The sequence below is a fragment of the Salvelinus fontinalis genome, chromosome 9 (assembly GCF_029448725.1).
Source record: "Salvelinus fontinalis isolate EN_2023a chromosome 9, ASM2944872v1, whole genome shotgun sequence".
Taxonomy (NCBI): Eukaryota; Metazoa; Chordata; class Actinopteri; order Salmoniformes; family Salmonidae; genus Salvelinus; species Salvelinus fontinalis.
Window position 1 is genome coordinate 29,300,136 of NC_074673.1, and position 120,265 is coordinate 29,420,400.

Genomic DNA, 120,265 nt, shown 5'->3' on the forward strand with positions numbered 1-120,265 from the left:
TAGTTTCAGGCATTTTGTTCGGGTTTTGAGTTGTCATTGAACTAGACCTGGCAACCCTGCTTTCACCTCCACATTATTACACAACACATCATCGGCATGAACCATGAAGTTGGAGTAATCAACCAACATTTGAGTACTGTAACGTTAGTACTAACAGTGTACTAAACCACACAGGAAACCAGCGTCCGTTCATGATCAATATGCCACTACAATGGGAGAGAAACCCAAGTTCATAACCGTAGAGATCCACATTGTTCAGTGGCATTACGCCATTGTACGCGATGTACTAACTAACGTAGCTAGTTCAGTACAAGCAAGCTCGATGGAGATTCTGTCTAGCGTACACCCCTACCCCCCAACTGTTCCTGTCGCCTCTACGATAAACTTTATAACTAGCTAGCCTGCTAACTCGTGCTACTGAACACTGTTAAGATAGTAATATTGGCTCATCCTGAAGATCGATTGTCAAATAGCAGCTAGCTAAGTGTAGGACACATGACGTACCCGTTTCCAGAGGCAAATTCGGTCCTGACGACGTTTTGCTGCGTGTTGAGAAGCAAAACGTGAAACACACGCTCCCCACACTAGTACCAGCAGCCGCAAACCAGTTGTCACCAGGGTACGCCGTGTCTGTTTTATCTCGACCCTTTCCAACCAAAGCCCACAAAACGTGTCCCACGCGTCTCAGCCATCATACGAACAACATGCACCTCTTTTAGAGGAGTTTAAAGGGCATTTTCATTTATTTGGCTAATTAATTAATTACATAAGCACACCCACATCAAGGTGTATAACGAATTGCATGTTGCATTTATATTATGTAATAAAAATGAGTATCATGCATTTTGATAACTGTTTGAATTCTAATTTTTATTAATTTCACAGTTAAAATAAAGTTAAATTGTGCAAATTACAAAATATAAAAAAATACAAATAATGTAGCTTGACAAATACAACATAAAGAACAATAACAAAATACAGTTAACAGGAATGAAACAATGCAAGTGCTGCCACCACACGGATAATTTTTTGTTGTTGATTTAAAGACATTATATTGTGGTAATAATGTTTGGAAGAAGCAAGCAATCATAAACTATTATCATCTTAAACTGTTTATACATTAAGAAAACAAGTCAAACATGCTCAAATGGCATGCTTCGAGGTCACATCAATTGACTGTATAGTGCACATCGGACACAAATTGGAAGTACACTTATCACATGACGGGAAACACTATTTAAACGCTACTTGGATACCGAAGTGACTTTTTACTTGCAGGTTAGGAGACTGAGGTTAAGGTTATGAAAAGAGGTAGGCCCTTCTAACCTGCTAAGAAAATCACTTTGTATCGAAGTGGTGTGAAGAGTCTGTCCCATTACATGAAAGGTCTGTGCATGCTCATCGTGGTCAGCCCATGGCGCCGCGCACATCTGATGTATATTTAAAATTGTATACTATGGCTGCGTTTAGACAGCCAGTCCAATTCTTTTTTCCACTAATAATGGTCTTTTGTCCAATCAGATCAGCTCTGATGTGAAAATCTCCGATGTGATTGGTCAAAATACCAATTAGTGGGAAAAATATTAGAATTGGGCTGCCTGTGTAAACACGGCCTATGTGCTCTGGGGTTATGGTTGTCACAAAGTCAATATTATTCCTAAAACCTGCCTATTTCTACAATTTCTCTCCTTAAAATCGGGGTTTAAAATTAACCCTAACCTTAAATTAAGACCAAAACGCTAATTTTTGTTTAGAACATTTTTGATGATATAGCCTATTTTGACTGTGGCTATAGAATCTAGTAGAAACCCAGGTTTAATTGTGGGGGTGAGACAACATATTTGAATAACATTTATTTCATGTGATGTAATAAATTATTATTACAATGTGTGATGTAAAATTAGAAAATACAATTTGTTCATGTAAAAAAATGTTTGATCATTTTGAGACTACAGAAACAGACCTAAAATGTAGGGTTGACATCCTCGTCATCAAACAGACACCAGGCTTTGGCAAGCTTTACTATGTGCTGCAGTGTGTGTGAGCGTGTACATTGTTTGTGCTTTAGACTGTGTGTGCCTTCTTGGAGCAACAGAAGGCCATAGCAGAGAAGTGGCCCTCCCCCTCCTCTCTTTCTACAAACTCCTGACAAACATGCGCCGCATCCCAGATTAAGGAGTTGTCCTGGGTGTCTCCATGGTTCACTGGCCCCTCCATCCTAGGATCCAGCAAGTATTCTGTTCACCTTGACAAAGGTAGTTAAATGGAAGTTGACGTGATCTGCTTCAACCCGGCATTGGCCCTGTGCTGCCACGTCATAATAGGCCTCTCTGGTGGCCTGGTTCATCTCTAGGTGGGCAGCTTTGTTAAGGGAGGTCATCCAATATGTCTCGTCCACCTTCTTCACAGGCGAGTCACCATGGTACTACCATGTGGGTGGAGTTTTTGCCGACTGCGTGCAGCAGAGCTACGGTGCCACAGGAGTTGACCACTTTGTTTCTCAGGAAGAAAACAGTCAGACCCCCAAACACCAGCTCTCCTTCCTCTTCCCGGAACAACTCATGCTGTTCCATTAGCAGGAACCGCAGAATGATGGTGCCGCATGGAATCGGTACAGACGACAAATCCTCCTCGTCCAGACCTAACATGTCCATGAAACGCCAGCTACCACACACACCCAGCTTAGTAAGCAGTTTGTTGAACATCAAGGGGTTAATCTTCATAGGTTTCTACTACATCCTACTCGACTAGTTTAGGTCCCAACTGTCGGTAAATGTTGCAGCCTGTGAACAGCCCAACTTTGCCCTGAAGTTGATAAATATATTGATAAAATTCACCTTGTCAGAGAGAGATTTACACAGTTATCAAAATGTCACGCCAGCGTAAGCATACACGAAACACAGACCTTATTTTAACTGTTTCTAAAATCCCCTATGGGAAAAATGAATGTTGGAAAAATGATTTCCTTGTTTGACCGCTACGTTTTATAGGTAATATGACTCATACTGTGGTACTCTATATGGCGACCGGAGTATGGGCAAGTGGGTGTGTCAAAAGGAAAGTAGTGGGCGTGTGGAAAGGAGTGGATGTCGTAGCTGGCACTAAGACCGCAATCAACGAGCTGTATAAAGCCATAAGCGAACAAGAAAATGATCATCCAGAGGCGGTGCTCCTAGTGGCCGGGGACATTTAATGCAGAGAAACTTCAATACGTTTTTACGTAATTTCTACCAGCATGTTACATGTGCAACAGAGGAAGAAAGAAACACTAGACCACCTTTACTCCACACACAGAGACGCATACAAAGCTCCCCCTCGCCCTCATTTTGGCAAATCTGACCATACTTCAATCCTTCTGATTCCTGCTTACAAGCAAAAACTAAAGCAGGAAGTTTCAGTCACTTGCTCAATATGGAAGTGGTCAGATGATGCAGATGCTACGCTACAGGACCGTTTTTGTTAGCACAGACTGGAATACGTTCCGGGACTCATCCGATGGCATTGAGGATTATACCACATCAGTCACCGGCTTTATCAATAAGTGCATCGATGACGTTGTCCCCACATTGACCTTACGTACAACACCAATCAGAAGCCATGGATTACAGGCATCATCCGCACTGAGCTATAGGGTAGAGCTGCCACTTTCAAGGAGCGGGACACTAACCCGGACGCTTATAAGAAATCCTGCTATGCCCTCAGACAAACCAACAAACAGGCAAAGTGTTAATACAGGACTAAGATTGAATCCTACTACACGGGCTCCGACGCTCGTCGGATGTGGCAGGGCTTGCAAACTATTACGGACTACAAAGGGAAGCCCAGCCGCGAGCTGCCTAGTGACACAAGCCTACCAGACGAGCTAAATGACTTTGATAGTCGCTTCGAGGTATGCAACACTGAAGCATGCATGAGAGCACCGGTTGTTCTGGACGACAGTGTGATCATGCTCGCCGTAGCCTTTAAACAGGTCAACATTCACAAGGCAGCAGGGCCAGATGGATTACCAGGACATGTACTCCGAGCATGCGCTGACCAATTGGCAAGTGTCTTCACTGACATTTTCAACCTGTCCCTGGCAGTCTGTAATACCTACATGTTTCATGCAGACCACCATAGTCCCTGTGCCCAAGAACACCAAGGTAACCTACCTAAATGACTACCGAACCGTAGCACTCACATCTATAGCCATGAAGTGCTTTGAAAGACTGGTCATGGCTCACAACAACACCATCATCCCAGAAACCCTAGACCCACTCCAATTTGCATACCGCCCCAACAGATCCACAGATGACACAATCTCTATTGCACTCAACACTGCCCTTTCCCACATGGACAGAAGGAACACCTACGTGAGAATGCTGTTTATTGACTACAGCTCAGCATTCAACACCATAGTGCCCTCAAAGCTCATCACTAACCTAAGGACCCTGGGACTAATCACCTCCCTCTGCAACTGGATCCTGGACTTCCTGACGGTCCGCCCCCAGGTGGTAAGGGTAGGCAACAACATATCTGCCACGCTGATCCTCAACACGGGGGCCCCTCAAGAGTGCGTGCTTAATATTATCCTGTACTCCCTATTCACCCATGACTGCGTGGCCAAGCACGACTCCAACACCATCAAGTTTGTCAACGACACAACGGTGGTAGGCCTGATCACCGACAACGATGAGACCTATAAGGAGGAGGTCAGAAGCCTGGTTTTGCCCTTGCACTACATAGCTGTTTAAAATAATCAACTAATCATCAAGTTTTGATCACCTGTGTAGTGTTAGGGGAAAAAATCGAGTTTGGGAAACCCTGTGTTAGACGGTTTTGATTGAGCAGTGTTTAATTTTTTTTTACCACGCAACTACCATACATATGCCGAGAGTTTGAACTTCTGTTTTTAAGACAGAGAATAAGTCTGAGTTTATTTCACTGTTAGTTTTACACAACTTTTTTTTACATTTTAGGTTATAAAACGGACCATTTTTGATTAAAAGTAAGAGATGATGGGTGTACTTCATGCGTTGTATGCGTGTGCAGCTTTCACCTTGATATTGGCTACGAGGTAGATACTTCCCACTCCGTTGCCGGGGGAGCGAATGGCACTGTGTCCCATTTTTGTCCTACTTTAAATAAAATCATGTGAGAGATAAAATATTGGCCACGTTAGCTACTGCCAGCAACATGACCATGATACCGAGTAGAAAACACTTCCAAGTTGGCAGGCACATTGATTTACCACCCAGTGCATTGGTCACCGTAGCATAACCGGCTTATCGACACGTCAAATATATATATATATATATATATATATATATATATATATATATATATATATATATATATATACTGTATATATTCTTTATTTAACTAAGCAATGGAGCCCAATCAGCCATGCAACACGGTGTTAAGTGGCAACAAATCTGCCCAATTAGCTGATTCGCTTTCCATAAACCACTCCTTTCAAGACACTCACTCGGTCATACTCTGGTCACCATATAGGAGTGCCTGCAGCTACTCATATTTGCCTTTGCTCGACCTGGCCCGGGTATCCTGGATGGATATTGACCTCATCCCGTCAGTAGAGGATGCCTGGTTATTCTTTAAAAGTGCATTCCTCGCCATCTTAAATAAGCATGCCCCATTCAAAAAAATGTAGAACCAGCAACAGAAATAGCCCTTGGTTCTCTACAGACCTGACTGCCCTTGACCAGCACAAAAACATCCTGTGGCGTTCTGCATTAGCATCGAATAGCCCCCGTGATATGCAACTTTTCAGGGAAGTTAAGAACCAATATATACAGACAGTTAGGAAAGCTAAGGCTAGCTTTTTCAAGCAGAAATTTGTATCCTGTAGCAAAAAATCTAAAAAGTTCTGGGACACTGTAAAGTCCATGGAGAATAAGAGCACCTCCTCCCAACTGCCCACTGCACTGAGGCTAGGAAACACTGTCACCACCGAAAAATCCACTATAATTGAGAATTTCAATAAGCATTTTTCTACGGCTGGTCATGCTTTCTACCTGGCTACCCCTACCCCGGTCAACAGCCCTACACCCCCCACAGCAACTCACCCAAGCCTCCCCCATTTCTCCTTCACCCAAATCACGATAGCTGATGTTCTGAAAGAGCTGCAAAATGTGGACCCCTACAAATCAGCCGGGTTAGACAATCTGGACCCTCTCTTTCTAAAATTATCTGCCGAAATTGTTGCAACCCCTATTACTAGCCTGTTCAACCTCTCTTTCGTATCGTCTTAGATTCCCAAAGATTGGAAAGCTGCTGCGGTCATCCCCCTCTTCAAAAGGAGGAGACACTCTAGACCCAAACTGCTACAGACCTATATCTATCCTACCCTGCCTTCGAAAGCCAAGTTAACAAACAGATTACCGACCATTTCGAATCCCACCGTATCTTCTCCGCTATGTAATCTGGTTTCAGAGCTGGTCATGGGTGCACCTCAGCCACGCTCAAGGTTCTAACCAATATCATAACCGCCATCGATAAGAGACATTACTGTGCAGCCGTATTCATCGACCTGGCCAAGGCTTTCGACTCTGTCAATCACCACATTCTTATCGGCAGACTCAACAGCCTTGGTTTCTCAAATGATTGCCTCGCCTGGTTCACCAACTACTTCTCTGATAGAGTTCAGTGTGTCAAATTGGAGTGCCTGTTGTCCGGACCTCTGGCAGTCTCTGTGGGGGTGCCACAGGGTTCAATTCTCGGGCCGACTCTCTTCTCTGTATACAGCCGTGGCCAAAAGTTTTAAGAATGACACAAATATTAATCTTAACAAAGTCTGCTGCCTCAGTTTGTATGATGGCAATTTGCATATATTCCAGAATGTTATGAAAAGTGATCAGATGAATTGCAATTAATTGCAAAGTCCCTCTTTGCCATGCAAATGAACTGAATCCCCAAAAAACATGTCCACTGCATTTCAGCCCTGCCACAAAAGGACCAGCTGACATCATGTCAGTGATTCTCTCGTTAACACAGGTGTGAGTGTTGATGAGGACAAGAATGGAGATCACTCTGTCATGCTGATTGAGTTCGAATAACAGACTGGAAGCTTCAAAAGGAGGGTGGTGCTTGGAATCATTGTTCTTCCTCTGTCAACCATGGTTACCTGCAAGGAAACACGTGCCGTCATCATTGCTTTGCACAAAAAGGGCTTCACAGGCAAGGATATTGCTGCCAGTAAGATTGCACCTAAATGAACCATTTATCAGATCATCAAAAACTTCAAGGAGAGCGGTTCAATTGTTGTGATGAAGGCTTCAGGGCGCCCAAGAAAGTCCAGCAAGCGCCAGGACCGTCTCCTAAAGTTGATTCAGCTGCGGGATCGGGGCACCACCAGTACAGAGCTTGCTCAGGAATGGCAGCAGGCAGGTGTGAGTGCATCTGCACGCACAGTGAGGCGAAGACTTTTGGAGGATGGCCTGCTGTCAAGAAGGGCAGCAAAGAAGCCACTTCTCTCAAGGAAAAACATCAGGGACAGACTAATATTCTGCAAAAGGTACAGGGATTGGATTGCTGAGGACTGGGGTAAAGTCATTTTCTCCGGAAAAAAGCTTGTCTGGTGAGCGCTACCATCAGTCCTGTGTCATGCCAACAGTAAAGCATCCTGAGACCATTCATGTGTGGGTTTGCTTCTCAGCCACAGTCATTAATAAAGAATGGTACCAACACATCCTCCGAGAGCAACTTCTCCCAACCAACCAGGAACAGTTTGGTGACGAACAATGCCTTTTCCAGCATGATGGAGCACCTTGCCATAAGGCAAATGTGATAACTAAGTGGCTCGGGGAACAAAACATCGATATTTTGGGTCCATGGCCAGGAAACTCCCCAGATCTTAATCCCATTGAGAACTGGTGGTCAATCCTCAAGAGGCGGGTGGACAAACAAAACCCCACCTATTCTGACAAACTCCAAGCATTGATTATGCAAGAATGGGCTGCCATTAGTCAGGGTGTGGCCCAGAAGTTAATTGACAGCATGCCAGGGCGGATTGCAGAGGTCTTGAAAAAGAAGGGTCAACACGGCAAATATTGACTCTTTGCATCAACTTCATGTAATTGTCAATAAAAGCCTTTGACACTTATGAAATGCTTGTAATTATACTTCAGTATTCCATAGTAACATCTGACAAAAATATCTAGACACTGAAGCAGCGAACTTTGTGGAAATTAATATTTGTGTCATTCTCAACTTTTGGCCACGACTGTACATCAATGATGTCGCTCTTGCTGCTGGTGATTTTTGATTTTCTGATCCACCTCTACGCAGATGACACCATTCTATATACCTCTGGCCCTTCTTTGGAAACTGCGTTAACTAACCTCCAGACGAGCTTCAATGCCATACAACTCTCCTTCCGTGGCCTCCAACTGCTCTTAAATGCAAGTAAAACTAAATGCATGCTCTTCAACCGATCGCTGCCCGCACCTGCCCGCCCGTCCAGCATCACTACTCTGGACGGTTCTGACTTAGAATATGTGGACAACTACAAATACCTAGGTGTCTGGTTAGACTGTAAACTCTCCTTCCAGACTCACATTAAGCATCTCCAATCCAAAATTAAATCTAGAATCGGCTTCCTATTTCGCATCAAAGCATCCTTCACTCATGTTGCCAAACATACCCTCGTAAAACTGACCATCCTACTGATCCTCGACTTTGGCGATGTCATTTACAAAATAGCCTCCAACACTCTACTCAACAAATTGGATGCAGTCTATCAAAGTGCCATCTGTTTTGTCACCAAAGCCCCATATACTACCCACCACTGCGACCTGTACGCTGTCGTTGGCTGGCACTCGCTTCATACTCGTCGCCAAACCCACTGGCTCCATGTCATCTACAAGTCTCTGCTAGGTAAAGCCCCGCCTTATCTCAGCTCACTGGTCACCATAGCAGCACCCACCAATAGCTTGTGCTCCAGCAGTTGTATCTTACTGGTCACCCCCAAAGCCAATTCTTCCTTTGGCCGCCTTTCCTTCCAGTTCTCTGCTGCCTATGACTGGAACAAACTGCAAAAATCACTGGAGCTGGAGACTCATATCTCCCTCAGTAGCTTTAAGCACGAGCTGTCAGAGCAGCTCACAGATCACTGCACCTCTACATAGCCCATCTGTAAACAGCCCATCCAACTACCTCATCCCCATACTGTATTTATTTATTTTGCTCCTTTGCACCTCAGTATCTCTACTTGCACATTCATCTTCTGCACATCTACCATTCCAGTGTTTAATTGCTATATTGTAATTACTTCGCCACCATGGCCTATTTATTGCCTTACCTCCCTTATCCTACCTCATTTGCACACACTGTATATAGACTTTTTCTACAGTATTATTGACTGTATGTTTGTTTATTCCATGTGTAACTCTGTGTTGTATGTGTCGAACTGCTTTGCTTTACCTTGGCCAGGTCACAGTTGTAAATGAGAACTTGTTCTCAACTAGCCTACCTGGTTAAATAAAGGTGAAATAAAAATAAATAGAATGTTTAACATCTCCTAAGCCTGTGTTAACCTCAGACCTTATTTTCTGTGTTTATCGCAAAACCCCATTATTTTCCCCAATAGGAATGGCTGAAACTAATTTCTGTTTTTTACGACTACAAGATGGCGAACTCTCTAACGTTATAGGGATTCCGTGTCTATGACAACCACGTTGTCGTTGGGGGACCCATTTATGGCTATGATGACGTCTACGTGGTTTTGGCTAGAAGGGATACAGTTTGTCAGACTTGACTTTTCGCATTAGTTTATGAGAATAAGGTTAAGGTTATGAAATGGCTTAGGGTTAACTAAAACATTCAACGTTTGACGTCAATTTGGCATAAACTGTTTCCCATCTAGCGAATACCCATATACGTCTATGCTGTCTAAACTGCGCAATATAAATCAATTTACACTAAAAGACAATTTGAGTAACCAAATACAATTAGTTCGTTAACTAGTTGGCTTACATTGGTGTGTTCTGGCGAGCTAATTGTACCGGTATTGACGAACTGTGCCATGTCTGTAAGCTAAGTTAGCTAGCCAAACAAAACTCCAAAGTAATGTAATGAAACAGCAGGGAGCAGGTCTCGAACCCTCGACCTTCTAGCCCGAGGTCCGGCGCGATATCGACCATACCGCAAAAGCATGCTCGTGCGGCAAAGTCGATTTCCGCGCTTATAAACCCAGGGTCGTTACAATAAAATTGTCAAGTGACAAAACTACAACCTTAACGATAAACTCAAGTTGGGGACGGTGTTGAAAAAGTGTATTGTAATAACGTTAGCTGCTGGCTGGAAAGAATAATACCTATATTATATTAGCTATAATAATATGTCAGAAGTATGACAAAGATCTAGAGGGGTCCTGCTGGAGCAAGTCACAAAAAAAGTCTGAAATCGGTGCAATATTTAAAAGTCACAAAAAAACTAGCTTGTCAGAGATTCTTATTATGGAAAATAAGCCAAATATGCGTGGCACTTCATAAACTGAACCTTGAAAAGAAATGGTGATGGCATGAAGCGAGACGGTGGTTGGAAGAGCATGCTTGTTTGAAATGGAAAAGCGTTGCGGTAGCTTTTGATAAAGACGAACATCAGAACGAAGCAGCTGCTTTATAAGTGGGATGCACTGTTGAGGGCTACTTCCGGAGGGGTTCTGCTAATTGCACGGAGATTGTGACAGCCGGTTAAATGGCGTCCCTTGTGAAGGCAAGAACAAGATGTATGTCAGGAGAAGTGCAGTATTATCATAAGGAGAAATACTTGGAATACGGAGGAGGAATGGAGGGGAAAGTGAGGCAGAGGAGGTCTAAGAGAGAGGCAGGAAGAAGGTGAGCTTGAGTCGGTTAAAAATGGCGTGAAAAAACTAGACGGTTTGTGAAAGAATAATGGTAGAAAGTGTAAGCAGAGTGAACTGAAGACAGGAGGAGAAATGGAAGTGAATGAGGTTGAAGTATCGAAGGTGGTAGGTTTGATGAAGTTCTTGGAGCCCGAGGCTTGCACGAGGGTCAGGATAAAGAAGAGTCTGTGACAGTAGGAGTGAAGTGTTTGGAGAAAGTGGACCCTTGCCTTTTCGCTGATCCATTTATGGTTTCAGGATGGGTGAAAACAGAGTTGGGTGCTGTGGAATCAGTGAGGTTAACCAGAAGTGGTCTTGTGATAATTGTTTGTGTTTCTGCTGCTCAGAGGGAGAAGGCTCTCCGAGTTAAACGAATGGGGGGCAAGACGTGAATTGTTTTGCTCTCAAGAAAAGTGTGCCATTGAAAGGAGTAATTACTGACGTAGCAGAAAATGTAGAAGTTGACCAACTGAAGGGGAAGATTCCCGGTGTTTGTGATGCTCGTCGTTTGGACGCAGACAGAGTGAGGTGAGTGGTAAAACAGAAGAGTCATTGTCTGTTCTTTTGAGTTTTGATGTTGAGTCTTTGCCTGATAAAGTGATATTAGGATATATAAGTTATCCTGCACAAGATTTTGTGCCGAATACATTACGTTGTTACAGGTGTCAAACTTATGGGCATGTGGCAGCAGAGTGTAGGAGGGAGGTTCATCGGTGTGAGAAGTGTGCAGAAGGGCATGACACAAAGCTTGCCTACGGAGCTGTGAGGGGAACGGCACCTCCGTACCTTCAGGCTCTGATCAGGCCCTACACCCAAACAAGGGCACTGCGTTCATCCACCTCTGGCCTGCTCGCCTCCCTACCTCTGAGGAAGTACAGTTCCCGCTCAGCCCAGTCAAAACTGTTCGCTGCTCTGGCACCCCAATGGTGGAACAAACTCCCTCACGACGCCAGGTCAGCGGAGTCAATCACCACCTTCCGGAGACACCTGAAACCCCACCTCTTTAAGGAATACCTAGGATAGGATAAAGTAATCCTTCTAACCCCCCCCCCCCCCTTAAAAGATTTAGATGCACTATTGTAAAGTGTTTTTTCCACTGGATATCATAAGGTGAATGCACCAATTTGTAAGTCGTTCTGGATAAGAGCGTCTGCTAAATGACTTAAATGTAAATGTAAAACAAAGGAATGTGTAGCCTTGGGGAAAGTAGTGGTATGTGCTAATTGTAGGGGTGTCCATGGGGGCTGGAGATCAGAAATGTCCCGTGCGAGATAGGCAGGTTGAGGGTTCCAGGGTTAGAGAAGTGCAGAAGTTGTCATATGCTGAGGCAGTGGAGAAAGTAGAGGAAGATGGGTCAATGGAGAGGGATCCTGAGAGGAGTGGTATGAGTAGTAGATCTGTACTAGTACAGAGGGATAGGCCAACAAGTGATATATATTTCAGTAAGATTGGATTTTTAGCATTTATAGCAATGGTTATCAACTGTACTGCAGGGATGGAACGTAAGTTGCAGAAAATTGAGGTTGTGGTGGCAGCTGCAGAGAGGAAGCAGAAGAGTTACAGGGTGTGTTAAGTGGTTGTGTCCAGTGGCGGTTTTAGCATGTAAATCTTGGTGGGGCAAAAAAGTATAAAAGTGGGACGCATGCCAGCAAAGCCACTATACTAAACAACACTAAACAATACATTAATTGCACTATAACGTTGACAAACGGTGACCACAAACTGTTAGGGCCTATATAAAGCTGTCCCAACAGCAGTCCCAACATCTTACCACTGCTACACCTGGCTATCAGCAAAGCCTTGTCTGGCAATGAAACTGTTCATTCAGCCTCATTTACTGCCTTTTTAAAAAACATAGCTGATCTGGCTGACTTGCTTAAACAAATGTGGTTTCTAATGACAATTGAGATGTACAAACTATGGCATAAGGGGATGACAAGCGGATAAGAGGCACTCTGTAATTTCTATTAAGACATTAATGAGCGAGCTAGGACGGATTTAGTCAATATAACTATTTGTATAGCACTTTTGAAATGTACGGCGACAGAATTCAGAACATGGGCCGTTCTTACAGTGTTCTCCCTGTACACCAAGTCAGAATCGTAGGATAAATACAGGGGGCATGAAGCAAAAAATTAAAGCTCTTACAATATTTGATGATTACATTTCTCTAAAACAGGTTATGGGCTACATGTGCACCACCAAGTCAGAACAATAGGTGAAATTAAGAGGGGTAAATAGACCAAATTATTAGGGTGAGGCACATGGGCTACTAACATCTTACTACACAACATACACTTAGTATTACTTTCTTAGCTACAGTATATATATCTCCCAGGCATATTACATAATTTATGCAGCAGCATACAATACAGTTTTGGACTCACCTTGTTGTGCTGTGCTCACTTGAACTGGAAGGTGGCGCCGCGGTCCTTCGTAGGCAAATTTAGTCATTTTGTCATTCTCTGGATGTATGGTGCTTTCAAAACAAATGGGAACTCTGAAAAAAACAAGGTTGAATCATGATGACGTCATTGATCTTCACGTCGTAGCTCTAGAAAGAGCCCGGATTTACAATTCCAAGTTCGATGACCGTTCAAAACTTATTTTCCCAGTCGGAGTTTATTCCCGATTTACCTTTTGTCTTGAACTCGCTGAAGTCAAGTTTTCGCAGTTCCGAGTTAATAGTTGTTTTGAGCATGACACAAATCATGCTTCATTGACAGCATGGCCAATGTTGAACGTTTATCATTTTAAACTTGGAAAAGAGCCCCCTAATCCCAGATTTGGGACTACACAGACACTGTCACTGATTCCTTCCAAACCACTCATTGTTGAATTTGTGATTTCCAACTTGCTGTGTAATGTTTATGTCCAATGGCTGATGAGCAACGATACGTTTTATCTGTAATTTCTCTTCATTATTTCTCTTCATATGACAAGGATTAAAAAGGATTTGCCAGTAGATTGTCGACTTGATTCATGATAATGACTGCTAGCTAAGATTTTGAAAGTATGATGTTGACAGTCCAATCAAAGCTACTGTACATATAACGTGATTTGACGTCATTTTATCTGTGGCCATTGACTTTGAACCTTCTTGGATAGGCACTTCTAATGTAACTCTATGGCAGCACTCAAGGGGCTATTTTCGAGGTCTAACATTAGACTTGGCGGTGACGTAGCGTCCCCATGAGTGACAAAACACTGAGCCAATCATGGCGCAAGGCTCCATGTTTTCTGCTGGCTTGCACCACCACCACAGAAAGCACTGAGCTAGGCTGAAACACCTGCATTTTGGTGCTGCTTTACTCAAGAAAACAAAAAAGAGACCATGTTTGTATGCAGCTTTATTAACTCAATGATATATATTTTTTTACACTGTTTGCAAACTGATATGTGACACGTATTCAATTCAAAATAACATGCAAAACAGGCAAGCATTTGCTAAAAATGTGGGGCTCAAAATCCCTGAATAACGGTTCGCCAATGGTGGTGTCCCATTCTTTCAGGTTGTTGGTCTGAGGTAGGACTAATAGCTTGAAATAGTGGAGTAGGATGGTGTTATTTTTTATTTTATTTTTATAACAAGTTGTGTGTCGTGTTAGATGGTAGGGTAATTGTTTATTTATTTAGTATAAGTATAAGGGAGTCGAACTCCAGTCTTGTAGGTGGCGGTAATGCAACATTTATTGGATGCCAACCGCCGTTAAACCTCATTAAAACAAGAAGTAAACCGACCCTTGTTGTGAACGCGCAGTTCTCTGTCACCCAGTCAGCTGACTTTCAGTGCCAGTTTGTTGCTTGTCATTAGACCCATCTTTTGTGTCGTGTATGCGCAACTGAAAATCTATTTAGTCAAATCAAGTAGCTGATTATTATTAGTCAGTTGTTTTCTAGCTACCTTTATTAGTAAGCAAAAAACAACAACTGAAGAACCAGCCATGGCGCTCAGCGATGCCGACGTACAGAAACAGGTAACATTATCTTGCTTGCTAAAGCTAGCTGTCTAGTTAGCAAAACTTAGTTAACTAGAAAAGCTAACACAAACTATTATAAAGTAGAAAGGGTAATCTGTGTGCTTTCGTTTTAGTTAGTTATGCTAACATGTCTGCTTTGTGAGATATATAGCTAGCTGTAAATTTGTCAGCTCTCACCAAATGTCAAACGAGCTAACTGTTACTATAGCACTTCCCCTTGTGATTCAAAATTCAACTAACTGTCCAGTGTTTCCAGATTTCAATGAAATATGATCTATAATTAATTACAATATGAGTGAAATAGTTTTCCTTCACAAATGTATTTAGTATGTTAAAAAGCAGCTTTTATGTGTGGGCGTAACGTTAAACCAACAACAGAATGATGTGTGCTTATACTTTCCAAAAAAAATGGATGTGTAGACCGCTGATTGGCAGCTCATGAGGAAATAACTTTTTGAAACGGTCTATTTAGATACAAGTTTCAGGTTGTTTAGTGTTTAAGTGTTTTTTTTCTCCAAATTCATGCTTTGGCCACATACGAGTATAGGATGATTCAAACATTATTTGGGTATGAATTAACATATCAAGCCACTCTAATCCATGAGTAGATTGGTTTGCCATGTCAGTCATTTGCTCTGCCTTGATATATTGTGCCTCTGGGTTTTTGTGTTGAAAGGGCACTTTGGGAATCAATAATGTCCCCCTGATTAATGTTTTAGAGTGCATTATCTGAAAGATGGCATACAGGCAAAAATGTACTGCGTCTAGGCATAGCTAGTTAAAAAATTAGACTTTGTGACCAATGACAGTGGATTCCTCACTTGTTCATGAGAGTTAGTTCTACACACAAACACAGCGGGGTGCCACTGCCACATTCCACATGTTAGTGATAAGGGGTTATTTTATATAATGGTATGAGTTATGATGATATAAGTTAAATGTTACTTCTTCATCCCCTGTTTTTTTTCTTGGACAGATCAAGCATATGATGGCCTTCATTGAACAGGAAGCCAATGAGAAAGCAGAAGAAATTGATGCAAAGGTAATACTCTCCCATCTAGCTGGCAAGTCTGGTTAAGGTACTGTACAAAATATTAACAAATTTCTGTCTGCTCCTAAAGGCAGAAGAGGAGTTCAACATTGAGAAGGGCCGTCTGGTGCAGACACAAAGGCTCAAGATCATGGAGTACTATGAGAAAAAAGAAAAGCAGATCGACCAGCAGAAGAAAATGTGAGTTTTTTTTCTCTGTTTTATCCCAGCAGTTGAAGTGAATTCTTCTCAGCTGAATGGGACATACTCTTCATAAAGATATCTTTTCCGGAGGCAGATCCCAATTTAAACAGTGCGACATTTTGGCAATTACTACTAATTCTTACCCAGAGTCAGATGAACTCATTGATATGTCTCTGCGTGCAGTTTGAAAGTGTTAGCGCGATGACTGGAAGTCTACAGGAACAGCTAGTATGCTAACTACAAAATGACACCGTGACATCACTATTCTGCCCTACCAAGCAAAAAGCAGTGGTGGAAAAAGTACCCAATTGTCATACTCGAGTAAAAGTAAAGATGGCTTAACAGAAAATTACTCAAGTGAAAGTCATCCAGTGAAATACTACTTGAGTAAAAGTATTTGATTTTAAATATACTTAAGTATCAAAAGTATAAATAATTTAAAATTCCTTATGGCAAACCAGACGGCACGATTTCTTATTCACGGATAGTCAGGGGCACACTCCAACACTCAGACATAGTTTACAAAAGAAGCGTTTGTGTTTAATGAGTCCATCAAATCAGAGGCAATAGGGATGAGCCAGGATGTTCTCTTAAAGTGTGTGAATTTGACCATTTTCCTGTCCTGTTGAGCATTCAAAAGTACTTTTGGGTGTCAGGGAAAATGTATAGAGTAAAAATGTAATTATTTTCTTTAGGAATGTAGTGGAGTAAAAGTTGTCAAAATATAAATAGTAAAGTACAGATACCCCCACCAAAAAACTACTTATGTAGTACTTTAAGTATTTTCACTTATTTACCTTGGTTTCACAGTAACTTTATGCAGTTACTGCTAACATGACCCCCATTTTCTCCAAAACACAATACAATATAGGCAGGATACTTGTCCACATGATTAAGCATGTATTTAATGTAGCAAAAATTACATGAACTAATTATCAACCAAATGAGCAGTTATTGCCTTTTTTACCTTCTTGATAGAGCAGTATTCTTCCCTTTTGCACCATAATTTGTTCTCTCCATGTTGTCCTGTCCAAACCATGTGTTGTGCCTCCCATTGATAAGAGTGCTTGACTGCCAGTCTGCCACTTAATATTTGGCTTCTCCACACAGTCAGATGTCCAACCTGATGAACCTGGCTAGACTGAAGGTGCTGAAAGCTCGTGATGACATGATTTCGGTTAGTGGCGGCTTTCCTTCAATTCTGACCACATTAAATGTTTTGCCTATCAATAACATTTTAGATATCTTGGTGCTAGTGATGTCTGACTCTTTCTCTTTCCGTGTGTCAGGATCTGCTAACTGAGGCTCGTCAGAGGCTGGCTAACATTGCCAAGGACCCAGCGAGGTACCCTGCCTTGTTGGAGGGGCTTGTTCTGCAGGTAATCTTTCTGTGCGCTCAGGAGTAATCCGACTCATGAGCTCTGCTGTAGTCTGACAGAGTTTGCCGTGCCGCTAATACTCACTGTCATGCAATGAACAATGGCTACTATATGCGGTCTATTTATGTCCGGGCTTCAATTTCAGGGATTCTACCAACTGCTAGAGCCCAAAGTGATAATTCGCTGCCGGCAGCAGGACATTGCCGTGGTGCAGGTCAGTGTTATGTTATTAGGGATACCTTGTTGAGTCACTTACATGTTTTGCCATTGTCTGTGTATCATACTGATTTCAGCTTGTATTATGACTTGAATAGGCCTACTTGTGTTTGAGAAAATTTTGATTTATTCACAATTTGGTTTTCACCATACAGGCTGCTGTACAGAAAAATATCCCCATCTATAAAGATGCTGTGAAGAGCAAAATTGAGGTCGGCATTGACCAAGACCGGCACCTTTCACCAGACATGTATGAGATTCCTTTTCATTTCACATTAATTGTGGCTAAACAAAGAGCACATCAATGACTAAGAGGTACAATAACAACCCAACAACCAGGATGCTAAAAGGGGAGTCAGGTAGTTTCAGTTGAATGCATTCAGTTGTTCAACTGACTAGGTATCCCCATTCCCTAAAATAGAGTGCATGTATTTGTATTCGGCACATTAGCAATGCAAAGGAATCGGAGAGATTACATCTACTTGACTTAAAATGGTTTTACATCTGTTTTTGAACGTTAACTTTATCACACTGTGCAAATTAGGTCTATCCATGTGATTGATTGAGTAAAGAGGACATAAGCAAGCTATAGTGGTCTTTCAGCAAGTGACTGTGACCTGTATGTTTCTGGTGTCCACAGCTCTGGAGGTATTGAGATGTACAACGCTAATGGGAAGATCAAGGTAGCCAACACCCTGGAGAGCAGGCTAGACCTCATGGCCCAGCAGGTACAGTATTGACATATTAGGCAGAGGAGGAGGGGTTAGGAATCACAATAGAAATACCCCAAACACTAACCCAAGTATGTCACATGTACTCCAACAGGATGAGGTTGATTTGAATCTGTCTGATCTTATCTACCTTAATATCCTTTGTAAGCTCGGTTGATGAGTACTCTGTATCCTGAGTAGTACCGGGACAGCTGAGGTATTCACTCTGACCCCTCTGTTTGTTCTCTGACAGATGATGCCTGAGGTCAGAACGGCTCTGTTCGGTGCCAACCCGAACCGTAAGTTTTTGGACTAAAAGATAATGATGCTGTTGGAGACAAAGGTTAAGGGATCATTGGAAGTGTTACTGCGAACAAGCCTCTCATTTGGACTGGATATGTTGGAAGTTGTGCAGAGCCCAAGAACACCCTTTCTCTGATCTTCCCAACTTTAAGCACTTATCTCTATGATCTTCCAAAGTAAGAAACTGTTTTATGAGACACGATGTGAGGGAGAATGTGTGTTGTCTGGTGTTAAGGGTAGGTGGCTTTCACAAGTGTTTTATACTACCTCCTCAGTTTACCACTGCTCCCCTCCCATCACGAAGGGTTGTCTGATTGTCCCTTGAGGAATAATCAAGTTATTTTTTGTTTACTGTAAGGTGTCCAAACACCTAACAGGGTGGCTGCCGCTGTATTCCTTTTGATGTTTGTGTGTGTTGAGTGGGAACATATTGGATTGGAGAATGAATGTCTTTTGTTGTTACTTACCCATGTGATTAACAATACATATGCAACAAAGAAACATGAATATTCACTGTTTGTTAACAGATTGTTCATTCAATTCAGATGTTATCCAATGAAGCATAAAATGGTTATTCCAACCCCATCATAAAATGTATAAAACAAAATGCTTTCATTGCCACCTAGTGGACTTAATCCAAAGTGCGTTGGCAAGAACCTGGTAATTTTTTTTAATGGATTTTATCATAGGCTATACTAAATTGTACATCAAACAAACTTCTGCTGAATTCCAAAATGTGTAAGATAAACACAAGAGACTCCATCAGCAGAAATAAGGCTTTATTTGCATAATCTTTATTGTGCGTATGACATGTAATTCAAAGATGCATTAAAAAAGGTTAAGTTAACAGTTACAGCTAGCTCTGAAGAGGTTTGCTTCCGAGTCTGAGTTGTGGAGAACAGGAAGGTAAGACTTTTGAGTGCAGGCCCAGCAGTCTTAACCTGTAGGAGAGGAGTCTGGCTGTTCAGTGGGTTACAGTACAGAGCCTAGGATTAAAGCATTAACAGGAGGAGTCCAAGATTACAACTCTGGACTCATGGATGGGAAAGAAACTCACTGGGGAGGAAAGCCAATGCGGAGGTTGTCCTTTTTCATGAAACGAAAAGGATCTCTGAAAGGTGGCCCAATTGCTTTGAATTGCCGGCCACATTTTAGACTTCTCATGGCAGTGTAATCAGCATTATACAACATTAGTAAATAAAATGTTTTGATAGTTTAAAAACAAATGTTGATGGATTTGTCACTTACATATAAAGTGCTTTTGTCAAACAACATGATAGCTTGGTAACTTCCTTAGTGATGGCAAAGTCAAGGAGCCTTTGCATAAGAACCATGGAGAGTTATCTCTCCCTCCGTTCACGTTCACTGCTGAATGAAGCAGTATGTTTTGTACTGTAAGGGACACTGCCACATGCTGTTGCTATCCCAGTAGCCCTAGCAACAGCTCTCCTACACCCAGGAAGTAGACCCCTGTGCGATGCCAAAGAGAGGGGCGATGACCAGTAAGCGACACGTTGCCCCCTTGAGGAATGTTGCTGGGCCCTCTTTACTCCAGATCTTCCTATCGAAGTGTGAGAAACCTGCTGTCAACCAAAGGTTAGCACATACATATTAGAGAAATGTGGGTTTTATGGTGCAAACCTTACCGTGTGCAGTCAACAATGCCACGGTATGTGTCCTCCCCCTTCTGCAAGGTCTGTATACGAGTCTTTATGACTGCCAACAAACACACACACACACTGAAACCAATGTAAACTCAACTGCCCTTAACAAAGTACAGACAATGTGGGTATCGTGCTCTGGGATTGCAGAGTTATTGATAATGTATTTCATACCATTGTACTTGGGGTCTCGTGGTATAATTGAATTGTAATCCGCTAATCAAATTCAATAGCCTTTGCAATCCCAACCCAACACAGGAATCAGCCCTTACAAACTGCCCCTGTATGACATCTACAGATTAGATGGTCTTATTGTGGACATTAACGTTTAGGACTGAATGATATGCACATCTCTCCTTTATGGGTCTCCCCCAGCCCTTCCTTGCCTCTGTCTCTCTCACCGTCAAATGGTGTGACAGCTACAGCTGCCACTGATCCGGCTGTGCAGCCTGCTGTGAAGGACTGCAGGAAGGGGGCCCGCTCCTGCAAGTCTCCATGACTACTCGGCCCTTCCCAGCGTGTTCAGGTTGGTGAACAGCGGGAAGTAGATCATAGAGAAAGGAACATCCCAGGAATACGAAAAGAACGGAGGCAGTCGGTCCACAGCTAGATTCAGCCTGCCAGACATACAATAACTGCAGTAACCTATTGATTTATGTTGGCCTTGATTAGCCAGGGTGCCAGACCACACATACAGTAAGTACTGTACATATGTAAAAGACCAACGTATCAACAGAAATACAAAATATTGAACGGAGCGATGCAATATGTGGTATATGTAAATCAGGCAGCCTTTACAAGAAGTAAATCTAAGTCTTTGCCACAAACTAATCACCAGTAATGAGACAAATCAGGCCTGACAGTGAGTCTAGCAGGTTACCTCCGTTCAGTCAGTTCAGGATTTAGTCATTCCGAACTGAACAAGAGAAACGTGTGTGTGTGTGCTTCACAGGAGGCTGCTGAGGGGAGGACGGATCATATTGATGTACGGAACGGCGCAAATGGAATGGCATCAAACACCTGGAACCATGTGTTTGATGTACAGTATTTGATACCGTTCCACTGATTCCGCTCCAGCCATTACCACGAGCCCATCCTCCCCAATTACGGGGCCTCAACCTCCTGTTGTGTGCTTGTACCACAGGGAGTGAGTGATTGAATGTGTGCGTGCGGTGTGCGTTTTTTTTTTTTTTACATGTACAATTTGTCTCTTTCATTTAGCTTTTCACTTTCTATGCTATTTGCCTATGTGGATTTGTCAGAGGCAGAGAGAGAGACAGAGTGTCATACCTCATCAGTGTGGCTCCTGCTCCCCAGTAGAGGCCTGGCAGGCCTTGTGTCTTCAGTAGCTCCAGGGTGATACGGATGGCAGTGGTCCGTGGTGGAGGGGCAGGCTGGGCTGGAGGAGATGGACCAGAAGCTGCAGTGTGTGCTTGGACCACTCTGCTTATGGCAGCTGTCACACACACACACACACATCAAATCAGTGCCAAAAAACTTCAGCAGCAGAGTCTGAGATGTGGTTGGCCTAAGGACAAACGGTTCACAGAACTCACCCAACCTTCCTGCGTCCTGCAAATGGATCTTGAGCATCTCCATGGGTGTGGTCACTATCATCTGGTAGGTCCCCGCCCCATATCCTGCCAATATCTCCCCCCACAGGGGCAACTTCCTGTGGGCCAAATGACAGGGTTAACAGACTAATAAATAGACACATAGCAATAATAACAATAATGGCACCACCCCTGATAAAATGATACAGTTTACTGTAGCAATAGTACCTTAGTTCGTCTGACTTTATTACATGAATGTTATGTTAACTTGATGGATAAAAAAGTACTCTCGGGTATGTAAATTTATGTTTCAGTTAAATAGTTAAAAGTGTAAGTGCTGTGCTGTGCTAGGACAAAAAGTTAGTTTCCCATCCTTGGAGAGCTTCTGTCTGAAGATATAATTTGCTGCCAGTTTAATGGCAATCTCTGGTGTGACGAGTGAGATTCACTGCTGCACCTGCGGAAAAAATAGTAATGGATTATAACAACACAATCTACAGTTAATGTCATGAAAAAGACGTCCCCTGCACTTTCATATGATTAGCTCTAGGCTAGTTAATAACTCTAGGTGCTCAATACTTTCAAAGGGTATAATACATGGTTTATAGCAGTTATTTTAATTTAGGCAGTGTCAGCTACACTCATAACACAGAATTATACATTACATTAATCCAGGGAAATAGTACCTCGATACATCCCAAAGTAACCTTCCAACTTTACTCTCTTCGTCAAACAGTCCAGCCTTCACATCAAACGGAGAAGTATTCAGGTAAAAATCAGTTTGGGTGAACTTTCTGATATATTCATGATATATCTTATAAATCAAATCAAACTTTATTTGTCACATGCACCAAATACAACAAGTGTAGACTTTACTGTGAAATGCTTACTTACAAGCCCTTAACCAACAGTGCAGTTCAAGAAGAAGAACATATTTACCATGTAGACTAATATAAAAAGTAACACAATAAGAATAACAATAACGAGGCTATATACAGGGGGCACCGGTACCAAGTCAGTGTGCGGGGGTACAGGCTAGTTGCGGTAATCTGTACATGTAGGTGGGTGCGAAGTAACTATGCATAGGTAACAAACAAACAGCGAGTAGCAGCAGTGTACAAAAGGGAGGGTCAAGGTAAATTGTCCAGTGGTGATTTTATGAATTGTTTAGCAGTCTAATTAATGGCTTGGGGTAGAAGCTGTTGAGGAGCCTTTTGGTCCTAGACTTGGTGCTCCGGTACCGCTTGCCGTGCGGTAGCAGAGAAAACAGTCTATAACTTGGGTGACTGGAGGGCTTTGGGCTTTCCTCTGACACCGCCTAGTATATAGGTCCTGGATGGCAGGAAGCTTGGTCCCAGTGATGTACTGGGCTGTTTGCAATAACCTCTGTAGCGCCTTATGGTCAGATGTCGAACAGTGATGCAACTGGTCAGGATGCTCTCAATGGTGCAGCTGTAGAAACTTTTGAGGATCTGGGGACCCATGCCAAATATTTTCAGTCTCCTGAGGGGAAAAGGTTTTGTTGTGCCCTCTTCACAACTTTTATAACGGATGCTTATTGACCATGCATAAACAATGAATACCATTTAGTAATTTGCTTTTCCTTACAATACAGTGTCTTGTCAATCTTAACAAAACCCTACATCACAGAATGTTGGTTGTTCAGCATCACTTAAACACAGCTACACACTGCAAACATAATTGATGGACACTTTCCTTTAAAGTTAGAATCCTTAATTGAATCAATAAGTTGAGGGATGGGCCTGTAGAAATGTAACCGCTCTTAAATGAATAGACAGCGCTATGGATGCAAGGACCGACCATCCATGATACTGTTACATTGTTTACAAACAGAGTAAAACAGGTTTATATATTTGGGTTCTGATGGGGTTCCACAGTTGAACTAAGCTCATGAGGCATTTATAAGTTATATACCTATTGATTCTTGAAGAATATATATAGTCCAAAAATAGATGTATCAACTAAGGATTCTAACTTTAATTGGTTCACATTTGGTTCACAGTTTGATTTTCCATTGATTTGATTAAACTTCATTAGCAGCTACTAGATTGTTACTTAATTAAAAGACCATGAGTAGTCAGGATGCCAAAGGATCACTCCTGTGCCAACCAGTAACTCACTTTACCATTGTAAATATAGGCTCAATGCACACTCAACCCTATGATGCCATACTGTGTACAGGTGTATAGAGATAGACAGTTGTCTGTACTAGACAACTAGTAGAGCCAAGCATGTAAATAACTAGTACTATAGAGCCAAGAATTGGTTATTTTCCCTGTCTGATTTCTTGTGGAAGCCACTCAGTAAATGTAGCACTCACCAAAACAGCACCAAACACTTGTTTTGAATGCAAATGTTCAAAAACACATTTGACCTAATCTGCCCTCATGGACAGCTTAGTCTGATTACTTGAAAACAATTACTGTGTGCATGAGTCAAAACAGAACTATTCTCTCTTTGATTCCAATTCAATAAACTGTACTTTATATACTTTTTTTATTTACTTTTTTTTATTGTGTGAACAAAGTAAATGAGGAACCAAGCCAAGGCAGTAGGTCACATATGTCAGAGTCAAGGCCCGCGGGCCACATCCGGCCCGCGAGAAGGTTTTTTACGGCCCCTGGGATGATCTTGATTTATTATTAGAACCGGCCCGCAGACCGCAGCAAGCCGGCAGCCCGCAGATCTTTTACACGCACCAATACTACATTTCCCACAATGCAACGGTGACGCACCGAGCAGTAGGCTGCTTCATTTCAATATTTATTGGCACAGCAGTCGTCAGCATCACAGTAAAATTAACTTTCAGATACCCATCAAAAATGGCAAAACGGAAGGTGGACACTGAGAACCGGGGGTTTCAAACAAGGTGGGAGTCGGAGTATATGTTCACGGAGGTAGCTGGAAAACCTGTGTGTCTTCTGTGTGGAGAAAGTGTGGCGGTACTGAAAGAGTATAATCTGAGACGACATTATGAAACGAAACACGCGGACAAAAACAAGAATATGGACATGGAACAAAGGCTACAAAAGGCAGAGGAATTAAAACGAGGCCTCAAATCTCGACAGGCTCTGTTCAAAAAAGCCAAATCACAAGGCCAGGCTGCTGTCAAGGCCAGTTTTATTTTGGCAGAAGAGATCGCTAAATCAGCCCGGCCATTTACGGAGGGGGATTTCATCAAAAACTGCATGATTAAAGTTTGTGACGAAGTTTGCCCAGAAAAAAGGCAACTCTTTTTAAATGTGAGTCTGAGCAGAAACACCATTGCCGAGAGAGTAGACCAGTTGTCCATCAATCTAAAAGAGCAGCTTGTGAAAAAGGGAAAAGATTTCATTGCATATTCCTTGGCTGTGGATGAGAGCACCGACATTTCTGACATTGCCCAGTTGTCAATTTTCATCCGCGGAGTGGACTCCAGCCTAAGCGTGACAGAGGAGTTTTTGGCTTTACGTCCTATGCATGGCACAACTACGGGGCATGATTTGTATGAAGAGGTGTCAAGATGTGTAAATGAGATGGAGCTGCCTTGGGAAAAACTTGTGGGTTTGACAACCGACGGAGCACCTGCGATGTGTGGACACAGGAGCGGACTGGTGGCGAAGATACGGGAAAAGATGCAAGAGGAAAACGCGACAGGTGAGCTGACAGCTTATCATTGTATCATACACCAGGAAGCGTTGTGCGGTAAAGCCTTGAAAATGGAGCATGTAATGAGCATCATCACGCGCACAGTTAACTTTATCAGAGCCAAAGGTTTGAATCACCGCCAGTTCAAGGCATTTCTGACGGAGTTAGAAACGGAGCATGGTGATTTGCCTTATCACACAGAGGTGCGATGGCTAAGCCAGGGAAAGGTGCTTCAAAGATGTTTCGAGCTTCGTGAGGAGATTTGTCTGTTCTTGGACAGCAAAGGGAAAGACACAACACAACTCCGAGACGAAATGTTTCTGTGTGAAATGGCTTTTCTGTGTGACATTACGAGTCATCTGAATGCAATGAACTTGCAGCTGCAGGGTCGGGATCATGTCATCTCTGATATGTACAGTACAGTGAAGGCATTTAAAACCAAACTGACTCTGTGGGAGACGCAGATGCGGAAAGAAAATTTGAGCCACTTTCCCAGCTGCCAGACCATGAAAGAGAAGCTCTCTACCAGTGCGTTCCCGAGCGCACAGTTGGCTGATAAAATAGGTATGCTTGCCGCTGACTTTCGACGCCGATTTGCTGACTTTGAAGCACAAAAAAGCAGGTTGGAACTGCTCGGTAACCCATTTGCTGTTGACGTGGAAAGCTCACCACCAAACCTCCAAATGGAGTTGATTGACCTCCAATGCAATGATGCACTGAGGGCAAAATATGCGGCAGTGGGTGCTGCGGAGTTCGCCCGTTTCCTCCCCGACACAATGCCCCAGCTGCGCATCCAGGCTGCTCAAACGTTGTCTATGTTTGGCAGCACATACCTGTGTGAACAACTGTTTTCTTTGATGAACCTGAACAAAACATCACACAGAAGTCGACTTACTGCTGAACACCTCCACTCAATTCTGAGGATTTCCTCAGCTCAGAGCCTTACCCCGAACATTGATGAACTTGTGGAAAAGATGGGACACCACCAAGTATCACCCTCAACCTCAAACAAGTGAACATTACTGTGCAATCACATATTTAGAGTTTTTACTCAGTTCAAGTTTAAAAGTTAAAGTTTAATATTTGTTTTCACTGCATGTTACTTCTCCTTAAACAAAGTGTTGTTTTTGATTAATAGATTTTTGCACTTTATTTTATTGTATTTCAATCCAATTATATTTTAAAAATATTTCAGTTGAGTGGATGATAGAAAATTGCTATTATTGTTTTTTTCTTTGAAGTAAATTTAGCCCACTTTTGCTAAAATAGAAAATATAGGCTACTGATGGTGCCTTGAATACCGGTTTCTTTCATTTAATGTTCATGTTATGGGGATTTTTATATAAAGGAAATTTGTCTTTTGTGTCTGTTGAAAATTAAAGATTACTGACAGAGCCATAAGAAAATATTGCTTTATTTATCTGATCATATTGGAATATATTTGTTAGGTTTTCAGTAGGTTCAATTAGGTTCACTAGACTATATGCGTCATTTAAAATTTTTTCAATGAACATTCGAACAGTCCGGCCCTCGGCTTGTAGCTAAATTTTTTATTTGGCCCTCCGTCCATTTGACTTTGACACCCCTGCAGTAGGTCATCACTAGTTACCAAACACAAAAAGTAATAAACAATTTATCTTCCTAAAATGTGAATTTAAACCTAACCTTAACTACACTGTTAATTTTCTGCCTAACCTTAAATACAATTTTACAAAAGCTAATTTTGGTTTTCATGAATTTTTACGATATAGCCAATTTGGACTTTTTGGCTACGGGAAAACAAGGCAGTATTCACATTCTGGTGTGGACTCGGGCACCCTGCTGGTTCTGTAGGCGGGTCTTGGCCCGATCATTAGGAAACACACAGCTCACACCCACCAGCCCTGCCACGCCCCCATTAATCAGCTTAGCAGGGAGGCTGCGGAGGAGGGAAACACGCACACACACCCACGCAAGCAGCCCGAGTGACACAAAACCATGCATAAACACAGAGGAACACATACAAGGAAAACACAGACATAAGCACTATGTATATCGTTCCAAGATGGAAGCATGTCAAGTCGTTTGTCGGTGACTAGTACATTTTAACCTACTAATAACCTATTTATTTATGGTTGCGTAACTTCGTTGTTGTTTGGTGCAAACTATTTTATTTTTGCTGGTGTAAAGATCACGGGTCCTCCTCAACTCGGCACTTCATTACTTGAAATTTACCAAAGTAACCCTATATCTGGCTGGCCTGAGTTCCTCCTTCGTCCGCGGAGTGTCTTGTCCAAGCTGCTCCTTTTTGCTCTTCGCCTGGCTGTCAGTGGCAGCTCAACCCGTTCTCTCCATCTCCCTCAACACCCAATCTACTCACACGCGCAAACACTCACATTGACTCACATACACGCTGTCCCTCTCTCCCCTTACCTTCGTTGGCCTCTTATTTTTTTTCGTGGTATTGCTTTGTGCAATGACTTTACTGAACTCTGGAGAAAACGAACATTGTAGCAGGGTGAGTACATCTGACGATGTGCTCTCCCGTCCATTAGACATTTTGTCTGCAGGAACTCGCTCTTTTTTACTCGGTCCACTCGTCCAAGTGCCGATCAATTTGTGGCATGATGTGATCAGTACGAATTTATGTCACTACCAAAGTAAAATGGTTTTAAATGGCTGTTTTGTATTGTCTGGAAACTCACTTGTGGAATTCGCTTGCAGTAGGTCTCTTAAAAAGAGAAGCCGTGCAAGGTTATTAAACAGAGGTTATTCTTCTTTTGTTGATATCAGGTAACGTGCAACCTAACCCTGGCCCTGATATGCAATGTCTCCAAACCCCCTCTGATTTTAAATTAAGATCTGGTTTTGGTATTTTTCATTTAAATGTACGCAGCCTGTTGTCAAAAATTGATGGGGTTAGGATTTGGGCTAAATCAACTGATGCTGATGTAATTGTGTTTTCTGAAACCTGGCTCAGCAAGTCTGTTTTTGATAAGGATATTTGTATAAGCGGTTACAATGTTTATCGCACTGATCGGGTTAAGAAAGGTGGGGGTGTGGCTATATATGTAAAATGTAAATTCCATGTAAGTGTGGCAAAGTCTGAAACTATTTGTAAACAGTTGGAATTTCTTGCTTTGAATATTGAGGTTTCAAAGGGCCTTTCTATAACTGTGATTGGCTGTTATAGAGCCCCCTCGGCTCTCGGTGATGCATTTTCTTCTTTGATGCACCTTATGTCTAAACTTCTTTACAGTGAAATGATCTTGATTGGTGATCTCAACTGGTGTTGGTTAAAGCCTGTGTCTGATGATTTAAAAATGTTTTGTAATTCTATGAATCTTACCCAGTTGATTAATTCACCCACTCGCCCAAATCTTAAATGCCCAGATAAATCTACCCTGATTGATTTGATATTGACAAATGTTCCACATAAATATTCTGCAGTTGGTGTTTTTTATAATGATTTAAGTGACCATTGTGCTGCTGTTGCTGTTAGAAATACTAAGGTTCCAAAGACAAACCCACGTTTTATTCGTAAGAGAAATTTGAAGTGTTTTAATGAGCAGGCTTTCTTTCATGATTTGTTTTATTTTGACTGGAGCAAGATTGAGCTTATCCCTGATGTGGAAACTGCCTGGATATTCTTTCATGATGGTTTTTTTCCAAATAGTAAACAAACAGGCCCCATTCCGCAGGTTCAGGGTTAAAGGGTGGGATAATACATGGTTTTCTTCTGAGCTGTCTTGTATTATTCACAACCGTAATCTAGGCTGGGCTAAAGCAAGGAAATCTTGTTCTGATGCTGATTGGCTTATTTTTAGGCAGTTAAGAAACAAGTGTTCTTTTCTTCTCAGGAAGGCCAAGTCTGAATATTTTATGTCTGTTACCACTGATAACCTGAATGACCCTAGAAAGTTTTGGAATGCTATTAAGTCTATGTCTGGTAACAGTAATGTTAATGAATTACCGTCATGTGTTTTGAAGGACTCTGTTGCTATATATGACAACTGAAATGCTGAATTGTTTCAATGGGCACTTTGTATCATCTGGTCGGCTGTTTGATTCAGTGTCCTCTGTCTCTGTACAACCCTGTGTGGATGAACCAGTGTCCTCTGTCTCTGTACAACCCTGTATGGATGAACCAGTGAGAGCTGGTCAAACTTTTAGCTTTTTGCCATTCTCAGTGCAGGTGGTACATAAAGCCCTGAAATCCTTAGATCAAAGAAAGCCTGCAGGTCCTGATCTTTTGGATCCCTGCTTTTTAAATCTGGCAGCTGATTTCATAGCTGAACCACTTACATATCTGTTCAATCTAACCCAGGAATTTAAGGAAATTCCTTTATGGCAATAGTTGTTCAGAGTATTGCAGAGGATTGAACATCCACACACTGAATAAGAATTTTGACCGTAGATCTTATGATTGAAGGCCATCTTGGTCATTCATTAGCCGGATCCCAGATCTGTTTGCGCCATCATGCACAGGACAAGGAGCAGCAAGGAGTGGAAGGTCAGCACAAACACATCTGGTACCCAGGTAGGTCATTCATAATTCTGAGGCAGAATGTCCTGTGGCTCCCACACAGAAAGAGAACATCTTAAGTCTCTCTAATCTTATTGCTAAAAGGGATAAGATGATTTGATCTACCAAGGAGGGCAAAACTGAAAGATGACAAGCTTACCAGTTTCCTTTAGCTGTGTTTGAGATCCACCATTGTAACATTGGTTTGACAATTTTTTTCTGCTAACAATAATTGTCAGAAGCTGGTCTGTTATTATGCACAATATTACCCAAGCCGTAAAATCGACATCAGGTGTTCCCACCTACCCTCTTCTCCTCTTGTCCCCTTTCTTCCATTCTTATTTTTTTCTCTCCTTATTTCCTTCTCAGCTCCCTAATTAATCTCTCTTAATCTCCCCACCTCCATTCCCCTTCTGTCTATTTTTACCACTGTAAGACATCTCTCTACCCTCACTTCTCTCCTCCTTTGAAAAAAGAATGAATTCACCTTTCTCCATCTCTCACCTTAGTTTTGACACCATTCTCTTGATTTCTCCTCAGTTCTTATCTTCCACCACAACCATCCTCCTAACCGTTCCTCTGGATCCCTTTCATCTTACAGCTCAGTCCTTTCTAGTGCCCAGTCAGTCACATTCTGCACATGCCTTTCACTGAGCCGCTCTGTGAAACTTTCTTTCAGCTCCGTTCCATTCACACTAGTCCCCTGCCAAAAACGCAGACAAGAGTTTACCCCATGCCAACTTCAACCCCCCAAACCCCAACTGCTTCAAACTGCACCAAATCATCCAGCTCAGACAACATAGCTCATTTTTTTGTCTGAAAAATTGGTTTTATCATGAGAAAGACAGCAGTGGGGAACTTACCCGTGTCAGTGCGTCCCACAAGCAGGATCAAGCTGTCCACTTTCCTTTCACTTCAACAATGTGTGCAGCAACGGTAGTCAAGCAGCACAAGCTCCACCCTGCTCTGCTCTAACTATCTGATTTATATGAGTATTGGTTTTTAGTATTGATTTATGTTAATTGGAAAACAACTTCTGACATTGATAATTAGTCACATCAATGGCAAATACTTGCATCCCAGCAATAGTTTTAAATAAAAGTAAATGTAACTTTTAGACAAACATTTCTTATTTTGTGTTACAATCTGTCACATTACAGTACAAAGAACATTTAAAAAGGGCATAACGTACAAGAGAAAAATATAAACTGGTAGAACAATTGTTCTTATCTTTTGGAGTGGTACAAAGGTCAGAGTGACTGTGATACAGTTGGAAACAGGCGTACATTCTACATGCAGAGACAGAGATAGACTGGACTAAATGTTCACTGCCATAACAACACAGGGCTTACAAACCCTGGTATTGCCTGTCTTTATGTTTGCTATCTCATTATCTAGGCCTATTGTGTTTATTTTCTTCCACAATGAAAAGGTTGTTTTACAAAGAGTGGAAGCATTATGGATGGTATTTTTGTAGAGAGGAGGACTTTCAGAAAGCACCAATGAGAGAGCGGCTCTCACACCCCAGTTGTTGAAGTGGGTAAATGTGGCCCCCAGACTACCTGGTGTCAGGTTACAAACCCTGGACTCTCCTTAACTCCCGATGGAGAGGATTTTACAACTTTCACAGAGTAGTCTGTGATTATGTAAGGTATTCGTATTCCAAAGATCCTCTGTTAGGCCATATTGAGACAATGAGTCCCGTCTCAAAAACTGCACAAGTGTTTCCAGAGGATCAATGGAAAAAATCAGCACTGACGATGTCGTGGGTATGATATTGACCAACCTAGGGTTGGATAAATAATCCATCCAAACTTTTGCTACTGCCTTAGTTTCATAAATCAAAGTCCTATAAGAGCACCCTTCCAGACCGTACTCAGAATAGTCTAATACAGTACTTACACACCAATGTCCCTTGCCACTAGAGTGCTTCCACAATCATCTATGTATATATTATATTTATGTATATTCTTTATTATTAATTTTATTATTTTCATTTCACTTTGACCAGCGTTGTTGGAGCTTGGAGCTTAATTACCCTGTAATTACACCTGCAACCCTTTACATGTGACTATTAAACTTATCTAACCTAATTGTGCAAAGAAACATGTGATGACAAGATCATGCTCACTGACGTGACTCATTGATTTTCACAATACATGGTCTTTTAATCTTAAAATGATGGTCAACCTATGTTAGGACAAAGCTAGTGGGCTGCATGAAATGGTATTGGATAGTCTTTATGAGGCACACACATTGCAGTTGTGAATGGATGTTCTGAAATAGTCTGGAGCCTGGATCATTGAACAAAGTCCATATTCTAAAATGAGTAAGGCTACCTAAGCGCGACCACAGCCACGCTGGACAACAGGCAGTCAGGATCTGTCTGTCTCCTAGCAACATGGCAGCACTGAAGTGGCACAGCGGCTCCCAGGGGACCTAAGCCTATCAAAATTTCGACAGCACTGTGATAGCTGTCCACCGACTAGCCCTGAGGTGACTGCTCAATCAACCCCAGCCCTAATAGAATACAGATAGGTTCAATCAAAGGGCAGTTATCATTTGCTAGTGAATATGTCAATATAGAAAATGTTGATAAACAGAATGTTGTAGTCCGGAAATTGCATGATTGCTATTTCTCTTCTTTCCATTGTCAAGCTTTTACGAATTGTGTAGCCTACATAAATGGTGAATTATACTATGTTATTTTGGTAGTCCATTGAGTTAGCCGCCCATTAATGTCAGTTCAGAGAGACAAAATGACAGTGTCTAAGGCCAGTGGTCATCACCGCACACAACCTCTCTCCTGTTCATGCGCTTTCCCCTTTCTGCGATGGGGGGAGCCACAGCTTTACATATTAAACTTACTCTCCCTTGTTGGAGACTGCCGTTACAAAACAAATATATTCTAAATATTTTCCTCGCTTTTCAAGCTAATACAGCTACACTTAACTGTGGTTTTATTTAAACTACAAGTTTAAATATAAAGGCTAATTGCTAGCCTATAATAAGAGTTCAATAAGGATATTATTACCTAACTCATCATAACTGGTCCAGGGAGGACAAAAGAAAAGAAACATCCAACATACAGTGATCACATTTAATTCAGTGTAAATGCCCCTGCACTTAATTTATTAAACTCTTGAAGACGCGCAACAGAAGAAGCGCACACAAATTTTATGTAGATACAGTAGAAGTGCTTTTGCAAGACCGTTCTGAATTCACGAGCATTCCCTTTAAATGGGGACTGGTCTATCAGTCGAGGTGGTGGTGATGGCCGCATCGTAAACAAAACAAAGAAACCGGCTAATCAAATGTTCGTATTAATATACTTTAATTTGAGTATAATTACATGTAAACAAATAGGTTGATGGGTATCATAAATGCTTAGTGACTAAACATTTATGAAACCCAGGATTTTGTATATTTAAATACGCGGCGTAAGTAGCTAACTGAACACCCCTCCTCGCGCCAAGCTGGTAGCGCCACCCCATCTGTTCAGCTCTTGTGAAATTCTGATTGAAACAGATTGTAGCAAGCACTCTCCGACCTGGGTTGCAATGGCAACTGACTGGATGGAACATCAACAGCAACTTTTGTCCTATTTTTTAAGGAATTAACGAGATTTTACACTGATACCTTGAGGAAATTATTTCTAATGTGAGAAACAAAGTTATACAATTTAAGGTCCGAAAATGTCCCAGGGATGTACAATTTCTGTGGAAGAGATCCAGTCTTGGTGGGAAGTCCCCGCCATAGCGCATTTCTGTTCGCTGTTCAGGACGGCATTCAACCTACCAGACTTTGAAATTGAGGTAAAGAAGTTCTCGAAATTACATGTAGATATTTGGGAGATGTTCTTTTCTATTTTTGGACTGCTAAATATCAATTTCCTTCGTATTTGGCTCATATAATTCGTTTTGTAGGGCAGTTGAGAACTAGCTAGCTAGCTCACGTTAGCTAGCTAATCTATTCAGAACTTATCTGTGTTTATCTAACGCTAGCCAAGTTAGCTGCTAACTAGTAAGCTACTAGCTAAGCCAGAACGTTTGAAAACCAGTTAAGTCCCAGTTGAAATAAACGGTAGTTTTAATTTCATGATATAAATACTATTACTTTGTTGCTATAACAAGCAATGCAGTTAACGTCAGCTAACAAGTTAGACCAATGCCCATTGGCAATGGTCGTGTGTTGTATTTTGATAGTTCTTGCCAGCCGAAACAGAACCATGTGGTGTGAACCGTTTGTTTTCATTTGGTGAAATCTTCGCTCGTGTTTACAGCCATCCAGTCATAGTAAATCGCACGTCTTTGTCCAAATGTTACCTAGCTAACTTATCGTTTATAGTTTGAAACAAAATGTTAATTATATCACCATAAATAGCTCGAGGTTATAACGTTAGCTAGTTATCTGTAACTTATAATTGATTAGAGCGTTAACGTTAGTTATCTTTATTACTCTCAATTTCAAAAGAAATTACACGTGAATAAAGGCTGCTTGCAGTTTTATCTTGCTCCCTTTTGATCCACTGTTACCATGTTTTTATCAAGTACAGTCAAGCTCATGACGAGAGTTTCGAATTAATTGTCTAGCATGCTACCTGGACGGGGTAGTCAGGGTAACGTTTGCCATTCTGTCATTTTCATTCGCTCGAATGTTTTAACGTTACTATGATGAAGCAGTCGTTCAAATGCTTGTTTTCTGTGAAGCTAAAATAAATTCGTATCTAGAGCGTCAGTGTACATTGGAGTCGGTGCATGGGGGGGATGGCTAAGCTTCACCTCTAGTTTATAGTAAAGTTGGTATTGTGTTTATTTTTTTCCGCGAGCGATATCATGATGCAAACGTCTCGATTCTGTAGAGCTCGGGTTTGATCGATCTGCACCGTTTGGTTTTACGCGGGTGCGCGTTAATTATTTTATCAATCTTTAACCGCGTCACTAGACACAGATCACATGTGCTGCCACTGTAGCTGATTTCAAGAAACATTTTACTTGATGGATTGCCTAATCCGTGACGCATATCAGTAACGAAATCTATGATAATGAGGGTTTAATAGCATATTGGTCCTGCGCAAATGCTCACCATAAACCCACCAATTTGATGTCTTAATCGGGCGCACTCTTGGTGTCCAAGGTCACACTTCTATTGTGCTCTGGTCAATAATAAAGTAGAAGGTTTCTATTGTGCTCTGGTCAATAATAAAGTAGAAGGTAGGCTATATATCTGAATAAATGTTAAACCTCTTCAATTTATTGATATAGCCAATGACTTCTACATCTGTAAATATCATTTGAAGTGGTGAAAATGTACCTACCTCCATTTCAGAAATAGTATTGGGATTATGTAAGAGGTAGAGTGTACATACTGAAATCTGTAATTTTGTCACTGTTAATCGCTAGAGGACAATCTCTTGTTTCCCAGTCTATAAAGAATCAACCTCTCTCTGGTGTAATTATGCAATGGATGATGATAATACAAATCTAAACCTAGACTGATCAAATGTCATTGTCACATCTTTACTGCTGCATGGACCAGGGTAGTATGAGCCTTGGACTACATGATCTCACTCTCAACCGAACCAATATTCATTGCATCACATTACATTATGTTTAGGGGCTCTGACATTTGGACATTACGGATTGCATTTTTTTTTATTGAACCTCTGTTCAAGCAAGGTTAGTCTGAAACCCTTACACAGGTAGGCTATTTATACACTGGCCCAAATGAAACTGAGCTGAAAGGTTGTCAGTTTTCCTCACTATTTGGGACAAACAGTGAATTGTGACCCTGGATGATGTGCTTCATCATTATGTGCTTCATTACCTGGCCTGTAATGGAACAGAGCTTAGTGGATGGCTCTGTTGTTCCTCGTTTGGTTTGTGCTTAGCCTTAATGTGTGCTCTTAAATGACTGTGCTGAAAAAATCAGGTGGCTTGCTTAGTAAATAGCACACAAATCCAGGTCTAAGAGGATCTAGTGTCTTTGATGTGGCCTTGCCTGAGAGGTGATCGTATGACCGCGCCAGAGTAAATGATCAACTGAGATGAAGGCCTGTGTCTCACTGGACAGAGAACGAAGGGCCCAAGCGCTTTATGAGATCACCTCAAGCTTTTTCTGTAGTCACCAGTATGTGTATACACATGTAGCCTAAATCAACTGTTGCTCAGACCAGACTAGATTTTCCGTAAAGGAGCTAATTATATTTTGAAGGCTGCATTTTAGCCTTTAAGGCCATTTCTCTGATGCAAGATCTAGTTTACAGGGCTCATTCTATCTCTGTGAAGCCTTGAGGATATGTGGATATACAGCTAGGATGTTCTAACCATGTTTGGATCAACTCCACAGTTCACAGTAGGTTTGAGGAGAGAGGGGTTCCTCTGAATGATTCCTCCTGGGGCTCAGTGAACACTGGTGCTCTGTGTTTAGGCAGGAGGGGGGACTCTTGTCAAACGTTTTTATTTTGCATTCACGCTGCATACCATGAGATACCATGGTTTCACCAAGCAGACCTACAGTGACATGGATTCAGACCACTGTTGTCTCAATAAGTAGTCTAACACACCTCTATTTAGGATTGAAATAGCATATTTCTCTGAAATTCAATATTGGCCAGTCTCACCAAACTTCTAGAAGTTGATTAACATTATTTTATATAGAAGATGCAACCAGAATGTTTCTTTGAACTCTACCACCAAAAATCTTAGATACTGATTTCCTGTGTTTGTACTTGTGCTCTGTCTGTGTCTTGGTGGCACTTAAGGTTGGGTTACTTAAGAGTTGGGTTGGAGCGATGCTGGAAGTGGCTGTCATTCCCCTGACAGAATGGTCTTTCCTCTGGTATCGAGCGCCCAGGGGATTTGAGTTGAGCCTGGTCGCAGTGTCAACATTACATGACATTCTCTCCGTCCAGCATTGTGGACACAGCGATACATGTCTCACTGGACTGACAGGAGGGTCAACATTGTGGCCACTGAGCGCTTCAACCAGCTGTCCCTGACACATTCATTGGGTGTTGTTAATCTTCTATTCTGGTTTTGTCCCCAGGTGTCAGAATTGGCAGATGGGAGGAAAGGGTATGCTAGCCTCTGAGTAATGCACTTCTTGTGCAGAGAGGATATAAAGAACAGTTTCATTTGTACCAGTGTAATCTCTTCAGAGGAAATTATCAGCATGCGAGAGAGGCAAACATGTAAGGATTGACTTGAAGAATGTATGTTTTGCTTTAGCTCCGCATGGCTCTAATATCTTGTCTCTTGGTCATAAAGCTGTTGGTAGCGAGAGCTCAGGATGGAGGGAATGGTTCAGTGGGCAGAGTTCACTGTGGCTTTTTTTCAAGAGCCCCTTTATGAATGTCACTGAGCCAAACTTTTGTACCTCGTGAAACCGCTACCAACTGGATATTAACAAACCCAGTGATCCAGTGGGAAGGTGGTGTTGTCGAGCGGCTCTTTTCTTTTTCGGGCCACGGTTCCGGTGGCTGATAATGGAGATTTTCTTGGCAAGTTCACACAACGGCTCCTAGCACATTGTTTCCCTGTTACACTTCGCTGTCGCTCCCAGTCTCCCCTGGCCGGAGGGAGAGGGACTCTGCAGGAAGAGGCCCCAGCCGACCTGGCCGTCCCCCTGCTTCTTTGTCTCCATGGAGGCACACTTGATTTCCTGGCAATGTGGCTGTGAAATGAGCCCTGAAATCCCAGAGACTCCAGGCATTCTGAGCCTCCTCTGGATCCTCCAGCATGTGCTCTCCACCTACAGTACTGCCAGCCTGAGCCTAACATTCTACTTGAGATATGTGTCGTGCTGGTGTTTGGTGAAGTGTGTCTGATTCCATACATCTTCATCTGCTGTCTGATATCTGGAGAGCGGCAGAGAAATTGGCCTCTTTCTGGGGCCATTTATTACACTTAAGGCAGGCATAATGACCGGGTACTAATATGCATTGAGGATGAATCAATTTAAGAGCTGGGTTGACGAAGCCAGTCTGCAGGGCTGGATGCAGATGTAATGTAAATCTGGCTGCTGCTATCTGCACTGATGATACACTGAAACGGGTCCTGGTCGCTATGGAGTCGACCTACCTACTGTAGAGAAGATCCCTCAGCACTTGACCTGGCAGTTCTCAACAAACTGAAATGAACATGGAACCTAGTATGTTGCTTATTGTCCTGAAGCCATTGAAAGTATTTCACTCCAATGACTTCCTACTCCTACTTTTAATCCAACTCCCGCCTCCATATTGTACTGATTGCTCATCACGTCCCTGTGAAAGCCAGCCCTCCTCTCGTTCTTAGGGAGTCTCCCCAACCAACTTGGGCTGTGATGTTCAGTGTGCCAGTGCTGAATAGCCTTTATTCATCCAGCCCTCAGAGCGGTGCTCTCCAGCCCTGGCATCACCATGACTAAATCCCAGATGGTGGCTCTTTCTTTGCCTTCCCCCTGGAGGGTGGAGGTGCTGCTGACTGGGTGCTGCTGCCTGCTGCAGCCTGTCTGGACTGGGGGGGCTTCTATTCTTCCCAGGCCTGCGCCTGATTGTAAAAGAAGATTTAGTCCTATTAGATCTGGCAAAGCGGGGAGCTGAGTGAGCAAGGCCTCTTGACTAAAAGCAAATGGATTAGGGAGAAGGATCTATAGTGGTTTGTGATGTTCCCCAAGTTTAGACAGGGTCCTCTGGTACCCGCTAATTCACTGTGTGGATTAAATGTCAGAGATAGGCAGCACGCTTTAGCTAAATCCTGCTGAGTCTGTGTTGAATTGGGGGCATTGATCTGAAAGGGGCCGTCCTCAGCGGAGCTCCTGGGGTTTTTGGGAGGAAGTGAACGTTGGCTGTGGGATCTGCGCTGTCAATAAAGGAAGGGTCAGCGGGCCATGTTGCAGCCAGCGCAACGCTGCATCTTGAAAAGGATCAGTGGTTGCTGCGTTCATCCTGAATATCTTTACCTTTTAACCCTGGCCTGCACAACTCTTTTGTCAGCCCCAAAAGGAGAAAGGACCCCCCACACACAACAACAATGAGCCTTTCATCAGCCCAGTTTGTTTTATAATACTATATCGGCCGAATCCTTCATCCGGAGTTCTCCCTTAGCTCTGCTGCGCTACACACCACACACTCTCCCAGCACAACCCTCCACTGCTCATCCTATCAAAGTGTCACACATGCGAACCTCACATGGCCATGTCGGCTAACTCTAAGCCCAATCCTTTTCACACCCTGCTGTCACCCCTCAAGGTTGTGGATCCCTCATAAATACACACATTCTTAGTCCTTCACATGCACTATGTCTCTCTAACTACCATACCCAGGCACATTGTAAGAGCTGACTCTCCCCTCCCCCAGCTGTGATTGACAAGTGAAGCAGCAGTACATGCATCAGATGGTTTCACATGGGGAGCTGGGGGGTGAGGGGCACATACACTGGGGTTTGTTTCAGCCAACTCTATTGTTGCTGCTCCCCATGGCTCCCTCTCTCTGTCTCCAGTCTGGGGACAGCCTCTACCCTAACTGGTCTGCGCTTTCAAGGGCTCCCCTTATTTAGGCTTGTAGAGAAGAACGATAAGAAAGAGTAGAGGGTAAATTACTTATGAGCTTCTGAGAATCATATCTTGTCTAGGGGGATTCCTTGAAAGCCAGCTAACAACCTAAGGCAAACTAATATGTATTTAGTGCGGCTGGCAGACGTGTTTACATCCCAGTCTCAGTACAGTGTGATGCAACATAACACTTTGAGCAGTTAAGAGCGGGGTGGGAAATATGGTGTTCTGAGCATTGGGTAGAGTGTGTGCAAGGGGAGAGTGTGTGAGGAGGGGGAGCATTAACCAGCGGGAGTGTCACCCCACAGACTCAGACTGGGAGAGGGGGGTTACTGTTTGTGTGGGAAGGAGGTGCAGATTGGGTGAGACTTGAGGGACCTGAGGCTAAGGGAGGAGGAGATGGTGTATATGGGCACAAGCTCGAGTGCTTAGAGGGTGTAGTCAGTCTGAAACAAAGACTCAGTCAGATACACCTGTTGGGTCTTTGCAGTTGTTAGTTGGAGTACTTATCGCTTGTTTTGTAAAGGGCTCTTCGAAATGGTTCTGTCAAGCATGCCCTTCTGTGATATTTTTTGAATAGTCAGTGTTCCCCTGTCTTTAGTAGGAAACATAATGTTCCTTATGCAAGTTTTGCTGTACTGTTGTTTTTAGTTTCTCATTCCCGCTCTCCTGTCTCACCGGTCTGTTCTCTCACTGCTTTTGTGCGTTCTCTGTGCCAAACTCATGTTGCTGCACTTCTAGTCCCACCCTTGCTCTCCCATTTGCCTCGTGGTGTTTTCCCCAGCTCATTGCACACTCGGTTTATTGCTATCAGGGATCCTTGGGACGTACCTAACCGTAACCATTTTAAATTTCAATGAGGTGACATCAGTTGGACATCCCAAGGATCCCTCCTCCAACCACCACATTGGCCAAACAGTGTTTCCCTCTGTAGGGCCAGCAGGCTAAATGTTAATGGGCCATGTGTGTTGGTGTAGGATGTGTGATATGGTTGGGAAATGAGACCACTGGGTTGTCAGCGTAAAGCAGGAAACTCTAGTTCTGAGAGGAAGTGTATGTGTTTACCCGTGTGGCTGTGGAGGAATGAGGCTGCTCGCCTCCCATCTCCTGTGCTTAATGATCCTCACCCAGGGGGCTCTTCTGTCTGCACGGCAGTGAGCTCAGCCCGGGAAGGATCTGTCGAACTTTAGTCTCCCAAGCCCAGCCCCCTCTCTCCCCTCGCCAGCACAACCAACTGTCACACCTGGCTGACTGGCTGTGACATTGAGACTGCAATGACATTGAGACTGCAATGAAACACAGCCGGCTCTCCTACTTGAGTGATCATGGGAATCAGCAGTTGCTATGTGTGTGCCTCCTTGTTTTCCCTATGTGTTGTATGACGCTGTAGATTACCAATGACAAAGTGGTAGAAAATGGGTCCTTTACTAGGTGCCGCCTTTGGCGTCGCCTAATGGGAATCCTAATAAATATAATCAAGATTCACATGTAAACAGTTTTGTCGGGTTGTTGTTTTCAGGGGCCAAATGGAGACCATAACCAGGTAGCACGGAGGCCATCATGTTTTGAATGTCAGAACGTGGCCCCAGGGTTTCACAGCAGTAAGTGTGAGATGGCAGTCCTATCACCAGAGCTCCAACCAACTCACTATGCATCCAGATAGGTGGTATGCAGGCATCCAACTTATTTATCTATCTTTGGTTCTTCTCAAGGTCAGGTATGAGACTGTATCTCAATGCTCTCCGGAACGAATGCATGGCACATCCTGAGGATGCGAGGGCGTCTTCCTGTGTTATGGTGTGCCTTGCTACGTGTCGTGTGGGAGGGGAGGTTTGAGTATTGTCAGTTGATGGCTCCTGTAGGAGCCATGTAAGAGGAGGAGTGGGAAGGTAAGTGAGAATAGCCTTCACACAATGAAGGCAGGCCTCCCAACCCCCTCCCTCTAACTGCCTGCTTGAACCCCTCCTGGAGCTGTTAACGGCATTGGCATGGAAAGTATCTGCAGTGAGGCTCTGCAGAGAAGCCAGCCCCGATAACATGGCCTCTACTAGTCTGCTGGAGCTCTGGAGCCATCAGATACAGCCCCAGTGGCAGGACTTATCACACAAGGCCACACATTGTCGTTGGGACACAAGCATTGATTGGGAGAACTGGGCGCTTTTCTTTTATCTTCAAATGTATCCGCCAGTCTACTCAGACTCTTCTGTTGACTGTCTTGTAGAATCACTGACTGAGCATGTTTTCTTTGTAGCGTGGCCCTATGGTGAATGCTTTAAATGAGCAGTGGCCTTTGACACTAAGCCTCCCTGGCTCTACCTGGGGTATCTGCCGGCCTGCGGAGCGAGGAGCTCTGGGACCTTTGTGCACACATTCAATCAACCTGCTGTGCTAACCCACCACAGAGGCTCTGTTTACGTAATCATCAGCAAATGTTTGTGAATCGTGTGGGTGTTTTTTCTCTTGACACGAGGCTCGTGGCTGCAGCACACAAACTGAAGTCCATTCCTTTGAATGGGATTGGCCCATCGTTGAGTGAAAATATGTCCTGTGTTAGTCAGATCCACTGACATTGTGTAACAAAGGACATGTCAGTGGCTCTGCTGACTGGAACACAGGACATATTTTCAGTCAACAATGGGCCAATCCCATATTATGGCAGTTTTGACACCAGTGATTTGCTCATGGCAGAGCTTAGGGTTCCTCTGCTGTGAGTCATAATGCCAGAAGCCAACCTCTGACCCTGTATTCCAAGTGTGACGCTGCAAGCGACACCTGAGGCATAGCCACACACACACACTGATAGTGATCTGGCCAGCTACCCTACCTTAGCAAGCTACAGCAGAGCCATTGACAGTGCTGAAGGGGCTGAATGTGCACTTTAGAGGATGTGACACACCCTTGACTTAGCATTGACTCACCCTCCAATCATCCTTCAAGCATTTGACTCCCTTAAGGAGTGTTTACCAGGCTGCTTTGTCAAGTTTTAGTTCCTTGGTGATAAGTCTGTCAACCCCCTATCAACTCTATGATTTGGATTGTTGACAAAGATGGACAGGCATATCTTTGTCTTATCCATGTTCTATCTGTACCATGTGCAGATCATCGGGTTGACCTAGTGTAAGTAGTTCCTTGGGGTGTAGAGTGTGTTTTTGCTGTGTGTTTGATCCTGGCAGTTTGAGCTCCTTGCAGGAGAGCTCCAGCTGCAGTGAGTGTCCCTCATCACGGCCCTTAACACACACTCTGCTTGATTAACGGTGAGCCCACAGAGGGATCTCCGTCACACTGAAGAAAGGGCACACACCCCACACTAATTCCCTTTCCTTTGCCATCTGAGCTGCCGAGTGGCACTTCAAAGGTGGAGTGGGATGGTGTTAATCCAGGACTGCTCTGCTGGGCTGGGCCCTGGTTCCCCCGGACGGCCCCAGGTTTGAAGTGTGATCAAAGTGCAGTCTGCCACTGATAGATGGGGCCCAGGGGCTGGCTGTCATGGGACCAGGAAGTGCCAGGGAGCGTGACACAGGATCTCAGTGTCCCCCTGTTGACGGAAGGGGGGGGGGGGGGGGCAGATCAGAACCAAAAGTCCTCATGATAACCTACAGTACACACACGGACACAGACTTGCATTCACAACAAGCCTACACACTCATACACTCCCTCTCTCTCTCTCTTCCAAGGCTACACACACACGTTTTTGTTATCCTACATGTACATATGTATATTGTACATTTGCTATCATAACACTGAGCATAGCTCTTGAAAGAGCCCCATGTTCAAAGACGGAACTAAAATCATAGGCATAGCACTGAAGCTAGCTAGATGGGGTAATTCCGTAGTAACAGAATTGTGCTGACTCAGATTTGTTCACTTAAAATGTATGCCAAACAAAAACCATTTAGATTAGTCAAAGTCCAACAAACCATACAACTGTATGCACAAGGACTACTTTTAACTGTTCACATGGAACATTTTGCAAACACACATTTCCTGTGTAGAACTGTGCAGATGTGAAGTTTAATAACAGAATTTCAGTAAAATCTTTGTCTACGTTTTCCAAAAGCTCAGTTAAATATCTGCTCTGAATTAAGATTCAACGATGTCTGCAGAAAGAATAGGGTGTCTGCTATGACGGGACATATTGACTTTGAAATAATTTATTTTGGTTATTGAACTACATTAAGTGAAGTGGATTTACACCCGGTAAAGGTATTTCATCATGGGTCCCTGATCTGTACTACACAGAAATGCAAATTGTGACCCACCATCTCTCTTCGGTGTTATGTTCCAAAATTTGAAATTGTATTTTTTTTTTTACATGGGATAAAAGTACAGACCCAAGAGCTTCAAAATTGTATATCATACACTGTAGTTGTAGAACAATGTGAAAGTAATGCTGCTTTGAAAGTTGATCAACTTGTAAACCCACTCTTGAGAGAATGGCCCTTGAATGTTTTGGTACACCTACTAGAGAGCTTTTCTTTGTTTACACCCATTCAGCATTGTTCACACCCTCTTAAGCCTCACCCATCTCTTTGTTTCACATGAGGCCATGTGCTAAACAGTGAGTACAGTAGTGTTCAAAACAATCAAAGATTAATACTAAAGGCTGGTTTATACTACGTCTATCGATATGTCTGTTGACAGTGAACATTCTATTGTTGTCTGACAAACTTGTCGTCGTTATTGTGTATGTAGAAGAACCATAACAATGACAGTTATACTGGTGATAGATGAGGTAGTGTGTGTGACTGTCAGTAATCGCCCCCAGACACATCTGGCTAATTAGATGGGCCATGTAAAAGAGAGCTAGATGTGGCTAGGGATAGTTACAGCCTAAGTGGATGGGTCATGTAATCATCTTGCGAAGTGGAGTCTTTTGTTTAGATATCTAGAGAGCTAAACAATGAACCATAATCCCAACCCATACAGAATAGCAATACACACGGATTGTCATAGCTAGCCACCATGCATGAGATATTGTATGAATCTGCAGGTAGGAAAATCTAACCAACTAGCTTCAATGGTAGCTAGCTAACAGTAGGCTATAGCTAGCAATGCAAATGGATTTCTGATATATGAATAATATTACTAGAAAGATCATACACCTAGCTAGCCAGCCAGCTAACAGTAGGCTTTAGCTTGCAATGAATGAATTTGAAACTTAATATCTGAAAATGTAGCTAGACTCTGAAAGTTCTCTTGTTTGCGTTTTGTACAGCTTGTTATGTCACTCCGGTTCAAACTGACAGTGTTCCATGCCATAAGAATCATCAGATCTTTCTCCCTCTGTCAGGGATGCCATGGTAGATTTCAAAACTCTGTCAACTTCCATGACAAGGGCCACCCGGGTGGCGCAGTGGTCTAAGGGACTGCATCGCAGTGCATCACTACAGAGCCGGGTTTGATCCCGGGCTGTGTCGCAGCCGGCTGCGACTGGGAGACCCATGAGACGGCACACAATTGGCCCAACATCGGTAGGGTTTGCTGGCCAGGATGTCCTTGTCCCATTGCGCTCTAGCGACTCCTGTGACCGACCAGGTGCATGCACGCTGACACGGTCGCTAGTTGGACGGTGTTTCCACATTGTTTAGGCTGACTTCCGGGTTAACCGAGCAGTGTGTCAAGAAGCAGTGCGGCTTGGCAGGGTTGTGTTTCGAAGGACGCATGGCTCTCGACCTTCGTAGCGCTCTCGCACTCGCTCTCTCTCTCTCGACTATCAACTCCTTACGGGAGTTGCAGCGATGGGACAAAACTGTAACGACCAATTGAATATCACGAAAGAGGCAAAAAGTGCCCCAAAAAATATACACTACTGTTCAAAAGTTTGGGGTCACTTAGAAATGTCCTTGTTTTTGAAAGAAAAGCAAAAAAAAATGGTCCATTTTAAAATAACATAATTCATCAAATGCATTAATTTTGTAAATGACTATTGTAGCTGGAAACGGCAGATTTTTAATGGAATATCTACATAGGCATACAGAGGCCCATTATCAGCAACCATCACTCCTGTGTTCCAATGGCACGTTGTGTTAGCTAATCCAAGTATATCATTTTAAGGCTAATTGATCATTAGAAAACCCTTTTGCAATTATGTTAGCACAGCTGAAAACTGTTGTGCTGGCCTTCTTTAGACTAGTTGAGTATCTGGAGCATCAGCATTTATAGGTTCGATTACATGCTCAAAATGGCCAGAAACAAATAACTTTCTTCTGATACTCGTCAGTCTATTCTTGTTCTGAGAAATTAAGGCTATTCCATGTGCGAAATTGCCAAGAAACTGAAGATCTTGTACAGCGCTGTGTACTACACCCTTCACAGAACAGCGCAAACTGGCTCTAACCAGAATAGAAAGAGTGGGAGGCCCTGGTGCACAACCGAGCAAGAGGACAAGTACATTAGTGTCTAGTTTGAGAAACAGATGCCTCACAAGTCCTCAACTGGCAGCTTCATTAAATAGTACCCGTAAAACACTAGTCTCAACGTCAACAGCGAAGAGGGGACTCCGGGATGCTGGCCTTCTAGGCAGAGTTCCTCTGTCCAGTGTCTGTGTTTTGCCCATTTTAATATTTTATTTTTATTGGCCAGTCTGCTATATGGCTTTTTCTTTGCAACTCTGCCTAGAAGGCCATCATCCCTCTTCACTGTTGACGTTGAGACTGGTGTTTTGCGGGTACTGTTGAATGAAGCTGCCAGTTGTAGCATATGAACACGTCATAAGCCTAATTATTTATTTTTATTACAGGAAATTGGCTGTAAAACTGCAAAATGTCCTCAACCTCATTGCAAAATGTGTTGAATAGAATGAGATTAGCTATAAAACGGCATATTTTTCCTCTGCCCCATGGCAATATGTGACTCGTTTCAGGAAACCAATGGGAATGTCCGTTAGAAGAAGGGAATGAAGAAGAAGGGTATGATAGCTAAGGAGATGGAGATAATTCTAGCATTTGATTGCAAATAATGCAGAGGGAGTCAGAGAACACACGAGAATGTATAAAATACATGTCTCTGGATTACATATTCAAACTAAGGGCAACCATGGCATCCGTGACAGAGAGGGAGAAGCCTTCATTCATGTATACGGGTCAGAGAGTCTAGCTAGCTGCATATTGACAAAATTAAAAACGTATAATATTTGAAAGTCGTTTTCAATGCAAGTTCTGTTCGCTAGCTAGCTAATGTTAGCTGGCTGGCTCGCTAACATTACGTGTATGATCTGTGTACTAATATTATTCGTATCTCAGCCATTTGCATTGCTAGTTATAGTCTAATGTTAGCTAACATTGAACCTAGTTGGCAGATTCATGCAGGGTAGTAATGTTATGAGTTGGGATTATGGGTCGTTGTTTAGCTAGCTAGCCACATGTCTAAATAAGACTCCACTATGCAAGTAACCATTTCACTGTACTGTTTACACTTTCTGTATCCTGTGCATGTGACAAATAAACTTGAGATTTTATTTGATATAGTGTTTACCGGAGAAGGTAATGTGACGAACAACATGGCCTTCACCAAAGTCAAATTAGGATATAACATTAGGCCAACAAGACAGGGTCCACGTTCTAAAATTCCTCAGTAGAATGCCCTGCTTTTATTTCGTCACTCACAACCATAAGCTATTTTCTGTAATTAGCTTGCCATTAACTTGTAAATAAGGATCTTGTTGTGAGTTTTTATTTTCCTGTAATAATGAATACAAATGAGCTCAATTTTAAAAAGTTATCCGCTATATGACATGGTCATTATTTGAACTGGCTAGCCAGCTAACTTAACGTTCTCAGACCATGTGGGCCTCCGAAACTCCAGTACGCTACTGGTAGCTAGTGCTGAGTGAGTAATCATATTTTCTGAGGGGGGGTGGGGGTTTGGTTATCACATTTTATTTGTCACATGCACCAAAATACAACTGGTGTGTGTGTGTAAATGCTTACTTACAAGCCCTTAACCAACAATGCAGTTCAAGAAATAGAGTTGTAGCATAACAGTCTTGTATCATAGCATCCGGGCGAGGGAGGACTTTGAATGCGTCTCTGTGTGTGGAGTAAAGGTGGTCTAGAGTAAAAAAAAAAATATATATATATATATATATATATATATATATATATATATATATATATATATATATATATATATATATATGGATGTCATAAGGTGAATGCACCAATTTGTAAGTCGCTCTGGATAAGAGCGTCTGCTAAATGACTTTAAATGTAAATGTATATAAACTGCTCAAAAAAATAAAGGGAACACTTAAACAACACAATGTAACTCCAAGTCAATCACACTTCTGTGAAATCAAACTGTCCACTTAGGAAGCAACACTGATTGACAATAAATTTCACATGCTGTTGTGCAAATGGAATAGACAAAAGGTGGAAATTATAGGCAATTAGCAAGACACCCCCAATAAAGGAGTGATTCTGCAGGTGGTGACCACAGACCACTTCTCAGTTCCTATGCTTCATGGCTGATGTTTTGGTCACTTTTGAATGCTGGCGGTGCTTTCACTCTAGTGGTAGCATGAGACGGAGTCTACAACCCACACAAGTGGCTCAGGTAGTGCAGTTCATCCAGGATGGCACATCAATGCGAGCTGTGGCAAAAAGGTTTGCTGTGTCTGTCAGCGTAGTTTCCAGAGCATGCAGGCGCTACCAGGAGACAGGCCAGTACATCAGGAGACGTGGAGGAGGCCGTAGGAGGGCAACAACCCAGCAGCAGGACCGCTACCTCCGCCTTTGTGCAAGGAGGTGCACTGCCAGAGCCCTGCAAAATGACCTCCAGCAGGCCACAAATGTGCCCGCTTTGATAATACAGTGCTACCGACGCAGCCCGTTACCAAGGACTGTGAGCTCTCCTTCTCCGTGGCCGATGTGAGTAAGACATGTAAACGTGCTAACCCTCACAAGGCTGCCGGCCCAGACGTTATCCCTAGCTGTGTCCTCAGAGCATGCGCAGACCAGCTGGCTGGTGTGTTTACGGACATATTCAATCTGTCCCTATACCAGTCTGCTATCCCCACATGCTTTAAGATGGCCACCATTATTCCTGTTCCCAAGAAGGAAAACCTAACTGAACTAAATGACTATCGCAGTCACTTTTGTCATCATGAAGTGCTTGGAGAGACCAAAGATCGTATCACCTCCACCTTACATTCACCCTAGACTCACTTCAATTTGCTTATCGCCCCAATAGGTCCACAGACGATGCAATCGCCATCACACTGCACACTGCCCTATTTCATCTGGACAAGAGGAATACCTATGTAAGAATGCTGTTCATTGACTACAGCTCAGCATTCAACACCATAGTACCCTCCAAGCTTGAGGCCCTGGGTCTCAACCCTGCCCTGTGCAATTGGGTCCTGGACTTTCTGACAGACCGCCCCCAGGTGGTAAAGGGAGGAAACAACATCTCCACTTTGCTGACCCTCAACACTGGGGCCCCACGGGGGTGCGTGCTCAGCCCCCTCCTGTACTCCCTGTTCACCCATGACTGCGTGGCAATGCACGCCTACAACTCAATTATCAAGTTTGCAGACGACACAACAGTAGTGGGCTTGATTACCAACAATGACGAGACAGCCTACAGGGAGGAGGTGAGGGCACTCGGTGTCAGGAAAACAACCTCTCAGTCAACGTCAACAAAACAAAGGGGATGATCGTGGACTTCAGGAAACAGCAGAGGGAGCACTCCCCTATCCACATCGACGGGACAGCAGTGGAGAAGGTGGAACGTTTTAAGTTCCCCAGCGTAGATATCACTGACAAACTGAAATGGTCCACGCACACAGACAGTGTGGTGAAGGAGCAACAGTGCCTCTTCAACATCAGGATGCTGAAGAAATGTGTCCTGTCAACTAAAATTCTCACAAACTTTTACAGATGTACAATTGAGCATAAAAAAACAACTTCCTCCCTAAGTCAACAGCCTTTTAAACAGCCATTACTAACGGAGGCTGCTGCCTACATACAGACTTGAAATCATTGTCCACTTTTAATAATGCCAATTTAATCATGTTTACATATCTTGCATCACTCATCGTATGTAAATACTGTATTTTATACCATCTATTGCATCTTGCCTATGTCATTGCTCATCCTTATATTTATATGTGTGTGTGTGTGTATATATTCTTATTCCATTCCTTTACTTAGAATTGTGTGTGTTTAGGTAGTTGTTTTGGAATTGATAGATATTTATGCACTGTTGGAAGTAGAAGCACAAACATTTCACTACACATTCAATAATATCTGCTAACCATGTGTGTGACCAGTAAAATTTGATTTGATGTCGGTTCAATTACTTGAATACTATTTAGTTTCTTGTGTGAGCCCATCGCATCATTTTCTCTAAAGAGAGAAATCAAGTTAATAACTGTGGGACACTGGGCTGAAGGGAGTTGTAGTTTTCATGAATCAAATATTCAACCTACATTGAACAAGAAATATAAACGCAACATGTAAAGTGTGGGTCCTATGTTTCATGAGCTGAAACAAAATATCCCAGAAATGTTCCATACTAACAAAAAGCAAATTTCTATCATTTTGTGCACACATTTGTTAACATCTCTGTGAGTGAGCATTTCTCCTTTGCCAAGGTAATCCATCCACCTGACAGGTGTGGCATATCAAGAAGCTGATTAAACATGTTCATTACACAGGTGCACCTTGTGCTGGGGACAATTTAAAGGCCACATTAAAATGTGCAGTTTTGTCACACAACACAATGCCACAGATGTCTGAAGTTAAGGGAGTGTGCAATTGGCACGCTGACTGCTGGAATTTCCACCAGAGTAGTTGCCAGAGAATTGAATGTTAATTTCTCTGCCATAAGCTGACTCCAACGTCGTTTTAGAGAAATTTCCAGTATGTCCATCCGGCCTCACAACTGCAGAACACTTGTAACCACGCCAGTCCAGGACCTCAACATCTGGCTTCTTCACCTACGGGATCGTCTATTGGAGAGGGGGTACAGAGGAGTATTTATGTCTGTAATATAACTAATTTTGAGTGGCTGGGCTTGCCTCCCCAGTGGGTGGGCCTGGCTGCCAATTGGGTGGGCCTATGCCCTCCCCGGCCTACCCATGGCTGCGCCCCTGCAGAGTCATGTGAAATCCATAGATTAGGGCCTAATGAATTTAAATTGACTGATTACCTTTTATATGAACTGTATCTCAGTAAAATCTTTATTGCACATGGCGTCGGTTATATATATTTTTTTCTTCGGTATAGTTCAGCGCAGAAACATGTTAATGGACTACAATGACCATAATCCATTGCACCTGTTCTTTCCGCCTCTAACAGAGATGGATAAAAAGAAAATATGCCTGATAGGTTAGGTTAGATACACACAAACTGGATGAGAGCGGAATGTACACAACGAGGAGAGAGTGGGATAGACAGTTCGTGAAAGTATGCCTTATATACTTTGAAGAACTAGTCAAATGATTGTCATAACTTTAAGGAATGAAAAATGGTAAAGTCGCCAAGTAAAAACCCAGTTAACTTCTTTGGGCTGCAAGACCGAAGCCGGGCACAATATGACAACAGCCACTTCAAGTGCAGGGCGCGAAATTCAAAAGATATTTTTTAGAAATATTTAACTTTCACACATTAACAAGTCCAATACAGCAAATGAAAGATACACATTTTGTGAATCAGGCCAACATATCCGATTTTTTAAAAATGTTTTACAGCGAAAACACCACGTATATTTGTTAGCTCACCACCAAATACAAAAAAGGACAGACATTTTTCACAGCACAGGTAGCATGCACAAAACCAACCTAACTAACCAAGAACCAACCAAACTAACCAAGAAACAACTTCATCAGATGACAGTCTTATAACATGTTATACAATAAATCTATGTTTTGTTCGAAAAATTTGCATATTTCAGGTATAAATCAGTTTTACATTGCAGCTACCATCACAGCTACCGTCACAAATAGCACCGACGCAGCCAGAGTAATTACAGACACCAACGTGAAATACCTAAATACTCATCATAAAACATTTCTGAAAAATACATGGTGTACAGCAAATGAAAGACAAGCATCTTGTGAATCCAGCCAATATTTCCGATTTATTAAGTGTTTTACAGCGAAAACACAATATAGCATTATATTAGCTTACCACAATAGCCAGAAACACAAGCCATTTACCAGCAGCAAAAGTTAGCGATCGTAGCAAACCAGTAAAAGATATCTAATTTTTGACTAACCTTGAAAAGATTCATCAGATGACAGTCCTATAACATCAGGTTATACATACACTTATGTTTTGTTCGAAAATGTGCATATTTAGAGCTGATATCAGTGGTTATACATTGTGCTAATGTAGCATCTTTTTCCCAGAATGTCCGGATATTTTTCTGACACTCACCTATTCTGACCAAATAACTATTCATAAACGTTACTAAAAAATACATGTTGTATAGGAAATGATAGATACACTAGTTCTTAATGCAATCGCCGTGTTAGAATTCTAAAAAATAACTTCATTACGACATCCAGCTTACGTTATAGCGAGAGAGTGCCCAAAATCTGGGCGCAAACTAGTAGTACACATGTTCGACAGATATATGAAATAGCATCATAAAATGGGTCCTACTTTTGATGATCTTCCATCAGAATGTTGTACAAGGGCTCCTTTGTCGGGAACAATCGTTGTTTGTTTGGTTTTAGAATGTCCTCTTCTCCAGTCAATTAGCACGAAAAGCTAGCAAAGTGGCTCGAAGCTCTCCTTCGTGAACAAACGCAGACAACGCAAAACGCCTAACGTCCCGAATAAATTTCAATAATCTAATAAAACTATATTGAAAAAACATACTTTACGATGATATCGTCACATTTATCAAATAAAATCAAAGCCGGAGATATTAGTCGTCTATAACGACAGCTTTTCAGAAGGCAATACCCGGTCCCTTCTCGAGCGTTCCAGAAAACAGGAAATTGGTGTTACGTCATGCCAAGAGCTTTTATTCGACCTCAGATCAAGTTATACACTCCATTTCTTCTCTCACTGCCTGTTGACATCTAGTGGAAGGCGTATGAAGTGCATGTATACTAATACATATCAAGCACATTTATAGGCAGGCCCTAGAACAGAGCATCGATTTCAGATTTTCCACTTCCTGTCAGGAAGTTTGCTGCAAAATGAGTTCTGTTTTACTCACAGATATAATTCAAACGGTTTTAGAAACTAGAGAGTGTTTTCTATCCAATAGTAATAATAATATGCATATTGTACGAGCAAGAATTGAGTACGAGGCCGTTTGAAATGGGCACCTTTTATCCAGGCTACTCAATACTGCCCCTGCAGCCGAAAGAGGTTATATACACAACTGACATATTTCATAGTCCTTTTCTTTTTTTGTTTTGATGTCTACCCAATGTGGACAATGGAATATTTTCAATGTTTTGACAATTGAATTTAAACTTTTTGCCTTTGGTAATGTCAATTAAAAAGCTAAAATTTGTGATTTTTGTTTCATAATGCATTTAATGTTTAAAAACATGATCGAAAACGGTGATATATATATGTATTTCCCCCCCTTCTATTTTTTATAATGGAACCAAAATTGAGTCTGCTTCAAAAAACACTAATTGCTCAACATTACTGGTCGCTAACTACGCTAATGGTCAAAAGTTTTAGAACACCTACTCATTAAGGCTTTTCTTTATTTTTACTATTTTCTACATTGTAGAATAATAGTGAAGAAATCAAAACTATGAAATAACACATGGAATCATGTAGTAACCAAAAAAGTGCTAAACAAATCAAAATATACAGCTGAAGTCGGAAGTTTACGTACATTTAGGCTGGAGTCATTAAAACCCGTTTTCAACCACTCCACAAATGTCTTGTTAACAAACTAGTTTTGGCAAGTCGGTTAGGACATCTACTTTGTGCATGACACAATTTAATTTTCCCAACAATTGTTTAAAGAAAGTGCGTTATAAGTGAAATAAATCTGTCACAATTCCAGTGGGTCAGAAGTTTACATATACTAAGTTAACTGTGCCTTTTAAACAGCTTGGAAAATTCCAGCAAATGATGCCATGGCTTTAGAAGCTTCTGATAGGCTAATTGACATAATTTGAGTCAATTGGAGGTGTACCTGTGGATGTATTTCAAAGCCTACCTTAACTCAGTGCCTCTCTGCTTGACATCATGGGAAAATCAAAAAGAAAACAGCCAAAAATTGTAGACCTCCACAAGTCTGGTTCATCCTTGGGAGCAATTTCCAAACGCCTGAATGTACCACGTTCATCTGTACAAACAATAGTATGCAAGTATAAACACCATGGGACCACGCAGCCGTCATACCTCTCAGGTAGGAGACGTGTTCTGTCTCCTAGAGATGAGCGTACTTTGGTGCAGAAAGTGCAAATCAATCCCAGAACAACAGCAAAGGACCTTGTGAAGATGCTAGATGAAACGGGTACAAAACTATCTATATCCACAGTAAAACTAGTCCTATATCGACATTACCTAAAAGGCCGCACAGCAAGGAAGAAGCCACTGCTCCAAAACCGCCATAAAAAAGCCAGACTACGGTTTGCAACTGCACATGGGGACAAAGATGATACTTTTTGGAGAAATGTCCTCTGGTCTGATGAAACAAAAATAGAACTGTTTGGCCATAGTGACCATCGTTATGCTTGGAGGAAAAAGGGGGAGGCTTGCAAGCCGAAGAACACCATCCCAACCGTGAAGCACGGGTGTGGCTGCATCATGTTGTGGGGGTGCTTTGCTGCAGGTGGGACTGGTGCACTTCACAAAATAGGTGGCATCATTAGGCAGGAAAATTGTGGATATATTGAAGCAACATCTCAAGACATCAGTCAGGAAGTTAAAGCTAGGTCACATGGGTCTTCCAAATGGACAATGACCCCAAGCACGCTTCCAAAGTTGTGGCAAAATGGCTTAAAGAAAACAAAGTCAAGGTATTGGAGTGGCCATCACAAAGCCCTGACCTCAACCTAAAGAAAATGTGTGGGCAGAACTGAAAAAGCGTTTGCGAGCCAGGAGGCCTACAAACCTGACTCGGTTACACAGCTCTATCAGGAGGAACGGGCCAAAATTCACCCAAGTTATTGTGGGAAGCTTGTTGAAGGCTACCCAAAACGTCTGACCCAAGTTAAACAATTTAAAGTCAGTGCTACCAAATACTAATTGAGTGCATGTAAACTTCTGACCCACTGCAAATGCGATGAAAGAAATAAAAGCTGAAATAAATCATTCTTTCTACTATTATTCTGACATTTCACATTCTTAAAATAAAGTGGTGATCCTAACTGACCTAAGACGGGGCATTTTTGCTAGGATTTAAATGTCAGGAATTGTGAAACTGAGTTTTTAAATGTATTTAGCTAAGGTGTATGTGAACTTCCGACTTCAACTGTAGATTCTTCAAACTCTTGGCATTCTATCAACCATATTTTTTTCTAATAAAAAAAAAAAAATGTAACTAGGCAAGCCAGTTCAGAACAAATTCTTATTTACAATGACGGCCATACCTGGACGACGCTGCCCCAATTGTGCACCAACCTATGGGACTCCCAATCACGGCCAGATTTGATACAGCCTGGATTCAAACCAGGGACTGTAGTGACTTCTCTTGCACTGAGATGCAGTGCCTTAGACCACGGGGCCAATCGGGAGCCCAAAGCTTCATGAGGGAGTCACCTGGAATGCATTTCAATTAACAGGTGTGCCTTGTTAAGTTAATTAATGGAATTTCTTTCCTCAATGCGTTTGAGCCAATCTGTTGTGTTGTGACAAAAGGGGGGAGGGAGGGGAGGGGTTACGATAGTCCATATTATGGCAAGAACAGCTCAAAACACTTTTTTTGGTTACTACATGATTCCATATGTGTTATTTCATAGTTTTGATGTCTTCACTATTATTTTACAATGTAGAAAATAGTAAAAAATAAAGAAACACTTAATGTGTAGGTGTTCTAAAACTTTTGACCCTAGTGTATGTTATTGTGGTTTCTGGCACCCAAGTTCCAGGCCCTCCCAGGGTTGTGAGCTTCCCTCCTCCCAGGCTCTTCATATTGAATTATTCTTTAGCTCCATTAGAATCGGTTTAATTTTCCACCATGATCAATAGGTTTTTAAATTGGTCATTGAAATGTGCTCAAGCAGCTTGAACTCTGCTTTTTTAAATAATAGGACTTGGCGATTTAAAGAATCAGCCCAGCCAGCTCTGGCATGTTTCTATTGCACCACCAACCAGTCCTGAGTAGCTATCAGATTATTATTATTTTTTACCCCAAAGCAGAAACATCCATTTTATCCTGTTTTTAAACCACTCTCTCTCTCCCCTGTTTTTCATCCTGCTGACTGTTGACTCCTAGCTTCCTTGCTTCTCCACAGCCAGGAGGTGTGGAGGCTGACCCCCCAGTGACCCCAGCACTCAGACGGTTTTATCTAGAGAGAGGCAGCAATCTGCAGGCTGTGGCTGCACAATGAAATGGGCCTCCTCACCCTTCAGTTAATTCTGGACTGTCACCATGCTTTTTCTTTGGGGAGGTTTGTTGATGGAGGGGAAATGTGTTTTATGAAGAGAATTTAGAAGTGAGTTCTGTAGATGGAGACAGAAGGGAGTGGTGGGGGGCAGTCAGCTGCAGGCGGATTACTTTTTAAGGGGAATAGCCAATGCTGAAGGGTCGCTTTGCATCCTGGGAAAGTGGGAAGAAAGGTTAAGTAAAATGGACACTTGGCTGATAGAGCAATTTGCATTAGTGTTTTTTGCCCTCAGCCTCCCTTGTCTTTGCCCCCCTTGTCTCTGCTCTGTAGCTGAGGGCCTTTGGGTATCCCGGGCAGAGAGCAAGCATGCTGGGTAACAGTGGAGGAGAGGGGGGGTCGGTCTTTGCGGTGGCCTTAGGCTCCTGCTGCCGTCTCTCCTTGGCTCTTTCAGGGCCTTTAGAGTTTGCTCTCCTGGTTACTGCCGCTTCATAAACCCTCAATGGTGGCCACACAATGCCAGGCAGGAGACGGTTCAGGGTCGAACTTGAACCTCGTCTCCAACCGCTGGCAGAAAAGGACTCCTCTGAGAACATGTGAGCTAGTCCCCCCCTCCCCACAGCAACTCAATCACACTAACCGGTCCCTACACACAGCCTATCTAGTATTGTTGTTTGTCATGATCAAGCGTGTTCGACTCAAGGTGAAATACTGCCTGATTCTGGTCCCCTATGGCTCTGACAATTTACTAGTTCCAATATCCACACTTCAACGAAGTTTTGCCACGAGAGCTCCTGTTTCATTGAAAATGTCAAACTGTGTCTTGTAAACCCTAAATTCTCATCACCTCCTACCGTTTTACTTCAGGGCATCCATATCACTTTGGAATCACACAGCTTATTTTTTTTTACGTGCCGATCTGTGACTAATACCAACCATAAAATGTTATATGCGGACTTTAAAACAAATATTTTTGAGTACCTTAAAAAAAGGATCTCCATATAACTCATTGGCTGACCTCTTCTCCCTGCTGTGTGTGTCTGTGTGGTAGGAGCTGGAAGATGCGCTACAGAAGCAGGACGTAGACTTTCTGGCTGACCTCCTCGTCTCACTGCTGCAAGGATGCTATCAGCGCACAGACATCACGTAAGTAGTACCCCCAGCCTTCCCACATCCTTTATTTAATTTTTATTCATTTAATATTGACTAGGTCTACCATTTTCGCTCACTAGCACACAGAAGCATTTACCTTTCTTGTAACGCAACGTTGGTCTTATCTTCCCCATCTTGGTGACAACATCCAGGGGCCCGTATGGGCCACAGGAAGTTTGAGTCACAAACCCTGTTAGTAGTGAGCACATCAGAATGTGAACAGCTTGTGTTGAAATCAGCCTTTGCAACTGAGTGAGAGTTCTCACAAAGGAAGCTAGGTTTAGGAGGATTTTTCCCTGGAGGGGGACAGTTCATTTGATGAGTAAGTGTGAGATAGGGAGTGGGAAGAGCACAGGAAAGTAAAATGAATGTTCTAGTCCAAAAGGGGCCTCCACCCATTACCACCACCTCTTCTGGGGCCTCATTGATCAAAGGTGTGTGCACACAAAAAATACTCAAAACCTTTGCATGTGCCAGTTTTTTCGCAAAGGTTGGTATTCAAATTCTGAGCTTGATGAGAGTGCTTATTTTCACGCTACTTTCAAGCCATGTGTCCTGCCACCAACTTCTAGAAGGTTGATCAACTGTATTGCAAGCAAATAGGATTATTGTTTTTTTGAGGTGTTTGCTCAAATTGTAGTAATGGTAAGCTAATAGAAACACAATCATGTATTGAGAAACAAAATATTGAACAAACAATTTGTCCTTTGCATAGATGTGGGGGCTGTAGCATTTACTTTTAAATTGTTCGAAAGTACAATCAGTCTTGTAAGAATGCGCGGCCAGTGTCTGGCACTCGCTAGGCGGCATGCATTTTTTTGGGGGGGGTGGTCACTGTACCATTCTGCCCACACCTGTACAGAAATGTTGATAAAACTTGCCATAGCACTGTCTTTTAGGAACTATCATGTCCCAGTTCCAACATTTCCAAATCATACAGAAAATGAGGGTGTTTTTGTTACCATAAAAGGTGAATGGAGGGTGTTTTCCAGATGGGGTTGTAGCTCTTGTTCACTACTGAACAAATATAATATGGCTCTGATTTATCAATGAAAACATGTGTATATGTTGCGTGTTACAATTTGATCAATCCCAATAATTTGTGGGGCATGCACATCCTAGAATCTCCACGTACACCAGAATTTAGTAAGACATTTACTCACTGTTGATAAGTGAGCCCCCTGCTCTTGCTCCATCAGCACTACCGGGCCAGGCACCAGTCTGCCTGTGACTGGGGAGAGAGGTTAGGACTGATCCAGTTTCCGCACCCGGGCTGGCCTTATTGGGCTGGACAGCCACTGGCATCTCGGGGGTGGCTGCTTGGCTCTGGCCTTTCACAGAACTGCCCTTTTCATCCGCACTCGTTAAATGCTCCGGCGGAGCTGGAGAGGGGGGTGGTGGTGTTTTTAGCAGAGGATGGGGGGGGGGGGGCTGCAGCTGTCTGAAAGTGCACACTGCTCTTTCAAGATAAGCTATTTTCTTTCTCATTTTCTCTTGTTGCGTTGGCACTCACCCCTGCCCTGACTCCTTGTTTCTATGCAACTGAGCGGGATCTGAAGGGTTCCAGATTATTCAGACAGATCTGACCCAGAACCAACATTTTATTTACCAGCATCCAACTTAGAACAGTGATACAAACTAGGGATCCACCAATATATCAGTGAACATATTGAAATCGGCCGATATTAGCTGAAAATGCCAACATCGGTATCGGCCTGATATCTAGTTTAACGTGCCTACCTATATAACACAGATGAGAACATCTTTGTATATAATGCAGGTACATGACGTAATGACGCTACGTAAAATGTTGCGCTACACATGCAAAACAGCGTTCCTAACCTAGCCCACAATGTCTGCTGTATGGATCAAGCAGTCAACAAGTTGAGCAGTCATTTGAATGAGTAAGATAATTTCAGCGAGACAACTCAAAGGCGAAATTCATTAACGGCAAGATAATGGAATTTATAGCCCTTGACAATCAACTGTTCTCTATCATGGGTGATGTTGGCTTTCGCCGACTGGTTGAGCACAAGTAGACTTTTTTGGGGGGGGGGGGGGGGGGGGGGGGGGAGTTTTTTTCAGATGTTGCACTACTGGAGTTACACAGTAATAGCGTCACTGCTATTAGCTTCACGACTGACATTTGGACCAGCGATATCAGCCCCATGAGCATGCTGAGTCTGATAGCACAGTGGGTCGTCGAGGATTTCGCACTGAGGAAAGTCGTATTACATGCTCATGAATATGCTGGTTGACATGCCGCTGCTGCAATTTCAATGGCATTTGCGAACATGTTTGAAACTTGGAAACATGAACATGCTAGCTCCATTCAAACAACTGGCTCGAGAAATCAGCTCATCAACTGTGCCTGCAGCAGATGTGATACCCTCTGTCATGGCATTGAAACACCTGCTCAACAAAACTGACAGGGATGTAATCAAATGTGCACAAAATTTGAGAAGCTTTATGTGCGTATGGAAAATTTCTGGGATCTTTTTTTCCAGCTCATGAAACATGGTACAAACACTTTACATGTTGCGTTTTATATTTTTGTTTAGTGTAGTATTTGTATTCTAATTCCTAATTTTAACGCCACCGATTCTGTCACATAACAGTGGAGTGCGCATGCCCATTCTGACTTTGTGTGACGTTAGTGCTGACTAGTTTCTATGGAGTAAAGATGGCCCCTTTACCCGACGAGGTGGATGTTTTTACTGGCCCACATTGGTGAATGAAACAGTTGCCCTTGACAGTTTGCCCCGGCAACAAAACTGCCCACACAGGCTGTGAACAAGCAATTCGGTGGCATTTTCTCTTTGCTGTGTCGCCACCATGCTCAACACTATGTACAAGGACCGCTACTTCGATGCAGACAAGAAACAGGGTTTTTGTGAAATGTTACATACACAGCTGGACAAGATGGAAACAGTGACAGTGCGCACTGAGGAAGAGTGGCCACGGACTGAAACTTCACTGCTTGATATGTATGATGAAATCCTGGTTGAGAATGAAACGACTGAACAAATGAACAACGAAACAGCACAGCAAGTAAGTGATAGAAATAGGTTTTGATTATGTTTTACTGGTAATGGGAACATACGTAACTGCCAACAATAACTTTTTTGGTGTGTGTAACCTTTAACTAGGCACGTCAATTAAGAGCAAAATCATATTTACAATGACGTCCTACCCAGCCAAACCCGGATGACGCTGGGCCAATTGTGCGCCGCCCTATGGAATTTCCAATCACGGCCGGATGTGATACAGCCTGGATTCAAACCAGGGACTGTGGTGATGCCTCTTGCACTGAGACCGCTGCGTGTGTGTTAACTATTTAACTGTACTAGAATGCTTAAAAGGCCGCTAAAATGTTTAATATCAGTTATCGGTATCGGGTTTTTTTGACAAGGAAAATATAGGATATCGATATCGGCGCATCACTAATACAAACCCACTCAAATACAAAATGGCTTTCTTTTCGCATTCCTTTTTCCTCAAACTACTACGGTATGGCAGCTTGAATTATTTAATGACTATCACAATGGACAGCCTGCTTTTCTTAATTTTAAGGACAAGGATTTGGAAGTGAGTGAGTAATGGTAATGGAAGGTCTTTATATTAGGGGGATTATTGTGTTGTAATTTCTGTCCAACCATCGCCCAATCAAGCATTCCTTTTAATTGCCTAGATTGGTATTAATACAAAGCACATGTTCCAAGTTTTGACCTTTTGACACTATAAGAACAGTAGGCGTTTGAGAATGAACGACGTCTAGTTGAAGAGATTGAGTATGTGACATGAATGGGTTAGAAACAACAAAATTATCCAATGTTGTATAGGAACCCTTGACTAGTTTGCTCCAACCAAATTCACTGCAGATCTCAATATTGTTTTGTTAATACCCAGCCCTCCTTACTATTGTATTGTCATACAAGCATGACATTGTCTCAGCGATTAATGGCGACGCTTTACTAGGTGTGGGAAAACATATGGGACTAATCACTCCTCTCCCCTTCAGCCCCCAGGCATTCAGCGATTACCTGGACGACATCATCAACTACCGCTGGGAGTTGGAGGAGGGGAAGCCTAACCCGCTGCGCCAGGGGCCCTTTGAGGAGCTGGCCCCACGCACGCAGGTGGAACTGCTGCACAGGCTGTGTGACTACCGCCTGGACGCTGCCGATGTCTTCGACCTGCTCAAGGTACTGCACACACACACACACACGCACACACAGAGTACACCGGTTACCGCAAGTCTGCACCTGTTAACTCCTGTTATGACCGTTTCAGAGTTAGCATGGGGAAAAGAGTTACCAAAAAAAACTGTATAAACACATTTTTTGTAAGCTGTAGTTATGGTGAATTATTGTGACACCATTTATGGTGACTGGCTGAACAAGTGCTATCTAACCTGATGAAGTGAATTATATACAGTACCAGTCATACGTTTGGACACACCTACTCATTCCAGGGTTTTTCTTTATTTTTACTATTTTCCACATTGTAGAATAATAGTGAAGATGTCAAATCTATGAAATAACACATATGGAATCATGTAGTAACCAAAAGTGTTAAACAAATCAAAATATATTTGAGATTCTTCAAAGTAGCCACCCTTTGCCTTGATGCACACTGTTGGCTTTCTCTCAACCAGCTTCATGAGGTAGTCACCTGGAATGTATTTCAATTAACAGGTGTGCCTTGTTAAAAGTTAATTTGTGGAATTTCTTTCCCTCCTTAATGCGTTTGAGCCAATCAGTTGTGTTGTGACAAGGTAGGGGTGGTATACAGAAGATAGCCCTATTTGGTAAAAGACCAAGTCCATATTATGGCAAGAACAGCTCAAATAGGAAAGAGAAACGACAGTACATCATTACTTTAACACATGAAGGTCGGTCGATGAGGAAAATTTCAAAAACTTTTTTTAAGTGCAGTCGCAAAAACAATCAAGCGCTTTGATGAAACTGGCTCTCATGAGGACCGCCACAGGAAAGGAAGACCCAGAGTTACCTCTGCTGCAGAGGATAAGTTTATTAGTTACCAGCCTCAAAAATTGCAGCCTAGATAAATGCTTGACAGAGTTCAAGTAAGACACATCTCAACATCAACAGTTTTTTTATGTTTTATTTTATTTAAGCTTTTTTATTTTACTAGTCAGTTAAGAATAAATTCTTATTTACAATGACGGCCTAGGAACAGTGGGTGAACTGCCTTGTTCAGGGGCAGAACGACAATGTTTTACCTTGTCAGCTCGATGATTCGATCTAGCAACCTTTCGGTTACTGGACCAATGCTCTAACCACTAGGCTACCTGCCGCCTCCTGTTCGTGGAGACTGTGTGAATCAGGCCTTCATGGTCAAATTGCTGCAAAGAAACCACTAAAGGACACCAATAAGAAGAAGAGACTTGCTTGTCCTAAGAAACACGAGCAATTAGACCGGTGGAAATCTGTCCTTTGGTCTGATGAGTCCAAATTTTGAGATTTTTGGTTCCAACTGCCGTGTTTTTGTGAGACGCAGAGTATGTGAATTGATGATCTACGCATGTGTGGATCCCACCGTGAAGCATGGAGGAGGAGGTGTAATGGTATGGGCGTGCTTTGCTGGTGACACTGCCAGTGATTTTATTTAGAATTCAAGGCACACTTAAAAACTTATTGTCAATAGGGGGGCGCTGTTTTCACTTTGGGAAAAATCGTGCCCAATTTAAACAGCCTCGTACTCTATTCTAGATCATACAATATGCATATTATGATTACTATTGGATAGAAAACACTCTTAAGTTTCTAAAACTGTTTGAATTATATCTGTGAGTAAAACAGAACTCATTTTGCAGCAAACTTCCATACAGGAAGTGAAAAATCTGAAAACGAGGCTCTGTTTCAGGGCCTGCCTATTCAATTGCCTTATATTTATCGGTATGCATGCACTTCATACGCCTTCCACTAGATGTCAACAGGCAGTGGAAGGTGGAATGGGGTGTCTAGCTTGATCTGAGGTCGAACGAGCTTTTGGAGTGACAGGTCAGCCATTTTGTCAGTTTTCCAAGGCGCGCGAAGGAGCTCCACATTGTCTTCTGAAAAGCGGTCGGTATACACAGCGAATATCTCCGGCTCTGATTTTATTTGATACATTTGATAATAACATCATAAAGTAGTTTTTTTCAACCGAGTTTTATCAGTTTATTCAACGTTTATTGGGACTTTTGGAGTTTTCCGTTCTTTGCGCCAAGAGAGGATGGGAATGTTAGTAACCTTGGCTAGCATTGTGGTGCGAATTCGACAGAAGAAATGGACATTCTAAAACCAAACAACGATTTATTCTGGACCAAGGACTCCTTGTACAACATTCTGATGGAAGCTCAGCAAAAGTAAGAAAAAATGTATGATATTTCGTATTTCTGTGTAAAATATTGACTCCTGTTCTCCGCCGTGTTGGTGAGTGCTGTCTCACAATAACGCAAGCTGTATGTTATGGTAAAGTTATTTTAAAAAATCTAACACAGCGGTTGCATTAAGAACCAGTGTATCTTTCATTTGCCATACCACAAGTATTTTTATGTAAAGTTTATGATGAGTTCTTTGGTCAGATTAGGTGAGTGTCCAAAATATCTCCGGACATTCTGGGAAAATGTTGCTACATATTCACAATGTATAACCACGATTGCAGCGCTAAATATGCACATTTTCGAACAAAACATAAGTGTATTGTATAACATGATATAACTGTCATCTGATGAAGTTGTCCAAAGGTTAGTGATTAATTTTATATCTTTTGCTGGTTTTTGCGAAAGCTACCATTGCGGTGAATAAATGCGTTTGTGTGTTTGGCTGTTGTGGTAAGCTAATATAATTCTACATTGTGTTTTTGATGTAAAACACTTAAAAAATCGGAAATATTGGCTGGATTCACAAGATGTTTATCTTTCATTTGCTGTACACCATGTATTTTTCATAAATGTTTTATGATGAGTATTTATGTATTTCACGTTGCTCTCTGTAATTATTCTGGCTGCTTCGGTGCTATTTGTGATGGTAGCTGCAATGTAAAACTATGATTTATACCTCAAATATGCACATTCTTCGAACAAAACATAAATGTATTGTATAACATGTTATAAGACTGTCATCTGATGAAGTTGTTTCTTGGTTAGTGACTAATTATATCTCTATTTTGTCGGTTTTGTGAAAGCTACCTATGCGGTGGAAACATGGTGAAAATATGCGGTTGTGTGTTTGGCTATTGTGGTTAGCTAATAGAAATACATATTGTGTTTTCGCTGTAAAACATTTTAAAAATCGGAAATGATGGCTGGATTCACAAGATGTTTATCTTTCATTTGCTGTATTGGACTTGTGATTTCATGAAAATTATATTATATGATATCCCTGTCCCGTTAGGCTTGGCTATGCTAGTCAGCTTTTTTGATGAGGAGGATCCCGGATCTGGGATGGGTATTAAGTAAAGGTTATTAACCATCATGACTACCACAGCATTCTGCAGCGATACGCCATCCCATCTGGTTTGGGCTTAGTTGGGACTATCATTTGTTTTTAAACAGGACAATGACCCAAAACACACCTCCAGGCTGTGTAAGTGCTTTTTGACCAAGAAGGAGAGTGATGGAGTGCTGCATCAGATGACCTGGCCTCCACAATCACCCGACCTCAACCCAATTGAGATGGTTTGGGATGATTTGGACTGCAAAGAGAAGGAAAAGCAGCCAACAAGTGCTCAGCATATGTGGAAAGCATTCCTCATGAAGCTGGTTGAGAATGCCAAGAGTGTGCAAAGCTGTCATCAAGGCAAAGGGTGGCTACTTGGAAGAAACTCAAATATAAAATATATTTGATTTGTTTAACTTTTTTTTTGGTTACTACATGATTCCATACGTGTTATTTCTTAGTTTTGTTTTCTTCCCTATTAAAAAATAGGAAGAAAAAAATAAAGAAAAACCCTTGAATGAGTAGGTTTGTCCAAACTGTTGACTGGTACTGTACATTATTAATCCATGCAATGTTTGATCCCAGGGCTTGGATGCGGACAGCCTGCGCGTGGAGCCGTTGGGTCAAGATGGGAACGGTACCCTCTACTGGTACTTCTATGGTACCCGCATGTACAAAGAGGAGCCGGTCAAGAGGAAAGCAGAGCACGCCCGGTAAGTTTGCACCATAGGACATCAGTTGTAGATGTTGGATGGTTTTGCTTGCCCATAATTCACCAATAGAGGTCGCCGTATGTGAACACGTTGCTAGTGTATATAACCATGTTTTTTATTTTTTGGATTCTCTGATACTTTACTGTGTGTGTGTGTGTGTGCATTTATATATGCGCTCTGGTTTTTGTAAAGAAATGACCTATGTAAACAGTAGCACTTCCTACTGCAAATTATGTTTTCTAAGGAAGGACAAAGTAGGCACCAACATAGTTAGTTATTCTCCGTAACTACATGTACTTGCTAACCTGTTAGATGTTAATTACACGGGTCACTCCGGTAATAGCTACCCAAGTAAAAGGCCTGTGTAATTTAAAGTGTGGGCGGATATTTGTTTTTCATGGTGTTGTTCCCCCACAGTGAAGCCCTTGTGATCAAACCAACAGAGAAGAGGAAAAGAGGAAGACCACCAAAGAAGAAAGTGGAGGAGATCCAGCTAAGGTGACCAGCAGCAGGGTCTCTCCTTTGTGGTCTCACATTCTCTCCGCTCTCAAACAAAATGTCTCCAGAGAAATAAATATTTTCACCAGCTTTGTTCCCCAGTCCTTGTTCATGCAATGCTTTGGAGTGCATGGTAAATACTGAACGGGCTGTCCTTTTGTTTCAGTGAGGTGGAGATCGAAGGGAAGAAGGAGAATGGACTGGAAGGTCTGCACTCAGGCACAGGTGAGCAAAAAGACAAAGCTATCAAACATGGTCTGTTTAGATTGACTTCTAGTGATGTATATTGATGCTGACGATTGGGGACTCATGTTGACCATGATGTGTCTGTCCGTCCAGACCGTGAGCGTGGCGCCTGGTCCCTGGTGTGTGACACAGAGGAGCAGTGGGCCAGTCTGGCTGAGAGCATCAAGGACAAAACGTCCCCCCAGGACCGCCACCTCTACCGCATCATCAGCCAGAACTTCCTCCCTGAGATCAGCAGCATGATCGAGCTCAAGGTCAGACAGCTCTCTTCTCTCCTCACTCTTCATTCAGACATTAACTCCAGGAGGCGTTGGGAAGTGGAGGCTGGGAGGGAGGCTGTGTGATGTACCTAAAGGTGTGGAGGCGGACTGGTCTCTGCTTGCCCAGAACACCAGCTTCCAAACCCTACAGAGCCTTGGGCCCAAAGCATGTCTGTCTCTCACTGTGGACCAGTTGCCCTGTGTGCAGCTGCTGCTGGCGTGACAGTCGGGGCCGAGGACGCTCATTTATCACTAGTTTTTCTTCTGGGGAATGAGACTCGCCTTGGGAGATTGACGCCATGTTTTAACTGTTCAAATGCTGCCCTTTTAAGACATTGCATACTCATTTATCTTTGAGTATACGTAGTTAGACAGTATATCTGTTGCGAGACGAGCACATTCTGATTGGTGGTGGCTGCTATCCCTAGCCCACCATTTCCTAGTGTCCTCTTGTCTGATAACACATACTGGCCCTGTTGCTATAGAAACCCAACACAGTCTGCCTGTCTGTGACGGTCTAAAGCCCTTTGGCCATTCTGTCGGCATGGGGTCATTCTCTAATGATCACCCGATGGTGACCTGTCCTTCACGGCCAGCATGCCTGGCTGGTATCTTTCTGGACATATTCACAGTTTTCAAGCTGCTGAACATTCCCTTCCCACCGGGTGCAGGCTCTGGAAGTACAGAGCAGGCGTCTGAGTTGTATATGTGTAGCGTGTGTGAGCGCACACAGGCGTGGATTCCTCCAGTTCCCGTCCACAGCCCTGGCCATCACAGCCATTTGGTGGGGGCGCTGGCGGGAGGCAGGCGCTCACCTTGAGGTGGGATGGAGCCTCTTGATTGACGGCCCTATGCGCTGCAGTATTGTCGACCACTTAAGTGGCGACACCAGAGGCAGTCCATCTCCTGTGTGGGATTAAGTGCTGTGGGTAATGCAGAACAGAGGAGCCCCGGGACACGCTTGTGCTGCGGTGCAGAGAGAGAAGACTGGGGGATGGGAGCTGTAGCTCATTCAGCACTTTGACACCCCCTCTAGTTGTGGTGGAGGCGGCCATAAGCACCAGTGGAGCTACCTGCCTTGCTCAAACATGTCCACATGCTGCTGGCAGGCAGAACTCTAAAAGGGGGAAGGAGTTAGCCCTGGTGGTGTTCACAGGCCCGGTCATCTGATGGGCTCTGACGGAAGCACCAAGCCAATTCCCTGACATAGATATCGATACTTCCTGGCCCAGAGGGCGCCGCTCTGACTGCAGCTTCCTTCTGTAGTTTTTTCTTCGATGCTGTGTATAAATGTTAACAGGTTGTATTCTGCGACCAATTTTGATACTCATGGACACGATTTGGGAAACAAAAAAATTATGTAACTTACTTACTGATTGCTGCAATATAGGCTTTTTCATGAAGTGGCTATGCTACGATCTGTTTGCAAATTAACACACACACACACACATGAGAAACAGCCCACCCCCACTCCGCTTTTAGTGGTAATTGTAACGTTTGATTATTAATGTCACGGGGAGCATGGAGGAGTTTGGTTAGTCAGAGACCCCCTGGGTGGTGGGTAGCGCGGTGGGTGGGGTTTAAATTGGGGTAGTCAGGGGGTGGGGAGGAACAGAGCCTGAATCGCCCAAGGGCATGTGACCCCTCCCCCTCTCCTCACAGCTCTGCTGGAAGAGCACAGAGGATTCCCCAGGGTCTGCTTGGGTATTGGCTCCTGTGGAAGCGTTACTTGATCAATGCGACTGCGTGTGATTTATTTTTTTACAAGTGTGAATAACGAACCCACTTATTTGTGTTTTAATCTTGATTATTTTTCCTCTCCAGGAGAATGAACAGAAGCAGAGGCTGCTGGACCCCACCCCAGTACGCAGCTCTTACCGGCTCTCTGAGAAACGCATGAGCCAAGAGGAGGAGGTGAGACCAGCTGTGTGTTTGTGTATAGATGGTTCTTGGTGTTCTTAGTGTGTCCTGTCTCCTGTGAGACCCAGTGGACTGATAGTTTCCTGTGTATCCAGGACACGCTGCAGGCCATAGCTGACGTGGAGCAGCAGAAACAGAGGGATGTGGACATGGACAGGCAGGCCCTGCTGGCAGAGCAGAAACGAGAGGAGGAGATGCTGCTTCGGGAGGAGCGTCAGAGAGAGGAGCAGGAGAGAGTCAAGGCTGTGGAAGGTGAGTAGTGGAGCTGGGAGGGGTAGACGGGGTGAGGCTCAGAGTGTTACACTAACGGACTCCGGGATCAAAGACAACATGATGGATTCTAAAGGACAGCCAAACTCACGCACACCTCTGCATTTTTATTGCCGGTACCGTTGCCTGATCCACTGCCTCTGGTTGTGAATTATACCGGGGTAGGATCTTAGTTTGACCTATAATGTCACAGCAAAATAATCCTGCAGCAACAGGATTTTAACATTTGGTCCATAAAGTTGCTTGATCGGTAAAATAACAACCCAATGTTTATATCCCAATACAAATTAGCTAGCAACACAAGCTAGCTAGCTAAATTGACATAAATGTTTAATGCTTTTCGACCTGTCCCCAAATTAATATTGTTGGTTCTCATTTTGATATTTCTACCTGCGTGTCCTGATCGCGTCTGGTGTGGGTGGACAAAATCAACATGCACGCGCGAGTGGTGTGGTCTGCATGTAACAGTGTGTTACTGTGGCTTTTCAGACAATTTATGTACATCAAGAAGCTCATCTGCATCTGCATTTCTTGCGGTGCAGGAAGATTCGGAGTAGCAAAAGTCATCAAATTTAATCTGTGCCGCATTGGGCTAAGAGTGGGAATGTTGAGCCCTTTGAATCACAAGAGACTCTTCCTCCGTCTGATGTCATCTGTCAACGGTTAATTAACTGCTGAACGACCCTCATGAATGTATTATAGATGAACAGCAGGACCGGCTGGGCTGCCTGGTCTCGGGTGGATTGGAGCCTCAACCCTCCATCTTTTAATCCGCACAGCAGGGGACGGCCTTTCATGTTGAAAGATAAAGCAATATGTGCTCCTCTGTCTCATCTTTTTATCAGCTATGCCTGAAAGAAGATGGTTGATGAATCACTCTTCTCTGAACTCCTTCAGTCTCTCGTGATATTATGCCTGGTTTTTATGGACTCTGCGAACCAGCAGATGGCCGGATGGGCAACAAGTGCCCTTGAAACTGTAAGGAGGCTAGGAAGTACCACTAGCGTTGGCGCACTATTCCTCATGGTGTTGTGTGTAATTCATTGTGGTTCCCGTGGTCTGCTGTGTCCCCCAGAGCGAGCGCGGCGGCGGAAGCTGCGTGAGGAGAAAGCCTGGTTGATATCCCAGGGGAAGGACCTGCCCCCCGAACTGCTGCACCTGGAACCCCACTCACCCATCCAACGTGCCCGCAGGACGAAAGCGTTGTAAGAGCACACTACCACTCAACACTAGAGTACTGGTCATTTATGGAGAGTAATCTGTGTGGATTTGTTTTGAAAATGTTCAATCTTTTATTGCAGCTATGAAATTGATGATGATTATACGGCGTTGTACAAAGGTAAAGTAAAAGAATATGCCCTGTCATCTATGCAATCATCATTGTATCATATCTGTATGTGTAAAGCATATTGACCTGCTGCAGACTCTTCTGGACAGTTAGCCAGGATGGTGCCTCTGTTCTGACTACAACTGTTCTCCACAGTGTTGGAGGCCCTGAAAGCCCACAAAGACTCCTGGCCTTTCTTGGAGCCTGTGGATGAATCCTATGCCCCCAACTATAATGAGATCATTCAGGTGAGCGAACTCACAGTGAAAAAGACGGGTCCAAACTTTGTCAAATGAAGGTTAGATGCCTCGGTTATGCGTTTTTTCACATTTTAATTTGATGTCATCCATTCCACAAGTAGCAATTTACGTTAGCCCTGATTTCTCCTCAGACTCCGATGGACCTGTCCACCATCGAGAGGAAGTTGAATGAAGGGGAGTACATCGCCAAGGAGGAGTTTGTGTCCGACGTGAAGCTCATGTTTGAGAATTGCATTGAGTACAATGGGGAAGACAGTGGTAAATACACACACTTCATTTTGAGCTTAACCTCATGCATGTTGTCCCTCAAATGCCTCTAGCACTTGAAAAACTTTTTGGGGGATTGACTTTGGACTTCAATTATGAATGTGAAATAGATCAATTTGATTAAGTGGAGGAGGAGAGAATTTTGGGGGAGAGCTGGGCTGTAATGTGGCTCTGGCCCTCACAGATTCGACAGTGATGAATGGGAAGTGATTGAGCTGTGCTCCAATGCACCAGGCCCTGCCTGCCTGCCAGAGAGACATTCCAGCTCCTAGCTAAGCCCCCTGTCTGGAGTCATCCATCTGTCTGAATGGTCTCCCCAGGGGTCAACCACGCTACGGCCCTCTGGGCTGGTCAGCCTGCCGGCCAACGCTGGGGTGTGTCTATGCAATGGGGTTCAGATGATACTCTGATATTTGTGTCTATCTCTGTTTAACTGGCCAGATGAATGAGCCCTGTGTGCCTGTCTGTGTTTTTCGGCAGAGTACAGCATCATGGCGGAGTCCCTGGAGCGCTGTTTCAGCCGAGCCCTGCTCAAGCACTTGCCGTCGGAGGACGGTGACACGGACGAAGAGTTCCACGTGTGTGGTGAGGACCGTGAGAGAGACCGCAAGGAGAAGAGGCGGAGCAAAGGCGCCAAACAGGCGGGGCCAGAGCGCTTGGGCCGAGCCACTGAGCATGCCTCGCGCAAACGGACACATCCAGGGGGCAAGGGCAGCACCGCCATGGAGGAGGGGAACAAGGTGGCCCAGCCTCCCCCTCCCACCCACTGGGCCAACAGGCACCCACACCCCCACAGCATGCCCCATGGACAACCCCACCCTGGGAATCTATACCACCGAGCACAGCAGGTAGCTAGGAACGCTTATTTGATATGTAGTTCTTGTTTAGGCTTAAAGGGAGGCCATGCATGTCAAAACAATATTTCACATAGGAGATAGTGCTTTAGTACTTCAGTAGGAGTTAATAAAGAGAAAAACAGTTAAAAGAGTAGTTTTAGATAAGGACAGATAAATGCGGGACATTTTAGACATGAGATAGTGAACTGTCATCCATTCTGCAGCAGCTTCAGCACCCACCTGGTGCCCACGGTCCACACATGTATGGTCAGAGGATGGCCATGGACCCCCGCTACGCCTACCCTCACCCTGGACAGGGACACATGCCCCGGCCTGGAGACCCCAATGCTCACCACATGCCTCAACATTACAACATGCAGGTGAGATCAGCTAAGAAAACGATCCCATGGAGTTTTCACATATTTGATGAGGAACTATCTTGTTATCTGCTCTGCTCACACAGTGTGCTCTAGCTGAACAATCTTTTGTGTGTTCCTGCTCTGTCACCGTTGGTTGGTTATATTTGCTGCTATGCAGACATACTGATAGACGTCCTTGTATTCCAGCCACACCTGAGGGATGGTCACCACATTGGTCCTAGATACCAGGTGGGGCCTGATGGCCGGCCTCTCCGTCCCCAGCACCACCAGCAGCAACACCCCTACATGGGTCCCACCCACGGCCCCTCACTGGGCCCCCGCCCTGTGGCCCTCCAGTCTGGGGGCCTCTGCACCCCCACGCCCGAAGGCAACATGTACTCGTCCCGCCAGCACACCGACGGCCACCCCATGCACCCCAGAGGGAACCGTTACCCCGGGCCTGACGTCCCACCACAACACAACTACCCTGCCTTCCTTCCAGGCATGGGCGTGCCTCCTAGCATGTGGTCAGGGATGAACCACCAAGGCCAGCAGAGGCCCAGTGGACCTGGGATGCAGGAGCAGAATATGGCTAACCACCAGCAGCACCCCTATTTCCATGGGGGTCCACGTCCCATGGGCCCCAAACCCTGGCCAGAGCAGCCTGGTGGCCCTGGAGGGTACCCCCCACCCCCGACTAGCCAGTACAGGATGCCCTGTGGCATCAGCACCTCCCCGGGGCCCATGGCCCTGCGCCCTCCCATGCCTCATCAGGACTCACGGCAGCGTCTGGCCTCCATGCTGGAGAGCCCAGAGATGATTGCCCTGCAGCAGCTGTCTGCCTCCTCTACCGGACTCCCTGCTGGCTCCTCACGCCAGCTCATGGGCAACCTTCAGCAGCAGCCCCCACAGGGAGTTGGCAGCGCACCAACTCAAGCTCAGCCCTCGCAGCACCCCCCCCCCCCTGAAATTCAGCTGCTGCGTCCTGCCAGAGACGATGGCCCAGATAGCCAGCCTGCCCATCACGCAGACATGCAGCCCAAAGGTAGGAATGATCTTCTTTTCTTTACAACTCTCCCTCTAAGCTTTATGAAAATCAACTTGGATCCTCGTTTACCTCCAAAAAAAATAATATTCAGAGTTGTCTGAAGTTCTGACTATATTTCATAAGCAAACCCTCTCCCCTCATCTCTTTGCAATGTGATGGTAATCATTTTTCACAGTAAGTGACTAATTAAATATTCATCACTTCAATGAAGTCTAGCGGCTTGCTTTGAGGGTGGAACTGAGATGACATGTCATCACACTGCAGCTACACTAGCAAGAATATGTTTTATATAAAGGACAAACCCTAAACATTTCTCGAACAAAAATAATCAAAGATGGTGTTAATTTTGAGTCTGTCTTGAAATGTAATAGGACATGTTCTCCGTCTGTAGAGGCATAAACTCAGATGTTCTACAAATGGATCCTTTGTGTTCACTGTAACATCCTTCCTCTATATTCTCTGTCCTAACAGAGTTCACATCAGATCACATAACAACCAACAACAACCATGCAGGAACACGGATAACCCCCTTCCAGTCTGAACAGGATCGTCCCACAGAGCCTCCCAGTCGCCCCACTGGGGGCATGCAGAGCCCCTCGGCTCCAAACTTGGGCAGATCACAGGAGAGGGGTAGCGGGACCGGGGAGCAGGCTGTGTCTGGGCCGGGACACCCACAGAGCTCAGAGACAACCGACAACCAGGAGGGGGAGAGAAGAGTACAGTCTGTCTGCCAGACTCCCACTCAACAGAACAACCCTTCCATTGTTCCTCCTCCACACCCCCAAAATTCACCTCACTCCCAGAACTCTCCGCACTCCCAGAATGCTCCACAGCATATAACCCAGATCCCCACTCAGCAAATCCCAGAGAATGCCCCTCACCCTAAGAACGCCCATCAACACATGATCCAGAATGCACAGCAACAAAACATCCTTCAACATATCAGTCAGAAAGCCCCACAGCAAGGATCACAAAACCCTCAGAACACACCTCCACATGTGGCTCAGAATCCCCTTCAACGTGGTCCGCAGCTAAGCCCCATGCATGGAATGCCAAAATGCGCCCCCCAGGGGGCCCAGCCTGGCCCTGGTCCACCACAGCCAGCCCCTTTCACCTCCCTGCCCCCCAGCCACCCTGTGTCCCAGCTGCCTCCCCAGCCCAGCCCAGCCGACCATGGAGACCAGAGGCCCAGCGAGCCCACTAGCAGAAGGGATTCTGGAGGCAGCTCTGGTAACCCCAGCATGATGATGAAGTCTGGACCTCCCAACAGCATCTATAAACAACAGTCGTTCAGTCCCAAGGTGCAACAGACACAGTTGGGTAACCAGGGCAGTCTGGGGCCAAGGGGACCAGCACCTGGTCACATCCCAGCCATGCCTCCCCACTCTCCGGGCCAGGTTGCTGGAGCCATGGGCAGCCCAGCACATCCACACTATGGTCAACCTATGGGCAGGCCCATGCCCCCTTCAAATCGTCAGCCTTACCCAAACCAAGCTATGCCCCAGACCATGAACCCAAACCATAACCCTGCCGGCTACCCTACCTACCACCAGCAAGGAGCTGCCTATCCATACCACATGGCCCAGCAGCAGCATCTCCAGGGCCACACCAATATGTACCCCCAGTACCAGCAGCAACACTTATACCCCCAGCCCCAGGGCAACAGCCGGGGGGGCTACCCACCTGAGGAGTGGCATAGGCAGCAGCAATACCAGCCTCGCCACCCCATGCCCTCCAACACCTACCTGCCTGCAGCCAGTGCCAAGGTCAATGGGTGCCTGAAGGAGGGCAGCAGCATCGGCTCCCCCCTGGGCTCTGAGGGCTCCGGGGTCAGCCTGATGTCCCCAAGTCTCCTGCCCGAGGGCCTCCATGGAGGCTCTGCGGGGAAGGAGAGCAGGGAGGCTGGCAGCCCAATGAAGCCTCAGCATGCTCGGGTGGAGGAGAGCTCAGAGCGGCCAGAGAGCCCGAAAGAGATCCTGGACCTGGACAGCCACAACGCTGCCGCACGCCGCTGGAGTTCCCAGCCCCTGCCTCAAGTGGCCAACTTCCTGTACGACCCCCGAGCAGTGCATCCTGGGATGCAGCAGGGTGGGGCCCCACCCCCCCACATGATTTCTCGGCCTCCATACCCTAGCCAGCCTGGCTATCCTAGTGGACACTACACTCCCCAGAGACCCCACCCCCACCTCATGGAGGCCCTGCAGCGGCCCCAGCACCTACCCTTTCACCCGGGACAGACTCGCATGGCCATTTACAGACACCCCCAGACTGAAGGCCACTTCCAAGGCATGACGGTCCAGCAGAGAGGCCTGGGGCCTGAACACTTTCTTCACCCAGGGTAAGAAAGAGCTACGCTAAAGATTCTAACTGTTCATTCCCTTGCAGGGCTTTTTTGCATAAGAGACATTGATCTCAATAGGATTCCGTGCAGAAAATATGATTGAAAATAGGTTATTGGTGTTTTATCTAATGTCATCTTGTAGGCAGCAGACGATGTCTCCCAGTGGTCCCAGCAGTAAACAGGGAGTTTGAGCAACTCTGTGGAAGCAGGGTAAGTGACTATTTTAAGGGTATATTTTGTATTTATTATGGATCCCCATTAGCTGCTGACAAGACAGGAGCTACTCTTCCTGGGGTCCAGCAAAATTAAGGCAGTTGTACATTTTAAAAACATTACAATACATTCATAACAGATTTCACCAATCAATAGTTCAATAAATCACATGTTTCAGTTAGGGCTGTTACGGTGACCGTATTACTGATAAATCGGCGGTCACGAGTCATGACCGCAGTTAAATTCCACGTAACTGTTTAGTCACCGTAACCAGGCTTCTCCAAGCTCTGATGCTGCTGATGGTCATTAGTAGCCAACCAAACTTGCTAACTGCCTGGTCCTCAGCACTCTATTGTCCCTCTAATCACTCTGACATCAATTCAAATGTAATTGAAAATCAAACAATTGCGCAACATTTCTATAGGCTATGCAATTGTGTGAGAACATCGTTTTGGTGGCCTTTATTAAGAAGAGGATCCCATCAGCTTTCTATAGGCTAGGCCTACTATATTTTCTCAACTTTCCTAATATTAAGCACATTGCTTCGCTTTACAACAAGAGTATAGCCTACCTAGCATGAAAATGAACCCCTGCCCCTGTTTCGAAACGGGTGCATGATAATGGTCAATTTTAAATCAAAACAAATTTCTCACATATTATTTATTATATGTAAAGACAAGATTAATTCAAGAACAATCTGATGGGTGACAATATTAGCCTATCGGTTGTGAATGATATATTATCACTTGTGAATCGATATCAAAATCAAATCAAACTTTATTTGTCACATGCGCCGAATACAACAAGTGTAGACTTTACCGTGAAATGCTTACTTTACAAGCCCTTAACTCTTCTTGAGCTGCACTGTTGGTTAAGAAAATATTTACCAAGTTGACTAAAATAAAAAGTAACACAATAAGAATAACAATATCGAGGCTATATACAGGGGGCACCGGTACCAAGTCCGTGTGCGGGGGTACAGGTTAGTTGAGGTAATTTGTACATGTAGGTGGGGGTGAAGTGACTATGCATAGATAATTAACAGCGAGTAGCAGCAGTGTACAAAAAATGGGGGGGGGGGTCCATCAATGTAAATTGTCCAGTGGCGATTTTATTAATTGTTCAGCAGTCTTATGGCTTGGTGGTAGAAGCTGTTGAGGAGCCTTTTGGTCCTAGCACTCCGGTACCGCTTGCCGTGCGGTAGCCTACCTGAATGATGCCCAGCTTGTGTGCAGTAAGGCAAGACACAGCTCCTGCCTTTTTTTTCTCAACTTTTTCAAATCATAGTCACACACCTCATGCAGCCTAGCCCATAGACCTTTATGTTTTGATACGGTTTGTATCACAACTTAATTTTAAAGATGTTATTTGGCCACTTAAGCACATTAATCCTATTTACAACGGGTGTAAACCCTACCTGGCATACAGTGGGGCAAAAAAGTATTTAGTCAGCCACCAATTGTGCAAGTTCTCCCACTTAAAAAGATGAGAGAGGCCTGTAAATTTCATCATAGGTACACTTCAACTATGACAGACAAAATGAGGGGGAAAAATCCAGAAAATCACATTGTAGGATTTTTCATGAATTTATTTGCAAATTATGGTGGTAAATAAGTATTTGGTCGTTAGGCCTACTCATTATGTTGGCTGACAAAAAGTAAATATGGACAGTTCTTCCAACGTCTTCAATATGCGCCTCGGCATTTGATAAGAACACGTGCAGTTGCGTCCCCGATGTGTGTCTTCACTTGTAGACTGTGAGAAGGACCCGATCACGTGACGGGCATTGGCTAATAAGATTTGAGGTGAGTAAGAGGTGCTTCGGAGCATGCAGCCTAGAGAAGGGAATTATAATTATTATATTCCGCCCAAGGACACAACGGCCACTGGCCATAAGGCATGGATTCTTTTAGAGGGCATTACGGTCACACAAAGGGGATGCATCCAGGAAATTTGAGGTATTATCAAGTGCTTGTTAAATTGTGAATGAGAGACTGATGAAATGTATACAGCCTGTGCAAAAAAACTAAGCAGAGCTCATGCCTTTCATGAAACTTTTTTCAGATCATCAATAGTCGCATCATGCAGCCTTAGAATGTATTAAAAATCAAAACATTTTGCCCAATGTTCGTATCACAACTAAAGTTGCATAAATAACTCTAAATGAAGCATATAGGAGCACCTGTTTCTTTGTTAACCGCTCAACACAGAATAGCCGCATATGCGCCCTCCCTCAAATCGTTTGGAGGAAATATCCTTTCTATTGTATTCTTCATACTATAAAATAATGCCACGGAATTCTAAGCAAATATTGTCTGCTAAATGAACTAGTGTAGCCCACAGCCGTATCAGGGCCTAACATAAGGACAACTCAGTATGCTGTTCTGTTCTTTTGAAATAGACTACATTTTCTTCGTATCATGTTTCTTTAGACCTGTCTAAAATAAATAATGGATTTATTGTGATGGTGTAGGCTGTATTAAATAGATTTGTTAGATTTTTTTAAATGTAGATGTTTGAAAGGTCCACATCAGACTGTGTGGAAGCCAGGAGATACTCAATGTGTTTGTTAATTACCGGCAGTTATTTGCGTGAAAATCACCGGCTGACAAAATGTCATGACCGCCACAGTCCTAGTTTCAATGATTGATATTCTTGTTTCATTCCTTTTCTCCACAATTCAGGTAAAGGACAAATGCAACAAAACCTTTACACAAATTGGTGCCTGCATATCATTCATGACGACAACCTGTGTGCTTGCCTGTGTATCTCCTGTCTTAAGACTTTAAATGTGACTGCTGTCGGAACCATGATGTTCTCTGCTGCGGAGCGGTTCAAAATGGAGTCTGTCCTCTGTCTGTGTTCGAGGGCACCAGTAAGTAGGGCTCCCATTGCATCAGACAAGACATGTGCAGAGTGATGCAGGCAATGGAGACACATTTATTTGAGAATCTCTTTAGAGAATGAGTTCTTTGCCCCTGGGGATGTCTGTCTGCTTTGTGTGGAACCCTCACTGAGACTGCCTCTGCAGAGACATGGCCCTGTCTGTCTTCATGCCTGTGGACTCCCAGTCAAGTTCAGACTCTACAGCTGGTCCCTCCCTCTAGGCCTGGCCAGCAAGAACATCTGGAGACCCTGCTTCTCTGTCTGCAGGCTGGTTGGACTCAGAATTTGTCTGCCTGTGTAAACACAGGCTTTAAGTGGTCTATTGATATGGTCTGATTGTGGTGCTCTGTTTGACCTTTTTAAATTATTTTCTCTCACACTGGATTTGTCTGGAGAAGGCTCTCCCTCTTGTCTATAGCTCTCTATGGACCTCCAGTCTGGTCTTCTTAGAGCCTCTCTATGGACAAAAGGAGCTGGTCTGGTAAGAGGAGAGCACTGGTGTTTCTTTGTGTTTTTTCGTTTTCGTCTCCAAATGTTTTTAGACTCAGGTGTAGAAAAGGAGGTCCTTTGAGACTGTAGAGAAGCCGTCATCAGAACCCTGTCGACACACACACACACACACACACACACACACACACACACACATATGCCTCGCAGTTGCCTTTGTTTCCTTCATGTTGAATGTATGTGTGAATGAGTTCAATATATGTAGATAGATGAACAGCACAGGAGCCCCGCCATGTGAAGGGACAGAAGATGATGGAGGATTGCCTGTCGGAAAAAAGGAAAACGTTCTGAGAAGGAGTTTTTTTGTCCATTTCCAACTCGACTAAAACACAGCTTTTTGCTGTTCCGGTGTAATTTTATGCATCCTTCAAAACTGCCTTCACTATGAGAATGTATTTTATTTCAGACCTGCAGAGAGCCTTCTCTGCTATGCACTAGGGATAGTCTACAACTACTGGAATTTAGTGGCCTTGGATTCTTTGTTGGTGCTTGTTACCGTGTGTGTATATATGAATATATATTAAGTATAACTCTTCACTGTAGGTGTCCTCTGTCAGAAAAACTGGGGTCTTTTGTGGGTTGGTTCACCACACTTCCATGTGCTCGGCTGGTTGGCATATGCACATACACACAAAGTGAACAAGAGTTAGAATCAACAATTGATGTATTTGTTTTTCTATATTCATGTTGTCACCCTTCCAGCCCAATTATTTTTATTTGTTTCAATGTCATGTATTGCATTCCATACATTTTGTTGAAAAATGTCACCTAAAATGGTAATCCTATTGTAGCTCATTTATTTGTGGTGTTTATTTTACTTTGAACGGTAAAGATTGTCCACAATCCCATGCGTGATTATTTCTTTACGTCAGTGCTTCCTCCTCCCCAATTCAATGAACTTAATATGTCCTCAGGGTGTACAGTTCTATACGGGTATTTTAATGAATTATTTGAAGGAGAAGCACCACAAGAAAATATGACTGGAATAGTGACATTAATTAACCTAATTTTGTGACAACTGATAAACCAATATTGTTTTTGCAAGATTCTGTGTTATTTTTGGTCCTCTTTGTGACAATGGCGGTCTTGCTTACTGTCAACCCATTTTATTTCTGTTTGGGTTTTTATTTTTATTTTTTTATATTGTAGCTTTTGTCATTGCCACCATGCATCGGCGAGTGATGCGTCTATCAACAATTTATCTGTGTGAATTGAAGTCTTCCCCATCTTAAATCCATGTTGCACCTGTGAACCCCACAGGTATAGCGATGACAACAAATGAATCTACCTCATAGCCAGTCCTCTGGCATCCACTAGGTCCCTCTACTCAGTCATTCACTTACTCAGACCCCAGCACACACATGGCCTTATACTACTTTGCTACAAAAGCTCATGACTATGTATACTTTTCCCTTCCATGAGACCTTTGATTGTAAGGTTACTTGTGTCACTCGGGGGTGTGGTGAATGATTGGGCATATGTCTGAGGTCGACAGAAAAGGGCTCTTTTATATATGATCTCATCTTACCAGCTGTATAGATTGCATGCCTTCCTGCCACAGGTGAGTCTAGACAACCTGAGCCCTGTGCTTCTATTGGATACGTGTTAGACAGCATAGAGCTGGCAACGTAGTGCCCTCATTGATAGACATCTATGGCATTAAAAGGAAATGTGCTCAAGGAGGGATGAATATAGGAAAATACTAGCTGTGAGACAAAAGTTGTCCCACGATTCTGTACAAGGATGTATTGCCGTTTTACTTACTAGGGAATTTTCATTTTTAGTATTAGCTAGATGAGGTCTTCTCGGAGGTAGGATGTTCACTTGCGCTGTCCATGTATGAAGGACAGTGTAGTTGTAAATGGTCTGTGGTTGTGATACTATTATGCAGCTTTGTCTCTGTGTTGACTGCACAAGACATGGAAGTCTGTATGCCTCTACTCTGCTGTCATCCAGTTTGTCTGCACTAGTAAAATGTCTAGATTGGATTAAATGTGAATCATATTTATTTGCTCTTTTACATTTTGTACATTTTTTTACTTGTTTTTAATATACATGTGATGTCTGGTTGTTTTAAGCAGTAGACATTTACCGCCGTAGCATGGCGGCATCAAAAAGGCCCCGTATGTTCCAGTTTTATGTTCACAAGTTCTTATGACAGATTATTTTGGAAATAGACAACGTATTTTCTATACTGTACATTTCTTAGAATAAATAACTTTTCCTGATTTTTAAGTATGTTGCTTGTTCTCTCTTTTCTTTGGTACGGATGGGAGAGCTGGGGGTTAGGTGACGTCACTGATGGATGCTTAGGCCTTTCAAAGTAAGTTTCTTGTCAAGGAGCAGCCCAACTGTCTGCACGATGGAGCTATTATTCCTGATGTCGTTTGTCATCTGACGTCCAACTGTAATCTGCCCAGCCTGTAATACACTTGTGTTCTCCGGCGCTCGGCTCGTACATAGAACATCCTTCATTTAGGCTGCAAAGGTGTCCGTTTTCCTCAACTAGATTTTAGTGAAAATTTGGAAAATGATGCATACTGTCTTAATAAAACACAATTTTCCACCACCTTGCTAGTGGCTAACGCTTCTTCCAGATGTTGGGTATCGTGTTCAGCCAATCAGTTTGCAGTCTGTTCACCCATGGTCTGAACCTGGTTTTAATGTCTATGGTCTGAACCAATGATTTTATGTATACACTAGATGACTGAAGGGTTGCTGTTTTGAAGCCACCGTGCCTTTCATCTTGGCATTTCCCCACTTGTAATTGTTTTTATTTTGGACGCTATAGAAATCCATATTTAGTTCTTGCCATGTTTATTCTATTACAAACACCTTAATGCATACTTTTAAATTATGTGAGCAAAACCAGGGTTTCCCAAACTGTCCTGTCCTGCCCCCCCCCCCCCCCCATTTAGTTTTTTCCCCAAGCTAGCACTACACAGCTGATTTTAAAATAATCAAAGCTTGAGTTGGTTATTTCAATCAGCTGAGTAGAGCTTGGGCAAACACCAAAACGTGCTCCCAGGGGGAGCCTCTCATTGGCCAAAGCCTCTCATTGGCCAATGCATAGCATCAGCATAATTGGTCTGAATGCTGTGCGCAATGTCCGGAAGTAGCATTAGCCACTAACATGGAACCTGTATGTAGGCCTACACTGGACATCGCTGAAGAAATGGCTTTCCACCTGTCACTATACCTGCTTGTCACATCACATGAAGTATAAACTCAGCAAAAAAAGAAACGTCCTCTCACTGTCAACTGCGTTTATTTTCAGCAAACTTAACATGTGTAAATATTTGTATGAACATAAGATTCAACAATTGATACATAAACTGAACAAGTTCCACAGACATGTGACTAACAGAAATTTAATAATGTGTCCCTGAACAAAGGGGGGGTCAAAATCAAAAGTGACAGTCAGTATCTGGTGTGGCCACCAGCTGCATTAAGTACTGCAATGCATCTCCTCATGGACTGCACCAGATTTGCAAGTTCTTGCTGTGAGATGTTACCCCACTCTTCCACCAAGGCGCCTGCAACATCTCAGACATTTCTGGGGGGAATGGCCCTAGCTCTAACCCTCCGATCCAACAGGTCCCAGGCGTGCTCAATGGGATTGAGATCCTGGCTCTTCGCTGGCCATGGCAGAACACTGACATTCCTGTCTTTCAGGAAATCACGCACAGAACGAGCAGTATCGCTGGTGCCATTGTCATGCTGGAGGGTCATGTCAGGATGAGCCTGCAGGAAGGGTACCACATGAGGGAGGAGGATGTCTTCCCTGTAACGCACAGCGTTGAGATTGCCTGCTGTGACACACTGCCCCAGACCATGACGGACCCTCCACCTCCAAATCGATCCCTCTCCAGAGTACAGGCCTCGGTGTAACGCTCATTCCTTCGACGATAAATGCAAATCCGACCACGCCTGGTGAGACAAAACCACGACTCGTCAGTGAAGAGCACTTTTTGCCAGTCCTGTCTGGTCCAGCGACGGTGGGTTTGTGCCCATAGGCGGCATTGTTGCCGGTGATATCTGGTGAGGACCTGCCTTACAACAGGCCTACAAGCCCTTTGTCCGCAATAGGCTGAGAGAGGCTGGACTGTCTGAGCACTGATGGAGGGATTGTGCGTTCCTGGTGTAACTCAGGCAGTTGTTGTTGCCATCCTGTACCTGTCTCGCAGGTGTGATCTTCGCATGTACCGATCCTGTGCAGGTGTTGTTACACGTGGTCTGCCACTGCGAGGATGATCAGCTGTCCGTCCTGTCTCGGCGTCTCACAGTACAGACGTTGCAATTTATTGCCCTGGCCACATCTGCAGTCCTCATGCCTCCTTGCAGCATGCCTAAGGCACGTTCACACAGATGAGCAGGGACCCTGGGCATCTTTCTTTTGGTGTTTTTCAGAGTCAGTAGAAAGACCTCTTTAGTGTCCTTAGTTTTCATAACTGTGGCCTTAATTGCCTACTGTCTGTAAGCTGTTAGTGTCTTAACGACCGTTCCACAGGTACACGTTCATTGATTGTTTATGGCATGGGAAACAGTGGTTAAACCCTTTACAATGAAGACCTGTGATGTTATTTGGATTTTTACAAATTATCTTCGAAGACAGGGTCCTGAAATTAAAAATATATATATATACACACACAGCCACAAGCTGATCCAATTGAATAGGTAAGCTATGGGGTGGTCTGATTTTGCTGTTGGTTAAAAGTGCATTTTGGCTGAGCAAAATTTTATCTGGACAATTTTTCATTGGCTATTGTTGTTGGTGAAATTTGCATAACCAAAAGTACAGGGCTCAGCTCTGCTTGGATCTCATTTGGCAGCCTAATTTAACCCCTGCTAAATCACATATGAGAACTGGCATGTGTAGTGTCAGCAGAGATGAAAGAGGAAGCAAGACACTCCAATCTTAAAAAAGAACAAAAACTATTTGAGTAGAGGGATAGTCCATGAACTAAGTAGACCAAACCCAGCAGCAATAGAGCTCATCATCAGCATGTAGGCCGAAAAAACATTTAAAAAACATGTATTTACAACAACAAAAAATCTGAACCGTCGACTTTTGTTACTTTACGGCCTCATTCTAAAAATGATTAAATGGTATTTTCCCCTCAATCTACACACAATACTCCATAATGACAAAGCAAAAGCAGGTTTTTAGATTTTTTTGCTTATGTTTAAATACAAAAAAACATATTTGCATAAATATTCAGACCCTTTACTCAGTACTTTGAAGCAACTTTGGCAGCGATTACAGCCTTGAGTATTCTTGGGTATGACGCTACAAGCTTTGCACACCTGTATTTGGGGATTTTCTCCCAATTTTCTCTGCAGATCCTTTCAAGCGCTGTCAGGATGGATGGGGACCGTTGCTGCACAGCTATTTTCAGGTCCCCAGAGATGTTTGATCAGGTTCAAGTCCGGGCTCTGGCTGGGCCACTCAAGGACATTCAGAGACTTGTCCCAAAGCCACTTTTGTGCTGTCTTAGCTGTGTGCTTAAGGTCGTTGTACTGTTGGAAGGTGAACCTACGCCCCAGTCTGAGGTCCTGAGCGCTCTGGAGCAGGTTTTCATCAAGGGTCTCTGTACTTTTGCTCCGTTCATCTTTCCTTTGATCCTGACTAGTCTCCCAGTCCCTGCCACTGAAAACATCCCCACAGCATGATGCTGCCACCACCATGCTTCACCGTAGGGATGGTGCCAGGTTTCCTCCAGATGTGAAGCTTGGCTTTTAGGCCAAGAGTTCAATCTTGATTTCATCAGACAAGAAAATCTTGTTTCTCATGGTCTAAGAGTCCTTTAGGTGACTTTTGGCAAACTACAAGAAGGCTGTCATGTGCCTTTTACTGAGGAGTGGCTTCCGTCTGGCCACTCTACCATAAAGACCTGATTGGTGGAGTGCTGCGGAGATGGTTGTCCTTCTGGAAGGTTCCCCCATCTCCACAGAGGCACTCTGGAGCTCTGTCAGAGTGGGCATCGGGTTCTTCGTCACCTCCCTGACCAAGGCCCTTCTCCCTCGATTGCTCAGTTTGGCTGGGCGGCCAGCTCTAGGAATAGTCTTGGTGGTTCCAAACTTCTCCCATTTAAGAATGATGGAGGCCACTGTATTCTTGGGGACGTTCAATGCTGCAGAAATTGTTTGGTACCCTTCCTCAGATCTGTGCCTCGACACATCTGTCTCGGGGCTCTACGGACAATTCCTTCAACCTCAAGGCTTGGTTTTTGCTCTGACGTACTGTCAACTGTGGGACCTTATATAGACAGGTGTGTGCCTTTCCAAATATTGTCCAGTCAATTGAATTTACAACAGGTTGTAGTTGTAGAAACATCTCAAGGATGATCAATGGAAACATTTTTTTTATATATATACACATTTGCAGAAATGTCATTATGGGGTATTGCATGTAGATTGGTGAGTAAAACAATTAATTGAATCTACTTCAGAATAAGGCTGTAACGTAACAAAATGTGAAAAAGTCAATGGGTCTAAATAAGTTCTGAATGCACTGTGTATATATGTCAGTGGATAATAATGGCTGGAATGGAGTAAATGGAATGGAATTAAACGTCTTTCCCATGTGGTTGATTCCATTCCATAGATCCCATTCTGTTATCATGAGCCGTCCTCCCCTAGCGAGAGAACTGCTACAAGTTATGTTTCGAATTGGTGATGTAATTAGTCTGTCTGTCATTGTTTTATACCTTCTGCTGAAATGCCACGCTCTCTCTCCTCGGGCAACATCCCATTCGCACTGGCACACACCACACAGCACCACAGACATGCACTGAAAACATAGCCGCCGGAAGTAGTTTGGGGGTGCTGCAATTCTTTTTCTTTGGGGGGTTTCCTGCGCCCCAATATCTGCGCCCCAATATCCGGCGGATATTTTTTTTAAATGTATTTAACCTTTATTTAACTAGACAAGTCAGTTGATAACAAATTCTTATTTACAATGACAGCCTACCCTGGCCAAACCTGGACGACGCTGGGCCAATTATGCACCACCCTACACTAAAAATTAGGGGTTCAACAAGGGTTCTTCTAAGAGCCTCAAAGTTATTCGAAGAACCTTTGGGTTCTTGGCACTGAAAATTCCCCCCAAAAGTTTCTTCCAAGAACCCGAGGTGGGGTTCATCGAGGAACCTCCTTAGTTGATGGGGGTTCTTGCAGGAACCTAACTGCCCAATTGAAACATTTTGATTTGAAAGAACGGCAGGTTGCAGGCACTTAACTGAAAAATGTTAAGATCTCCTCAATTTAAGGTTTGTCCCTTGAATGATCTAAATTGATTTTGTTTCATAATAATACCATCTATCTTTTCATATTTGTGCCAATCTTTCTAAAACAGAAAATGGACACATTTCAATGTATACCAATCAACAAAGAGGTAAGAGTATGTTGAAGGCTATATGTATTGCAAGCAGATGACTGAACTGCTCACTTTTGGGTCTGTGTCTGCAGGTATACAGACAAGGAGGCATACAAAGGGACAGTTGAAGTCGGAAATTTACATACACCTTAGCCAAATACATTTAAACTCGGTTTCCACAAATCCTTGTAAAAATGCCCTGTTTTAGGTCAGTTAGATCACTTTATTTTAAGAATGTGAAATGTCAGAATAATAGTAGAAAGAATGATTTATTTCAGCTTTTATTTCTTTCATCACATTCCCAGTGGGTCAGAAGTTTACATACTCTCAATTAGTATTTGGTAGCATTGCCTTAAATTGTTTAACTTGAGTCAAATGTTTCGGGTAGCCTTCCAAAAGCTTTTTTGGCCCATTCCTCCTGACAGAGCTGGTGTAACTGAGTCAGGTTTGTAGGCCTCCTTGCTCGCGCATGCTTTTTCAGTTCTGCCCACACATTTTCTATAGGATTGAGGCCAGGGCTTTGTGGCGGCCACTCCAATACCTTGACTTTGTTGTCCTTAAGCCCTTTTGCCACAACTTTGGAAGTATGCTTGGGGTCATTGTCCAAGCTTTAACTTCCTGACTGATGTCTTGAGATGTAGCTTCAATATATCCACATAATTTTCCAGCCTCATGATGCCATCTATTTTGTGAAGTGCACCTGTCCCTCCTGCAGCAAAGCACCCCCACAACATGATGCTGCCACCTCCGTGCTTCACGGTTGGGATGGTGTTCTTCTGCTTGCAAGCCTCCCCATTTTTCCTCCAAACATAACGATGGTCATTATGGCCAAACAGTTCTATTTTTGTTTCATCCGACCAGAGGACATTTCTCCAAAAGTACGATCTTTGTCCCCATGTGCAGTTGCAAACCGTAGTCTGGATTTTTTATGGCGGTTTTGGAGCAGTGGCTTCTTCCTTGCTGAGCGGCCTTTCATGTAATGTCGATATAGGACTAGTTTTACTGTGGATATAGATACTTTTGTACCTGTTTCCTCCAGCATCTTCACAAGGTCCTTTGCTGTTGCTCTGGGATTGATTTGCACTTTTTGCACCAAAGTACACTCATCTCTAGGAGACAGAGCGCGTCTCCTTTCTGAGCGGTATGACGGCTGCGTGGTCCCATGGTGTTTATACTTGCATACTATTGTTTGTACAGATGAACGTGGTACCTTCAGGCGTTTGGAAATTTGCCACCAAGGATGAACCAGACTTGTGGAGGTCTACAATTTGTTTCTGAGGCCTTGGCTGATTTCTTTTGATATTCCCATGATGTCAAGCAAAGAGACGCACTGAGTTAAGGTAGGCTTTGAAATACATCCACAGTTACACCTCCAATTGACTCAAATGATGTCAATTATCCTAACAGAAGCTTCTAAAGCCATGACATCATTTTCTGAAATTTTCCAAGCTGTTTAAAGGCACAGTCAACTTAATGTATGTAAACTTCTGACCCACTGGAATTGTGATACAATGAATTATAAGTGAAATAATCTGTCTGTAAACATTTATTGGAAAAAGGACTTGTGATATGCACAAAGTAGATGTCCTAACCGACTTGCCAAAACTAGTTTGTTAACAAGACATTTCTGGAGTGGTTGAAAAATTTGATTTAATGACTCCAACCTAAGTGTATGTGAACTTCCGACTTCAACTGTATGTCAATTGCTATTGGTATGTTATGCAGATCACATTTACCATCCTCCTCCCTTACCTCTTCAATGAATATCCCATAGGCCTCTACATTATGGACAAGGTATGTGTATGAAAACCATTATTAAAAGTTTTTTTCATTCACATTCATCACAAAAATCAAGGTATGAATAGTATTGTGTGCATATTTTGTTAATCATCTGTATCATTAAAAAAAAATTGGATTCACAGACTTCGCCCTCCCAACACCTCTGATGAATGTAACAGTATAACTTTAAACCGTCCCCTCGCCCGACACGGGCGCGAACCAGGGACCCTCTGCACACATCAACAACGGTTGCCCACGAAGCACGGTCGTTACCCATCGCTCCACAAAAGCCACGGCCCTTGCAGAGCAAGGGGCAACACTACTTAAGTCTCAGAGCAAGTGACGTAACTGATTGAAATGCTACTAGCGCGTACCCGCTAACTAGCTAGCCATTTCATAACCGTTACACTCACCCCCCTTTCAACCTCCTCCTTTTCCGCAGCAACCAGTGATCCGGGTCAACAGCATCAATGTAACAGTATAACTTTAAACCGTCCCCTCGCCCCGACACGGGCGCGAACCAGGGACCCTCTGCACACATCAACAACAGTTGCCCACGAAGCACGGTCGTTACCCATCGCTCCACAAAAGCCGCAGCCCTTGCAGAGCAAGGGGCAACACTACTTAAGTCTCAGAGCAAGTGACGTAACTGATTGAAATGCTACTAGCGCGTACCCGCTAACTAGCTAACCATTTCATAACCGTTACATGAATATAACAGGAAACCTGTTCCATCACCATGCACTGCAAAATCATTATGGCTATGAATACGGAGAATATCAACACATTAATGTCAACATGCCAGAGGATATACCCATTGGACTTAGGGCTCTGCTCAGAGTTTACCTCATATTTAGATTTTTTTATTCTGCTATGCCACTAAAATCCTAATAAACACAGAACTAAAATATTAGGGTTATTGTTATTAATAGGGGAGGGGGGTAGTTAAAAACGTAACCCAGAAAGGTTATTCAAAAGGTTCTTCGAGGATCCATTAAAAGGGGTTCTTTGGAGAACTTACAGGGGTTCCCCCACAGTTTCAATTTGAAGAACCCCTAAACGATACTCCAGGAACCTTTTCTTTTTAGTGTATGGGACTCCCAATCACGGCCGGATGTGATACAGTCTGGATTCGAACCAGGGACTGTAGTGACGCCTCTTGCACTGAAATGCAGTGCCTTAGATCACTGCGTCACTCAGGAGCTATTCAGTGCATGTCTATGGTGCTGTGTGTGTGCGCCAGTGCGAGTGGGCCGTTGCCCGAGGAGAGAGAACGTGGCATTTCAGCAGCATGTATAAAATAATGACAGACAGACTAACTACATCACCAATTCGAAACATAATTTGTAGCAGTTAGCTCGCTCGTTATCTATAGTTAACTAAGCATTCATTTCGTTGTTGCCTTTCCACCGGCACTGTAAAGTCGAAATAAATCTGCACCCGTTGGAAAGATGCGATTCCCCTCTATTAAACAGTAGCCATGTAATTGCGACATTTGAACTCTTATTTATTTAATGAAGGAATAATTGTATAAAGACAAAAGTATTTGGTTGCAATGTTGAAAAAGCCATGCCTGCACACCCAGGAGGAGGGTTGACAACCTGGGACTAAACGTGCGGTTCTATGTGGGGGGCTAAATGCCTTGATCAAGGGCACAACGGCAGAAGGTGGTAGGTCTACATGGGATCAGACACAGCAGCTTTCCAGTGTCAATAAGGCTTACGTTTCAAGTAGGCAAAAAAAAATAGTAATGAAAATTTGGTTAAAAGTAATGGAAAATGTTTACAAACTGTTAACAGTGAATAATCAGAAGTCTCTATAGCATAATGTCACTTGTGAATTCGGTGAACATAGTCTAATGGACCGACTTGGAGAACAGGTCCTGCACTTCTTCCATCCCAAGTCAACCACTGGGGGGATATGACGTGTACCACTGTTTTAGGAAGTGAGTAAGAGTAATGCTGCGTTCATGTGATACTCAGAAATGTCAGACTTGCTAACTGGTCCTGCGTTTATCCTGTTAGCAAGTCAGACATTTTCGAGTTTCCTATTTCCGACTAATACATGAACGCGGCATTACACTTTCAGGCTACAGAACTGAAAAACAGCAATTGTAACAGTTGTTGTTATAGTATAGAGCAATATAGGAGTACCTATTCATCACTTCACCTTCACGGACAGGTTTGTTCAGTGGTGAGATACTCGTTCTAATAACAATTCATGTTCATAACACTGGCAAAACATGTATGCTATTATCAATGTATTAAGCGTTCAGTGTGAACGTGCAGCTGTTACTTTGTTACACTTTAGAATTGCAGGCTTGAGGCACACACACCACTTTAACGTTTACCAAATGTTACATTGTTGTTAGATACATTGTTGTTACATTGTAGATACACTGAAATCGCCAACGCGTCAAACGTTCGCGTAGCCCTTTAAACTGAACAACATAATAGGCGACCGGCTGAAGCAGGCAATATGTCAGGTTTATAAAAAGTCTGTATTCGTTTAAATATCTTGATCATAACTGCAAACTAACAAAAACACTATTAGGCATCAAACGTATTCACAACAAGGAAACTACATAATCCGTGAATCACCAAGCGGGTTTGTTGACACCGACAGCTGGTGGTGGTGCTACTCTCTTTGTCCACGTCCACCATGGTGCACTCAACTAGCCTACTTACAGATAAATACTGCAATTGCGGACAAAACTATATCAAATAAATGAATTGTGCATTTATGTATCAAATTCAGATCTAAATGCAGCCTGTCAGTATGACATCCTGAAGACCCTATCCTCTAAATATACATATTAAATCATATTCATAGAAAATATGGGAAATATCTCTTATGGGAAATAGACCTCTTAAGCTATTGGCTGAACTGGACATTTTTTGTTTGTTTCAAGAGAAACTAAATTTCTGAGGAAGCAAGCATAAGAAAGTAATAATGAGGAAGTGGAAAGACCATTGATTTCTATCCTATGTTCTGTAAACAGGTGCAGTAGGCTTACACTAAAAACCAAGCTCTGTTGAACCTATTTTCCCACTAGATGAGTTTGTCTTATCACGTTTCTTTCTCCTTCAAGCCTATCTATTCAGTGTTGACCAACATTGATTAGCCACACCTTCACCATGTTGCACTGGCCAGAGAGCCACCAGGTGGCTATGGTGTCAGTCCTGCTGTGCTGGTTGACCCTGTGCTGGTGCAGCCCTGACCCCAGGCTCAGAGAGTATCTGATGCAGCAGGAGGCCTCCCGGCAGACAGGGGGCAGACTGCTGCTGACAGAGGCAGAGCTGCGGCTCAGTGCACAGCTGCACAAACTGAAGGAGCAGGAGATGAAGAGCTCGGACTTCCCTCCTGCCTTGCACTTCTTCAAGGCAAAGCCACTCATCCAGCGCAGCCTCATCTACAGCCTACTGCAGAGGATGCCCAAAGGTACACCGGATCCCAAATGGACCTGTACCCCTGTCCCCTTTGCATTTGTGATAAACTGTAAGGAAATATGGCACATGTGTAATGTACTTCATTGTAAGCCACACAGCAGTGGAGGCTACTGAGGGGATAATGACTCATAATAATGGCCGGAACGGAGCAAATGTAATGGCATCAAACACCTGGAAACCATGTGTTTGATGTATTTGATACCATTCCACTGATTCCGCTCCAGTCATTACCACAAGCCCGTTCTGCCCAATAAAGGTGCCACCAACCTCCTGTGTCACACAGGTTACGATGATCTCCTCCTCTGATCTGTTTTAGGAGCAGCACTTCATGTCCATGACTTCTCCATGGTGGGAGTGGAGTGGCTGGTAAGGAATGTGACGTACCGACCACATTGCTACATGTGCATTACAGAGGACCAGTCAGTTCGGTTACTCTTCTCTTCTGGTCAGCCCAAACCAAAACCTCAGTGCTCTTCTTGGATGCTGCTGGAGACCCTGAGGGCCAAAACCGGCAATACCACTGACCTTGACAATAGGTAGGAAGTAGGAACATATGTCATTATAATACAGTGCATTCGGAAAGTATTCAGACCCCTTGACTTTTTCCACATTTTGTTAGGTTACAGCCTTATTCAGTCTACACACAATACCTCATAATGACAAAGCAAAAACAAGTTACTTTTTGTTGTTGCTCATTTATACAAATAAAATATGACATTTTCAATTACAGCCTTCATCAATTTACACACAATACCCATAATGGCAAAGCAAAAACAGGTTACTTTTTGTTGGTGTTGCTAATTTATACAAATATAATATATATTTCATTTGCATAATTATTCAAACCCTTTACTCAGTACTTTGTTAAAGCACCTTTGGCAGCGATTACAGCCTCAAGTCTTCTTGGGGATGACACTACAAGCTTGGCATACCTGTACTTGGAGAGTTTCTCCCATTCTTCTCTGCAGATCCTCTCAAGCTCTGTCAGGTTGGATGGGGAGCGTTGCTGCACAGCTATTTTCAGGTCTCCAAAGATGTTAGATCGGGTTCAAGTCCGGGCTCTGTCCACTCAAGGACATTCAGAGACTTGTCCTGAAGCCACTCCTGCTTTGTCTTGGCTGTGTGCTTAGGGTTGTTGTCCTGTTGGAAGGTGAACCCCAGTCTGAAGTCCTGTTTTCTTCAAGGATCTCTCTGTACTTTGCTCCGTTCATCTTTCCCTCGATTCTGACAAGTCTCCAAGTCCCTGCCGCTGAAAAACATCCCCACAGCATGATGCTGCCACCACCATGCTTCACCATAGGTAGGTGCCAGGTTCTCCAGACGTGACACTTTACATTCAGGCCAAATAGTTTAATATTGGTTTCATCAGACCAGAGAATCTTGTTTCTCATGGTCTAAGAATCTTTAGGTGCCTTTTGGCAAACTCCAAGCGGGCTGTCATGTGCCTTTTACTGAGGAGTGGCTTCCGTCTGGCCACTGTACCATAAAGGCCTGATTGGTGGAGTGCTGCAGAGAAGGTTGTCCTTCTGGAAGGTTCTCCCATCTCCACAGAGCAACTCTAGAGCTGTTAGAGTGACCATCTGGTTCTTGGTTACCTCCCTGACCATGGCCCTTCTACCCCGATTACTCAGTTTGGCCGGGCGGCCAGCTCTAGGAAGAGTCTTGGTGGTTCCAAACTTCTCCCATTTAAGAATGATGGAGGCCACTGTTTTCTTGGGGCCTTCAATGCTGCAGAAATGTACCCTTCCCAAGATCTGTGCCTTGAAACAATCCCTTTTCGGCATTCTACGGACAATTCCTTCGACCTCATGACTTGGTTTTCACTCTGACATGCACTGTCAACTGTGGGACCTTATATATGTAACGGATGTGAAATGGCTAGTTAGTTAGCGGGTACGCGCTAGTAGCATTTCAATCAGTTACGTCACTTGCTCTGAGACTTAAGTAGGGTTTCCCCTTGCTCTGCAAGGGCCGTGGCCTTTGTGGAGCGATGGGTAACGATGCTTCGTGGGCAACCGTTGTTGATGTGTGCAGAGGGTCCCTGGTTCGCGCCCGTGTCGGGGCGAGGGGACGCCGTAAAGTTATACTGTTACATTGATGCTGTTGACCCGGATCACTGGTTGCTGCGGAAAAAGGAGGAGGTTGAAAGGGGGGTGAGTGTAACGGATGTGAAATGGCTAGTTAGTTAGCGGGTACGCGCTAGTAGCATTTCAATCAGTTACGTCACTTGCTCTGAGACTTAAGTAGGGTTTCCCCTTGCTCTGCAAGGGCCGCGGCTTTTGTGGAGCGATGGGTAACGACGCTTCATGGGTGACTGTTGATGTGTGCAGAGGGTCCCTGGTTCGCGCCCGTGTCGGGGCGAGGGGACGGTTTAAAGTTATACTGTTACATATAGACAGTTGTGTGCCTTTTCAAATCATGTCAAACCAATTGAATTTCCCACAGGTGGACTCCAATCAAGTTGTAGAAACATCTCAAGGATGATCAATGGAAGCAGGATGCACCTGAGTTAAATTTCGAGTCTCATTGCAAAGGGTCTGAATACTTATGTAAATAAGGTATTTCTGTTTTCTATTATTAATAATTTGTGCAAAAAAGGAGGATTTTTAATATTTTTTATCCATTTTAGAATAAGGCTGTAGTAACAAAATGTGGAAAAAGTGAAGGGGTCTGAATACTTTCTGAAGGCAATGTATGTCAAATGTCATTTTACACTGCTCAAAAAAATAAAGGGAACACTTAAACAACACAATGTAACTCCAAGTCAATCACACTTCTGTGAAATCAAACTGTCCACTTAGGAAGCAACACTGATTGACAATAAATTTCACATGCTGTTGTGCAAATGGAATAGACATAAGGTTTATAGGCAATTAGCAAGACACCCCCAAAAAAGGAGTGATTCTGCAGGTGGTGATCACAGACCACTTCTCAGTTCCTATGCTTCCTGGCTGATGTTTTGGTCACTTGAATGCTGGCGGTGCTCTCACTCTAGTGGTAGCATGACACGGAGTCTACAACCCACACAAGTGGCTCAGGTAGTGGAGCTCATCCAGGATGGCACATCATGCGAGCTGTGGCAAGAAGGTTTGCTGTGTCTGTCAGCGTAGTGTCCAGAGCATGGAGGCGCTACCAGGAGACAGGCCAGTACATCAGGAGACGTGGAGGAGGCCGTAGGAGGGCAACAACCCAGCAGCAGGACCGTTACCTCCGCCTTTGTGCAAGGAGGTGCACTGCCAGCGCCCTGCAAAATGACCTCCAGCAGGCTACAAATGTGCATGTGTCTGCTCAAACGGTCAGAAACAGACTCCATGAGGATGGTATGAGGGCCCGACGTCCACAGGTGGGGGTTGTGCTTACAGCCCAACACCGTGCAGGACGTTTGGCATTTGCCAGAGAACCCCAAGATTGGCAAATTCGCCACTGGCGCCCTGTGCTCTTCACAGATGAAAGCAGGTTCACACTGAGCACATGTGACAGACGTGACAGAGTCTGGAGACGCCGTGGAGAACGTTCTGCTGCCTGCAACATCCTCCAGCATGACCGGTTTGGCGATGGGTCAGCCATGGTGTGGGGTGGCATTTCTTTGTGGGGCCGCACAGCCCTCCATGTGCTCGCCAGAGGTAGCCTGACTGCCAATAGGTACCGAGATGAGATCCTCAGACCCCTTGTGAGACCATATGCTGACACATGCACATTTGTGGCCTGCTGGAGGTCATTTTGCAGGGCTCTGGAAGTGCTCCTCCTTGCACAAAGGCGGAGGTAGCGATCCTGCTGCTGGGTTGTTGCCCTCCTACGGCCTTCTCCACGTCTCCTGATGTACTGGCCTGTCTCCTGGTAGCGCCTCCATGCTCTGGACACTACGCTGACAGACACAGCAAACCTTCTTGCCACAGCTCGCATGATGTGCCATCCTGGATGAGCTCCACTACCTGAGCCACTTGTGTGGGTTGTAGACTCCGTGTCATGCTACCACTAGAGTGAGAGCACCGCCAGCATTCAAGTGACCAAAACATCAGCCAGGAAGCATAGGAACTGAGAAGTGGTCTGTGATCACCACCTGCAGAATCACTCCTTTTTTGGGGGTGTCTTGCTAATTGCCTATAAACCTTATGTCTATTCCATTTGCACAACAGCATGTGAAATTTATTGTCAATCAGTGTTGCTTCCTAAGTGGACAGTTTGATTTCACAGAAGTGTGATTGACTTGGAGTTACATAGTGTTGTTTAAGTGTTCCCTTTATTTTTTTGAGCAGTGTATATTATGTCATTTATATGTCATGGTCATACATCACACAAGTATCTCAATGTAATCCAAGATGGCGTAGCAGTCAGATGTCCTTTGTCCTCGTCTTGCCCCGTGTATATATACTTTATATATTTTTCTTCGCATATCTTTTTATATATATATTTTTTTCTTCTTAAAAACTCAACTTCAAAACACTCTCCTGCAACCCACCTCACCAAATGTTGTGCGGTTCTGTTTTTTTTCCTCAAAAGTATTATTCACCTCGTATCCGAAATCTACAACAGAAGCTAGCCAGAAGTTAGCCAGCTCACAAGCTAACGTTAGTAGTTCAGCTAACCACAGCTAGCGCTTATCAGCTATCCTTAAGCTGCTATCCGAGTGACTATTGGCTAACATCAATTCCGGAGCAAACACCAATTATCCCGGAGCTAGCCAGCTGAAGAGTTCCATCAGCCACTCCTGGGCTACAATCACCTATCCGGACCCGTTTTACTGCCGATGCGGAGCCCCACCGGGCCTTCACGACTGGGATACCGACGTTATCTGCCTGAGGGAGTATTTCAACTGGCCCCTCCATCGCGACGTAACCTGAACGTCCATATGCTAACTGCGGCCCGCTAATCGTTAGCTGTCTTGAGCATATCGGCTGCTATCTGAACAGGTCTATCGAACAATCTTCTTAGGCCACTATAACTATTTTGACAATTGGATTGGTCCCCTCTGCCACACGGAACCCCACTAATCTACCGACGGAATTGCACGGCGTGGCTAAAAACAGACCTCCATCTTCTGCTAGCTTGCTACCCATGACTAGCTGTCTGAATCACGAAGCTAGCACCAGTTAGCATACACAATTCTACAATTCACAACCTCTCCTTCGCCACCGCCATCCGGCTTGGATTCTCTGTCGACACGACCACGTCTGGTCTGCAGACGAACACCCCATCCGCTGTGCCCTCAACCGGACTCCGTCTGAGCAGACCCCCTCCGTCTGAGCAGACCACCCCCCCGGGCTACTAACTTTAAACGCCGCGGGCTAGCTTAGTGGAGGCCTCACTGCTCCATCTACGGCTGCCCCCTGGACACTATGATCACTCGGCTACATAGCTGATGCCTGCTTGACTGTCCATTAATTCACGGTACTCCATTCCGTTTATTTGTGTTTTATCTGTCGGCTCTGTGCTTTAACTCAGGATCTGTGTGTAGTTAATCCGACCCTCTCTGCCTGGTCGTCGCCATTTTTACCTGCTGTTGCTGTGTTAGCTGACTAGCTGCTGTTATCTCACCTGTTGTTTTAGCTAGCTCTCCCAATCAAGACCTGCAATCACTTTATGCCTTATTGTATGTCTCTCTCAAATATCAATATGCCTTGCATACTGTTGTTCAGGCTAGTTATCATTGTTTTGGTTTGCAATGGACCCCGTAGTTCCACTCTCCGTACCTCTGATACCTCCTTTGTCCCACCCCCCACACATGCGGTGACCTCACCCATTGAGACCAGCATGTCCAGAGATACAACCTCTCTTATCATCACCCAGTGCCTGGGCTTGCCTCTGCTGTACCCGTGCCCCACCATACCCTGGTCTGCACATTATGCCCAGAATCTATTCTACCACGCCCATAAATCTGCTCCTTTTATTCCTTGTCCCCAACGCTCTAGGCGACCAGTTTTGATAGCCTTTAGCCGCACCCTCATCCTACTACTCCTCTGTTCCTCGGGTGATGTGGAGGTAAACCCAGGCCCCGCATGTCCCCAGTCACCCTCATTTGTTGACTTCTGTGATCGAAAAAGCCTTGGCCTTATGCATGCCAACATCAGAAGCCTCCTCCCTAAGTTTGCCTTACTCACCGCTTTAGCACACTCTGCCAACCCTGATGTCCTTGCCGTTTCCGAATCCTGGCTTAGGAAGGCCACCAAAAATACTGAGATTTCCATACCCAACTATAACACTTTCCGTCAAGATAGAACTGCCAAAGGGGGAGGAGTTGCAATCTACTGCAGAGATAGCCTGCAAAGTTCTGTCATACTTTCCAGGTCTATGCCCAAACAGTTCGAACTTCTAATTTTAAAAATTAATCTCTCCAGAAATAAGTCTCTCACTGTTGCCGCCTGCTACCGACCCCCCTCAGCTCCCAGCTGTGCCCTGGACACCATCTGTGAACTGATCGCTCCCCATCTAGCTTCAGAGTTTGTTCTGTTAGGTGACCTAAACTGGGATATGCTTAACACCCCGGCAGTCCTACAATCTAAGCTTGATGCCCTCAATCTCACTCAAATCATCAAGGAACCCACCAGGTACAACCCTAAATCCGTAAACATGGGCACCCTAATAGACATTATCCTGACCAACTTGCCCTCCAAATACACCTCTGCTGTCTTCAATCAAGATCTCAGCGATCACTGCCTCATTGCCTGTATCCGCCACGGGTCCGCGGCCAAACGACCACCCCTCATAACTGTCAAACGCTCCCTAAAACACTTCTGCGAGCAGGCCTTTCTAATCGACCTGGCCCGGGTTACCTTGGAAGGATATTGACCTCATCCCAGCAGTTGAGGATGCCTGGTCATTCTTTAAAAGTTACTTCCTCACCATATTAGACAAGCATGCTCCGTTCAAAAAATGCAGAACCAAGAACAGATATAGCCCTTGGTTCACTCCAGACCTGACTGCCCTCGACCAGCACAAAAACATCCTGTGGCAAACTGCAATAGCATCGAAGAGCCCCCGCGATTTGCAACTGTTCAGGGAAGTCAGGAACCAATACACGCAGTCAGTCAGGAAAGCAAAGGCCAGCTTTTTCAAGCAGAAATTTGCATCCTGTAGCTCTAACTCCAAAAAGTTCTGGGATACTGTAAAGTCCATGGAAAACAAGAGCACCTCCTCCCAGCTGCCCACTTCACTGAGGCTAGGTAACACGGTCACGGTCACCGTGATAATCGAAAACTTCAACAAACATTTCTCAATGGCTGGCCATGCCTTCCTCCTGGCAACTCCAACCTTGGCAAACAGCCCCGCCCCCCCCGCTGCTACTCGCCCAAGCCTCCCCAGCTTCTCCTTTACCCATATCCAGATAGCAGATGTTCTGAAAGAGCTGGAAAACCTGGACCCATACAAATCAGCTGGGCTTGACAATCTGGACCCCCTATTTCTGAAACTGTCCGCCGCCATTGTCGCACCCCCTATTACCAGCCTGTTCAACCTCTCCTTCGTATCATCTGAGGTCCCCAAGGATTGGAAAGCTGCCGCGGTCATCCCCCTCTTCAAAGGGGGAGACACCCTGGACCCAAACTGTTACAGACCTATATCCATCCTGCCCTGCCTATCTAAGGTCTTCGAAAGCCAAGTCAACAAACAGATCACTGACCATCTCAAATCCCACCGTACCTTCTCCGCTGTGCAATCCGGTTTCCGAGCCGGTCACGGGTGCACCTCAGCCACGCTCAAGGTACTAAACGATGTCATAACCGCCATCGATAAAAGACATTACTGTGCAGCCGTCTTCATCGACCTGGCCAAGGCTTTCGACTCTGTCAATCACCATATTCTTATCGGCAGACTCAGTAGCCTCGGTTTTTCTAATGACTGCCTTGCCTGGTTCACCAACTACTTTGCAGACAGAGTTCAGTGTGTCAAATCGGAGGGCATGTTGTCCGGTCCTCTGGCAGTCTCTATGGGGGTACCACAGGGTTCAATTCTCGGGCCGACTCTTTTCTCTGTATACATCAATGATGTTGCTCTTGCTGCGGGCGATTCCCTGATCCACCTCTATGCAGACGACACCATTCTGTATACTTCCGGCCCTTCCTTGGACACTGTGCTATCTAACCTCCAAACGAGCTTCAATGCCATACAACACTCCTTCCGTGGCCTCCAACTGCTCTTAAACGCTAGTAAAACCAAATGCATGCTTTTCAACCGTTCGCTGCCTGCACCCGCACGCCCGACTAGCATCACCACCCTGGACGGTTCCGACCTAGAATATGTGGACATCTATAAGTACCTAGGTGTCTGGCTAGAATTCAAACTCTCCTTCCAGACTCATATCAAACATCTCCAATCCAAAATCAAATCTAGAGTCGGCTTTCTATTCCGCAACAAAGCCTCCTTCACTCACGCCGCCAAACTTACCCTAGTAAAACTGACTATTCTACCGATTCTCGACTTCGGCGATGTCATCTACAAAATAGCTTCCAATACTCTACTCAGCAAACTGGATGCAGTTTATCACAGTGCCATCCGTTTTGTTACTAAAGCACCTTATACGACCCACCACTGCGACCTGTAAGCCCTAGTCGGCTGGCCCTCGCTACATGTTCGTCGTCAGACCCACTGGCTCCAGGTCATCTACAAGGCTATGCTAGGTAAAGTGCCGCCTTATCTCAGTTCACTGGTCACGATGGCTACACCCACCCGTAGCACGCGCTCCAGCAGGTGTATCTCACTGATCATCCCTAAAGCCAAAACCTCATTTGGACGCCTTTCCTTCCAGTTCTCTGCTGCCTGCGACTGGAACGAATTGCAAAAATCTCTGAAGTTGGAGACTTTTATCTCCCTCAACAACTTCAAAAATCTGCTATCCGAGCAGCTAACCGATCGCTGCAGATGTACATAGTCCATCTGTAAACTACCCACCCAATTTACCTACCTCACCCCCCATACTGCTTTTATTTATTTACTTTTCTGCTCTTTTGCACACCAGTATCTCTTCTTGCACATGATCATCTGATGATTTATCACTCCAGTGTTAATCTGCTAAATTGTAATTATTCGATTTATTGCCTACCTCATGCCTTTTGCACACATTGTATATAGATTCTCTTTTTTCTACCATGTTATTGACTTGTTTATTGTTTACTCCATGTGTAACTCTGTGTTGTCTGTTCACACTGCTATGCTTTATCTTGGCCAGGTCGCAGTTGCAAATGAGAACTTGTTCTCAACTAGCCTACCTGGTTAAATAAAGGTGAAATAAAATAAAATAAAATCTCCCTGGGGGAATAAAGACAAAATTAGATGTTCTATTTGACTCATCTCTTTCAAATTGTATGCACTCTCCAACAACCTGGTTGTTTAATCTGTGCAGCCTCATACGCAACCTCACACTCTTCACTGAGGACCCAGAGGCTGCCTATCCCAGCCAAGATGTCGTTTGGAAAAGGTTTGAGCAGGCGTTCACTTCGGCTTGGGGACTAGTCACCTACGCTCCGGTGTTCAAGGACTATTATTATGAGGGCCTGAGGCAGTTCTACATGGATAGTATCATGTATCTGGAGCTGAGGGCTTTGCTTCCAGAGGTAAACAACACATACAGATACATGTTTATTGTTCCAACCGTGTTATGAGTTCAGTTGTGTGATTAAGTTGTTAAGATGATTCCATACACAATAGTTTGAATTGACCAGTCATTTTCAAGGTGTAACCAGGATGTATTGTCTATACATAAGAGGTTGTATAATTCTAACATGTTTGTTACTGATACACAGACATACGAGCTGGATGGGAGCACACATGACAGTGCCTGGGGCCTCAAGACCTATCAGGACGTGACCAGGCAGTTTGTGTCAGAGCACCCAGACTTCCTGGGAGCTCGTGTCATCTTCACTGTGCACAGGTGACTATGCAGGAGATGCACATGATCAGTGCAAAGATGGAATTAGAATCATGGGCCCTCTAACAGTTGTACAAGGATTAGTTTATTTAAAAACTATACAGAGTTAAAGGAAGAATGAGAAGAACAAAACACGTCATATTAATGTTGAGATTGAATGTACTTTGGGAATCTGTTTGTCTAAGGCGGCTGAACGCGTCAATGGCATGGAAGGCAGTGGAGGAGGCTATGAACCTACAGAAAGCCTTTCCAGAGATAATGGCTGGATTTGACCTAGTAGGTAGATCCTTAGTCACAAGACTCCTTAACTGTTTCTCTCAGGAAATTACCTAAAGTTGATATGGACTTGATAGGTTTATTAAAATATAGGTATAGGCTGTGCAGGGTGATGTTGACATGTCTGATGTTCTCATCCGGTACTAGGTGGGTCGGGAAGATAGTGGAAGACCCCTCTGGTACTTCAAGGAGGCCTTGTCTCTACCAGGCGAGAGAGGAGTCAACCTTCCATTCTTCTTCCACGCAGGAGAGACTGGTGAGCACATGAACCCTTCTACCTTATCTGGAGTGTTCATATTTAGTCTATACTCATGGAATGGGCCTATGATTTCTTAATCTGGCTCTGGTTAGGGGCCCGGATAGCACTAACTCTGATGGAATAAGACTTTATAGCCAATACTCCCTATTTTGTGTTGTTGAGAATGAAGTTTGTACAGTATAGATAAGTGTTTACTACAATCTACATTGATTGACTGTCATTTGCAGATGAAGAGGGCACTGATGTGGATGGGAACCTACTGGATGCTTTACTGTTCAACACGTCTCGCATCGGCCATGGCTTTGCCCTGCTGCGCCACCCCGTGGCCAAGGCCCTCTCTAGGAAGAAAGGGGTGGCTGTAGAGGTGTGCCCCATCTCCAACCAGGTAGGGCATTATCACTGTCACATGTTGATGAACGATTAAGACGGCTGCCCATCCACAGATCGAGGTAAAGGGTACATTGTATCTGCATCTTCATTGAAAATCTTCATTTTGGGGCTCCTGAGTGGCGCAGCGGTCTAAGGTACTGCATCTTAGTGCTAGAGGCGTCACTACAGACCCTGGCTCGATCACAACCGGCAGTGATTGGGAGTCCCATAGGGCGGCGCACAATTGGCCCAGCGTCGTCCTGGTTGGGGTAGGCCTTCATTGTAAACAAGAATTTGTTCTTAACTGACTTGCAGAGTTAAAGGTAAAATATAATAATTTTAAAAAATTCTCCAGGTACTGAAACTGGTCTCAGACCTGCGGAATCACCCAGCTGCTGTTCTGATGTCAGAGGGCCATCCCCTGGTGATCAGTTCAGACGACCCTGCCATGTTTGGAGCTTCTGGCCTCTCCCATGATTTTTACGAGGCATTTGTGGGTTTAGGTGGAATGAACTCTCACATAGGAACTCTCAAGGAACTGGCCATGAACTCCATCAGGTGAGGCCAAGCTAGCAGGTCCAGGCACCGTACAATATTGGTGGAATAACCTGGACTAGTTTAGCTACTTGCAACCGTTTATGGCATTGTATGGTAGGGTAAGGATTCTGACTTTCAATTTTATGTTCCAGGTACAGCTCTCTGTCGCCACAGCTGAAGGAGAAAGCATTGGATTTGTGGCAGAGAAAATGGGACAAGTTTGTCTCAGAGAACTCACAATAGAGTCCTGTTGGAGCAGAGGAGTGGTCATTCGGACGCTGACAGTGGGATCACCCCAGTCTGTGAGCCTGTTGCTTGTGCCCCATAGGAAGGGAATGATATCTGGCATGCTGGTACCAAATGGACACACAATTGGAAACGTTCAGTTGCAGAGAATTGTATTTGCACTGTAATTGTGAATTCAATGGTAAGAGCACTGTGAGAAAAGGCTTACACTGAATGAACTGACCAGCTAGTCTGATTTCTTTAATAGCATTTTATGCTGGTAATGTGCATTTGTTTTGTACAGATTTAATTCATTATACAGATACTCTTATTTTAACAAGGGACACGTTATGACAAATGCATGCAGAACAGTAGGCAATGCCTTATTCAGACACACTTTTCTATGAAGACTTCTGATTAAAAAAATACAGTTGTCAAATAGTTTTGAATTAAGGGAAGGAAAACATCAGAATTGTTAATTTTTCCTTTGTTTATCCACTTTTTAATACAAGAAACATTTTTCTATAATAGTCTAATGCATGGCAGAGTAAGGCATCCTTTATCGACTGCTGGTGTTGAACTGGGAGAAGTAACTGTCATCTGGGATGTTAGTGTACACCTTCTCCAAATACTTTTTCCTGAAGAGAAGAATGGATTGGTCTATAACTGATATCAAGAACAAAACTGTAGGCATTTGATATGTCGTCTATGCAGTGCTATGGGCAGGTCAACAAGCTCTAGGGCTGGATTCAAGCCGTATCGCGGAAGATCACGGTAAATATTGCATATGTCTGCTCAATCGCAAATTACCTTTACATTTTAACGCTGAATGAAGTCTCTGGACTAGGGAACATTGTCTTTGAAATTTCAATCGAACGATAACGCGGATCTTCCGCAAAACGAATTGAATTGAGCTCCTAGTTGATCATTTGTATGTCCATTAACTGTGCTAATCTTGTTGGTCAGTTTCTGCACAATTTAATTATTTCTGAGCACAGAAGTGTTAAAGAAAATATTTTCAAAAGAATGTGTGACAAACAATGATGCTGTACGGTAATGAAGCGAAAAGTATACAGCTGCGTCCATGTGTCTGAACCTTAACATATGGAAAGTGTCTTACTGTTCATGGTGGGCCTCAGCCAGCTGTGCGTTGGTGTTATCCTGCGTGCGACGGAGCTGCTTGTTGATGCGGGCCTGCTGTCTCTCCATTAGTAGGGCAGTTCGAGCCGAGGCCACACGGAACCGGTCCTGCTGGAGCTCCTCCTGCTGCTGCTCAGCCTGAATTCTCTGCACAACCAAACATGAAGAGAAGGTTAACACTATTTGTGGGTGTTGCGATCTACGCTCGCTTTTTGTCCTCTTTCAGAAGATGGAGTGTGCAACATACTGCAATAAAAACATCTCTGCTCAAAGTAAACAATGTAGATGTACCCTCTTCTCATCTATCTGTTGCTGCTGGCAGTTGATGATGTGCCGCAGCTGCTCGTCTGTGAGGCCCTTGTAGCTGTCGGGCCTGAGGCGGGGCAGACCTAGCACACTGATGCCCTGCTCCTGGCTCTCACACAGCAGCTCCCCCTGCAGCTGGTTCAGGATGTCTGTCCTGTTGTCCTCCTCCTGCTGCTGCCACTCCTTCCACCGCTTCTCTGCATTCTCTGCTGCCTGGGAACAGACAGACAAAATATCACACAGTTGACATGTTGACAGAATTACATTCTGTTCTCCCATATACAAATCACAGGAATCACACCACACATGGTTAGATTCAGTGCCAGATAGTACTATCAATCCTAATGACTTACCTTTGCCAGTTTGACAACCACACCTGGTTAAGCACCAGGTAAAGTACAATGACTCACCATTGTCAGATTGAAATTCTTTGTAGCGAGGGCTTTGGTTCTCCTCCTCTCCTCCTCAATTTTTTGGAGCTGGAGAGCTTTGTTGTCCAGGTCCACTCTGTCCTGGTCATACTGCTGCTCTGCAAGGGTGAGGCAGGGACAGAGATTGTTTTGAGAGGAGGCAGTGAGTGTATCAGTGTCTAGCATCAGGAAAGGTTGTGTTGGGTTGTAGCCTACCTTCCTGTCTCTGCTGGTGTCGCGCTGTGGTCAGCTCATGCTGCTGCTGGACGGACCACTCTCTGAGCTGCTCCTGCTGCTTCTTCAGCCTCCCCTGGCTGTCTGGGTCCTCACCCACCAGCCCCGGCAGCATCTGGATCCCCTCCTGACCTCTAATTTTGTCTGGGTTGCTCAAGTCATACTCTCGCCGACTCCACCGCGGCTGGAAGTTCAACCGGAATTCCTCTATGCCTCCCTGCAGCAGACGCTCATCCTTAAGTTGGCATTGATCAAGTAGACAAGCGGCCTTGTCGTTGCGCACTGCATCTGCAGCTAGAGGGCATGCATTCCAGCGACATATGACACTAGCTAACAGATTGGATCAATAAAACCTTAGTTGCATTGAAGCTTATTGTATGTATGGAAGCTTATATAGAGCTGTCAGGACTCCCATTCTGTATTTTATTGCACTTACCATATGCTTTAAGTGACTCTGCCTCTGTCTGTTCTTTTTTCTTTCTTTCATTCACTTGGGAATCAAGAGCCTCTTTATCTATCTGTGAGGAACAGAAAAGTGTGACAAACATGTCTTCACAACTGAATTAACATGAGTGTTGTGATGTCACAGCCGGTTACAGTTGCAACACAGATTATCCATTATATTGACCAGACCAGATACTTAAGTGGTCGCTATAACAATGAAAATAAGTCTTCAAAAATGGACGGCAGTCAGCCAATGAGAGGGCAGATACGTGTGTGAACAACAGGAACAACTCTGATATAGAGCAGTGTTGCCAACTTAGTGACTTTGTCGCTATATTTAGCGAGTATTCACACCCCTCTAGCGACACATTTTCAAAAAACTAGCGACAAATCTAGCGTTATTGGAGACTCTGACGTGAAAGCACGTATTGTTCTTACTCTTCTCAACGAGCAGCGGGTGCTGCCGTGGGCCCCACCCCAGTCCCAAAGCACTCACAGGCAGCCCAGTCCTCACAAAGCAGTCCCTCCCAGCTGCAGTCAGAGCAGGAGATGTTCACCCCTCCGCGTCCAGACTGCAAATGAATCGGGCATGCGGGAAGCCGCCGCTGGCTGATCCCACCCTGGCTTACATTCAGGGCGGGATATAAATGTAAAAAAAACAACTAAAAAACAAACTAAAAATACTAAGTAACTCTGTCAGAGTGTCTCTTTTGGGTCACTTTTGCCGGTCCCAAGCCTGGATAAAGGAGGAGGGTTGGAATTGTGACATAAAAAAAAGAATCGACAGAAAAAAAGTTAATTTGTAGTTCTAAACATATTTAGGGTGTTTTTTACTCATTTTCTCTCCCACTACGTTTATTCCTCTCTCCTACAGTCCATCACAATTACATGCACATGGCCAATTATGCAAATTGCGATGACGTCATTTAGCGACTTCTAGGACAGACAACTTTCCTTACTGAGGAGTTAGCAACACTGATAGTTCTCAAAGTTGCCGGGATGTCACGTGTCCTACGTATCAGTACACTCGTAAAAACCTACAGTAGATCAATTAAGCCATTACATTTTTTGTTGACCAAATTCGACATTCATATGACCATACAAAAACTCATAGCTTGGTGAGCGAAAAAACTAAACGCCAATCGCTGGAGAAGACAGAAACTTACCCCAATCGTTCTAACTTTAGCATTGAAAATCCTATCTTGACGTTGCATCTCTCGATTACGCCTCCTCTCCAAACTAGCCGTAGCAATGCGGTCCGAAAGTAATTCAGCATTGTACATTTTCCAATCTTCTCTTAGTCTCGCTGTGGTGAGAATCAAATGACCAGGGCTAGAATGCCCTCTGCAAACATATCCGTTGCTAAGCTACCCGACATTCGGATACCTATGCTGCTGTTCACAACCAAGTGGGAGTGGTAATTACCAGCTGAATGCATTCAAGTGCATTGAACTCGTTGAAAAAATCCGATTGGCTAATGGCCAACAAGCTGTGTCTGTCAACCATGAACTAAACGTGCAGCTATCATGTTTGGGAACAAATTATAGTAAACAAAATAATATTAACACAGCTTTTTATAAAGAATGTTTTGTTTAACTGCCGAACATGCTGTTAGAGGTAATTTCCTAAGAAGGTGAGGTCAGCATGTGGGCGAAGTCGGAGCTCAGGGACGATAGACTAGTTTCCCACTAGTAATTACCAGTTAGAGGGGCGTTCAAGTGGATGTTTCACAGGCTAGTTGCTCACAGGTTAATTGCTCAAGGAAGTTGCTCTGGATATAAGCGTCTGCTAAAGGGACTAAAATCTATATGGTAAATACCATCTTCCCTCTTGGTTATGAACATAGCATTTATATTATATATTTACATTTACATTTAAGTCATTTAGCAGACGCTCTTATCCAGAGCGACTTACAATATATCCCTCTTCTGTCTCAGCATGCATGGTGGATAAGTCTTGCAGACAGACATTTTGACTAAAACAATATTTTTTTTTTTTACAACTCATTTTATTTATGGCAATCCAAATCAAGGACAGAAAGGCACATTTCCCTTTCAACAAAATTAAGTAAGCACTGTTATATCAATGCATAGGCAAATGCCACATTTAGGTTAGTAGTCCAAAGTGACCCATAGAACAGAATAGCAAACATAAAAAAAAATACATAAAATGTGGTTTAGTCTAGAGGAAAACATGAATTTCCTTTATGCTGGTCCATTAGAAGGGCTTGATGATGTTTTGGATTTCCCATTTCTGGCCAGTGCATTTCTGGACCACAAGTTTCTGTTTTTGTATTTCTAAACATCTTTTTGTTTGTCTGTTCTTGAGTTCCTTGCCCTGGAAAAATATACATATTTTAATGCTTTTAAACAGTGGACCGCTTTGGCAAAAATGAAATAATTTAGGGGTGCATACAGTATAGGAAAGAACTGCCTATATACATATTAGGAGTGTATTGAGTTCAGTGTCAACTGTGATATGCACCTGCCTGAAGTCCCAGTGAATGCCCATGCCCTTCTGCACAGCCTCGTTACAGTCGTACAGATCAGGAAAAGTGTCTTCCCCACTGTCAGCCAAACACCTGTTGTCATTGTACTTGTGGGACTTTAGGCCACCAATGTAAAGCTCCCCATTACTGCGGTAGTATGTGTGCTGAACGATCAAATAAAGATAGGGCATTAGATTTTTCCTTGAATACAGAGCAAAGTTAATTAACTGCAACAGTAAGAGACACTATTGTAAGGAGTTACCTGTGGGCCATAGTTGAAGCAGTCGAAGGCTATGGGTGTATGACCAGGAAAAAGTCCTTGATCTATACATATGTTTGTATCCAAGTTCTTCATCTACAAGTAAGAGGGTCAAATATTAAGCAAGGGATGACATACTTTATCAAACATGTGGATAAATAGACAGGCATTCAAACCTTCAATTCAGAAACTACAGTTTAAAACCACACACAAAGTACTGTAAAAAAAACATACCCCTCCATAGGCCAGTATATTGTCCCATGTGTCCAACTGAGGATAAACGTTGTCCAGGTACCACTTGAAGGGCTTACATTTCAGCTTTTCTCTGAGCTTCTTTCTCTCTGACACATCCCCGATATCTATTCCATGATCCTATTGTTGAGAGTGTGATTATGGATTATTTGTTGTATCCCGCAAAACTCTTGTATTATCAACATATCAAACTATGTAATAAATCAAAAGCTTGCAAAACTTCCAATGGTTTTATGAGTCTCATGAAGGTAGAATTCATGGGTTAAAAAAATATATGGGTACGTTATCATAAGCTCATACCTTAATTGGAATGTTCCAGGCAATATTGACATTATGTTTGTACTCATCCATCCAGATCTCTGCTGCCCTCAGTGCATTCCTCTTCATGGACATGCTCAGGTCAGGTGCGTAAGGCTTGTGGTTCCTCTCAATGTGGGCGATCTTAGAACAAGGCACTACCTCTATGCTTCCTCCACACAGCCACGCCTGAAACATTTACATTATTTGTGGAGGACATTGCCAATTATACTATTTAATGACCACAGAAAACAATGTTATCAAAAATATCAGATGTTCACAGAATCTGGTTTTCTAAAAAAGAATGGTGCATAATATTGTTGCTTCTCACCCGCACACCTAGCTCGACATTTTCCCCTCCATACACTTTCATTCCACCATCTAGGGCACCGATTTCACCCAGGAATTTCCTGTCCACCACCATGATTCCCATGACAGAGGGACTCCTGATGACAGAGACAAAGCGTTAAAATAAACACTATACTCGCTGTCACTCCCCCACAACCACAAAGATGTGGGTTTGACAGTATGAGTGATTCCATTTGCCTGCTCAACTTACTTTCCTGGCAGTGACGTGTCGTTGAGATGGTACCACTCCGGCCTGAAGGACTCATACATACACCATAGAGCCCAGTCAAAAGCATGGGCCGCTGGGACGTAATGGACAACATCCAGGTCATAGTAATTCACCCTGTCAAACACAGGGGAGACCACCACTGTCCGGTCTGCCTTGATACGAGTCAAGAGAGGCTCTGCCCTGCAAGCACAGACAGCAGAGTCATGGAAAACAACACACTGGCCCTGTTCCTATAGTTAAAGACTTGGCTGAACTGTTCAAGGTGAGGGACAAGTTACACAGATATTTAACTTGATGTGCGATATGGCAACTACTGGCACAGTAGTTATTTCAGAGACACTGTACATTCCTAAATACTCTTACCACTCCTTGTGGACCTCAATGTGAGCGTCTAGAATGGCAACCACATCCGCAGTAGCAGCTCTCCACCCAGAGATGCGAGCTTGAGTTAAACCCAGTGATTCAACATGTCTCACTCTGACCATGCGAAACAAAGGATTCTGCGCCTCAATGGATTTGATATAGACATCCAGGTCCCCCTTCAGATCATCTGATTGGGTAAAAATAAAAATAAATTTTAAAAAAGGGTAGGAAATTAATATTATCATAAAAAAGCTGTCAGTATAGTTTGGGGAGACGTACCATTGGAGCTGTGGTCATCCACCAGAATGATTTCTCTCAGCAGGTGTTCAGGGGTTCGGTTGATGATGCTGCAGATTGCTCTCTTAATGATAGACAGGGCCTCGTCCAGGTAGATCAATACCACAGCAATACTAGGAAGGTCCTTGGGGTATTTCTTCTGCAAACATCTGTTGAAGGAAACTAAACATCAGTTACACTCCTCTCATAGGTATATTAAAAAGGGATACATCAGGATTTTGGCAATGAAACCCTTGATCTACTTCCCCAGAGTCAGATGAACTCGTGGACACCATTTATGATCTACCTCCCCAGAGTCAGATGAACTCGTGGACACCATTTATGATCTACCTCCCCAGAGTCAGATGAACTCGTGGACACCATTTATGATCTACTTCCCCAGAGTCAGATGAACTCGTGGACACCATTTATGATCTACTTCCCCAGAGTCAGATGAACTCGTGGACACCATTTATGATCTACTTCCCCAGAGTCAGATGAACTCGTGGACACCATTTATGATCTACTTCCCCAGAGTCAGATGAACTCGTGGACACCATTTATGATCTACTTCCCCAGAGTCAGATGAACTCGTGGACACCATTTATGATCTACTTCCCCAGAGTCAGATGAACTCGTGGACACCATTTATGATCTACTTCCCCAGAGTCAGATGAACTCGTGGACACCATTTATGATCTACTTCCCCAGAGTCAGATGAACTCGTGGACACCATTTATGATCTACTTCCCCAGAGTCAGATGAACTCGTGGACACCATTTATGATCTACTTCCTCAGAGTCAGATGAACTCGTGGACACCATTTATGATCTACTTCCCCAGAGTCAGATGAACTCGTGGACACCATTTATGATCTACTTCCCCAGAGTCAGATGAACTCGTGGACACCATTTATGATCTACTTCCCCAGAGTCAGATGAACTCGTGGACACCATTTATGATCTACTTCCCCAGAGTCAGATGAACTCGTGGACACCATTTATGATCTACTTCCCCAGAGTCAGATGAACTCGTGGACACCATTTATGATCTACTTCCCCAGAGTCAGATGAACTCGTGGACACCATTTATGATCTACTTCCCCAGAGTCAGATGAACTCATGGACACCATTTATGTTTCTGCATCCAGTAATCATTACGTGCATGAAAGAAGGAATGTAACAGACGAGTGAGGGAGAAACCTTTAAAGGGTGAGGGAAAAAAACGTCGTCAGAGAATCGTTACTTTACTTGGATTCACGTGTCTCTGGTAGCTCTCGGTTGAGAGGCAGGCGATCGCTGAGGAAAACATTGTAGCCATATTTCTCAAACAAAGCCTGTGCCTCCTCCTGATCCTCATCCGATAGATTCTCTCCCCAGCCCTGAAACAATGGAGATTGCTGGGGCTTGAGCTTCTGTTCATCTTGTCTTCTCTGAGATTTGACCGGAGCTGCCAGAACTTTCTGGTCTTTAAATCTCCCTCTCTCATCCATAAGCATTTTCTGAATGGCATCCTGCTTTTGTTCAAAGTTTTTGAACAAATCGTCTGAGATAAATAAAATAAAGTGTCGGTGGTTTTATCCCAATTTAACACAGAAATAGTTCTTACATTTGAATTGTGAAAAATAAAAGTTGTCAGAATATCTTCTTCATTCACATATTTAATCTGCCAGTGCTTAACAGATAATAGCATAGTCTTCCAATCAATGCATATTAAAAAGCAGTCACACGTATAAGTGAAATAGACATGTAAATTAATAACAAAGTCAGCGACACTTTAACTCATGAATATGTATTCATAAATAATTGAACTATGAATAAATAAGTATGTCATTATTTATATAAAACGTTTTGTGGTATATTTTGCCCTATGAGTTCGGTCAGTAGAATTTTATTCAAAATGTTTCACAACTGTAATAGCCGCCAAAGGTTTACAGCCGTGTTAAGTATTAACTCTGGGGTGTAAAGACTTACGCAAGCAACACATATTTTTTGAACATTTTCTATAATTTTGAAAATGCAGAGTAGGTGTTGTAGATCTTTAGCGGGGGGGGGGGGGGGGGGGGATTAAAATAATCCCTTTAGATTTCATTTTAAAGCAGCAAAATGTGAAGACTGTGCAAGGCGTACTTAGACTTTCACTATAACGACTGGAACTCTGACCAGACATCCTCATAGGCCTACCTATGGTATTTGTAAATATTCATGCCCATAGGCGACGTTGTTGCCGGTGATGTCTGGTGAGGACCTGCCTACAACAGGCCTACAAGTCCTCAATCCAGCCTCTCTCAGCTTATTGCGGACAGTCTGAGCACTGATGGAGGGATTGTGCATTCCTGATGTAACTCGGGCAGTTGTTGCCATCCTGTACCTGTCCCGCAGGTGTGAGTTTCGGATGTACGGATCCTGTGCAGGTGTTGTTACACGTGGTCGGTAACTGCGAGGACTATCAGCTGTCTGTCCTGTCTCACAGTAGGACATTGCAATTTATTGCCCTGGCCACATCTGCAGTCCTCATGCCTCCTTGCAGCATGCCTAAAGCCTGTTTGGGCTGCAGGGGCAGTATTGAGTAGCCAGATAAAAGGTGTCCATTTCAAACGGCCTCGTACTCAATTCTTGCTCGTACAATATGCATATTATTATTACTATTGGATAGAAAACACTCTCTACTTTCTAAAACCGTTTGAATTATATCTGTGAGTAAAAAACAGAACTCATTTGGCACAAACTTCCTGACCAGGAAGTGGAAAGTCTGAAATCGAGGCTCTGTTCTGGGTCCTGCCTATAAATGGGCATGATACGTATTAGTATACATGCACCTCATACACCTCCCCTGGATGTCAAGAGGCAGTGAGAGAAGAAATGGAGTGTTTTATCTTGGTCTGAAGTGGAATAAAAGCTCTTGGAATGACGTGTCACCCATTTCCTGTTTTCAGGAAGGCGCGAGAAGGAACCTGGATTTGCCTTCTGATAAGCTGCCGTTATGAACGACTAATATCTCCGGCTTTGATTTTATTTGATACATGTGACCATATCATTGTAAAGTATGTTTTTTCAATATAGTTTAATCAGATTATTGAAATTTTTTCGGGAGTTTTGCCGTGTTCCGTTCTCTTCCGTTTGTTGACATGGAGAGATTCGTGCCACTTGGCTAGTGTGCTTGCTAAATCGAGAGGGAAAGAGGCCGTTCTAAATCCAAACAACGATTGTTCTTGACAAAGGACCCCTTGTCCAACATTCTGATGAAAGATCAGCAAAAGTAGGAAACATTTTATGATGCTATTTCATATATCTGTCGTACATGTGAACTAGTTGTCGGCGCCCAGCTTTTGTGTACTCTAGCTATACCGAAGCTGTATGTCGTAATGAAGTTATTTTTAGAATTCTAACACGGCGATTTCATTAAGAACTAATGGATCTATCATTTCCTATACAACATGTATTTTTTTGTTATGTTTATGAATAGCTATTTGGTCAGAATATGTGTGTCAGAAAAAGTGTCAGAAAAATATCCGGACGTTGTGGGAAAAAGTAGCTACGTTAGCACAATGTATAACCACTGATTTCAGCTCTAAATATGCAAATTTTCGAACAAAACATAAGTGTATGTATAACCTGATGTTATAGGACTGTCATCTGATGAAGAATATCAAGGTTAGTCAAAAATTATATATCTTTTACTGGTTTGTTACGATCGCTAACTTTTGCTGCTGGGAAATGGCTTGTGTTTCTGGCTATTGTGGTAAGCTAATATAACGCTATAGTGTTTTCGCTGTAAAACACTTAATAAATCGGAAATATTGTCTGGAATCACAAGATGCCTGTCTTTCATTTGCTGTACACTATGTATTTTTCAGAAATGTTTTATGATGAGTATTTAGGTATTTGGCGTTGGTGTCTGTAATTATTCTGTCTGCTTTCGGTGCAATTTCTGATTGTAGCTGCAATGTAAACTATGATTTATACCTGAAATATGCACATTTTTCGAACAAAACATAGATTTATTGAATAACATGTTATAAGATTGTCATCTGATGAAGTTGTTTGTTGGTTAGTTTGGTTGGTTCGGTTGGCTTTGTGCATGCTACCTGTGCTGTGAAAAATGTCTGTCCTTTTTTGTATTTGGTGGTGAGCTAACATAAATATGTGCTGTTTTCGCTGTAAAACATTTTACAAATCGGACATGTTGGCTGGATTCACAAGATGTGTACCTTTCATTTGCTGTATTGGACTTGTTAATGTGTGAAAGTTAAATATTTAAAAAATATATATTTTGAATTTCCCGCCCTGCACTTGAGCTGGCTGTTGTCATATTGTGGGCGGCCTCGGGCTTGCAGCCAGAAGAAGCTAAGGCACATTCACGCAGATGAGCAGGGACCCTGGGCATCTTTCTTTTGGTGTTTTTCCAGAGTCAGTAGAAAGGCATCTTTAGTGTCCTAAATTTTCATAACTGGGACCTTAATTGCCTACGTCTGTAAGATGTTAGTGTTTTAAGACCGTTCCACAGGTGCATGTTCATTAATTGTTTATGGTTACATTTACATTACATTTAAGTCATTTAGCAGAAGCTCTTATCCAGAGCGACTTACAAATTGGTGCATTCACCTTATGACATCCAGTGGAACAGCCACTTTACAATAGTGCATCTAAATCTTTTAAGGGGGGGGGGGGTCAGAAGGATTACTTTATCCTATCCTAGGTATTCCTTAAAGAGGTGGGGTTTCAGGTGTCTCTGGAAGGTGGTGATTGACTCCGCTGTCCTGGCGTCGTGAGGGAGTTTGTTCCACCATTGGGGTGCCAGAGCAGCGAACAGTTTTGACTGGGCTGAGCGGGAACTGTACTTCCTCAGTGGTAGGGAGGCGAGCAGGCCAGAGGTGGATGAACGCAGTGCCCTTGTTTGGGTGTAGGGCCTGATCAGAGCCTGAAGGTACTGAGGTGCCGTTCCCCTCACAGCTCCGTAGGCAAGCACCATGGTCTTGTAGCGGATGCGTGCTTCAACTGGAAGCCAGTGGAGAGAGCGGACTGGAATGTCAGTGGAGAGAGTGGTTCATTGAACAAGCATGGGAAACAGTGTTTAAACCCTTTACAATGAAGATCTGTTTAGTTATTTGGATTTTTACGAATTATCTTTGAAAGACAGGGTCCTGAAAAAGGGATATTTCTTTTTTTGCTGAGTTTATAAGCCCATTGGTCTCTCTCAGGACCGCAATTGGCAATTACAACCAATAAGCTGGTTCTATGACGTAGAAGTCAATTTCCACATCCATTGTTACATTAGCAAATTCTAGTTAATCAGACAGTCATTACATTTCATCACCATTCATAAATAGACCCCAAAGCCTGGCGTGCAGGCCACGTATCTTATTTCTATGCGCACTCCTATTACGCACAACCAGAATGACAGACCTATGACACAACGCGGGAAATATGAACAAAGGAAAACATTAATTGAATGAAATAAATAGCACTTCCATCTCGTGAATGTTGCCATGAATCTGTGCACCGGAACAACGATTCGCTCTTGAGTAGAGACAACGGTAAATGACCGCATGTTTTGTGGAACAGAAAGCCAACGGAAATACCTTTCAAAACAAACATTTCTTCGACACTTGATTAGGCGTAGGCACAGTAAATTATGATACTTGTAAAACAGCAATATATACATTTTGTAGAAGCATTTACTACCTATAGCCTTTGGGGAAACAAATAAACAATGCGTTCTCGTGACGAGAGTTTCCTAACTATTATTTAATAAAGAGTAAGCGACACAAGAAACAGTTTTAGGGTGCGTTCATAAATTCACTCTGGCCATCTACTCCAATTTTAGAGTACGCTCGTCAGTGCCAGAGCGCAGAATAACTGATGCATTTACAAACCCAGCCCGTCTCAATGTGGAACTAAAGAATTTAGCGCACAAAACGTGTAAGCCTATGCGTCCGCACAGTAGTGTTCTAGAATATAAGTAAAGACATGTCATGTGTTCCCTATAAAGTGTAACCAAATGTTACAACAAAAAAAACGTACATGTTACCTATGATTTTCCTATGAGTTTATACGGTATCCAAGGCACATCATGAATTGAATCAACATTCAAGAAAGTTGACTTACTCACAGACTTTGTTGATGTTGCTTTCCAAGTCAGAAAATCTTCTATCAATGTCAATAGTTTGAGCCTCAGTAGGCCTCTCATCTGTCTTTTTGTCGGTTTCATTCCTCAAAATCAATGATATATAGCTGAGGAATAAAATACATCCTAAAACTAATAGACGCTTCACCCACATAGACCTCATATATATTATTTGCATAGTCAAGTGTCAAAGCAACAGAACCGGTGTGATGATAACTCGAGACGTTGGTATTATTAAGACAATACAAGCATTTATTTCAAAGAGCGCTCCGTAAGCCACGCCCCAGTGGGCAGAGCTAGGCATGTTGCACTGGACACGTTTTAATTCTGCAGAGTCTAAGACGTTGGGAGTGGAGCTGACATATTTATTTATCTATTTGATTTGGAATTTTAGGACCCCTTCAGGTATATACATATATATAGATAAAATATTGATTTTGGCGCATAGAAACACAAAAAGGACAGTAAAAAAATGAATCATAAGAAACAAGGTTTTGAAGCGTCTGTCCTAAATCTAAGAGATATATATTTCCTGAGTTTCTATATATAATTTAAAAAAAACATATATATATATATTAGTTATGCTAATATAGTTGAGACCAGTATATTGCAGTTAATTTCGTATTTGACTAAATAAGTAAAATATATTTTGAGTAGTAACCACTACTGGCTTGCTTCTGAAGCTAAGCAGGGTTGGTCCTGGTCAGGCCCTGGATGGGAGACCAGATGCTGCTGGAAGTGGTGTTGGAGGGCCAGTAGGAGGCACTCTTTCCTCTGGTCTAAAAAATATCCCAATGCCCCAGGGCAGTGATTGGGGACACTGCCCTGTGTAGGGTGCCGTCTTTCGGATGGGACGTTAAACGGGTGTCCTGACTCTCTGAGGTCATTAAAGATCCCATGGCACTTATCGTAAGAGTAGGGGTGTTAACCCCGGTGTCCTGGCTAAATTCCCAATCTGGCCCTCAAACCATCATGGTCACCTAATAATCCCCAGTTTACAATTGGCTCATTCATCCCCCTCCTCTCCCCTGTAACTATTCCCCAGGTCGTTGCTGCAAATGAGAACGTGTTCTCAGTCAACTTACCTGGTAAAATAACGGTAAAATAAATAAAATAAAAAATAAAAAAAAATTACTGTACTCTACTGTGCTGTCCAAACGTGTGAACCCAACTGTTGTTTGTGACTGTGCCTACTATGATTTCCCATTGTAGCCAATTAAATTGCAGAAATTCCATTACCGAATTTTCGGAAATGCCGTTAACGATTTGCTAACGGAATTGAGTTTTAATCACTTAATAATTCATGAACAAATTTGAGATCAGTAAAAACACTAACTAATTGATTGGTATACCTTTACTTGTTACTTCTTGCTACTTAAAAACATTTTTTTAAATGTATTTCTAATACCTTTAAGACTTTTCTGGTACATGTTTTCTAAGACCTATTTTCCATCTGTTTGACCAGAAATAAAAGCCTTTGCTTATTCCAAATTTTGGAGATGGAACATTTTTGAAAACATTTATATATGCCTTCATTATGGTGCTCATTGGTCCTTTTACGTGGAAATAACCATCTCTATTTGTAACGCTGGCTATGGTTAACACAAAAGAAGGACATTGAATGCTACCTGAATTGACTACCTGAATTGAAAGTAACATAGGTAGGCCTTCAGTATCACAGCGAGGTCAAACAGATGTGTGTGTGTTAGTCAGATTATTCAGTGTCCACAGCAGCACTATTGATTATTCTCTACCCCTTGGTTCATGTGATGCATATGGTCTTAGCCATGCTCTCACTAACCCTAATATTCTCTCTGTCTCCCCTTCCGGGCCTGAGGCTCTAAGACCGCGACTGAGAACACCCTGGCCTGACACCTGGACGTGCCTGGCCACATCTCATCTGCCCCCCCCCCCCTCTACCTGCCTGATACTGCCTCCACTGGGTCTTTTGCCCCTTCAAGGAGAAAGACCCAGGCACTGGCGTGCATGGCAGGTGGGGGGACTGCGAGCTCAGTCATTGACGTCTATTTTCTTTTCTTTAATATATTATTTTGGCAGTAACCCTCCAAAAAGTAATTCATAAACCTGTTTAATTTCCATATGTATAGAAAGCTAGGGGTGCACTTGTTTGTTTTTGCCCTAGCACTACACAGCTGACTCATAACCAACTTATCATCAAGATTTGATTATTTGAATCAGCTGTGTAGTGCTAGGGCAAAAACAAAACGCGCACATAGGATGGGCCACAGGACTGAGTTTGGAAAAATGTTCCACATATCCTGCCTAAGCTGTGTAGGTGCACATTTGATTTCCCGCTCACAAGTATCCCTGCAACTATGAATAAACATATTTCTAATTTAAATTAAAATGGAATAGTAACTGAAATCTGGACACTGACTGCAGGTAGACCTATAACCTCTCACATGTAGCCTAAAATAATATGAACTCCTGCAGAATTATGCATTTATTGCGGTAAAATGATATAATACATGTTATTTTTCTCTGGATTTAAAAAAAAAAAAACGGTCCATTTTCTCTGCAGTTGTTGAACGAATCGACTGATGTCAGTAAAGAAGCCCAGTTCATTCCGTTTGTGCGATACAGAGACATTTCGGAAATTAATGAGCACATTCTGTTCTGCAAGAAGCTAACGGGGAGAACTACAGGTGAGGATGTGTTTCACATTATTGACAGCTTTATCTCAGAGCACAATCTGGATTGGAAATCCTGTGTTCGTGTGCACACCTGGGAGAGTGAAATAATTAATTGCCCACACAAAGAAGGTAAATCCCACTGTATAATTCACAGAAGCATTGGCCAGCAAGAAAACAAGTCCAGAGTTGCATGATGTTTTGAATGACGCAGTGAACTTTATCCATCCAGTCCAGCCCTCTGAATCACCGACTGTTTGAAAAGCTCTGTGATGACAGTGGGACTGAGCACCAGCTGCTACTGCTTAACACCGACGTCCGTTGGCTATCTAGTAGGAAAACGCTACAGAGGCTTTTTGAGCCGCGATCTGAAGTAATGATTTTCTGTCTGAGCACTCACACCCCTCTTGTGGCTGTGTTCAAGGACATAGACTTGGGTACCCGCCGTGCCTATCTTGCTGATGTGTTTATCAAACTGAACAACCTGAATCTAACTCTGCAAGTTAGACACACATTCTAAACATGTATGACAAATGTAAGAAATTGTAATAGATACTGGAAACTAGTAATAACAACATTTCAACATAAGCCATCTTTTATACAAAATACACATACTCCTCATCTCTCTTGGACATATGCTGGACTCATTAAGACAACAACCACAGACACACACAACTCCCTCCCCCATGACAACCACAACTCAAGGTTGGAGCACAAAACAAAGAACTATCTCAGGAACCAATGGAACGTTGACACCAGGCCTGATCAGGACTACCCAAGACCCAGATCGACCAATCGGAAGGCCAGACTACAAGATTCAACCTACTTTGCTTGTTGTCTATATAACCTGTACAAACTTTTTAGACTGTCTCTTTTCCTGACGATTCCATACGAATCAGACAGAAAGAGCCGTGCTGCACCATTTTACTAAAATATCTTTACATGTGATTAAACTGCCTTATTATAAAATTATCCACCTCGTCCTATGTCTCCTCTTGTTCTCCTGTCTCCAGTAAACGTTTTATCAACAGAAACTTGGTAAGCAGAGGATGGTTAAGACATCTTTGAATTCGGTCCAATAGAAAGTTGATCAGACAGGAGACGAGGGGGAGAAGGATTCCAGAGGAGAGGTGACCTGTTCGAAGGAGAATCGCGATTCAACTCACCCAGGAAACTGATCAAAGAGCTCGAAACTAAAGGTAAGCAGATGCCTGTTTAATCAAAATCTGTATATTGTATTATAGCCAATATCTAAATTATGATCAGGAGTACTAGGGTGAGTGTGAATTGTTGTTAAATTTATGTGGAATTGTTTAGAATCTAAGGCATTGTGTAAAGATATCTAAGTATTAATAGGTCAAAGACTTATTCACATAGTCTGGCACTACTCGGTATGCTGATCGAGTAGGTGTACAGTGAAGAATAAGCTTTATAAGGATTCACATAGTCGGGCCATACCTGACAGTCGATCAGCTAGGGGTTACCGTGAAGAATCCATAATTATGGGATCTAGATAGCCGGGCAATAGTTGAATTGGCAATCAATTAGGTGTTACCGTGAGGACCCATAAAAAAAAATACAAAAATAATAATACGATTCATACAGTCGGGCAATAGCTATTTAGCTAGGTGTTACCGTGAGGAATCTAATGTGATATGTTCAAGTTGTGTCGCAATGTGGGGGATTGAACGTTCCACGAGACCGATTGCTACTAATTAGCCATA

General features: G+C 43.6%; 7 protein-coding genes and 2 pseudogenes across 16 annotated transcripts in view; 4 read left to right on the forward strand and 5 right to left on the reverse strand.

Annotated features, from left to right (window-relative positions):
* The window catches only part of bcl2l13 (BCL2 like 13), a 41,349-nt gene extending 40,633 nt beyond the window's left edge, over positions 1–716 (reverse strand). The window contains exon 1 of one of the 2 annotated variants that reach the window (XM_055933995.1): positions 505–716. The gene's annotated coding sequence lies outside the window, so the exon portion shown is untranslated. Of the gene's footprint in view, positions 346–504 lie in introns of those variants that run through there. The other variant, XM_055933997.1, reaches the window with a different exon arrangement.
* A 1,348-nt stretch (positions 717–2,064) lies between these two features.
* On the reverse strand, positions 2,065–2,723 carry LOC129861815 (ubiquitin carboxyl-terminal hydrolase isozyme L1-like; annotated as a pseudogene).
* Positions 2,724–14,577: 11,854 nt separating this feature from the next.
* LOC129862390 (V-type proton ATPase subunit E 1-like) lies at positions 14,578–19,518 on the forward strand. Its single transcript, XM_055934003.1, has 9 exons — positions 14,578–14,820; positions 15,800–15,865; positions 15,945–16,054; positions 17,168–17,234; positions 17,347–17,436; positions 17,582–17,650; positions 17,808–17,902; positions 18,293–18,380; positions 18,616–19,518. The coding sequence occupies exons 1-9, from the start codon at positions 14,788–14,790 to the stop codon at positions 18,676–18,678; spliced, it is 681 nt and encodes a 226-aa protein (XP_055789978.1). The 5' UTR covers positions 14,578–14,787; the 3' UTR covers positions 18,679–19,518.
* Positions 19,428–30,971, reverse strand: LOC129862389 (mitochondrial glutamate carrier 1-like; annotated as a pseudogene).
* LOC129862388 (general transcription factor II-I repeat domain-containing protein 2-like) lies at positions 24,700–26,585 on the forward strand. Its single transcript, XM_055934002.1, has one exon. The coding sequence runs from the start codon at positions 24,723–24,725 to the stop codon at positions 26,541–26,543; it is 1,821 nt and encodes a 606-aa protein (XP_055789977.1). The 5' UTR covers positions 24,700–24,722; the 3' UTR covers positions 26,544–26,585.
* A 2,566-nt stretch (positions 30,972–33,537) lies between the features above and the next one.
* Positions 33,538–80,822, forward strand: LOC129862391 (chromatin remodeling regulator CECR2-like). 3 transcript variants are annotated; one of them, XM_055934005.1, is made up of 19 exons: positions 33,538–33,846; positions 57,088–57,182; positions 61,210–61,393; positions 65,222–65,349; positions 65,767–65,847; positions 66,014–66,072; positions 66,187–66,347; positions 68,178–68,267; positions 68,369–68,525; positions 69,619–69,748; positions 69,845–69,882; positions 70,027–70,118; positions 70,262–70,388; positions 70,878–71,245; positions 71,461–71,613; positions 71,800–72,637; positions 73,112–74,978; positions 75,124–75,191; positions 77,879–80,822. In XM_055934005.1, the coding sequence occupies exons 1-18, from the start codon at positions 33,727–33,729 to the stop codon at positions 75,170–75,172; spliced, it is 4,737 nt and encodes a 1,578-aa protein (XP_055789980.1). In that variant the 5' UTR covers positions 33,538–33,726; the 3' UTR covers positions 75,173–75,191; positions 77,879–80,822. The 3 variants fall into 3 exon arrangements, with proteins under 3 accessions (XP_055789980.1, XP_055789981.1, XP_055789979.1); XM_055934006.1 differs by having other exon boundaries at positions 68,381–68,525; positions 71,458–71,613; XM_055934004.1 differs by having other exon boundaries at positions 33,539–33,846; positions 71,458–71,613.
* An 8,961-nt stretch (positions 80,823–89,783) lies between these two features.
* Positions 89,784–103,791, forward strand: LOC129862393 (adenosine deaminase 2-A-like). 2 transcript variants are annotated; one of them, XM_055934009.1, is made up of 10 exons: positions 89,784–89,937; positions 90,836–91,185; positions 91,510–91,729; positions 100,528–100,738; positions 100,928–101,055; positions 101,238–101,328; positions 101,476–101,584; positions 101,815–101,972; positions 102,312–102,514; positions 102,646–103,791. In XM_055934009.1, exons 2-10 carry the CDS (start codon positions 90,882–90,884, stop codon positions 102,734–102,736), a joined length of 1,515 nt encoding a protein of 504 aa, XP_055789984.1. In that variant the 5' UTR covers positions 89,784–89,937; positions 90,836–90,881; the 3' UTR covers positions 102,737–103,791. The 2 variants fall into 2 exon arrangements, with proteins under 2 accessions (XP_055789984.1, XP_055789985.1); XM_055934010.1 differs by lacking the exons at positions 90,836–91,185; positions 91,510–91,729.
* LOC129862394 (RIB43A-like with coiled-coils protein 2) lies at positions 102,967–106,769 on the reverse strand. 5 transcript variants are annotated; one of them, XM_055934011.1, is made up of 7 exons: positions 106,419–106,769; positions 105,245–105,326; positions 104,791–105,138; positions 104,575–104,693; positions 104,150–104,377; positions 103,839–104,005; positions 102,967–103,356 (listed from the first exon to the last, which is right to left on the reverse strand). In XM_055934011.1, exons 1-7 carry the CDS (start codon positions 106,533–106,535, stop codon positions 103,278–103,280), a joined length of 1,140 nt encoding a protein of 379 aa, XP_055789986.1. In that variant the 5' UTR covers positions 106,536–106,769; the 3' UTR covers positions 102,967–103,277. The 5 variants fall into 5 exon arrangements, with proteins under 5 accessions (XP_055789986.1, XP_055789987.1, XP_055789988.1 ...); XM_055934012.1 differs by having other exon boundaries at positions 104,791–105,102; positions 106,419–106,762; XM_055934013.1 differs by having other exon boundaries at positions 104,791–105,025; positions 106,419–106,509.
* Positions 106,770–107,175: 406 nt separating this feature from the next.
* On the reverse strand, positions 107,176–116,160 carry LOC129862392 (probable polypeptide N-acetylgalactosaminyltransferase 8). 2 transcript variants are annotated; one of them, XM_055934007.1, is made up of 11 exons: positions 115,876–116,160; positions 111,015–111,309; positions 109,768–109,934; positions 109,489–109,675; positions 109,108–109,305; positions 108,880–108,994; positions 108,552–108,737; positions 108,234–108,371; positions 108,003–108,095; positions 107,737–107,904; positions 107,176–107,589 (listed from the first exon to the last, which is right to left on the reverse strand). In XM_055934007.1, the coding sequence occupies exons 1-11, from the start codon at positions 116,066–116,068 to the stop codon at positions 107,470–107,472; spliced, it is 1,860 nt and encodes a 619-aa protein (XP_055789982.1). In that variant the 5' UTR covers positions 116,069–116,160; the 3' UTR covers positions 107,176–107,469. The 2 variants fall into 2 exon arrangements, with proteins under 2 accessions (XP_055789982.1, XP_055789983.1); XM_055934008.1 differs by lacking the exon at positions 111,015–111,309 and having other exon boundaries at positions 107,178–107,589; positions 115,872–116,160.
* Between the last annotated feature and the right edge of the window lie 4,105 nt (positions 116,161–120,265).

Bases quoted from the DNA above. Each gene is read 5' to 3' on its own strand.
- LOC129862390 (XM_055934003.1), top strand. From the start codon at position 14,788: ATGGCGCTCAGCGATGCCGACGTACAGAAACAG. The intron at 14,821-15,799 runs GTAACATTATCT...TTTCTTGGACAG, and splicing joins ATGCCGACGTACAGAAACAG to ATCAAGCATATGATGGCCTT. The intron at 17,651-17,807 runs GTCAGTGTTATG...TTCACCATACAG, and splicing joins AGGACATTGCCGTGGTGCAG to GCTGCTGTACAGAAAAATAT.
- LOC129862388 (XM_055934002.1), top strand. From the start codon at position 24,723: ATGGCAAAACGGAAGGTGGACACTGAGAACCGGGGGTTTCAAACAAGG.
- LOC129862391 (XM_055934004.1), top strand. From the start codon at position 33,727: ATGTCCCAGGGATGTACAATTTCTGTGGAAGAGATCCAGTCTTGGTGG. The intron at 70,389-70,877 runs GTAAATACACAC...GTTTTTCGGCAG, and splicing joins GTACAATGGGGAAGACAGTG to AGTACAGCATCATGGCGGAG. The intron at 72,638-73,111 runs GTAGGAATGATC...CTGTCCTAACAG, and splicing joins CGCAGACATGCAGCCCAAAG to AGTTCACATCAGATCACATA.
- LOC129862393 (XM_055934009.1), top strand. From the start codon at position 90,882: ATGTTGCACTGGCCAGAGAGCCACCAGGTGGCTATGGTGTCAGTCCTG. The intron at 91,186-91,509 runs GTACACCGGATC...GATCTGTTTTAG, and splicing joins ACTGCAGAGGATGCCCAAAG to GAGCAGCACTTCATGTCCAT. The intron at 101,973-102,311 runs GTAGGGCATTAT...AAAATTCTCCAG, and splicing joins TGTGCCCCATCTCCAACCAG to GTACTGAAACTGGTCTCAGA.
- LOC129862394 (XM_055934011.1), bottom strand. From the start codon at position 106,535: ATGTACAATGCTGAATTACTTTCGGACCGCATTGCTACGGCTAGTTTG. The intron at 105,139-105,244 runs GTAAGTGCAATA...CCAATCTGTTAG, and splicing joins AGAGTCACTTAAAGCATATG to CTAGTGTCATATGTCGCTGG. The intron at 103,357-103,838 runs GTAAGACACTTT...TCTTCTCTTCAG, and splicing joins GCTGAGGCCCACCATGAACA to GAAAAAGTATTTGGAGAAGG.
- LOC129862392 (XM_055934007.1), bottom strand. From the start codon at position 116,068: ATGCAAATAATATATATGAGGTCTATGTGGGTGAAGCGTCTATTAGTT. The intron at 109,935-111,014 runs GTAAAGTAACGA...TTCCTTCAACAG, and splicing joins CCAGAGACACGTGAATCCAA to ATGTTTGCAGAAGAAATACC. The intron at 108,738-108,879 runs GTGAGAAGCAAC...TAAATGTTTCAG, and splicing joins ATGTCGAGCTAGGTGTGCGG to GCGTGGCTGTGTGGAGGAAG.